Source organism: Manis javanica, chromosome 1, assembly GCF_040802235.1.
Source record: "Manis javanica isolate MJ-LG chromosome 1, MJ_LKY, whole genome shotgun sequence".
Taxonomy (NCBI): domain Eukaryota; kingdom Metazoa; phylum Chordata; class Mammalia; order Pholidota; family Manidae; genus Manis; species Manis javanica.
The window spans coordinates 15,872,443-15,982,170 of record NC_133156.1 but is presented as its reverse complement, the minus strand read 5'-3'; the positions used below and the strand labels follow the sequence as shown (position 1 = coordinate 15,982,170).

At 41.3% G+C, this 109,728-nt stretch overlaps 1 protein-coding gene, 1 long non-coding RNA gene, 1 other non-coding gene and 1 pseudogene across 8 annotated transcripts; 2 read left to right on the top strand and 2 right to left on the bottom strand.

Annotated features, from left to right (window-relative positions):
* Positions 1-26,045: 26,045 nt before the first annotated feature.
* Positions 26,046-33,184, bottom strand: LOC140847752 (uncharacterized). The gene is made up of 3 exons (XR_012127871.1): positions 32,484-33,184; positions 27,449-29,081; positions 26,046-26,347 (listed from the first exon to the last, which is right to left on the bottom strand). It is a non-coding gene; the product is annotated as an uncharacterized lncRNA (long non-coding RNA).
* TRNAN-GUU (transfer RNA asparagine (anticodon GUU)) lies at positions 33,023-33,096 on the top strand. The gene has a single exon. It is a non-coding gene; the product is annotated as a tRNA-Asn (tRNA).
* Positions 33,185-42,252: 9,068 nt separating the features above from the next.
* On the bottom strand, positions 42,253-84,694 carry USPL1 (ubiquitin specific peptidase like 1). 6 transcript variants are annotated; one of them, XM_073228845.1, is made up of 9 exons: positions 84,486-84,624; positions 81,256-81,422; positions 80,610-80,738; positions 61,741-62,383; positions 59,697-59,810; positions 55,486-55,615; positions 52,423-52,548; positions 47,167-47,324; positions 42,253-45,299 (listed from the first exon to the last, which is right to left on the bottom strand). In XM_073228845.1, the coding sequence occupies exons 2-9, from the start codon at positions 81,352-81,354 to the stop codon at positions 43,408-43,410; spliced, it is 3,291 nt and encodes a 1,096-aa protein (XP_073084946.1). In that variant the 5' UTR covers positions 81,355-81,422; positions 84,486-84,624; the 3' UTR covers positions 42,253-43,407. The 6 variants fall into 6 exon arrangements, with proteins under 6 accessions (XP_073084946.1, XP_073084953.1, XP_073084955.1 ...); XM_073228852.1 differs by having other exon boundaries at positions 81,274-81,422; XM_073228854.1 differs by lacking the exon at positions 81,256-81,422 and having other exon boundaries at positions 84,486-84,694.
* On the top strand, positions 72,683-77,182 carry LOC140847747 (nuclear distribution protein nudE-like 1 pseudogene; annotated as a pseudogene).
* Positions 84,695-109,728: the final 25,034 nt, after the last annotated feature.

The following is a 109,728-nucleotide window of genomic DNA, read 5'->3' as shown; positions in this document are numbered from 1 at the left end:
GGTTGCCTGGCATCTTACAGGACAGCTTCCTCCATGGAAATGGCAATCCCTGGGGAGTTACAGAGAAAATGCAAGATTCCTGCAAATCTTCATCCCAGATTCAACAACTGTTTGGCAGTGTTTGGAGTTTTTCTCAATACCTCACGTGGAAAAAGAAAGTTGGCCTCCCTAAGGGGTGGCAGCAGGCAGTTGCAGCTTTGTGAGGGTGGCCAGCACGGTGGAGACTCACCTCACACCAGAAGCAGCAGAGTCAGCTTCAGCATCCCCAGCTCAGCTCAGGGAGAGGGGCCTGGGGAGGCAGCGTTCAGACTTGGGAGCACGGGGGCCAGTAGTAAGCGCCACCCAGTCCCGTCATGACACTCTTGGGTGCTGGGGCCCTTTCAAAAATGTGGAGTTATTACAAGATTGGCTAGGGCTTCGGCACTGGCAAAATTTCTTATTCACCATAAAAAGACCTTATTTGTACAGGAAACTGGGTAAGTTTCAGAGAATGCTCAGGTCCCAGCAGACAAGCAGTCTGCCGCCATCAAAAGTTGCTCCTTCTAATACGTGTCAAAACTGAGCAGCAACAGGTCAGAAGTGAAGGCCAGTCCCCTTAGAAAGGACTCCAGCTGCAAACAATAGAAACTTAGCTCGAACCAGCTGCAAAGAGCAGAGATGTGGTTGGGTCTCGGAGCCAGGAAATTCTCGCTCTCTCTCTCAAATGTAGCACTGTCCAGTGGGGTATTCTCTCAATCTCTCTCTTCTTCTCTCACTTTCTCTTAATTTGTCTGTCTTATTCTCTCTGCAGATCATTTTTCATCACACAGAGGAAAATATGCCCAACCTCCAACTCTGGAGTTTTTATTACCTATAAAGTACTGATGTCTCTCAAAATTCTTAGGGTGACCTCATTGGCCTAGGCTGGTCAGATATTCATTCCTAGGACAACCAGATGGCAGGAAATGAAAGAATCTGGTAATTTCCATAGTCGTCAGTTATTGAGGGAGATAGTTCCCTGAAGACAGATTGGGGATACCAGTTGGGTATAGACTACCCTGCCGTGACTGTCCACTACTTGTAATTCCAGATGAAAATGCCCAGTTTTTACAGAAGTTTCTCCATTCTACACCTTGATGGTTTAAAAGCACATCCTAATTTGCTCCCTGCTTGGGTGTTTATGGTGTGTACGTGTGTGCCACCATCTGCGGGCATGCACAAAACAGTCAACAGAATCCAACGTGGTCAGCCCAGGATGCCTTGGGAAATCTGGCCAGCTCCTTGGAACACAGGAAACCAGGAAAGGGCCGCCTCTTCTGCCGGTTTCACAAGCCTCCATGTGCCCCACAGAAGTGGGGATGCCAGCTATCTCCTCTTCAGAAGGCCGAGATGCCGGCCGGAGTTGTGCAGCTGGGCCCCCCGTGCAGTGGGACACCACAGCAGCTGCCGCGGGACCCGCGCAGGCGGAGAGCACGTGCCGGTGGAGCGCGTCCATTGCGCCCAGCAAGAGCGCCAGGACAGTCAGCGAGATGGCCATTAAATTACGGCGCGCACATTAAGATTCTGGCTGCGGCCACAGAGGAACACTTATCAGAGGTGAAGCCTCTAGAAATGCCATTCATCTCAATAGAGAGCTGCTGAGACAGAACAAAAAGACGAGGGCGCGGGCAGCGGGGGAGGGGAGCGCAGCGCCCCATTGGATTCCGGTTCCCAACCAGAAGGCCCCCCAGCCGTGCACCGGGCAGGGCCCCCAGCTCCCAGCTGCTGCGTCCTGGGTACCTGGCTTGTGCACTTGCTCAACATAGTTCTCTGGGGACAAATGATTCCTTCCGTTGCCCAAAAGATGAAATGGAGGTTCAGAGGGCTTAAACCATGTGTCCAAGGACACACGTGTAGTAAGGAGCGCAACCCGAATTCAAACCCAGGCCTGTCCAGCTTCAAAGTCTGGGTTTTCAGGCAGCCCAGTGCTGCTTCTGGAATAGTTTTCAGAACTTGGGACCCCCTGGCCCTTCCACATCGGTGTTTGTCAGTCCCCTCAGAGGTCTGTGGATTGAACAATGTCCCCTCAGCCCCTAAAGAGAAATATTTAAAAAGAAAATCAAGGAAAACATGCACATTTCACAGGAAATAACATACTCCCCAGACATCTGACTGTTAGTCAAGGTAATTTAACAAGAAATAGCCCACAGCTACCAGGCTGTGAGCCCACCGCATTCCCAGACCCTGGCTTCCGTTTCCCCGTACTTGTGCATATGCTGCACTTATCTGTGTGTGACAGGTTAGTTAGACAAATGTGCTGGGAGTAGGGAAGAATAATTAGCACATTCATTAATTAGAGCAGCGTTAGCAGTTTGACTGTGAAGGACAACCGTTTGTCAACAGAGATCAGGACAGCTGGGGCCAAGCAGCAGCTCAGGGGGACAGCAATTCAGAAACAGCCATGGCACTGACCAGCTGCTATTTAAAAACATGGGAGCTGCTCACACGCTTAGCATCAACACGCCTCCATCACCATGGCAACATGGGGCCACTTGGGCTGGCTGTCAAGCAACAACATTCACCTCTCCTTCGTCTCACCTCGGGGTGCATACTGCCATTCCATGGTATTTCTTCTCTCCACTTTTCATTCAAGGTTGCCCTTGATGTTCATCAGGATGAGGACTTCCCTGTACATAAACGTTGGGGCTGAGAGAGAGGGCACAGAAATCCTCCGAGCTGGGGTGTCAACACTGGACTGGACAGAGAGACATAGCCCAGGCCTACGGGCACGGACTGCACATGATTCCAAAGCGGTTCCTTTAATTTCAGTTAATCTAAGAAATATTCAGACAATACTGATCTGAAAGTAATAAGTGATATGAACAAAGACCAGGCCACCATCTGTTCTAGATGTCATACGTCGATAGTCTCCAAGAAACCTAAATTCAGTCTGGCTGGTGTCACATCTCCCTCCCTGGCCACAGTCAGATGGCCTTTCTTTACATGAACAGCCCATAGGTCTGAATTGAATTGAACTAAGCAGAGATGAGCCTGCATGCCATTATATAGATGAAGAGACAGAGGGTTGGTGAATTTGCTGGAACCCTCAATGCTATTGATTAAGTTCCACACATGCTCAGGGCACTGAGCTAGGTGCTTTACAAATCAAAACAGCATTTACAGACACGGCCTCCTTTCCCTAACGTCTCAAGCTATAGGCTAATAATATCAGTGCAAGGAAACAGCTAGAAGCAGAGATCCAGACACATGGACAAAGACTACAGGAAACCAAGTTAGTATCCAGAAAACCACTTTTGCCCTCCCATCACAAACACACACAACACGGTGTATTGCTGAGTTGGTAGGAAAGTTGAGCAAGTAACCCCTAAGTGCACAAAACCTTCTCCTGTGTATTGTGTACAAAAACAGAGTCTGGACAAAGCTCTTCTGCCAAAATATCAGCTCGATCAGTCTTATATGCTCTCTAAGTAGAGGAGGTCAGTAATGCTCATGACCTGACTGGGAACATTCGCTTCTAATAGGATTAGAAATCATGATGGTCAAATATGCTCAGCTGAGTTTTGATACAGTACTTCTGTGAGAAAAGGGAAGTCCTTTTAACAAAGGGAGCTAGAACAACTGAATATTCACATGGCCACAAAAATGATCCACGTGACTCTTCCCAGAAAATCATACAAAAAGGGGCCTTACCCTATAAAGCTTCTAGAAGACCGCATAAGAGAAAATCTTTATGACCATAAGAAAGGCAAAGATATTTTTAAGACACAAAAGGTGTGAGCCACATAAGGAAAAAATTCAGTAGAGTAGACTTCATCAAAATTGAAAACTTCTGCATGGCCAAAGATACAATTAAGAAAATAAAAAAGCGAGCCACAGATGGAGAAAATATTTGTACTACATAATCCCCAAGAAGTTTCTCCCCAGGCCCTGTCATTGTCGCCATTCTTTCAGTACTTTATCAGGATCCTTTGGGCACCCAGCCAAAGTTCCCAGAGCTTGTTCTACAGTGAATGTTTGTTTGATAAGCGCCGTAACTCCCAAAAGATCCACTTGGCAGCCCTCTGTTGAGACGTGGTAAACTTAGACTCAGTGCAGATATATGTGTATTAAAAATGAATGCCCACCTCCTATGACTTCATAGGAGAAGGCATGGAGGGCGGGGTATCCAGCGAGCAGAAGGAAAGCACATGGAACAGAGTCAAGGAAGACTTCACGAGCCATGTGCAATGACTGGAAACTGAGTTACACACTTCATTTCCCCTGGGTCCATGACCAGAGGGGGTTCCCAGCTCTAGATGAGGGGCACAGCATCCACAATGAATTATAACCCCTGCAATCAAAGAGCATCCGTGCCCTCAGAGAGGTGGAGAGAAAAATTGGAAAGGTGGCCGTGCCCTGGAGCACCCTTCAGGGTGCAGACAGCCCATTCTCTTAGGGATGAGCAGGGAGAAGAGAGGAAAACTCCTTTGTTGCTCTGTCTTTTACGAACAGGAACTGTGTAACAGGCAAGGAAATAGACTACTCAGATTAAAGGACTGGGCATTCAAAGATTCAAAAGTTAAGTTTCTTCCCCTGGCAAAATTAGCCTGACCACATTAACAGAGTATATATAGCACTGAAGTGTTTTTGTTCCTGTTTTCTGTTTGAATAAACTAGCTGAAAACATTATTGTCTGCGGTGTTAAATGGATTTCATAACTAATACGGGATGTGGCTAGATTCATATTGCTCTGATAATTTTAATTGAATTTCCTGACTCCTACATGCTTAATTGTCAACTTTTAACACTGTATTAAACATAAGTTTCCAATGTTATTAATATGAAATGATCACATTCCCTTACGAGGGTGATTATATTTTGCTTATCATTCCTGAATATTGTATTAAGTCTATTTAAAAGACATCCCGAGAGACCCTTACATGTTTACTGCACTAGAGGAAAAACAGATGCTCACATATCCTGTGATACTGCAATTTACACTGTATATGAAGGTTGCTGAGAACCACTTAGAGATCTTTCCAGGTGGCCAGAGGGCTTAAGTGATCCACAGCTTCTGAGAGTGTGCAATATTACAAAATTAGACAAAAAATGTCAATCACATTTTCCAAATGCAAACACACATTTAAGACGTATCCTTGAAAAGAAGGAAAACAAAGCATTTGAACCACAGCCCTACTGTGTTCAGGCTGTGTTTGAACCACACTCACCAGTTAGAACTAACACAAGTTTATCAGCAGAAAATCCCAAACAGTCCCTCCTCACACACCTGGACCTTGTCCACGAGCACCCCAGCCATCTGGAACACGCCAGTGAACTATGACACAACAAAGACGACACTAGCAATCCAAACAGATGTAACAGAGAGCATTTCACTCAACAGTATTTGACTCTTTGAAATGCCTTAAAAGAGCCTGGTCATTTTATACAGGATTTGTAATAAGCTTAGTTCTCTAGCATTCATACCTATAGCAAGAGAATAAGAAGAAAAATACAGAGAAATGAGAATAAAGATATGGGAATCTTTGTTGAATGCAACTAAATGCAACCACTTTATGCACACTATTTAATCTTTGTAACCACCCTCTGAAGAGGGTGTCCCATTTGACACATGAGAACATTGAGGCAAAGAGCAGTCACGTGGTGAGCATGTGGTGAACCTGAAGTCCTAGCCAAAGTTTTTTTGACTCAAGAGTCATCATAATAATAACGATTACTAACATTTAGTGGATGTTTTCTGTCTGTATCAGAGACTGTCCTGAGCACTTTATATACATGTAACCCTTAATTCTTACAAAAAGTCAACCTTCTTTATTGTCATCATGTCAAAGGCGGGTGAATTGAGGCTTGGAAAGTTTAGGTCACTTGGCTACCATGGAACAACAGTTGACAATAAAGGCGGGATTCAGACCCCGGTCAGTGACTCCGACACGGCCTCCACTGACCAGGGAGGGGCAGCTGGAAACAGGCACACTGGCATCAGTAAGAGCTGGCGACCTCATGGCAAGAGAAAAAAAACAGGGAAAAAAATTAAAAGCGAGCAGAACCCAAAAATAAAGCTGCCCAGCCCGAGGCATCCAAGAGATGCTACTGTCAGTCAGGATGAAGGCAGAAGTTTGGGGTGGGGGGAGACTGTGAGAGATGTGCCCATATGTCCTGGGAACCTGGGGGAGGGAGTGCCCAGGAGGTCAGTGGACAGCTGGGGATGGAAGGGGCAGAGGGCTGTCATCACCCCCAAGGTCAGGGCTCTTACAGGAGTTATGCATGGGCAAACCAGGACTACCCCGATCCCACCCCCTGATGTGACCCTAGCCCCCACTGTGGACCCCACAGGTCTGCTCAAGGTTGGGAAGCGCATAAAAACTAGCCAGCTCCTCTGAGCCTGACAAAGCAGCCCCTCCATGGAGGCCCCTGCAAGGCAGTTGCTTCCTCAGCACTGGCAGCCCCTTTGCCCTCCACCACACAACCTGTCACTCAGACCCAGGGTCAGGGGTGGCGCAGCTCAGCTCTGATGGGAAGCATAGCGTGGGCAGATGTCTCCTCGAACTCAGTACTGAAGTGATTAGCAGGCCATGAAATGTTGAAATTCGTATTTTACCATGACTATATTTTTTCTTGTCACTTTCAACGCTGGATTCGGTGGCCACAAAGGGATAACCCTACAGGTCAAGAGGCCACCTGCCTGAACACAAGTTCCTGGAAAGAGCCCAACGGGATGCTAATGTGCTCCAGAAGGAAACCTCTGGAAACTTTTTGTGTACAGAAGGGAGCTTTTAAAAATGTCCTAAGCATCTGAGCCCATCCTGGTGGATGGGCCCTTCCCAGTGGGAGGAGGGCCTTCACAGAGCTCAACCCTGGAGCCGGGAGGGCCACTGGGGCAGCGCAACAGCGGCAGCTGGAGCCACTCGCCACCCCAGAAGCGACGTTCCTGCCTCCCCCTTCCACAGACAGGCCTGGAAGTTACTGCTGCCTTTTCATCCCCCAGTGTGGCAGTCATAGAGGGGCAATGCAGGCGCAGGGACAGGCAAGAATGGGTAAGGAGATACTCCGCCCCGGTGCCCGACAAGACCCTGCCCACCTTTGCTTCAGCCAGTGCACTGCAACACAAGTGTAGTCACAGTCATAGAAGGTTCCTTATAGTCAGTGGTACCACATATCAAGGGCAGTCAATGCCCCAGACGCGGTGCCAAGTGCTTTGTATCCAAGGGCTCATGTAATGTGGACAAAAGCTTATTAGTATTGCTCTTTTTACAGATGAGGAAAATGAAGCTCAGAGAGTCCCCAGGAACTTGGCTGTGGTCACACAGCAAGTTGGAACGTGGTACTCAAAGCTAGACCTGTTAGACTGCAAAGCCAGTGAGACCCCCTTGTTTTACAGAGGCCCAGGGGCACTTAGGCAACCGGTCCAAGGCCTCATGTCAACCTGGAGAAGGAGCAGGTACAAACCCTCAGAAGAGGACAGCCCTCCTGTATCTGGTAGGGTGCCAAAAGCAACTGAGAAATGACCTGTCCATGGAGGGGGCACCTTGCAGCCAAGGGATAGTCCCTCTCAACCTTGATGCACGCTCAGAAGCAGGGGTACAGCATGCTACTGCGGTGATGCTGAGGTAGGCACCAGAACGGCCATCCTCATGAAGAACAATGAGCACTTTGGCAAGCCCTGAGCTTCCTGAGTTACAGGCGCCAGAGCCTGCAAGCCAGGTGGTGACATTCTGCAAGTGCCCAGGGCCCAGTGCCCAGTGGTCTTCTCAGGGGCCATAAAAGCCCCCGGCAGAAGCCCCTCCCAATGTTCTCCAGGTCAGATGGAAAACCGGTCAGTGGCCGCCAACCATGTGTAGGGCCCGGGTCCTCCTTGGCTGCTACGACGCTGGCAGAGGGAGAGAATGAATGAAGCCTCCAAAAATACATCACTCGCTCCAGATGATGATGGATCTGCTCACCCACTGGTTTCTACGCATGGGGATGGCGCCCCACACTTATTCCTCAAGCCCCCTGTCCTTGCCCACACCTGTCACCCTCAGGCCTGGGAAAGTCCGTCTGGGAGGAGGGATAGATAGCTCTTCCCTGCCCAGGCTTCTCAGGCGAGAGTATAAAGGATCACCTGGCTTCTGCCTCTAAAAGAACCCAAGGGATGTTCTAAACTCTTGGTGAATCTCTGGACCTCCAGCTCAGGTCTCTTCCCCCCAGTTAAGGCTTGCTCACCCACCACGCCCCCCATGCTTACTCAGCACTGTGTGTAAGAGCCAGGGCTGCCGTTACCGCACCAGGACGCCTCTCGGAGATCACGGTTATTTACTGCCAGCAGATACGGCTCCCTTAGCTGTTTGCTAGGAGGGCGACCCCACGATTCAGATTCATGGAGGGAGACTTTAGAAGACGCTTGGTTCAGAACTAGATGGAGCTGGACGTAGATGCCAGGACCACTCTGGTTGCCCAGCACTGCTTATGGGAGCATCAGCTCTTAAAACCACTGCATGAGGCCCTAGGACCCAGGTAGATTTCCAGGGGGCATGGGGAAGATGCCCCATGTACACGTGCACACCCACCCACACACACACAAACCTGTACTAGCAACTCGGAGACAACCAATAGCTTATATGCTCCCAAGACTCACCAAGGTGCCTAGAGGTTTCCTGAATTCAGAGGTTTTCAGATTCTCCTTTGTTTTCCATGAGAGCTGTGATTAAATGCTAGCTTTTCTGTTTCTGCTGACTTCCTGGAGTTGTACAATGCCTGGTAGGGAGGCTACCTCTGCATAGGTCCTGCAGGACCATCCAGGTATATCAGAACCCCAACTTTCCACAGGGTTCTGGGACAGGCAGGGAGAGGCGGGCAAGGGTGGGGGCAAAGGGGGGAACCACAGAGTTTCCCCACAGCTGTGGTTGGGCCCCTTCAACCCCATCACTGCCAGGGCTGTGACACCATTGCCCTCCCCCACATTCCTCTGTGATGGTAAGTGATTTCTGTCCCTTTTCTGGGTGCCTCTTGCCCCACCAGCCTTTCCCAGACCAAACACACCCCGGATAAGGATGCAAATAGGTAAGGTGGGGCCGAGGGCAGGACGGTCTAGGAGGGCCAGAAGTTGCAATGTCATCTCGTCATCTCACTCATTTCCCTGCACCATGCAGGGAGGAAGCCTCGCAGAGCCGGGTCTGGGGAAGGACAAGTGCCTCGTGTGGCCACTTCCTCTTTCCCAATCTCTGTGTCACTCTGTTTAATCTCTCTCCTGCCACACCGCTGCAGCCTAGGGTCCTAGCTCCCACCCCCACTGAGAACGTTAACCCCACCACCACCACTGCTAGCACCTCTATCCCCCAGAAAGCGTCCCTTCCTGTGTTTTGGAAAATCCAGACAACAGGCTTTGCTCAAACGCACATAGAGGGTCTCCTCTGCCCAACTTTTGCCAACACAGGCTTGGAGAAAATGAAGGGCAAAAAGGAAGAGATATGAGCTCCTACAGCCGGGCATGCTGGAGGGAAGTCTGCCGTGGGCCCCAGGACCCCAGAGTCCTTGTGACACTCCCTGCCTCCAGCTCTGTGCCTTTGGATGTTGGTGTTTCCTCTGCACCTGGAGCTGGGCCCCAGTGCAAGAGTGATGGAGGTGAGGGGTGTTTCCTCCCAGTTCAGACTCCCCAGCAAAGAGAGCTGCAGTGGGCAGCCTCTACTGGTATCTAGAATAGCAACCCAGTCTAGCCTGACATTATGGAAACATGTTCTTCCTGTTAACATGGCTTTGTTCCTGGATCTTACAAAATAATAATGCTGTCATCTGGTCTCGGCTGCCCATACAAACCTTATGACATGTCTTAGCAGCTATTACCAGTTGAATTGTGTTCCCAAAGATGTGCTCCAGTCCTAAGCCCTAGAACCTCAGATTGTGATCTTACATGTGAATAGAGTTATGACAGATGTGATTAAGTTTAGACGAGGTCATACAGAATAGGGCAGGCCTTTAACCAATGTGACTGGTGTCCTTATAAGAAGAGAAGAGACCCAGAGACAGACACATGAGGGAGAATGCCATGTGACAATGGAAGCAGAGACTGGAGCAGTGCATCTACAAGCCAGGGAACACCAAGGATTGCTGGCAATGCCAGGAGCTAAGAGAAAAGCACGGAACAGATGGTCTCTGCAAGCCTTCAGAAAGAGCGTGGCTCTGCCAACACCTTGATTTTTGCATTTCTAGCCTCTAAAACTGTGAGAATAAATTTCCGTTGTGTAAAGCTTCCCAGTCTATGGTACGGCAGCTCTACCAAATGAATACAACAGCCAATATGGGTTGTACCAGGTCAGATTGATTCTGTACAATCCCCAGATCTCCCCATGATAGGAGATGGTTGTGTCCCATCCCAGCAAATGGAAAAATCATGGGATTGAGCTGGCTATGCTCTTGTGTGGTTACTGCTACTCAACTCAATTTCTTTCAGGAACAAGGATAAGGCACCACTAGAGACCAAACAGACGCCTCAGCAGCAGGCAGTGTAAACAGATTTACCAGTACCACAGGCAAGAAATGGTGTAATATCCACACTGGACCCTTGAGCAGGGCCTGCTTTGGGTGATGGTAGGACCACCAACCTGCAAGAGTGACCCACCCATCAGTAAGGGAACAAAGGGTAGGTTCTGAACGGAAGTGTGCTGTTAGCTGAACAGATGCTACACTCACAGGCATCTCAGGACCCAAACACTTGCCATTATGCTTTCTCTGGCTTTTTTTCTTCTGAGTTTTTAAGACACTGAGTAATTTAAGATACTTAACAAGGAAGGTATCACTTAAAGATTTGACATTTGCAAATTTAATTAATGATCTAATATAAAGATTATGGCTTATATTGCAAACAGGGGTAGCCTTGTGGAAGGGAAGTGTTGTCAGAAAAACTCCCTTCATGAATCTTACACCCTCCTGTGTACCCCTTACCAGGTTGAGAAGCACTGATACCAAATTAACTAAGGTAAAACACAACAAAAAAAATATATTCTGGGTGCTTCTCTTTGTTGTCACTCTTCACTTCTATTCCAAGAAGACATTTTGTAGCATCCTTGTGATTTGGGTGAGATTGGCCCACCTCCAGCTCCAAGCATGGGCTGTGATTTGCCCTAACTAATAAATGAGATTCCTCCCCCTTGACCTCAGAGGCTGGTTGGTTCACTAATGCAGTCAGTCAAGAGCATGCAAATATTCATCTCCCCAGTCTCCAGGGCCACTAGGGGTGGCCATGTGGCCAGTTATGGTCAATGAATATAAACAGAATTCTAGCTGGGGCCTCAGGAAGATTCTTATGATGGTTTGGTGTTAAAGCTTTTGGGGTTTTTTTCTTCTGGTAAAAAGGGGTAGACTCAGCCGGGCCCTTAGCCTATTTGACCTCTTTTTCCTCCCAGGAGCTGGAAGGTGATATCAATGAATAAGCAGCCAGCTTGCTATCTGGAAAACAAAATACACTTGCTAAAGAAGGTAGAGCAGAGTGCTAGAAGGAGACTGGCTCTGAGCAGAAGGCTCCTGCAAACAGCTGCACTAGCCCTGGTCTGTCTCTGGAAACAAAATAATGACCCTATCTGAATTGAGAGAGTAGACATTGGCATAAGATAGAAAACAGATCAATAGGACAAAAGAGGCCAGAAATAGATCCGCATTGGCCATAAATCAAAACCTTATCTAGAATGTCACCAAAATTGAAAGTTGCCACTCATCAAAAGGCATTAAGCCTATGAAAGGCAAGCCACAAACTGGGAGGAGATATTGTACAATATATTTATCTGACAGAGGACTTATATCCAGAACATATATGCTCTATAAATTAAAAATTAAGAAAACAAAAAAATATATATATATATATAACTCCATGTCTTTAAAGAGTGAGCTAAAGACTTTAATGAACATGTCACAGAGGAAGCTGTAGAAACGGCTGATAAGCACAGGAAAAGATGCTCAGCATCAGCAGCCATCCGACAAACATCATTACAACCGCAGTGAGATTTCACATCCACCAGAATGGCTGAAGTGTTTAACCCTGGCAACACTAAATGTCTCTGAGCATGTGGAGCGACTAGAACTCTCATACATTGCCTTTGGGAGTACAAATATTACAGCCACTTTGAAACACAGGTGGACAGTTTCTTATAATGTTAAATATGTTCCTATCTATTACTCAATAAGTTTACGTCTGCTTATTTATCCCAGAAAAATGAAAACATATAAATGAAAGGCTTATACAAGATAATTTTTAACTGCTTCATTCATAGTTAGCAAAAATTGAAAACAGTCCCAATATATATAAACAAGTGAATGGATAAGCAAACTGTAGTATGTTTATTCAATAGAATACTACTCAGCAATAAAAAGGAAAAAACTACTAATATATTCAACCATATGGGTGAATCTCATGATCACTGTGTTGAACAAAAGAAGTCAGACACAAAAGAATACATTCTGTATTATTTATTTATATGGAATTCTGGAAATAGGGAAAACTATACTTGGTGAGACGAGTTAGGACAGTGGTTAATGTGAGGAAGGGGTCAAGATTGACAAGAAAGGACCATGAGATGATTTTCCAGGGTGATTAGCCCAGATGTTTTGTATTTTGATGGGGTGGTTTTATATTGTATAACGACATCTGTCAAAATTCACTGAACTGTACACTTAAAACGCATGGTATTTATATCACATAAGCAATACCTCCCTCCCAAAAAAGAACTGCCTTATTTGGTTCAGCCCTTGCAATCATATTCTGTTGTTGTGACCAAGTGCAACCCTTCACTGATTCGAGAAGGGAAAACTAAAGAAATAAAGGTGAAATGAATCAACAGAGGGCAGTGTGGCATATGGTGTGACCTCCCTTCATAAAGCATTAGATCTTCAGAAGCCCAGTAAAGTTGACAGCATTAATTTTAATTTATTAATTAATCACATGGATTAATAGACTTTCTTGGGCAGGTGGGTAGGAGGGAAGACCACTGAAAAGCCTGGGCTTTGTGTACAAGTCATGTTAGTGGAAATAGGGTGCATGTGCTTAGTCCTGAGGGGACACTCAAGGACCATGGGGAGGTCAGCTGCAAGGCATTCTAGCCATGTGGGATGAGCTTTAGAAACTCACAGCCAGGAATTTGGACATGTGAACCAAATGTACCTGACTCCGAAGTGCCGAGAGGCCCAAACCCACAGAAGTGTGAGATCTGCTAGGGGGAGAGGAGAGGGTTATACATGGGGGCTGTGACTCCTTTTGAGGGCCTGTTGGTGTTTCTGCCCCCAGCCTGGTTTCCAGGAGTCACAGTGACTTAGTTTGAGTTACCCATCCAGGGAAGACCAATGTGGGGCCTTCACATCAGTAGCAATGAGACCTGTGTTCTGATCCCAAGCCTTCTCGGCACCCAGGCAGCTCAGGGGAAAACACCGACACTTCTGCTAACACCCCCTGCAGTTCGTAGGGCGGAACAGGGCAAACATTTTGATGAGGATGGTGGGAGCAGCGATGGTGATTATTATGGTGATTATATTCCCCCGAGTAGTGGTTCTTCTTCTTACAGCTTTGGCGGAGACCCAGATCTAGGAAAGCCTTGCTTTAAAAAGTAGAAGAAATTGTGTTCCTCAGGCCCCGCTCAGCATCAACTGTGATCACGAGATTTCTGGGGAAACTCAGTGGCTCTGGTTAAGGGGTAATTCTTATCCAAGCCTCTCCAGGCTTCCTTCAAAGGGGAGAAGCTTTCCATTCCCCAACAGGAATGTCCTGAAGGAGACTTCTGGTTTCTTTTCCCTGACTCTTCCACACTGTCTTTTTGGAAGAACACGGTTTACTGATCGGAAAGCCTGGGAGAAGACCATCTCCTTAGAGGGGCCTGCTCTGGGGTTACACATTTCACCTGCTTTTTATGCCCCATGAGCAGGTGCAAATTAAATGCAAAACATAGCATGTTAATTCCATGGAGTACTACCCAGCAATTAAAAAAAAAACTGCATTCGACACATGAAAACATTCATGACACATTCAACATGGATGCTTCAAAGCCCCCAAATCCCGGGGAGCCACATTAGTTCAAAATGGCACATGACACTGGTTTGCTGACCCCTAATTCCCCTCAGCCCATGAGGTGGCCCTGCCTGTCCCAGGGAGCTGCACTGGCATCTTGCCTTGAACTGCGGCTACGCCTTTGCTCACGCAGGGCACTAAGGTGGCACTAGGCCTTCCCTCGGCACTAATGCTTCATGATGTGCTAAGTCCATCCCATCCTTTTCATGAGGCCACAGCCACTTTTAAAAATGCCACTTGGCCTCAGAATGATTATAAACACACTTGTGGACTTGGGCCCTGCAGCTGCGTGGGAAAACTCCTGCACAAAGGGGTCATCCGGATAGCACGGAATATGCTTACCTCAGGCTCTTTAGATGATCATCAACATGAAAACACACAGCTTCTAAATTCTTGCAGAGAACTCTCACAGTGCTGGGACAACGGTCCTGTGCATTCTCCCCGCTCCAGCCCCGGGCCAGGGATGGCAGACCGCATTTGAGAGACTCTTCACCCTTTCTTGCTTCCTTAAGTGCTTTCTTGCATCGCCCCAAATCAGACCCCATTTGATGTTATAAGTCCTAAAGAGTTTTTGCTCAGGCCTGGGGTAGGTTCTACAAAAGCCATACTTGTGTCAGGTGGGTTTCTAACATCACCTGGCTAGTTACCTCCTCCAGGCTTGATGTACCTGTCACACAGGGAGAAGCTTCCCTCCACTTGGGATTAACGAGCAGGCCTTTTGATTTGTCAGCTTCTGATTTGCACTGAAGTCGGTAGGCCCCCGCAGCAGGATAGAAGGGAGTGAGACGGAGGCTTTCTGTAAAACTTGGGGTCTGACGTCTCCTCCCCCAACAGATGGGCACTGCCACCGACTCTTGCTTGTCAGGCCCAGCCGACGCCCCTCGTCCATGGGTCACTGGCTGTCAGCTGGGGAACAAGTTCCAGAAAGTGGCTGCTGCTCTACAGGCTCAGCAATGTCACCTGCTAAAAATACTGACGGCAGAGGCTGTCACCAGGGAACAGTGAGAGAGATGTGCTGTGAAATGGAACAGCCCTGTCTTTCAGAGAAAGGTTTCTCCACCAGCACAGCCTGTGACTGGGAGCGGTCGCTGCCTCCACAGTGCTGGGAGTATAGGGGGCTTTCCCACTGGCAGACAGCGCCCCATTCCTTACTCCTACCCGTCCTGGTCCCCACACGGCGCTCATTTCTGTGTTCCCTCTTGGGGTAATGAAATCGTGGGTACCCCGTGTTCCAGGTTCAAAACCAAGGAGTCATCCTACATCGCCTGTTCCCACTCATTCCCCGTATCGACTGTCTCGCCGGCTCAGTGCTGATGAATCTTCCCCCCAACAGTGCCGCTGCTCAGACCCTCTCCTCGCCTCTCATCTGGACTATTGCAGTGGCCTCTTAAATTAGTTTCCTGCCTCCAATCACTCCTTTTGACAATTTATCAGAATTACCATGCTTTGTGATTTTTAAAAATTATTGTCCTTACTGCCCACAAGTGCAACGTCAATTTCCATATGAGGTATTTATTACGGAAATCAAGGCTTTTCCCACGCTGTTCCCCACGCGGTTTCATTCTGTAGGTGATATCTATGATTACACACAAATTACGCCCGAAATTGGTGCCTGCAAGCAGCAACAAACTATATATTATCTCTCTGTTTCTATGGGTCAGAAACTCGGGAATGCCTTAGCTGAGCTGCTCTGGCTGAGGGTCTCTTACGACTCAAGGACGTCAGCTGGGACTGCAGCCACCTGAAGACTGACCTGCGGCTGGAAAGTCAGCTTCCCAGATGGCTCACTCACATGGACGGCAAGGTGGTACTGAATGTTGGCAGGAGACCTTGATTCCTTCCCCATGTGGGTTTCTTTCTAGGCTATTAGTATGTCCCCGGGAATGACAAGGCCACTAGCTCTGCCTCGAGCAGGCAACCCAAAAGACAACAGTAGAAGTGGCAACTTCATCCATAAGCCAGTCTTAAAGCCACACACCATCATTTCTACCATATTCAAATTTTCACATAGACCAAGCCTGATACAATGTTGGGGGGCCTACAGAAGAGCGTGGATATGAGGACAGGATCACAGGTACCATATTGGTGGCTGGCTGCCACAGTTTTCTGCCTGGACCCTCACCCTCCCACCCTGCGCACCTGGCACTGTAGCCTCTCAATAATCCTTCTCCCATGTGCACCTGACAAAATCCTAGCAGTCCTGCTGGAGTACATTGCCATGCAGGCCTCCCAGATTCCAAAAGCTTTGCTAAATTTCTCCTCCGCTTGTTCACTTAACACATTCACTTGTATTAAAGCACTTACCACACTCTGCCTTGTATTGTAATGGGGGCAAGTATTCCTATCTCCAAAGGGCTGAAAACTCCTGCAGCAGGGAATCCATGACTTATTCTCATTTTCACCCAGTCCTTGGCAAAGAACTTGGAGTAGCAGATGCTTTATAAAAGCTCATGAAATTGAATTGAATGTGTCTTCCTTCCAGTGAGGGTGGCGGGTTGGGCTAACTCCTTAAAGAGAAGAGAAGAGTTGGTTTAGCATAATGCTGTGTGCTTACTCTGTGCCAGCTGTTGGGGAGAGTCCTCACTTCCACAGAGTTTCATCCTTGAGAAACTTTTATAAATTCTCACAAATAACACCATGTTGAAAAAGCTCTACTCTGTCAACTCAATACATCAGAATATTCCTGATTGCACTTCTTGAAATATTTTACCTAGAAGATTTTATGGTCCAATCTTCCCACTTTCCTCTCAGCATTTTTGTGTTGCCTATTCATTCATTCATTCATTCATTCATTCATTCATTCACCTACTCATCCATCCATACACTCAACAAACGCTTAGCAAGTCACTGCACGGATATGAACATAAACAAGACGAAGTTCCTCCTGCTGAGACGTTTGAAATCCAGTGGAGGAGACAGGTCCACAAATTACTGTAATGCGCCTGTTAGCACAAGGAAGGGGACTAACAAACAGCTGCAGATCCCTGCCGTGATTCCGAAGATGCCCCCCAGCGGCAGGGGGAGGGGCAGAGCCCTGATTTCTGCTATGCAAGCCACCGAGAGTAACCAGAACCACCACAAACCACATCAGAGATAAACAGCTGTGTCTGGCAAGATCCGGGCACCATCCCCTGGTCCCAGAACAAAGCATCCTCAGCAACCTCTCCCTCTTGCTATGCAGGGAACTGAGAGCCGGGAAAGGAAGTCGGAAAGGGGTTGCACTGAAGTACGCCAGGTGACACGTGACCACCTCACCCCGGACTGCCCGATGCTGTTCCACCTCCCTTAGGACTGGGATGGGCAGCCTGGTCAGTGCGGGCATGCTGGCGAGTCAGTACTAGGGGATCTACAAACTGCGGATATGCTAAGGAAAAGGGAGAAGGGGGAAAATGCAAACATGCTCAGATATTAATTCTCAGGACGTCAACACTGTTTCAATCATCACCATGTTTTTTTGAACCACAAATAAGAACACCTGGCCAGTCCTGTTGTTTGGCACATGGCTCCACTAATGGGACGGTATATTTTACATCGTTGTTGTCCTGGAACTCTGGGACTTATGATTGCCGAAACAAACCTCATAAATGCTCATTTGTTTTTAATTCATGTATTTAAATGTATGCAAAATATATCATGCACATAAAAAGGATTTATAAGATGCATGCACAGCATAAAGTTTTAAAAAATGAACACCACATACCCACCACCCTGCTCAAAAAAATGTCAGTTTATTATTAATAATAGGAGTTAGTGTTTTCTGAGAACTCATTGTGTGCCAGGCACTGTTCTAAGCACTTTACATCTATTGTCTGATGGAGCCTCACAGCACCCTCATCAGTTAGGTATCTGACATTGTCATTTCACCAATGGGATGGATAACATGCCTCAACGAGGGAAACGGCCCAAGGACACAGAGGTCACAGGCGGCTGAGGCAGGACGGAAACCCAGACTATCCGACTCTAGAGCCCACGCTTTTAATTGCTACGCTATACGGAGGCCCTTTAAGGCATATAGGATATTGGGACAAATTGACCATAAAATGAAATTGTGTATATAAATCAAATTTCTCTGCTGACTCCTACTGTTGCATGGAGGTTGAGTTTGGGGGCAGAACCAGGGGGTAAGCGCTGGCGTGAAGCCGGCTGAGGAACGTGGAGGAAGAGGGGGTCGGGACGCAGCAGGGGGGAGGACAGAGGGAACACTTACTGCAGGCCTGCAGCTGCCCCGACGAGGGGCGCCTGGAGGAGAGCGGACATGTCGGTGACCCATCCTTCCGTTCCTCTCATGGTCAGTCTCTTGGTGTCCCAGTTTTTCAGTGACTATGTCTTGTCTCTCATCAAAAGATAAGATCAATGTTTACTAGTTTAAAAAGCCTCTAAAAAGCACCCCAAAAGCTTTCTGAGTACTTTGCCCTTCTGCCCACAGAAGCGCCCCACAACTCCCTCCTCCTTGCACTGATGATAGCCTCACGCTCCCCTTCACCGGGACACGCGAACAGAGGACTTCCACACCCACTCACAGGGTGCATGCAAAGAGAAAACGGACTCGGGGCCACGTGACCCGTTTGCCTCTGGATATTGGCTCACAGAACACAAGACACTACATCTCCACAATACCTCGCTGCCCACCAAGCCACAGCTCTGCAGGATGTAAAGGAGGCATTTGGGCCGACGTTCTCCACAGTTCTTTTTTAACATGCTCCCTTCCAAAAATCCCGATTTTGAGGGGACGTGGTTCTCTCAGTTCCTCGCCTTGTAAAAATCCTCTTAATGGAAAAAGTCAAATGCTTCATTCCTGGCGCAGTCATCAACATCCCTAGATTAAGTGTCCAAGCCACTCTTTCCAGCATGGTGATGGGTTGTGAAAGCAGGTTCTGAACCCGGGCCTCTCCCCCACCCTGACCCCCAGGGTCACTTGGGGGGCCCACGGCAGGGAACAGGGAAGATAACTTGTCACGGAGCTCCATAGCTTATGTGACCCATCAGGTCTTCGTGACACTGACTTGGAGGGACGGCTAGAATGTCTTGATGACTCGCAGGCTAGCAGGACGGCTTTGCACAGGGCTTTGCAGTGAAGTCCTCATGACTCTCAGGTGTAGGGCCCAGGTCGGGTCTGGGTGATGAGCTGCATCTTTCTGTGACAGGGGCTCTTGGTCATGCAGAAGCCACTGCATGTCCCTGGGGAGACGAGCCCGCAGGAGAAAGCAGCTCTCATAGGAGGCAGGGTGCTGGGACCCACGTGGGGGTGCAGGGCGGCTGTGAGGCCTCCCCTGTGAGCAGAGCAGTCTGTGCCCTGGCGTCCAGCCCCGCTGGGCACCTGCAGGAGAGCTCGCCAAGCCAGGGCTGGGGGCGAGGACGGCAGTGACCAGGCTGACCGAGGGTGGCCATACACTATTTTGCGGGTTCCTCAGAAGAAGAGGCTGTGGACTTTTGTCACTTTCAATAAAACTGCTTTGGGACACATTTTGACAAATGAGTATCAGTAGCTTCAGAGAATATCAAAGAAAGTGTTTAGGTTTCCGTATGGGGTTCAAGCTGACAGAAGAGCCAGGAAGGCACCTCCGGTCCAGGGCTTCCAGCAACGTTTTCCCAACAGCAACATTTTCCCAAGCTAGCCTGGGACCCTATTGCGGAACCAGGAGCCAACCGGCAGTTCATTCCTACAAAAATCTCCCAAGACCCAAACTATGGTTGCCAAATGCCAGCGAATTTAAAGGATATAAAGGCAAAAACCCAGAACAGAAGATGTCATGATGAAAAAAAAAAAATTCATTACCCACACGTAGATATCATGGTTCTTTTGCATCTATAGCAAACTTTATCTTGAAAGAACCAAAAATGAGGTGACAGCAGCCTGATCATGGGAGTTTTTAATTCTACAAATAACTATAAGGAAAAAAAAAGTGGTTTTAATTCTTCTATTTATCAACTGTAGGGCCGCTTGCAAGGGGCCATGACCTTTTCTTGCCAAACCTCAGAAATCAGAGTATTGGTAGAAATAAAACAAGAGTTCTTTTTAAGGCCCCGTCTTTGAAATGATAGACAAAAGATAAGGAAGGTCTGTGGCTGAGACGTCTTGCATCTGCAGCAGGCAAGCTCATGGTCAGAGAGGCAGGGGGTGCAGGCTGGCCCAGGGCGCTGTCTGCAGTGTCCCTTCCTTCCTCGTCCCCTCTCGCAGCCTGCATCACCCACCACTCCTTCTCTTTGACTTTTGCTTTCTTGCCTTCCCCTCACTCTCCACTCCACGAGTTATATTTGTGTTTCCTTTTACACCTGCTCTTGGAATAACCTTCCATGTCCAGCACCCAAGTCTCTCTTCTTTCCACCCTTCCGAACAAAGAGCTCATTGCAACCGTGAACAGCTGTGCATCGACAGCTGGTTCCAAACCACAAATCTTCACGTATATCTGTACACTGACACAGATAGGCAAGGTCCAGACAGGAACAAGGCTGGTCTCAGACAATTTCCAGGCTAGAGAAGGCAGCAGACAGAGGTCCAAACAGCTGGAATCCAGTCTGAGAAAGCTAAGCCATGCTGTAAAAGCAGAGAGTTGAAATTATGGGAGAGAAGGCGCATCAGGCAGGGAGCCCAGATTAATTCCTCCAACAGGTTGGGGTCCTGGAGGAGGGGACCCAGAGGTAAGGCAGGGCCCGCCTTGCTGGTCTCTGGAGTCTCACAAGAGAATGCTAAGTAGAGTTTGGAGAAAGGACTCCAGTATCTTCAGAGGGGGATGTCTTCCTCATGCTGGGGGCAAAGAGGAAGGTCTGGTGGAGAGCTTCAGCACCCCCTGCCCCAACTGCAGGGGCCCCAGCTCTGCACACAACTGCACTGCTGGGCCCCACCCAGCTCACACAGCCAGCTGTACATCCTGCAGGATTTTTGCCTAGGGGGGCAGCAGCCACCCCAGACACCCCATCTGTAGTCTGAAGACTACCAGAAGGAGAGTAGAGATCTTAGAGACCTTCCCCTCCCTGGCCTGTCAAGAATGACATGCACACCAAGACCCCTGGTGTGTTCCACACCCACCCCCAGCCATTCCACACAGAGCTTGGGACCAGCCTGTCCTCTCAGAGGGGAGGAGGAGAAGTGGGGAGACGGAAAGCAGATGAGCATTTCAGTACTCTGCCCTTGGGCAAGTCACTGCCCCTCTCTGGGCCTCTGTTTCCCCATCTGCAGAATGGGAGTTGGTCCGGGCCAGCTCCGTGTAGCTGTTTCCTGTTTCTCCCTGTGTTCCTTCAGTGTGGCCTTCTCTTCCAGTAGGACAGGGCTGTGCCCCAGTTCTGGAAGCCACGGTTCCCCATCTGCCTGTCGGGCATCCCCCTCCCACCCCAGCTCCTTTTCGGGTCCCCTGCCTTTATTCATTCTTTCCCAGGCCTGGGCCTCTCTCTCCCACTGTGGGCCCTGCAGGCAGAGCCGCGGGCAGGCCTGTCCCTGCCCTTTGGCCCTGGGCCACCTCTGCTGAGGTTTCCTCCTCCCTCTCGGCGTCCCCATGGGCGCTGGCACAGACCAGCACAGGAAGCAGGGCCTGGAGACTGTGTGGTCAGCACTTGTGGGAAGCCCTCAGATTTCTCAGGGGCTGCAAGAACTGGCCGTTCAGCCCAGGCTGCCCAACAACAGGGAAGGCAGGCCGGCAGAGCCGGGTGGAGAGAATGGCCTTTTTTTTTTTTTTTTAATTATGATTAAGACTTCAAGAAAGAGCTAACTGGGCTGGTTTCAAGTCAAGTGCAAGGATCCCTCCGGGGTAACAGCAGGGACTGACGCCAGCACACAGTCCTCGGCTGCTGAATGAGAGGGTGGACGGCGCTGTTACCTCCTTGGAGGACCACCGTCGGAGAGACCGGCTTCTCTAGGACACGCTGCAGGTGGAAGGACAGCCCAGCAACGGCATACGTGTAAAATACACTTCCCCGTGGATCTCTTTGCTGGAAGCCCCCTTCCTGCCTCCATTCTCCTGCAAGTGCTCCTAAAAGAACCGTGAGTGAACACAGGGGTGGGAAGGGCTGGGGCCGGAGCAGAGGCTGCGGAGGTGGCCCCCTGGCGCCGGCCAGCCCTGCCCACCACTGCCCCGCTCACCCCCTGCTCCTCTCTGTGCCTTTGCTCAGCCTCCCTGGGAACAAACCTGAGAAGCAGGGCAAGGGGCGAAGTTTTAAGTGAATGCCATCAATCTATCTGTTCTCATCCATCACGATAGTCCTGACTCTCCCTGCAGGAACCCCCTCAGCACCCCTGCTCGGCAGCATTCCAGAACATGGTCTTTTGTAGCTTTAATCATTTTAATGGACGTGCAGTCTCCCCAGCAAACTCAAGTTGCTCAACAACCAGGACTGCATCCCGGTCACCCCTGTAGCCCTGGTTACTTGTCAACATGTCCAATCCACCGTCAGTGCATTCTTTCTTTCTTATTTTGGTTTATTACACAAACAAAACATGCTCATGGTAGGATTACATGTTTATTGGCAGAGTAAATCACCACAGAATAAACTGCAGAGCCTCCAAAGCAATTAAAGAAACGCAGGGGTTTTTTTTTTAAATGGAAGATATTCTTATACGTGTATTAAATGAAGACACATCAATAAAAATGAAAAACTGCCGTGCCGGAGTGATTATAGCAAAGAGTGTGCTTGTACAGCCCTGGAGAGGTTCTGGGCTTCTGGAACACTGCCTGGTGATGTTAACAGTGAGTGTGAAGAGCCTCGTGGCCTTTAGTCTGGATGTGAATGATCAGCCTGGTGCCCAGGCATCCTGACGCTGATCCTGCCGCCCACGTCCCGGAGAAGCCGTTGCTGTCCAGCCATTCTCCGTGCCGCCTCTCTCACCACCTCCCGCTGCTACCGATTTTCTGGGCTGCTGTGTCCCATTGCCCACAGCCAGTCCTCATTCTGCTCCAAGTAGATTTCTCCCTGAACTAGACTCTGACCATCTGTCTTCCAAGTGTCCTCTGCAGGGTTAGTTATGTCCCACTCTTGTTTCTGTTCCTCCTGTGGGGGACTTCACCGAGCACTCCAGGGTGAAAGCACCCACTCTCTGTGGGACATCACCAAACTTGGGCGCTCTGCATTCAAGGCAAGGTAGCCATCCTCTCCTCACCAGGAGCCAATGTGTGGAGCAAAATTCAGGGACTATTCACGGAGGAACCTCACAGGCAGGGCTGGCAGCCGGGCTGGGGAGTGGGGCCCAGGGCAGTGGCCCCAGATATCAGGAAGGGCCTGGGCTTGGAAGGCAAGAAGATTCAAGTCCAGGTTTTTAAATTAAAACTGATTTTTGTGGTTCACTTTTCTGATAATGAAATTGTACGTGCTTATTATGGAAAATGAGAAAGAGATGTAAGCAATAAGCAAAACAAGAAATTCCTATAATCATCTCACCCACTGATATGATTATGTATCACCTTACTATGGAGTCTACCCGGCTGGTATTCCTCCACCAGACAATGTTTGGTCCAGAGCTCCCCTTTGCCTTGGCCAGTACTCTGTCAGCTCTCCCTTGCAGTCTGGGGTCTCCCGTCCAATCCTGCAGCCTCCATCATCTTTTACAGTCATTGCTCCCCAATAAACTCTTGCACACATGAATTCAGCTCAGTGTCTGCTCCCAGAAGATCCAGTGATGGCGGAGAATCTCAGAACTGGTAAGTCATGGTAAATGCTGCAGGTTGAGCTCACATCATGTGTGAGTACTTTCACTTTTTTCCCTCCGCTTTGAAACACTAACACAACATCCTGTTGCACACATTTATTTTTTTTTTACCCCTTTATGTGCTTCTGCATCATTTCATTATCACACATCTTGTAGCCTGGAAAATGCCACTGTACATATGTGAGAAAATGAGAGTGCAAAATAACAAATAATGTCTTAGTACTATAGGGACATTCATTTTAACCTCCCAAATCCCCTGAAAGGTCTCAGAGATACTGGGGGTCTCTGGACCACGTTTTGAGAATGGCTACTCTTAAGAATGTGCGAAAAGGAGTGGGGACATTTTGAGTTGTCTCAACTAGTTGCCAGGAGGGATGGCCAGGTTTGTGAACGTCCTCAAGGCCCCAGGTGGCCCTACACAGGGACGGCTGCCCAACCCCACGTGGAGGTGCACAGGAGAGAAACTATGACTTTAGTTCCTTGGGGGAGATGATCTGGATTCTTGCATACTTGCCACAGCATAACTTCTTAAGAGCTTAACAGATGTGTTTGCACTTGTCAAATGGACATCGTGGAACCAAATTGCTGGCCAAGAAGGTTCACCTAATGATGAATCTAAATCTCAGCATGTTTACATCATGCAATCTTTAACTACTGCATGAAGTGGAACAGAAATGATTGCATGTCCCAGGCAATGTCTGACCAAATAACCTGGAAGTTGTTAATCACACGGTTTTCATTTGCTGTTCTAATGCCCTTCTGGGCCGAGGACTAGCTGTCTGTGAGAGACAGTAAACCTCTGTGGTAACCACCTCTCGCCAAGAACTGGAGGGAAGCTCTAGGCATGACAGGGCTGCCTGGTAGGGAGAGCCAGTGAACAGGCAGGGGTCGGTACATTTGGGTGCCACATATCTAAGATGACTGCTAGTAAGGTAGTGTCCTGTAGCTGGCTTTTTAAAATCATATTGCAAATCATAAGTCTGACCCATGGTGTAGTCGTTGGAATTAATAGGGACTTGGGTTCTGGTTTGCTAATCTGGAAGCTCTTGCCTTCTGGGGGTCCCACTGGGGGTTAGATTCCAAATACAGAGGGGTAAACACTTACACCCTGCTTCTCTCACGGTTCCCTGGAAGTAACCAGTACCTCTACTCCTGAGAGTAATTTGATGGTGTCGTCAATAAAGCTTATTAGTTTTATAATATGATAGTAATTGTCAATTGATAGTAACTGTCATCAAAAAAGCTTATTAATCTTATAATTTATTTTGCTTTTCTCAAAGAGCTCTTATTTATATTTTGATTTTATACCTCCCAACTTCCCTTTGAGGTTGACTGAAAGGATATTGTTATCTGCTTTCTTTTTCTTTTTTCAAAAGCAATTTATGCTGGAAAAAAACATATATTTTAACAAAAGTGCAAGGTCCCTGTCATCTTTCAGGCCATCCCACTCACCAAAGATAGTTGTTAAATGCTTTAATTGATCTCCTTCAAGATCATTTTGTATACATGCACAAACATGTATGCATAAATTTATATATACTTACATATTATATTACACATACAATATTTCCCCCAAAATCTACTGGGATAGTACTGAATCTATGAATTAACTTGAAGAGAATTTACACCTTATAGCATTTCAAACATTTCTATCTACATACAAACTCCTACAAACTCTCAACATGTGTGCTCAAGCCAAACAAGAAACTTCCTAGAGTGAGAGCTGGAATTAGAATAAAGCATTATTTTTACAAAAACCATGTTATTAATGTTTCTGGTAAGAGTCCTTGCTTGTCTCTTTAAATAGTTATGAAATATTTCAAACATGAAGATCAATTAAAATAAAATAAAATAACAACAATCTATGGAATGGGAGAAAATATTTACAAATCTTATCACATATGTGATGAAGGATTAATATCCAGAATATATAAGAAGCTCCTATAGTTCAACACCAACAACAACAAAGTTACCCAATAAAAAATGGGCAAAGGGGTTGAATAGACAATTTTACCCAAGAAGACATTCAAATGGTGAATAAGCATATGAAAAGATGCTCAAAATCCCTAATCAGAGAAATGCAAATCAAAACCACAATGAGATATCATCTCACACCCATTAGAATGGCCACTATCAAAAGAACAGAAAATAACAAATGTTGGCAAGAATGCAGAAGAATTGGAACCCTTGTGCCCTGTCAGTGGGAATGTAAAATGGTGAGGCTATTATGGAAAACAGTATGGACGTTCCACAAAAAATCAAAAATAGAATTACCATATATCCAGCCATCCCACTTCTGGGTATATATCCAGAGGAATTTAAAGCAGGACCTCAAAGAGAGATTTGCATCCCCATGTTCACCGTAGCATTATTCACAACAGTCAGGAGGTAGAAGCAACCTAAATACCCGTTGACAGATGAATGGATAAAGAAAATATGGTATATACACATGTATAAACATATACATAGGTACATGTGTACCACCTTTAATGCAGCCTTAAAAAAGAAGGAAATTCTGACACATGCTACAACATGGATGAATCTTGAGGACATTATGCTAAGTGAAATAAGCCAGTCACAAAAGACAAATACTGTAGGATTCCACTCATATGAAGTGTCTGAAGTGGTCAGATTCGTATCAACAGTAGAATGGTAGCTGCCAGGGACTGGGAGGAGGAGGAAATGGAGAACTGTGTTTACTGGGTAGACAGCGTCTGTTTTGCAAGATGAAAAAGTTCTGGAGTTTGTTACACAACAATGCAAATATACCTAACACTTCAAACCGTACGCTAGAAGTGGATAAGATGGTAAACTTAAGTTACATGTCTTTTTACCACAAAAAAAATCACAAAAGTCGGCACACCCACTCTCAAGTACTGTCAAACCCTAACATTTTACTAGGCTTCTTCAGACTTTTTTCCAGGAATAAAAGGCAGCAAACAATGGGGGACCCTCCTGCCTCCATAACCCTACTCATTTCCCTCTTCAGAGGTATCTGCTTTCTTTGGTTTTTATCATTCCTACGCATGTCTGATAGATGACACCTGCGTATGTATCCAAAAATAACGTCTAGCATTGTTTTGCCACTTTATATAAGTGGTACCATACTCTACCTATTCTTTCTGCAACATTACATTTTTATATTTATACACATTGGAAAATAAAGGTCCGATCCATTACTAAAGCTCTACGTAGTGTTGCATGTGTATTTGTCTTCTGTCCTTTTGATGAGCGCTTGAGTCGTTTTAAATGTTTCACTACTACAAACACCACCTGTATCCTGAATATATATCCTTGCATCCAAGTCTCTGGGAGTGAAACCCTACACTGGAGGGAATGAGTCGCTTTAACATTACCAGCATCCTGACAAACTGCTCTTCAGGGCGTGGGCACCAGTTTTCATCCACAACAGATGCGGTGCCAGCACTCCACGTCCATGCCAACTGAGTCTGTCAAGCTTCTTAAATTCTGCCAATCTGATTAGTACGAAACAACGCCTCATTATGATTCAGTGCTGCCCAGATTATTGGAAGAGTTGAGTGTCTTCTTGTGACTTTCTTGACAATGTACATTTCCTCTTCATTGATGTTTTGCCTGCTTTTCTGTTTTGTTGTTTGTCTTCCCCTAATTGGTAGGCACTTTTTATGAATTCTGGACACGAAGGCTTTGTTGGTTACATGTGTTACAAATAGTTCTCTCAGCCTATGATTTATCTTTTTAATTTGTTTATTTTTTGCTTATTCATTTAAGAAATGTTCTACTACATTTTAAATGCAATCAAATGCATCAACCCTTTGTTTTACGTTTATACTTACCATGTTGTGTTTATAAAATCCTTTCTTATCTTGAGGTCATCCTTCTGTCTTCCTTAGGGCACAAAGTAATGGTTCAGTAAATATTTGCCAAATAAATGAATTATTTCTAGGTTGTTGAATCTCTTGCAAATTACACAAATCCAATTTTTATTTTGTATAAGCACCTTGCTCATACAAGAAAATTTTTATTGCAAAAATGGACTTAAACAACATTAAAGGAATTGACACCATTTATCCTAGTGAAGCCAAGTAGAAACATCCCTTTTTTTATACACATGGAAGTATACTCAGTGCCAATAATTATTCTCCTCAAAAGATACATTTGAGAAACAGGATTTTAAATTATAGCAATATTTACCTCAGAAATCAGAAAGAAAACCTCATTAGAAAGGGCTACAGCAAAAGAACAGAGCACCCAGAATAACTCACATGTTTAAAAATTTTACTGAGCATCTATTATGTGGGAGACCTATAAGGAGAGATATAGGGCTTCTTTCTTTTAAAAAATTTTGCAATCATTAGATGTCATGGCACAATACAATTATTAATGCCAAACTTACTGGCATATATATACTATGTTAGTAGCTCCAAAACACGTGCCTCTCAAGATCACCGTTTTGCTTTTCCCTTTTAAAGCCTTTGTCTTTCAACCTCTTTCCGTTCTCCACTGTCCCCATCCTAATGGGGCCTCCTTTCTTCACATCTGGTTTATTGACATAGTCACCCAATTAGTCTTTCTCCTTGCAGCTTCTCTCCCATCCTTCACACACCAAATTAACCTTCCCAAAACCTTCCTGTTATCAAGCCTCTCTTATGTTCAAAATTTTCAGTGCACCCCTCTGTGCACTGTATAAATAAAGCAGAGTACTTTATATGCCGTCTCTTTCATGGGTATTTAAGTCACCTAAAACTTTCCACTAGTATGAACAATACTGTTCATAATGAAACTTTCCAGGCTGGTATTTAAGGCCCTCCATGCTCTGTCACCTGTAGCCTTCTTCATGTAAATCCCCTACTTCCGCTGGGATGATCTTAGGTTCAGCGCCTTGTCCTCTCCATCTGAAGGATGCTGCAGAGGTTCAGTCCAAGACCCACTTCCTCCACGGGTTCTTGACTGACTGCTCGGTGATGATTCCTGCCTCAGATGCCCAAATGATTATTTCCCATCTGTGCTACACAGTTGGCACTGTCTTGACCTTTTTTTTTTTTTTTTTTTTACTAATCTACTGGTTCTGGCATAAAGTGATTTGTGGGCAGGAATGATGTCTCAGTTGTGCGCAAAAGGGAGTTCCCTGAAGCACTTAGTGCCTTTCCTTAAGAGATTCGATAAATATCTGCTGTCATTTAGCTCACAATGTGTTAAATGTCTCATAGTATATTTACAAATATTGTTTAAAGTCTTAATATTCTCCTGTATAGTTTGACTTATCCTTCCAAAATGAAAACACTCATAAAAAAGAAAAAAAATTAATGCAAAGAGGTGTTTTGAAAAATTGAAAATTTAAAAATTCTAAAAGTCACCTAAAATTCTCAGACAAAAGCATATTCAGCACTGAAGAGTCACACCTTGTCAAATTCCCCGCAGGGGTGGTCTCCGTGGTCCTCAGACACCCTTACCTCAGGTGGGTGAGAGCTGGAAGAGAGAAAGCAGTGTGACAGTTACACTGCGCTTGGCACGGCCGCACGTGTGCACAGACTGGACTGCACGACTCACCACTCACCACCTCCCTGACTGGCGTGCCTCTGCCCCAGACGGAGACGATCTGGCCGAGAATAACCACCTACCACCCTCTATCTGTAATTTAGGGAAACTGCCGCTGTCACCTTCTCGTCACGGGCCCCTGAAAAGTACTGCTTGCTGCAAATACTTGAGATTGTGCAAAGAGGTAAAGAAGAAAATAAAAATCAACACCCAGAGATAACCATTAATAATGCTGTGGAGAATTTTTCTAAGACCACACATGCATGTGCGTGCACACACACACACACTCAAACCCCACAATTTGGGCTTCTACCACATACACAATGTGAGAAGCTGCACAGGTCAAGGTTACAAGCATAGCTGCTGGCGCCTGATTCCAGGTGTGAAACCTGGCCCTCCCACTCCACTAGGTCTGTAACCTGGACAAATTGCTTTCTGCATGCATTCCCTCACCTAGAAAATTAGAATACTAGCAATAGTATCTGCCTCATAGGGTTGTTATGGGTTTAAGTGATGTGATATGTATAAAGTGTTTCCATTAGCTTGAACACACATAGACAGTCTATGCAGCCACATGATGGAGAATGAGTATATAGTTCCCCATCTTACCTTCTAACTTTTTATCATGACCCTGTTGTCAAATATTCTTTGAAAATATTATTTTTATGATTATATGGCTATGTATCTTTTTTTACTTAATTCTTCATCATGAGTATATGCTTTTAAATATTATTTGAAAAAAGTATTTTTGATATCTGTATAATTAATACTCTATTGTTAAATTTTCCAAATATACCACAATTTGTCATTTGCTCATGCTGTTGGACATTCAGGTTGTCTCCTATTTATCAATGGATCACTCTTGCAAATAATACTATGACAATATACTTAAAACTTAGGCCACATCCCTAAGTACTTTCTTAGGATAGATTTCTAACAGAATTTCTAGGATGATAGGGAATAAGCATTGCTTTAATAGTATTTTAATATTCTCTCTTCCCTTTTTGCTTTTTTGGAAAAGGAAATTTTTTTATATCATTTAATTTTGATTTTGATTACTGCTAAGGCTACAGTCATGATTATATTGGTTATGTGTTTTTCTTCTTTTGGGAATATTTTGTTCATGTCCCCATTTTGTTTCTGTTTTTTTCATTGAGTTGTAAAGAGGTTTTTTAAAAATATTAATTGATAAGTGCCCCTTCTATAAAAGGAATTTAATTTTTCTGTCATTTTTTCTCCCCATTTACTTTATGACCTATGGTTTCCATTCACTCACTGATTCAGCGCGTAGTTATTGAGTGACTGCTGTATGTTAGGCCCTGTTGTAGGTGCTGGGGATTCAGCAGGGAGAAAAGCCAACTAAAATCTCTGTTCTTGGAGAGTTTACAGTTTAGTGGGAGCTTCTGGTTGACAGTGTAATTTCACACACACAGCCATCTAGTCTTGGAATGCCTGTTTTATAGTTTAATGAGTACCTATAATTACTTGAACATAATTGGCCTATTAATGCCGTCTTCCTTTCAGTAAACCGTTGTATCCACATGAACATGGAGGAAGAGAGGCCCCACAGCTCAGCCTATTGTAGAAAAGATCATACTTTCAAACAAGTATGACGTAAAGGACACCCTTAGACTTTCAGATGGGGCTTGGGGCATCAAAGGCACACTTAGCGGTTATTTCCCTTTTTTTCCTTCCATACAGGTGCTGCTAAGACTTTACAACCACTTAGACCTCCCACAGTGTGGGGCTGGAGAAAGGGGGAGTACAGGGGGTAGATGGATGGGAATAGAGGAGTTTGGGGTCCTGTCTTATTAAGCTCAGGCTACTACAACAAAGTACCATTGAGTGGGTGGCTTCTAAACAACGAATTTATATGTCGTGGTTCTGGAGCCTGGAAGTCTGAGATCAGGGTGCCAGTATGGTCAAGCTTTGGTGAGAGCCCTCTTCTGGGTTGCACACTGTTGATCTCGTGTTGTACTCTCACATGAAGGGAAGAGATTGAGCAAGCTCCTTTAAAAAGGCACTAATTCCATTCGTGATGTGAACGCTTCACCCAAATACCTCCTCCAAACACTATCACACTGGAGACTAGATTCAATACGTAAACTTCAGGGTGAATTGTGGACCAGCCCATAACAGGTCCTCTAAGCAGAAGGGACTATTCCAGGAATGCCTTTACAGAATGGCTGATACAACAAGGACAATTTCACAAGAGACTCATCCAAGGTTTGTATGGAAGGAAGGAAGGAAGGAAAAAATAACAAGTCTTAGCAAGGATGTGGAGAAATAGAAACTGTGTATATACTCTTGGTGGGAATGTGAAATGGTGCAGATGTGGTGGAAAATGGTAGGATGGTTTCTCAAAAAATGAAAAAGAGAACTACTATATGATCCATCAATTAATTGCACTTCTGGGTATGTACCCAAAAGAATTGAGAGAAAGGTCTCAAAGTAATATTTGCACACCTATGTTCACTGCAGCATTATTCCCAATTACTAAAAGGTGGGAGAAGTGCACGGGTCCACTGACAAGTGAATGGATAAAGAAAATGTGCGTACATACAATGGAATATGATCCAGCCTTAAGGAACAAAATTCTGACATGAACACGCTGTAGCGTGGATGCACTTTGAAGACATCATGCTCAGTGAAATAAGATAGTTTCACAAAAGACAAAGTACGATTCCACTTACATGAGGTCCCTGGTGTAGTCAGATTCATAGAGACAGAAAGCAGAAGGCTGGTTGTCAGGGAACGGGGAAAGGGTGATGACAAGATAGTACTTAATGGGTATAGGGTTTCAACTTTAGGAAGATGAAAAAGCTCTGGAAATGGGTGGTAGTGATGGTTGCACAGCAATGTGAATGCACTTAATGCCACTGACCTGTGCGCTTAAAAAAAAGGTAAAATAGTGAGAAAAGGAGCTGCAAGTAAGAGGAGTGGGAGAGGATGAGGACAGGAGGGGAGGGTCCCTCACAGGGCAAACTGAACGGAAACACGGCACCCAGCAGCCTGGGCGTACGGTGTGAACTTCGCCCCTTCTGCAGGGGGAGACGGGAAGGGCTGGTCCTCAGGACGCGCTGGCGACTGCGCTTCCCAGAAGAAAAGTAAGGACGAGGAAGTGCTTTCCCCGCCCCGAGGGCGAAGGCCTCAGCCGCCCTTCCCAGACCGGCGGCGTCGGGATCTCAGCGGGCCCGATCCACAGGGCGGGGAAAGGGGGCAACTGCCGGCGCCCTGCAAACCCAAGGGCGCAGCCTCACTGCCACTCCCCCCAAGAGCCCCTTCCGGCGCCCCCTAAACCATGCGTCCTCCACCGAGGCCCCAGCAGTGTACCTGGTATTCAGTCACGACGCTGGGGAGCTCGGGGAGAACGTGCACGGGAAGGGCGGCAACACCCAGGCCGGCCAGCAGCCCCGAGGGGTGGGCCTGAGGGCTGCGGCCCCGCCCCACGAGCCCACGCGGCACTCCGCTCTTCGCCCCCGGGGCGCCCCGGCCTCGGGCGGGCTGGAGAGCCTGCGCGACCCCGCCCCTCCCCGGGCCTGCCCCACGCGCCCCACGCGCCCCCGGCTGCGGCGGCCGGCGTCCCGCCCCCCGGTCACGGTCACGCCCGCGGCCGCCCGGAGAGCCCCGCCCCCTGCGCGGACGTGGCAGGCGCGCCTCGGCTCGGCGCCCCCGCGGGCCGCCCGGGCGGGCAGAGGCCGAGGGGGCCCGCGACTCCGCCCCACCGTCCGCCCACCGCGCCCGCGCGCCGCCCTGCGCTCGGCCGCTGCGCTCCCGCGCCGCCGGGGTCCGGCCGCGGCGACGCCGAGGGCAACGGGAGCTGCCGCAGTCGTGAAAATCTGTACATAACGCAGCAAGAGTTGGATAGCTGGGTCTCTGTGGCGCAATCGGTTAGCGCGTTCGGCTGTTAACCGAAAGGTTGGTGGTTCGAGCCCACCCAGGGACGACTGCGCTTGTTTTCCCGAGCAAACGCCTACACGAGTTCATTTTAAACGACAACCGAATTGCAGAATTTTAAGCGAAGAGGAGTACGACGCTGCCGTGTTTCTGGGACAGAGGAAGACAATGCCGTTGTGGTATCTGGCGCCTAATGTGGGAAGATGAGAGAGTGGTGCCTCTGGGAGTTGAATTAAATTCCATTTCGTTTGGTATATTCAGGAGAAATTTGAACATATGCAAGACCTGCTCAAGATTGTTCACCAAAAAAGTCATTGTAATGGCAAAAAAGAAAGGAAGAAAACATTGTCTACTGACAAGTGAATGAGCAAATGTCACTGTTTCTCAAAAAATGTGAGACTACCCAGAAGTAAATTCAGTTATCCAATATTGCCTTAAGCATTTACTACCAAAAGGATTTAAGGAGCCTGCCTTGCCAATGGGTTCCAGCGCCGGGCAAGGTCGCTATGGATTCAATGTGACCAAAGAAAATGACAGCAGAACGTTCTGGGGGTGAAAGGGTTACACCCAACTTTATTTCCATGGTGGCAAGTCAGTCACTAGAATCCCGTTCACTCAGAGCGAGTCTGCAGGCAGCAAGCCGGTCTCTGCGTCTGGGCCTCTATGTCCGCACAGCCGTCCCGCACAGCCATCCTCTGGGCGTCTGTCCTCGGCGCTGCCACCACTCCAGCCTCTGCTCTGCTCTCCAGTAGCCTTGCAGCCATGCCACCGTTTCGCCCAGAGCACTGGGCAGAGCTCTTTATATAGTCAAAGCAATGTATTGCCCACACGTGTGCAGTGAGCTAGTCAACCAGGGCCAGGTGAGAATCCTGGCCACAGGAACTCTCATTGTATCCACAGAGCCATATAGGTGAAAATATGCAAGAGGAGTTATCTTCAAGTATGTGGAAGCATAATCATCCTGAGACTCTTTGCTCAAGTAAGCTCTGTTACACCTTTTAGACAGTCAACTTGAATCCACACAAAGGTGCTAACGCTTACTTTAGATTGCTGACAGAATTTTCCCTGGAATTAAAACTTAAGCAGAAATTGTTTGTGTGGGTTGCTTGTTGAAAGTTGCCACTGACATATTTTCACCTCTGGTCTCACAGAAGACTCAAATATTTTTAAGCAGATGATTCACGTAAGACTCTATAGAGAACCACATGGTAATATGATAACATGATGATATAATTAACTTTTGCCAAGACTGCTGGCATGTGCTTGGTCTCTGGGATGTACTTACCATGGAGAGAATTTAGAGACCTAGAAGAAATAGTTAACTACCTCATGAGACTGTCTCAGGGAATGCCTTGGCAAATGCTGGCTGATGATTATTTATCAAATAACTGCTGATAATGAAATATGCTGTATTGTCTAGTTAGGAGCCGGGAAGGAGGAGATACAACCTTGCATTAATGGTGGAATTGCAGGCAGAGTTAATAGGTAGCTGACCAAAGCGTTTCTAGATAGAGGGGCCTTTCTGATGCCCCTCAAAATTCCAAACTCCACCTACACTAAGAATAAGTTACAGTGGAAACAAGAAAATGAGGGGAATCAAGTCCTAAGATCATTTATACAGTGTTCAGATCTAGTCTAACATTCCAAGACAAAAAAGCATAATAGTTGCTATTACAGAAGTTATTTGTGCTTACAAAGCATGTCCTTCCACTTTGAAGCCGAGCGTACTCATTACAGGTTGTAAGCTCCTTCAAGAGACCATTTTCTGTCTTAATGATCATTTTAGGTTCTAAAGAATTTCCTTCAGGATATAATTCAAATTCTTGCTCTTAGCACACAAGGGCTTTCATGATCCACAGCCTTGCCTCCCACCAGGCTCCTGTTTGCAAACTTCTAGTGGTTATACCCCCTAGACGCCTTACCCTGCGCCCCGACGTGCCCTTCCCCACCTCTGCTCTCCTTACCTGGGTAACATCTGCTGAGCAGTGACCTTCACAGGCAAGCTGCCCCTGACACTGCCTCCCTCTGACTTAATACCTCTCCTCTATGCATTCATCACACCACTCCAAAAACAGGGATACCTGTCACCTACACTGGAAGATGAACTCCTTGAGAGTAGGCACCATGTCTTCATTCACATTGCTTGCTCATCAAGCACAAGCCTGTCATATGGCACATGCTCAGGACAGAAGCGATCCCTGCTTTCTCGGGGTATGTGGTTAACAGGGATGGACAGTCCCATAAAAATGCATGTGATGAAGTGCCACCATGAGGGCCACAGAGAGATGTTCCCACATAACGAAGGAGGAAGTCAACCTAGAGAGGCTGGGTGGTCCTCTTGGAGGATTTGAAACCACACTGAACAGTTTGGACAGGCCAAAGGCAGGGGAGCTGGGGAAATTTCAGGACAAGAATGGGAGGGTACAAGACGAGCATAACCGGGATGTAAGACAAGTGTCAATTAGGTTTCAGTGAAAATGCTCTTAGGTTGTGGAAGGGCCCAGAGGCCAAGGGCTGAGGCCAGACTACCCTGTAAAATAAGGTGGCAAATACTAAAGGTTTCTGTTTCAGGACATAAAACAATCTATTTTAGGTTGTTGGTCTGGCAATAATGTAGAAATAAGAGATCAGAGAACAGTTAAGAGGAAATTATATTTCAAAGGAGAAGCAGTGAGGGTCCAGGCTAAGGCGGATACAGAAAAAAAAGGATGTAACTCAGGGGAAGATTGGACAAAACTTAGGGACTCACACTAGAGGCAGGTGTTGAGGGGCATGCCTGCTTTACAGCCTGGGAGACTCAGAAAATGGTGATACTACTGCTTTACATTGTGAATTTAGAGGGGGCTTAAAGAAAGCTTGAAATTAGAAAAATTATAAATTGTCCATACCCTTAGTTTACCTTACTTGTGGCTAATTCTCCACCATGGAGTTCATCTAGAACCCAGTCCCAGAAAGAATCTTCATTTTCATAAGTTTAACTTCATTTAAAGTTATATTTCCTTTATTTAAGATAAACTTCCCAAAGATTACTTAGGAGTCCACAGAGCCCTGTGAAAATTTGAATGTGAAGCTAAGGACCCTCTCTCCAGAGTGTACATATTCACAGATAAAATTGTTTTTACAACGTGCTACCAGGAGTCACTCCGGAGCAGGGTTTTGGCTCCTAGATTTTGAAGGCCAGGCTTTGTACTTAATTTGATTTGTATTCTAATTAGTGATAAAGGTCATAAAGCATGTCAAATCCAAAAGTGTTTATGTATGGAAAAATCAGTAGAATGAAGATTTTAAGGTAACACAAAGAACTAGAATAGTTTAATACTACTGACAAGTCATGAAGAGAAACTGATATTTTATTTTCTGCTGAGCAATTAAATAGACATATAAAATAAGTGATAGAGGACTTGAAACCCGAAAAGCAGCCTTGAGGTTTTTTTTTTTATTTTCTTATTTTGATATCATCAATGTAAAATTACTTGAACATTATGGTTACTAGACTCCCCCCATTATCAAGTCCCCACCACATACCCCATTACAGTCACTGCCCATCAGCATAGTAAGATGCTATAGAATCACTACTTGTCTTCTCTGTATATACTGCCTTTCCCATGTCCCCGCCCCCTACATTATGTGTGCTAATTGTAATGCCCCATTTTCACCCTTATCCCTCCCTTCCCACCCATCCTCCCCAGTTCCTTTCCCTTTGGTAACTGTTAGTCCATTCTTGGGTTCTGTGATTCTGCTGCTGTTTTGTTCCTTCAGTTTTTTCTTTGCTATACTCCACATATGAGTGAAATCATTTCATACTTGTCTTTCTCTGCCTGGCTTATTTCACTGAGCATAATACCCTCTAGCTCCATCCATGTTGTTGCAAATGGTAGGATTTGTTTTCTTCTTATGGCTGAATAATATTCCATTGTGTATATGTACCACATCTTTATCCATTCATCTACTGATGGACACTTAGGTTGCTTCCATTTCTTGGCTATTGTAAATAGTGCTGCGATAAACATAGGAGTGCATATGTCTTTTTCAAACTGGGCTGCTGCATTCTTAGGGTAAATTCCTAGGAGTGGAATTCCTGGGTCAAATGTTATTTCTATTTTTAGTTTTTTGAGGAACTTCCATACTGCTGTCGACAAAGGTTGAACTAGTTTACATTCCCACCAGCAGTGTAGGAGGGTTCCCCTTTCTCCGCACCCTCGCCAACATTTGTTATTGTTTGTCTTTTGGATGTTGGCCATCCTAGCTGGTGTGAGGTGATATCTCTCATTGTGGTTTCAATTTGCATTTCTCTTATGATTAGCAATGTGGAACATCTTTTCATGTGCCTGTTGGCCATCTGAATTTCTTCTTTGGAGAAGTGTCTGTTCAGCTCCTCTGCCCATTTTTTAATTGGCTTATTTGCTTTTTGTTTGTTGAGGTGCATGAGCTCTTTATGTAAATTGGATGTCAACAGCCTTGAGGTTTTAACATTTAATACTTTATTGCTACAATCTGGAATGACTGGATATGAAGGGCTTTAATATATTGATCCTTTCAGCATGCTGCATTTATAGCAATTTACACCATCAGCAGATACCAATTTGTACTTCTTTCCTGTGAGTTACTTTAATGACATCTAGCAAACTGTCATATTTTAGTTACCCCCTTATAGGAATTGAGCCATTTTTCACTAAAAACAAAACAACAAAACTTACCATCTGTCAAAGATGCCTTACACTAGTTATTCCCAGACAAGTAAATCAAATACATGCTTTAAAATAAGGAGATCCTCAATTACCTTAGTAATAAACTGAGAAATAGATTATCATAGATTATTATTTGTATGTGTAAACATAATGAGAGTTCACTTGTACTTAATTGAAAAATGCATTCACTTATGGGTTGGTCTGATAATTGGAATTCACTGATAAATAAGATAAAGATGATAAGTAGTGGATGGATAAGACTCAATATAGAACTGATGTTTTAAATATCACATTTCTCTATTACTTACCAAGCACAGGGATTCTTTACAGCTGCAAACGTGTTGCCACCCTGCTGGGTGGGCTTGTTTTACCCTGCCTTAGGGCTTAGGGGGAGCATGGAAAGCAGGTGAGCTGTAGATCCTGGGACCTTCTGGGCATATTTAGATCATCTCTGCCTCCAAGCCCAGTGAGAAGGCTATACTAAAGAGCAAGCTAGCAAGCAGGGTGCTTTACCAAGCTATTAAGTGCCTCAAGAACTACACCAGAAAATGCATTTTCATTTTGAGATTTGATGTTCCTTTTCACCTGATGACTCTTGCTTCTGTGGTTACATCCAATCTTCTGATTATTGTAAACTCCTCCAGTACCAGATTTATTGTCACTTTAGCACTTTTGCTATTTTGCAGAAGTTAGTAAGTGCCTTTTCATGGACCTGCTTTACTTGGAAGCATCCTGGTGTGCGTTTTAGTCCCCCACCCCCTTGCCTTTTCTGCAGCTCCCTGAGACCCTGGTTGGGGAAGGGTGTGGAGTTCCTGGTGGCAAAAAGCAAGAGGGCCAGACGGTCCCAGACCAGCTCACTGAACGGGCCTGTTTCAAAGCCAGCCGACAGCGGGTGGCTCTTTACCTGCGGCAGGGTGCCCACAGGAGGTGCTCCGGAAACTGCTCAGAATGAACTGATGCGTTAAATGCCACCTCTCTGATCCACCAGACTGACTCCGCCATCCCTCCCCTTCCACAACACGTACTGATCCATGTGTCTTTTGGCCCCCAGACTCTTGAATTTGGATTAATCCTTCCACCAGAAAATCTCTAAGTTAACTAAACTTATTGTGGTAATCACTTCACAATATGTGTAAGTCAAACCATTATGCTGTATACCTTAAATTTATAGTAATGTATGTCAATTATCTCAATAAAATTGGAAGAAAACAACAACAAAAAACAGCCAGAACTCTAATTTATTGTATCTTCCACTTTCACACACTTTGTCTTACTTGGGGAGTGTATTATTGCAATGTAAACTGTAAGAAAAATGAGCTAAAATTTAATAGACTTTCCTTCTGGCTTTATTTTCCTTCTGGGAAATTGGTATTTACACTGCTTAACTGGCATCCTATAACTGATCACTAAATTTTTGCCACACAACCTCAACATGCTCAAGGAGTGGAACATTTGTTAATAAATTTAATATGAAAGCTATGCAGATAGTGTATCTGGAATGGTTAAGGAACAGTGAAGTGATTCAATAAATGGTATTGGAGTAAATGTATTATTGGAAGAAGAGAAAATCTCATTGCTGCACATCAAAATACATGCCAAAACAAAGATACATGACTGAAAAAAAGAAGAGGAAAAAAGAAGGAAAAGAAATCTAGTTTTATTAGAAGGTATATGTAAATTATTGATATATAATTTTGGGGTGGAAAGGACCTTTGTAAAACATACCAAAAGGAAAAGACAAACAAATAATATAAAACTGTCAAACCATTAAAAATGATGGTCAACTGGAAACCAAAATTGGCACAGGATGGAAAAAGTTGAATGCCTTTATACTTAAAGAGCAGATAAAAACCAGTTAGATTCCAATTCACCCAGTGAGGGATCCCTCTTCATAAACTTCCGTCTCGCCTCACCTTTCACTGTCTCCGGCGGCCAGTCCCGGGAGGGATGCTCTGAGAATTCATGATCCCCACCGCCAACCTCTTCTCCCTGAGATCCCATCGTACACCACACTCTTGTATGTCACCCTTTGAACTCTCAGCCTCCCCAGACATCCCTTAGATCTAATCTTTCCCAATCTCCTGCTCCCATTCAACCCCTGATCCTCCCACAGTGCCCTCTGGAATGCACGGGGTCACTGAGAGGACCTCCCCCATCCCAGCCTCCTTAAACAGTCTCTTCCCTGCCCGTGTGCTAAGTTAAATCTGAACATCCCCTGAAGAAACAGCCTCCCCTACAGGCCTATCCAGTGGGGGCTGTTTTATCTTCCTGGAACCTGTTGTTTTTGACCTGTCCCCCCATCTTCCAGTTAACCCACCAGCTATATTCGAAGCACCAAACCTTGAGGCTGAACTACACGTACTGCTCTTCTGGCCACCGCCTGCTGTTGCAGGGCTCTGCCTGACCTTCAGCATTTCAGCTCCCGGCTTACTGTGTGTTTCTTTCCAAACGGTAGGGCTCCGTGGCCACTTCGATGACTTTGCCTTCCCCAAAGTATATCCATACACCACCCTGTTCCTTTACTTCCTCACTTTTTATGTACTCACCCAAGCTTGTCCAGGCATTCTCCCTTTTCTTACCTTATCAGCACCCGTAACCGGGCTGCCTCTGAGAGCAATTTCAAGCACACCGTCTCCCCAGCTTACTTCCTCCACTAGGTCCTCTCCAGCATTCTTTGACCCCTGTCTCCAATCCATGGGGATGAGCCACCACATTTTAAATGACCATTTCCTGCCCTGTGTCCTACTTCCCTTCTTATCCATCACTATCATTTTCCTTGCATAAAGACTTAATTCCTTTTATACTCTGACCCATTTGTCTGGCAATACTTATCTGGCTGAATATAACTTTCCATCGGCTCTGTCTTGAACCTGACAAACATGATTGGAGAACAGCAAACATGATTGGAGAAAAATAACCATCTGAACTGGTTTCAGCTAAACTTATGACCATAAACCTCCTGTGGTCTCTCAGAACTGCCCAGCAACCCTGCTTACTGCACGGCCTTACTCAAACCAGTTCTCAGGCTAACTCCAAACACTCTTTCTCAATCATCAGCTCCTCTTCTCACCACACTCAGTGGTTGATTTTACTGTATTTCTGAGTAAATATTCACGAGATCTTTCTCATTCTCTCATCACCAAATCTAACTAACTTACCTTGTCTTCCCCAGTATTAAAATGGATAAACTCTTCTAGCTTTTTTAGGTCACATCTTCCTCTTATACTGGATCCCATTCCTGGAGAAATTAACTCCAGCAACTCTCCCTTCTGTTATCTGCAATATCCATTTGTCTCTCTCCATGGAAGGCTCAGGTCCACATGTAAATCTATTAAGACATGTCCATTGTAGAAATATTAACAGAGACCTTGACCTTGCCTTCCCTTACTGGCACCAGGTAAATGCTTCAGAAGAATGAGACGCTTGTCCGCACTCTCACCACCCCACTCACACTTGTTTTCACAGCTCTGCTTAACTGTCCTTGCCAAGTTACCAAGGGCTTCCCTGACACCCAAGCCTGCGGTCAGTTCTGCCCTCAAATCGCTGCTCTTCTCAGCAGCATCTGACACATCAGCGTCAGATTGGACAGATCACACCCTCCCTAAAAATCATTCTTCCCTTGACTGTCAGGACACCACTCATCTGGTCGTCTGACTGCCCCTTTTGTCCCCCCGAGCTGTGTATCTCCCTAAATGACCCTATCTGATACCACAGCATTAGATGATCCACGTATCTGTAATTCCTGAGTATCTCCAACGTCTGCCTCTCATCTGAGCCCCAGGGCTGTACATTCATCTTCCTACTGAATTACCTCCTCTTGGAAGTCCGATAGGAATCTTACACTTAACAGTGTCCAACACTGAATAAATTCTTTCCTTTAAATTTTTCCTTTCCAAGTCTGTCCTTTGCTCAGGCCACAAAACCAGAGATTCATCTCTGACTCACTTCTACCCCACATCCAATGCACCAACACATTTTGTTGACTTGCCTTGAAATGCAACCGCAGTAGGACACACCACCTCCACAGCCACCTCGTCTGGGTCCTCAGGAGCCTCTAACAGACTGGGAGCTGGGCTCTGACCAACCACAGTCACTCTCCTCACTGTGACCCTTCTGAAACACACAGGATCCTTACTCCCTTGGCTGAAACTTTCCAGTGGCTTCCCATTGTTCTCAAGCACGGACAAGGTCCTTACTACGGCCAAAGCCACACCAGATCTGGCTTCTGCCAACCTCTGTAACTCACGTCGTAACTCTGCTGCCCTTGGATTCTGCTCAGCCACACTGGCCTGTCCTCAGTCACACCAAGCACCTCAGGACTTTTCTTCCCGGAATGCCCTTTCCTCAAGGGTCACCTGCCAACCCCTACCTTCATTAAAGTCCCTGCTCGAATGTCACCCACCTCCAAGAAACCTTCCATGCCCACTCGACCTCAAGTCCTCCCATTCACTCATCCACTTTTTCCCATAGCATTTGGTGCCCTCTGATGTTATACAAACCTCATTACTCAGACTGTGTTTGTGAATTCACCTATTTGCTAACATTTATTTGCAAATTATAAAAACCAATATAGTATTTGTGGTTCTTTATGGGCAAACACAGAGCAGTGAAAAATTTGAGTCACTTGCCATATACATTCCCCTCTGACATTGTTGGCCTTGTGCTAAATGTTTATTCATCAACAATATATATTACATAAGGTATCTTTAAACAGAAACACACAAAAGCAAGGTTATTTGTTAATCTGTGGGTCAAGAAACCAGAGGTGACCAGAGGCTCACACGAAACTAAGTCTATTTCCCCTAGGAGAAAAGGTTCAGAATTTGCTAATTTAGGGTTCACGGAAACTTTATAGCAAAGCTGCCACAAATAGCAACAATCGACTTGATCTCTTATTACCACCTAACACTATATATTTTTCCTTGTTAAAACGCAAAATCCTGAAGAGCAAGAATTTCCTTTTTTATTTTTTTAACTGCCTTACTGCTGAGATTAATAACAGTGCTTGGCTCTTGGCCTTGATAGCAAGGTTATTACTTTCTCTCAAAATAGAATTGTTGGATGGTGTCCCACCCTGGTCACAAATAAATTTCTCAGGGAGAAAGATATTTGTGATATACCATTTGCACATCAACACAAAAACAGACAACTTTTTCTATTATAGATCATTTACTCATCATGTAACATTAAAGTTGTACTAACAAGGTTTCCTGCCATCCTTTGTACGGGGAGAAAAAGGAGACAAGTTGTATGGGGGACGTTTACATTCCACGGCACTCCATCTGTATAAGAAACAGTAGTAACACCGTCACACATTCATATACCATATACAGTCATTTACGTTCAGAAAGATTAGTGTTTTTCTGGAACAGACCCCAAATTTAAAAAGTAGGTATTTAATAGTACCCAACTGTTCAAAATGCCAGAAAACTGACACAACTTTTTTTAATCATTTTGAAATCCTCATTCTCCAAAAGTACTAATGAAGCCAACAGGGAAAACAAATTCCTGAACATTTTAAATTGTGAAACAGATTGCACGCTTTAGGGGCGGGACCAAAGGTAGAACCTTCAGTAGCTCACATTCTGTTCATGACAAGGCCAGTGTAGCAACACCACCTAAAATCATGGCAAGTGTTTCCAAGAGCAGTAATAAATATTAAAAAAGAGTTTTCAACAACTCTCAAACAGATATTCATCAAAATGAGGTAAGTCTGTGTCATCTGCTAAAGAGTTTAATGCTGAAGTGGAAAAAAATTCATCAAAAATATCAGTCTTCACGGGACTTTCCCAGTTCAATGTTCTACTGCAGGCATTACTTGTGAGAGAGTTTGGTTGAACTTGGCATTGATTTTTCTTGGAGGGGCTGCAGTAATTGTGGTCCTGTCTCAGATGTATGTTGGGGGGAGTACTGTCTAAAGCATTAGGTACTGGTGCCGGGATGTGGTTGTCTCCCATTTCTAAGTATCTAAAGTCAGCCTCCCCGTTTTCTGAGAGTGCTGTTGAAACAACAGTTGAAGGAGACAGCAATTCTGCTAAAATTTCTTCATGAGTTTGACCACTGTAAGAGGAAACACCAGAAACTGTGGTGCATCCGGATTTATTATCGGCAATATCAATTTGATATTGTAGTTCTTTTAACAAAACTTCTATTGAGTCACAGTCATTAGGAGACCCACACTGGGACACAGGTTCTACATTTTCACTTGCAGGCATTCCATTTTGGGGCGAAGACATAAGAGCAGCCAGTTTCTTCTTTTTTGCCTTAAGTTTTTTAAGAAGTTTTAGACGAAGTTTATGAATCTGACCCTCAACTGAGTCTCCATGGTTTACTGAAGAAACACCATTTTCATTTCCACAGGAACTGTGGCTGAGGTGAGCTCCTTGTGAGGCGTTTTCACCGTTCTTCAAAACTTCTGAAGCAGCACTGACATCAGCCTGTAGATGAGAAGCCACGTCCCCTGGCAGTGGGTCACTTGGTGGAGGGTCCCCAACTGAAGGAGGCTTACTTGCAAACCTGTGAGCTTTCCTGGATGCCTGGTTGGCCTTTTGGTTTCTACCTTTAGTTTTAAAGCCACCAAAATTACTGGCCCCTTTAACTGAAGGCTGCAGATCAGCTACGGTGCTTCTATTATGAGCTAAGACACAGGGCGGCATAAAAGATGCCCCCTTGCTTAGCAAGCCTTTAACCCAACTTCCCACAAACGGTTTCTTCTGAGTCTCTTTCAGAGATGGATTCTGTAGTGACTTAGCTGCTATGGTTTGAGAACATGCTGCAATTTCTTTTTTCTTCGAATTAGATACCTGAGGTTTAACATAATGTTCTGGCTTTAATTTCTCTGTTTTTGGTGAAAGACATTGTTTTAATGGGGTGTCCTTCTCTGAGGAAACTGTACCTTCAATTTCTATTGCTTTTACTTCCTGTATAGGATCAAGAGCACGGGCATTATTCACGGGTTCAGTCATTTCAGTGTCTTCTGCGCTCAGCTGTACAGACTGCATGTCTGCATTCACAATTTGAGATGGAAAGCTTAATTCCACACACGGGTCTTGGGTAAGCTTTTCCTTACACGAAGCTGATACTAGAGAAGCCATTAGTGGTTCTTGGGATTGTGGAGTATTTGTTCTGACAACTCCTCCATTTTCTGCCACAGGTTTATTTACTAATGGGAAACCTTCAGATTTAACCTGCGTTTCTTCAAATGTCAAAGGTAAAATACTGTCAACCAAACCTTTTGGGCTTGGAAGTAAATGATGTTCAAGAGCTACAACTCCATCCCATGAAAGAGTGGGAGCAACAGATGTATTTGGGGGCTGAGTTCCTGAGGACGCCTCAGCTGAGGCAGCGTCAGCCACAGAAAACACCGCCAGGGACGCTTGCCCCTCACCTCCGGACGCGGGCTGGCCATCAGTCTTTTCCAGTGGAAGGCAGGCAGCTGCTTTATCTGCCATTTGGGACGCCTTTCTTTCCCAAATAACAATATGTATCTCTGAAGCAGGCACTTTAAATTGCTCACGTCTTTCAGCACATGGGCCTTTTAAGTCATCACACTCCAGCCAGCTTCCTGGGGGATGGGGAAAGAAAATGAGAGAGGGTAAGACATTCAAACCACCATCCAAGGGTTTTCTGGCCTTTTTCACTGCTATATCCTATGGAACAGCCACCACAGGAGAACTCTCAAAATTATCGCCTCCTTATGTCTACATTTTCTATGCCAAATACCAACTTCCGGATTTGGATAACAAAAGTTCTGGACTAACTCCAGAAATCTGAAACACAGAGAAGTTTTCATCGTTTCCTAAATACCCACAACAACCAAGAGAGAGGTTTATTTAACCTTTGGGACCACCAGAAATTAGATTAAGCTTTCTATATAATATATGAATTTTCAAGTACCAACATTTGTTTAAATTATTTCTCTTTTTGGTTTTAAAAAAAGCCTCACTATTCACGTGTCTGCTCTCATTTTATTTCTGAGCCTCTGTTATTTGTTGAGCAGAAATGAGATTATGGAATGACAACAGGAGAGGTAAACCCTCATCAACACACACAAAAAAACCTCCCAACAAAACCGTTCACTAAGTTTCTGTGGGTGCACCCTTATAAACTACCTTAACTCACCACTGTTTATTCTATAACCATTAAAACTTTGGTAATCCTTTATTTGGCTGTATGTCAGTGATTCTCCACCACACATGCACCTTAGAATCACCTGATTAACATTTGGGCCCATTCCCCACAGACAATGATTCACTGATCTAGGGGAGAGCCAGGATATTTTTCATAACCTAACAATATGATTTTTATATGCTATCAGGGTTGGAAACTATTTACTCTTCTACCTGAAATGGACTTTTTCATTCCTGGGAATGCAAGAAAAAGTAAAACATGTTGACTTTTTAGTTTTCATTCATGTTGTTGAGAACTACTTCCCCCACAAATTCTGGAGTATGGTAACACTCTAAGGTAATAATTACACTTATTATGTGAATTTCAGTTTACAAGGTGCTTTGAGAAGCAATACATTATTGTGTCATCCATCCAAACCATCCCCAAGGAGGAAAATATCAAGTATGAAAAAGTGTCCAAACAATATAAAACAGAAAAATAGAAAAAGATCAAAGTGACCCCTTCCCAAAAGCCTGATATAAGACTTTCAGGGGACTGAGTTATCTGTGTAAGATAAAGCGAACATTGTGAGAGAAAAAAAAAAACTCTATAGTAAATCACATTGGATAAAGGGAGGTGAAAAATTAGCAAACTTCATGAGTTATACCATTTAACCATATTTCCTTGAAAAGCTTAATTATTTAAATAACGGTTTTACCTTGACAGTAGCTGCTAGCAAACTATGCATTTCAGATATTCTACTTCACAGTGTGAGAAGACTCACAGTCTGTAATGGCGAATTGTCTTAGAAATAGATGTTTAATTTCTATTACTGACAACCGCAAACAAAGCAAAATTTGTCTTTTTGTTCTTTCTCAATTAAAAATCTTCAATCTGATGCATTTTCTTTCAAAAGTACAAGGTTATGTATCTAAAAAAAGTCAAAATTTCCAGCATTCATTTTTCTATACTGAGCATGTTACTCATATGATAAGAACAAAAAACAAAAGCAAAGCAATTAAGTGGATAAAGCAAACTGTAAACCAACAGTAGTATATGATCTCATTCTTTGTCAAAAAGGAGAAACAAGCACATGCATGTGTATGTCCATTAATATGCTGATATAAGCAAAAAAAAAAGTTAGGAGTGACTGGGAACCATCTAGTGACAGGGTAGAGGACACAGGCAGAGGATGAAAGGCAACGAACAGCAAGAAGAAGGAAAAAGAGCCAAGGCAAAATTTGTCTTTAAAAACAAAAACTAGAGCTTGGTCCCCACACCTATTATCATGGAAAAAAAAAAAAAAAAGTTTAAACACTTACCATCAGCATCTAAAATCCACGTTATAAAATGATTATTTGCTTGGTACTGAACTACAGAAGTTACGTGATAAAGACAGCCTCCAAAATGAAATGAATATTGCTCCAAGTCCTTATGCGGCAAGCCTTCTACAAAGTGCAACATGAATATGGCGGATACTCTGTGGGAGAGAAAGCGAAAGAAGTTGGACAAATTTAATGCCATGTGCCTGGCTATACAGAAGATGATGGGAACAGAGGAAGTCACACAACACCTTCAAGGCTAACTGCACTAATTTTTCTCGAGAGCCTCCAGATGTGTGCCTTAATTAGAAATGGAGAAGTCCCTCTACAAAGTATGTAACAGTAAGCTCTTCCCAGAATGGCAGCACTGAGGGTTGGAAGCCGTCATGCAATAAGGCTCCTCACACACACCATTAAACAAAAACTGCTCGGGAAGCCACAACGCTGCTTTGGCTTAAAGGGGATCTCTTGGTAACTACTTTGTAGAATCAAAGGAAAAAGTCCAGACCTTTGAGAACTGTCTTTGGCATTAAGTGCGCAAATTAACTATTTTTGTTAGATGGGATAGGTTATTAGTGAAACAAAGTAACAAGCCTAAGACAGTCGAATAAACACTAAAAAAAAAAACCCAACACACTAATAATGTGGCCTGTTTCTCTGTTATCTCAAGAAGTAGAGAGGTCCGTCAAATTAAAATTTTTACTAAGGAAAGCTTCATTTGTAACTAGAGAAGAAAACACAACATATCCTGGTTGATTTACTAGGAACTTCAAGACATGCAGGATTTCAAAAATAATTTTATCATTACAGTAACATGAAAAGAGAATCCAAAGATGGGCTCAAATAACTAAATTTAACAAAGCTTTCAAGATTTAAGAAAAATGTTGAACAACTCTTTTCCCAACATTTAAACAGCTATCAAAACTAATTTACCAAAATTTATTCAGCTGAAATGAACTTGAATTAATCAAAATGCCGATTATCTGGACTGACAAGGGATAATTTGTAAATTATCTCTTGTCAATCATTCTGTTAGAGAATAATCAAGTCTTCAAGATTTAAGTAGTTATAAATAAAAAGTCCTGCAAACTGTCAATTAAACTCCCATTTTTATCATACCTATTTCATTGACCTAAAATACACCACTCTGAAAAAATACTAAAAAGCTATACCATGCCATCAGTTTTTAGACATATTCCATTTCAAATATGTTAAAGTGTGAAATGTCTGTCTTTGAGTCAATGATCAACAGTAAAACCAGAGACACATTCTCATAGCTGGATATGCAGGCTTTAGGCACCTGCCGACTCTTAAATACTAGTATTTAGTTCTCCTGGCCTTATATACTTTTCAAAATGTCTTCTGAGGCTAGTTTCTGAGCCATTCCTGCAATCTCACTAAGGTTCTTGCTTTTTTTATGTGAATTTATACATGGAAAATGATAAGTAGGCAACATTTCTTTCATAACAGAATATTTAAAAAATGGTACAACTTATAAATGATGGCACCTTGGAGTCAATAAAATAAAGCAAATGCCTCATTTTCTAGTTTATTTTCCTCTACAGGTTCCCTAGAGATCATAGGATTCTCCTGCCCGATATCCAAGCTTGTCTTACTTCCAACCTCTCAGAAGAGGGCAGAACTTTACCCCTAGCTTGGCAACAGATTTCATTATCGGCTGCTGCTTCCACAATGCCCAGAGTGTCAAAGATGATGGTCAGTCAGAGTGGAGGAGAGCAAGTTAACTTCTGACTTAACCAGACCAAAACTGGATAGGATGGGCTAAAGAACTGGAACTAACAGTCACAAGAGACTTCAAGCAAAGATCCACTTGCCATGCACTTCCCTAATATGAGACTGAATTCCTCCTATTTTAAGAGCCTGCCCTCAAGAAAAGAAGAGACAAAGCAAAGGAAAGGGACCGTGCTAAGTGCCCTGTTACCCAAAGACACCAGAACACTGAGTCCCTGTTCCTCAAAGAGCCGCAACAGTCTTTGTGCTAATGGCCTAGAATACGAGTTTTTGATTTTCATCCCCACTAATTTAATGTAATATAATTCATATTGTGGAAAATGCAACTTTAATAATGCATATAATGTACTTCTGAACAGTAATAATAATAAGTGTAATAGGATTTAGACAGAAAAAAACCTGCAAATATAATTTTTAAATCTCATTATATTTCTGATCTATTATACTGTTGAATTATTTCAGATTCTATGACAAAAGATGAAAAACATGAGTAAAGTCAGGTGTAATTCATTTTTTAAGAACTGGTTCATATTAACGGTAAAAAACACATCTTTAAAAATATTCAACTGTTCAACAGAGGTTTACAAACTATGTTCATGTTCTTTGGAGGACTGTGTTCTTTCAAGGACTTCATAAATAATAAAGCACCTTCTGCTAAACGATGAAGATTTAAATTATGAAATGTAATTTTAACTATCAGTAATTCCATCCAAAATTTTATAGGTCATGTAGTTTATACTGCTTTAAAAAAGTCTCAAAATCATTGTATTACACACTTTAATAAGCTCTGTAAGCACAAAACAGAAATGTCTTCTTTTCCTACCACTCCTTTATTCTTTACAAATACTTGTTAAAAAAAAAATCACTGTTAAAACTTAAGTTTAAAGAAATAAGCTTTTCAAATGACAATCCAGGACAGTATATGACCAGACTCCTAAAGGAGATCATAGCAGTAATGAGAGATTTATTTCAAGAGTTGATAAAGTAAAACTAACTCAGATTCTAAGTGGGCACTTCACACCATCAATGGGCTCTTTTGCTTATGAGAACATATGAGAGATGTGGATGAACTGAGATAAGGTGTTAAAACACTGTTAATTTTTAGAATGTTGTTAGATTGAATCATATCATAATGGACCTAATCACTTTCAAGTTATCCCTCAAAACTATATTAAATTTGTTTCTAAATTCCATTAGAAACCAACAAATGAAGTAGTACAAATTTCAAAGTAAAAACCATGAAGGACTTTATAAAGACCATGTCATTTAAAATTTAAGTGAATTTTACACAGAGTTCAATTTACTTTACAATATAGTAAATGTCCAAATTATAAATTCTGCTTATAAGCAGAATTTGGCCATAAGAACCCTAAACACATTTCCCACTGAAACACTGTTACTCCCAATGTATGTATTTCCAGATCAGAGCATAAATCTTTAATGTAAATAAGGCAACATATTTGTGTAATTAAGTTACATGTGTGTAATTAAGTTATACGTTGCAATATGACCAGTTAACAGATTAGACAAAAAGTAGTATGAGTTTATCTTCAATGCTGGGGCTTGAGAAACAGCAGGCATAAACTGTTAGATAAAATTATACACAACAAGAAGCCTCAAGCAATCAAGGTCCAGTGCAGGACGGTGGACACCCACACCCTACTGCCCTTCTACCTCATCAAGGAAAGGGTTTAAAAAAAACAAAGACCCCCTCAACACTTAACATCTCAAAGCTTGGCCCCAGTCAAGCTCCAGCAAGACTACGCACTTCTGGTTAAAGATCTCTTCTTTCCCACTCTGACCTCCCACTTAAAATGATGGTGAAGGGCAAAAAAAGGTAACAGACCAAAAGGACAAAGAAAGAGAAAGGAGACACAAGAGAACAAACAATGACTATTTAGAAGACAAAGAGAAAACAGACAAGTGGTAACTTAAGAGTAGATGAAATGATGGCATGAGTGCTAGAGTGGCCATACTGATGAGAAGGGCTCATATGCCCCACAGAACCCCCAAAAGACTCAGTATTTACAGGCAACAGATGGTGAAGAATGTGGGGGAAAGGCCCTGAGCTAAAAACTGGCATAGTGACAGGAAGTACATATAAAAAGCACTCCCCTGCACCAGGCCCAGGAATCAGTCAGCATATACTGAACACTGGAGCGGAAGGGTTTAAGGCAGCAGAAGAGAGGTTTCCAGAAAAAAAAAAAAGATAGGAGGATTAAAATATGGTGAAGCATTTTAGCATTTAGAAAACTTATGAATAGGTGTCTGAAGAATTTGGAAAAAATGAAAACTAAGCAATTAACAATTCCTGGAAAAATAAAGAGTTACAAAAAAATGAAATACAACCATGTACACTGCTTGGCTGAAGGGGGAATATATGCATATTCACATGCAATGAGCACTGATTTTACCAAAAATGTAGTCACGTTGGAAGGACAGGGAGAAGTTAAACAGAGATGAGGCCCAGGTGTTGGTGTAAGAGCCCTCCCCAGTCCTCAACTACTACAAAAAGAAGGGGACTATATTAAAGGTGGAATATGCACCTTGTTTTGAAATGTCAAAGTAAATACTACCTTAGAGGTTTAAAATAAATGCCTGCAGATGGAGTGGGGGGTGGGGGGGGGCACTGTTCTATGTTCCTTTTACATCTGGGCACTATTAGATTAATAGTATTGAGGATTCATTACTTGGATGAAAACAGACCTTCAGGGAATATTCTGAGGTGTTTCTTGCCACACTAAGGGCATCAGAAAAGGTAAGAAAAGGTTAATCTCACTGGTTCTTTCTTATACCAAATTATACCTCAAAACATTTCCCTAATATATAGAGTTTTGAGATAAGGGTGACTGAAAATGGTTAAAGAGGATGCATATGTGTGTCAGCGTATTGACAAGAGAGAGACAAACTGCCTAAAATGGGACTGAACCTGTGAGTTTATTAAGATATGGGGCTTCTGGTAACAATAGCTCTGACTTCTGTTTGAACCACTCCTCCCACTGAGGACAAATAGAAAAGCTGGCAAAATGTAACAAAGCACATTTGCTCAAGGGCAGCAGAAAGCTTACAAGAGGATGAAGAATTAGCAGGCCGAGGACTGGGAGAAGAGGGAAACTTAGGCAGATTCGGCTGTGGTTCCTCTTTGAGTCATCTTAGAGCTTGAAATTAGATGAGGGAGATCCCAGCATTCTCGAGACTCCAGGCACTTGGCCAAGGAGAGAAAAACTGAAGTTTAATATCCTTTGAGAGAAAAGGTAAAAGAAGGAAAGACACTTGGAGCTCAGGTCAGACAATCACCCTAAGTCAGCCCTTCAGGGGTATTTCAAGTTGGCACAGCTCACTTATTGGCCATTTCCTGAGACAGGCATTTTGGCAATTCATAAATACGTTAACTCAAACTTCTGAAGGGTAGGTTATAGTCATCACTTTCAATTCCACACATTAAAAAAAAATGTAAATCCATCTTCATTTTGTTCTGAAAATAGTAAGGAAATTTTAACTTACTCTTCCAATACCATTTTTCTTATCTGTGACTTATTGTGGCAATTGTTACATGGACCAAAATGAGCAGCATTAAGTGGGTGCCACTCAGGGGTGACATTTGTAAAGGTGACTAGATTCTTCATACATCTATAAAAAAGAAGACATAAATTCATTTAAGTAAAATTCATTTATGTTAATTTAAATCAATGTCTAAAATAACAGGTACTTTCCTTCATTTGTTTATTCACACTTTCCTATCCCATCAAACCATATGATAAATTAATATATCAATGTTCCATCCTAACACTAATAAAGTGTTTTGTGAGTACCGCACATAAATTACCTACCGTTTTTCAGCTAGGAGATGGAGAAAATGTTGAAGGAAGGGTTTCTGAAGAGCAATAACCATTGACTTTTTGCACCGGTAGTTCTCTTTTGCGGCACTGTCCTGAGCACTGTCCAATGTTTAGCATCATCCCTGGCCTCTACACACTAGACGCTGGGAACAGCCTCCAGTGGTAGTAGCTACCAGTACCTGAAGACATGTCCCATGGGATGCAATATCGCCCCAATTAAGAGCCACTGTTCGAAGGTTTTCAAAATCAGACCTCACCCTTCATTCAAAATATTCACAACTTAGCTATTCATTACTAAAACCAAAAGTATGAAAAGGGGGGTTTCCAAATATATAATCAGGAATACATACAACATAATTTTCTTCACCCTTAAAAAATCAGAATGTGAGTTGTGAAAGATTTTTCACAGGCTATACAAGTTCTAAATTTGCACTTTACTTGGAATACCTGACAGCAATAGGCATCTATAAAGATGATCTCTACAGATGTACACGGATCTCATCTGCATTTGTTTTAATAGAAATATGTTCAGAAGCATAATTATTTATTACCTGTGAGATACTAGCTTCTTTTCTAAACAGTAACAAATATTGATAAATCAGAAGTGAGATAAGCAGAGGCTGTTTCTTTAAAAATGGAGCAGTTCTCAGGGAAGTTAACATTTTTAAAAGCAATGCAACATACAGCTATCAAATGCACTGACAGTATTTCTGCTAAATTCTTGGTTCTCAAGGATAGTTATTAAATAAAGGCTCCTATTTTGTAGTTCATAAAGGGGAGTTTGAGTAACTAAGTGTTAACATTCCATATGACACCTAACATTTTTAAGCACTTATGATACACAAGGAAGGGTGCACTAAGTACTTGTTTTCCAAACTAAATCAAGTAAAAGCTCTTAAACTGGCACTAAAATTAACAGCACAAAACCAAACAAGTTTGCCAAATATTCTCCCACCAGATCAAGTGGAAGAAAGTCTTAAGCTATCATATATTAAAATGTATTAAATGAAATTCCACTACCCTTTAGCCCTTCTTCCAAAACAACTTTTATTTTTAGAACAAAGGAATTTAAAAAACAACAGCAAAACCAAATAGCTAGGGCTTCTTCCCCTTGTGCTCTCAAGTTTTTTATATATACTGGCAAAATGACTTGTCCTGCTTCCAAAGCAACTTAAAGCAGCCAACAGATCAAAAATAATTACTAAGTCACTGGCCGTCTATTTCGCGTTTATAGGTTATCTCCCTAATTTGTCCAGGATAAGGATTACTTCCGTTGAGTTCCTGGCACACACAATATATTCAATGAAAAGCTGTCAAACAACTGAGATGTGAATTTTGGAAAAGCCATAATTAAGCGGATTTTAATCATCATCCTTGTTTATATCATTTAAAATCCAGGTGGTGATACGAATGTCTTACAGGTCAAAACAGAAGCCTGAACTTTGCCAGTTACTAGTGGGTCACCTTGGGCATCTATCCACTTTCAAGCTTCAATTTCCATATTTGTCAAGTCAGGGGAAAGCCAGATAAGCTCTATAAATCAGTGGTAGAAAACCTGCAAACTGGTATTTGTTCTTATACTCACTTATACAAAATAATTTAAGTCCTAGGTGTAAATGAAATACTACGTCTGACTCTGTGCTGGTACCTGTAAGCTAACTGGCAAAAAAAACAAATGTCTTCTGGCTCTGTCGCCTGACATCCCTAGAGCGTGCTCTCGGACTCGACTCTCCTTGACTGATCCCTAAATACCTAAGAATAATCTCAGTTTAGATAATGCATATCTAAATATTTTTCCTCTCACATTTTTATTTAATGATTTTGAGAGACTCCCAATTTTTCTAATTTACTGGTGAGTGGGTTTAAGAAAAGAGGAAAGGATTTATCCTTATCAAAATAATTTAAATAAATGACTAACAGAAACTGGTCTGGCAATCTTTTTAAATGCCTGCTAGCGACTTTCTCATACATGGACAGAACAAGGGTATCACATCTGATGAAAATTTTTCCTCCCTGATTCCTCTTCTAAAATTGAATTTCTCTCTTTATTACAGGGTACATGTATAGAAGCAAAACAAAAAACAAAATGTTCCTCCCAAGGCCCAGCCATGCACATCCGTCGCGACCACTCCACTCCTCACTTGGAGGCCTCAGGGAGGCAGAAGCTATGGCTGAGACAGCCCATGCGTAGAGGACTCTGGTGGTGGCGAGGCTTTCACGGGACTGAGGGAAGGAACAGAAAAGCCGAGGTTCCCTCTGAAACCTGCTTGTCAGACTCTGGGAGCCTTAAGTCGGTTTCCATGATGTTAAAAACATAAACATCAAAACCCCTAATCTCCAATAGAGAATAAACAAATCCACATATAATTTAAAGGAATTCTGATGTTTTCTTACTGAGCAGGGACTCCAGAGAGGCCATGGAGGGGAATGTGCTACTTGTCCCATTTGTCCCCACTTCCCACTGAAGAACTTAAGAAAACTACTAGTAATCTATCAAACTCTGAGTTTTTTACTTTTCCAGTTTAAAGAAGCATGCAAATTGCAGTTACAGGGCTCAAATTTTTTCTTTTAACCTTATTGGTGGAGAGCCTTCAAGACATGGTGGGAAATTTTATCCAGGATAGAAGGAACAGAGAGAACAGTGCTACAAGTGAAAGCATGTTTTACTCTAATTTTATTACTCAGAACCATTTTCAGTAGAATGGTTTTAAAAAATAAAAAAACTAACCTGTTTTGATACTTGTGTCCACACTGTGAACATTCAAAGTTCCAAGAAAAAGAATACATGAAGAGCTTTTCAATGTGGGGTTCCATTTTTAAGAGCAGGGGAAATGCAAACACAGGGCTTTCTGTATCACCTTTAAAAAGAAAAGGAAAAATCATTGCTCATAAATAACTGTGAAAAGTAAACCCAAAACACAAACTGTTGTCTTTTCTCACAATGTTCACAGAATGAATTTATGTGAATAAACACATGACAGAGTAAGCTATACACACGTCGGCTTGGGGAAGTTTCTAAAGCATTTTTCTAAAAATCTTCATCATAAAGATTAATTATCACCTTAGTCTCTGGTAGATACTTAAGAAACTTAAGACAAAGGAAACTAAAGACCCATACTTATCTTCTGAGATCATTTTAGCTTTTCTCAGGAAAAACAAATCCTCAGAACTACCACAGCCATAGAACATTATAAAAACAAAACGAAGCTATGCAAATGGTTTGCTAAAGATAGTAAAAATAACATAACTGGTGAAAAACTGCAAAATAATCTCAGAGTTGGATAAAACTATTAAAAAACCATTTCTATTCCAACTCTCTTGGTCTACATGTGGAGAAGCAGACATAACACATGAACTTAAAGAACCAACCTCAAATGTGCTGAATCCTCCTTATCTACCACTCTTCATAAGCTTTTGGTCTCACCTTTCAACAAAATTAAACTTCAATAGCTTTAAGACTCGAGATCTGAATTTTGTTGTCATTAAAAGAAAAAACAACTGTGAATGTTGTCTTCCAGCTTTGAGATCAGCAAGCAAGTTAATTAAATAAGAAGATTTATATTCTCCTATTGGTTTCTCTCCTTCCTATCTTCAGGGAGCTTAGGTGCTGCCGTAAATGATTTGGCCCTAGAAACAATGAGTCCTTCCACCGCCTTCTCCCCTGGGACAGTCTCACTTCAGTGGTCCGGGTCTCCTCCTGGCCTGAGGTCCGGAACACCGCCAGGAGGAGTCACCTTGGCAGGACCAGAAGGCACAACAGTAGATGGTACTGCCTAAGCATACACTGTAAGGATGTGCAGTCACAAAGGCTATTTGAACAGTCATCTTTGTGGTAGGTCTCACCGCCATTTATAAAATCTAACCAAAATATTTTTATAAATGGAAATACAGATCACCTAAAAATGAACATATGGAACACCACACACATACAACTGTAGTATAGCATGAGTGTGTAATCAGTGATCAGCCTTTAGAAGCTTACTCTATTGTAACTAAGCATTAATAAAAACTAAATAATTTACAATTCATAACAACATGGAATCTTTGGGTCTGAAAGTTCTCAATGAATCAAAATACCATGAACGAGCTCAAAACACACTGTTATATATAGCTCCTAAATTGATCTAAGTTTTTTCCTTTGATTACAAATTCAAAGCACCCACTAGAGAACATACAATACCATGCCTCATTCCAATTTTTATGACCTCCTGCCTAAATTAGTTACGTGGTTTCTTTGCCTCTAGTATCTTAACTCCAACCCCCACCCCAACTCCTACCCAACTACCTAGTTTGCATATGTCATTAACGTACCTTAATTTGCTATTTACAAACCTTTCAGTGAGTCTTTGCTGTGTAGAGATTCAAGTCTTCTTTTCTGTTAGTTGTTCATTGTCTTCTGGCCATTTTTCTATCAGGTTGTCTTTTTAAAAAATTTGTGTAAAAGAGTTCTTTACAAGACATCCTGGATAGTATTTCTTTGACCAGAGGCCTTAAACTTTAATCACATTTACCAATTTTTTCTCTTATGCATCTTATTTGAGAAATTCTTCCCCACTGAGTGACAAAATATTCACCTATATTTTCTTCCCAAGTTTAACAACTCTGCTTTTCACGTTTAGGGCTCCTAATACACTGATGTTTCTTTCGGATTACGGTGTTGAGGAGGGATCCAAGAACCAACCGTCCCAGCGCCATTTGCTGGACAGCCTTTTCCTCCCCACTTATCTGCATCACCATCTCTCATATGGTAAAAAGTAAGCAAAGGGCAGGGGGGGGGTGGGGGGGCCTGATCTGGGCTCTTTTCTGTTCGGTTGGTCTATCCTTACACTGGTATACAACACTCAAAGACCAAATCGCTCTTTGAATTTACATAAATAAGTAGAAACCATAACAGCAGCTTTTTCCTTAAAAAGAATTAACATAGACATTAGAGGGAAAGAAAACACCAAACTGGAGATAGTAGTTACCTTTGTGGGGAGGTAAGGAAGAACTGGGGAAGAGAACAAAGGGAGCTTCAGTTGTATTTATAGTATTTCTTAGATGCGGGGAGGGAGAGCAGAGAGAAGGACAGTTAACAATGTTTTTTTTTAAATAATCAAAATGATAAAGTGGCTGATCTTAAAAATTTAACCAACAATTAGGGTCGGTACAGATTTACTTCTCTCTCTTTAGTAGTTTCTAATACAAATTAATACTCAGAATGAGGTCACATATGTTGTAAAGTTCTCAAGTGATCTCTGAAGCAAAGACCAGGTTTCTTTAGTAAGATATTAGCTCTAATACAGCACATCACTGACTGAATAGCACAAATACAAACAAGAGAGGGATTCTGTTGTGCTTCAAGAGCTGCAAGCTTGCCCAACTGCTGACTGCACAAAATGATCATTTAAAAATCCCTTCTCTGTTACACAGAAAATTAGGCCCAAGGCAGCAGTGGAGCAAGATGAAACCTTGTTCAAGATATAATTATCAGAATAAGAAGGGGGATGATTCAGACTGGGGAAGAAACCACTCTTTGATTCAACCAGGAACTGGAGTAGGGGCCCTGAACAAAACGTCTCTGGTTGCTCTAGGAGGGAAATGATACCTGCCAATGCAGTGTGGGAGCCCCTGGGTCCACACGCTCTTACAGAAGAGGCTCCTCTCCTCTGAAATGCGTATTCACCCAACAAATCAGTGGCTGGGGTAAGGAAAGAGGCTGACGACAGAGGAGGCTGAGGAAAATTTTTGCAGTGATAGAACTGTTCTGTATATTAACTGTGATAATAGTTACACAACTGTATATATTTAAAAAGTGTAAATTTTATTTTATTACCTGTAAATTATACTTTGATAAAAAGTATGAGATCACACCTGGTGATAAATTAGAATAGGTAGGCCCTTTAGACCTAGCGGCAATACCAAAAATATGACATATGGAGAATCAGTTCATTATTACAAGAACAAAGTAAACTTATATACGTAAGAGTTCATGAAAACATAAAATAGTTGAACTAGAGGACTGTGGACCAAAGAAATAGGAGGTAACACCAGCAAAAAATACACTGCTTCCAGATACAATAGATATCTGGGTCTCATGAAATAAATGCTACTCACTGAGAGAAAAGCTGATGGCACTGATATTTTACATCATTGAATATGAGTAGTACACCAATAGGGATATTACATTATGCTACTATAACACAATTAAGCCCCAGGCTAATACAAGGAGAAAGAGAAATGAAACAAAAAGACATCCCCCTCCAAAAAAAAAAATCACCACTGGCTCCTTTTAGCAGTACTAAAAAAATTAAGAAAGACTGGGAGACTCCAGGGCCCTGCTCCGCTCTGCTCCCTGAGGGTAACAGAAGACAAAGCAAATGTGTCCATTTTAAAGATAGGAAAACTTTATCCAAAGGTCATCAGTGTATTCTCCCTGTATTCCATTGGTGAAAATTGTACCATATGTTCATTCTTAAACCAACTACTGGCAGAGGAAGTAGAATTACAATGGTTGATTCAGATCACAGATTCTCAACACTGTCCACTCTAAGAATCACTTGGGGGCTTTTAAAAATCACTGATATCTCCACTCCATCCCTTAGATTTTTATTCAGTGGGATAGGCCCCTAGCACTAGTATTTACTTTTAAATTCCCTAGGTGCCTTTTTAACAAAGTTAAGGTTGAAAATGCTGGATTACTCTACTTGGGGGAAGTACTAGAAAAGCAACCAATGGTGCATCCCCTGGGTATTCACCTAGTTCCAAGAACTGCCTCCACTCTCAAGGGGTGGAACACCAGCCAGCACACTTATACGCAACCAATAATTTAACCAGTGCTGGACTCCTAAATGGAACTACCCAGATTCTCTAGCCCAAGAATCTGACCATCCAAAGTACATTCCTTATGATGTATTTATGGTAGATAAGTTATGGACTTAAATTACACAAATTACTTACCTAATGTGCATCTAAGCTGAGGCTGAAGCTTAGTAAAAATTTCATCTCTTACTTCATTCAGACAGGTCTCTATCTTTGCAAATATTTCTGAAGTAAATTTTATACCATTTCCATCTAAAAACAAAATATCGAACGTTAACCAACTTGTCAATCTCCCTCTTGCCGCAGAAAATTAAGACATTACCAAGAATGAAAGTTTATCAGAGTCAATAAATTCTGAAGAGACAAAATGGGAAACAAGAAATTTCCTTAATTTCTATGGCATACCATTATTCTGCAACCAATATCTATGGTATACCATATGTTCCCTGACTGGTCAACAACGGGGAAACGTACAGGTTAACATGAAAGACTGCACAACAAAAGGCATGTTGAATAAAGGTAAGGATTCTTACCCACCAGAGAACAAGACCTAAGAAGCCCTAATAATTAAAAGTGTAATACTGGTGCAGGGATAGAGGAATGAAAAAAACAAAACTGAGAGTTAATGAATAGCTGCACGTGTTATATGACATAGGTAGCATGGCAAACCAATTTTGAGAAATAATGTGGAGGTGAAAAACTGGCTATGCAATGGGCTTACCTCACACCGTACACAAAAATTAACTCTAGCTGAATTAAGAATTTCAATGCCAAAAGCAAAACTTTATGACTTTTCAGTGAAAATACAGGTGAATGACTTTCTGATCTTAGGGAAAGATGTCTTTTAAAAGCCACAAACATTACTAGATAAAAAAGGGATGACTTAACCATTTCTGTACATTAAAAGCTATCTATCTTTAAAAAAGCAAAAGCACAAGATGCAAATTGGATGGTTTAGCAACAAATATCCCACATAAAGATAGCAACAGACTATATAAAAACTCATACAAATCAATCAGAACTTGACCACAGAAGAGATATAAGACACAAACAGGCATTTCTCAGGAGGAGGAACATATAGTCAATCTCCATATGAAGAGCTGTTCAACATTAAAATCTGGTAAAGGGCAGTCAAGACCATGGACCATTTACATTACTCAAATAGCAAAAATCTCCAAATGTGAATATTACCCAGGGAAAGTATCTGTATCAGGAAGAGCTCTTGTACATCACTAATGGGAGTACTGATCAGTACAACCACTTTGGGAAAGAGTTCACCATTGTTCTATGAATCTGAACTCACAGCTATCATTTGGCACTTCCATTCCTATAGTATATCCAAGGGAAACTTTACTTGTACCCCAGAATGACTTACCCAAGAACAGTCACAAGAAGGGTATTTATAATGGCAAAAAACCCAATGACATATGAACGAATAAATCTATTAATATATTTACAAAATGAAAATAATATATAGCAATGAAAATCAATGAACCACAAATACTAGTAGTTTCACAAATAAATCTTTAAAAAAAGGAAAAGAGGTCTCAGAAGACATACTGTACAATATCCTTTTTATAAAATTCAAAAGGAACTAGACTAGGCAGTATCTTGTTTAGCCATACATACGTAGTAAACATCACAAAAAAAAAGAGGGAATGATGAAGCACTACAGGCAAATGATTACCTCTGTGGGGAGGTGGAAGATGGGATGGGAAGGAACACACATAGGTAAATGTAAATTACTGGGAACATTTTAATTCTTCTTGGGTTGGGAGGTGGGTTCATGGGTTACCTACTTTATAGAAAATGAAAAATATATTCCTCATTGTGAAGAGAGATTTAGGAGGAGTTGTGGGATTATGGGTGATTTATATTTACTTCTTTATTCCGGCAATTAAAAAACTTGAAATTCTACTTTAATGGGTTCAATGAGGATTCCCATCACTGACAGCTAGCGATACAACCAAAGCGTCTTTATTCTTAGTTTTTTTAAAAAGACTGCCTTTTGGGCAGTTCTGCAACTGGCGTTATCTCAAGCTTCACAGCACTGTCCTTGAGCTCCACGCTCCCACCTCTCTACACAAAACAGAGGCTACTAATGGAATCTCTTCTACATGCTATGAGACCAAACTCATCATTAACTTCTTTAAAAATTGAAAAGAAATAAAATATTACCCACCTTTAACTCCATCCAACTGATTGGTATGCAGAAGCTTATTGGCTTGATTATAATTTGTGAACAAGCGCCAGAGCACAGATTCCTCCTTAGAGCACAGGTCAGTCACGGGGTATTTTAACCCTTCCAAGTGCACCAATGCTGACAGGATACAGTCTAACCAACAGAGAGCGTGAGAGTTTTTCCACTGGACACATAAAGACTGGCGCAGTGATGTACATTTGCTCTCCAATGGCAATTCCAGTTCAGATGTGCATCCTTCATTTTGAGGAGAAATCCTTCCACTTCCAGAAACATCAACTCTAGTAGGATCTTCTTTAGCAGCCATGCCAGCAGTATCGGCTTCCAAAATCCCAGTCTGCCCGAAGGAGTCAGCCATCCTAACTGGATCCTGCTGACTACTGTGTGGTCTACCAGGCAAGTCTGATGAGATTTCATCATTGGCTTCATTATGTCTGCTGTTCGAACCTTGTTCACCATCAGTAACAAACTGATTTTTAGTCTTTTTACAATTTGCTAAAAAAGGTGAATCTTTATCACTGGTTTCCAAGATCTTTCTTTTTTTAGGCTTATTTGGAGTGTGACAATCTTCCAACTCAGGAGAAATCAAGTTATTAAGTGATTTAAAGCCCAAAGGATAGATGCACTAAAAGAAAAAATGGAATAATAAAAAACTACAAAATTCAAATAAGCTGAAGTTTTGCTGTACATTTATGTCATGAAAAATGTGTACAAAATTTTAGCAATATAATATTATCACTAAATTTGAAGGAACTAGGAATAAACAGTTATTTAATAAAAAATCTGGCCTCCAAAAGAATAATTTTTCCTAGTTAATTTGAACATGAAGGATTTAATCTTAGCTACACTAGGCTAAGCTAACAAGGTAACATACAAATTAAATGGATTATAAAAAAGCTGTTAGCCTGACTTCAAAAAAAAAAAAAGAAAAATCATAAAATGATACAGAGAACTAATTTTTAAATCTAGCCCAACCATCTAAGAGCATTTAAAAATCAAATACTGAAAAAAACCTAATGCTGTGTCTTTCACTGATTTTCAGAGCATCTTTAAATATATTCTGGGTTTTAATTCTATGAAAAAGGAGTAAGGGAAACATACCACTTTTACCTTGTATTTGGATAATTACCTGCAGGGTATGACCAAAGACAAATTATAAAAATGATTTTATTTACATTCATATTACAGATGAAGAAAACCAAGAAAGTAAGTTTTCTTTGATGACTTACTAAAAAACGATTTAAAAGCCTTTTTATTATAAATTTCTTCTTTAAAAAAAGACTAAATAATCAAATGTTCCAATAAAGACTAAATAATGGAATATCCAAAGAGAGAAAAAAGTTGAAACTCCCTACTGTTTGAAAATATTTAAGAGTTCCAATTTGTTAATTTTGAGCCAGTTTAATTAGTGTTTTTCAAATCAAGAAACATATTTTAATATAACTATCTGATTAAGAGGTTTCCTATGTGCTTCTTTACAATTTAGCACATGAAAGTAGAATGTTCAGTGGACTCCAAGTTTCAAAATAGAATTTTAGAGAAATTAATAATTTGATTCACAAATCTTATAGACCAGGGATTAGCAAACTTCACCTGGGAAAAGCCAGATATTTTAGGCATTGTAAGCCAGTGTCTCTGTCATAACTACCCAATTCTGCCATTATAGTATAAAAGTGGCCATAAACAATACATATATGATTGAGCATGGCTATGCTTCGACAAAATTTTATTTATGGACGCTGAAATTTGAAACTCATAATTTTCCCAGTACTTAAAATGTAAAAATCACTTTTAGTCTGTGGGTCACATCAAGTTTGCGGACTCTCAGTGTAAACCACTTTACTTCATAAAATACACTGGGCTCTTCAAGATACGGAAGCAACCTAAGTGTCCATCAATAAACGAATGGCTAAAGAAGATGTGGTACATACACACAATGGAATATTATTCAGCCATAAAAAGAAAAGAAATCGAGGGAGGGAGCCAAGATGGCGGCGTGAGTAGAGCAGCAGAAATCTCCTCCCAAAACTACATTTATCTATGAAAATATAACAAAGACAACTCTTCCTAAAATAGAGACCAGAGGACACAGGACAACATGCAGACCACATCCACACCTGCGAGAACTGCCTCGAGAAGAGGGTTAGATACAAGCCCCGGCCCAGCGGGACCCAAGCGCCCCTCCCCCCAGTTCCTGGCGGGTGGAGAGGAGTTGGAGCGAGGAGGGAGAGGAAGCCCAGGACTGCTAAACACCCAGCCACAGCCATCCAGACCAGAGCGCAGACACACTGCATGCGTGGGGTCCTGGATACTAGGTAAACAGGGCAGCAGGACCAGTGAGCGGGTGCCTGAGGCCGACGCCGGAGAACAAAGAAAAGGGAGCGGCTTTTTTTTTTTTCTTTGGTGAGTGCTTTTTGGAAGTCTTAAAGGGACAGGGACCCTAATACTAGGGAAACAGGGAAGCAAGACCGGTGAGCGGGTGCCTGAGACCGGCACCTGAGGACAAAGAAAATTGTGCATTTTGATTTTTTTTTAAAATTATTTATTTAATTTTTTTTCCTTCTTTTGTTGTTGCTGTTGTTGTTTTAGTTTAAAGAGTGCTTTTTGGAAGTCTTAAAGGGGCAGGGCAGGACACTTAGTCCAGATGCAGGGAATCTGGGGATCTCTGGGCACTCTAACCCCCTGGGCAGCAGGGAGCACAGAGGCCCCTTAAGGAGATAAATAGCCTCCCAGCCGCTCCCCCTCCAACGGGGCTCCACCATTTTGGAGCAGCAGCGGGAGCCAGGCCATGCCCATGGCAACAGCAGAGATAAACTCCATAGCAACCAGGCAGGAAGCAGAAGCCCTGTCTGCGCACAGCTGCCCAGCACAAACCACTAGAGGTCGCTTTTCTCCCAGGAGAGGAAGGCCACAAACCAACAAGAAGGGAAGCTCTTCCAGCGGTCACTCGTACCAGCTCTGCAAACTATCTCTATCACCATGAAAAGGCAAAACTACAGGCAGACAAAGATCACAGAGACAACACCTGAGAAGGAGACAGACCTAACCAGTCTTCCTGAAAAAGAATTCAAAATAAAAATCATGAACATGCTGACGGAGATGCAGAGAAAAATGCAAGGGCAATGGGATGAGATGCAGAGAAAAATGCAAGAGCAATGGGATAAAGTCCGGAGGGAAACCACAGATGTCAGGAAGGAGATCACAGAAGTGAAACAAACCCTGGAAGGATTTATAAGCAGAATGGATAAGATGCAAGAGGCCATTGAAGGAATAGAAGCCAGAGAGCAGGAACTATAGAAGCTGATATAGAGATAAAAGGATCTCCAGGAACGAAACAATACTAAGAGAACTATGTGACCAATCCACAAGAAACAATATCCGTATTATAGGGGTACCAGAAGAAGAAGAGAGACGAAAAGGGATAGAAAGTCTCTCTGAAGAAATAATTGCTGAAAACTTCCCCAAACTGGGGGAGGAAATAATCGAACAGACCACGGAAATACACAGAACCCCCAACAGAAAGGATCCAAGGAGGACAACACCAAGACACATAATAATTAAAATGGCAAGGATCAAGGACAAGGAAAGAGTTTTAAAGGCAGCTAGAGAGAAAAAGGTCACCTATAAAGGAAGACCCATCAGGCTAACATCAGACTTCTCGACAGAAACCCTACAGGCCAAAACAGAATGGCATGATATATTAAATGCAATGAAACAGAAGGGCCTTGAACCAAGGATACTGTATCCAGCACAACTATCATTTAAATATGATGGCGGGATTAAACAATTCCCAGACAAGCAAAAGCTGAGGGAATTTGTTTCCCACAAACCACCTCTACAGGGCATCTTACAGGGACTGCTCTAGATGGGAGCACTCCTAAAAAGAGCACAGAACAAAACACACAACATATGAAGAATGGAGGAGGAGGAATAAGAAGGGAGAGAAGAAAAGAATCTCCAGACAGTGTATATAACAGCTCAATAAGCGAGCTAAGTTAGGCAGTAAGATACTAAAGAGGCTAACCTTGAACCTTTGGTAACCATGAATCTAAAGCCTGCAATGGCAATAAGTACATATCTCTCAATAGTCACCCTAAATGTAAATGGACTGAATGTACCAATCAAAAGACACAGAGTAAGAGAATGGATAAAAAAGCAAGACCCATCTATATGCTGCTTACAAGAAACTCACCTCAAACCCAAAGATATGCACAGACTAAAAGTCAAGGGATGGAAAAACATATTTCAGGCAAACAACAGTGAGAAGAAAGCAGGGGTTGCAGTACTAATATCAGACAAAATAGACTTCAAAACAAAGAAAGTAACAAGAGATAAAGAAGGACACTACATAATGATAAAGGGCTCAGTCAAACAAGAGGATATAACCATTCTAAATATATATGCACCCAACACAGGAGCACCAGCATATGTGAAACAAATACTAACAGAACTAAAGAGGGAAATAGACTGCAATGCATTCACTTTAGGAGACTTCAACACACCACTCACCCCAAAGGATAGATCCACTGGGCAGAAAATAAGTAAGGACACACAGGCACTGAACAACACAGTAGAACAGATGGACCTAATAGACATCTATAGAACTCTACATCTAAAAGCAACAGGATATACATTCCTCTCAAGTGCACATGGAACATTCTCCAGAATAGACCACATACTAGCTCACAAAAAGAGCCTCAGTAAATTCCAAAATATTGAAATTCTACCAACCAATTTTTCAGACCACAGAGGTATAAAACTAGAAATAAATTCTATAAAGAAAATGAAAAGCCTCACAAACACATGGAGGCTTAACAACATGCTTCTAAATAATCAATGGATCAATGAAGAAATCAAAATAGAGATCAAGGAATATATAGAAACAAATGACAACAACAATACAAAGCCCCAACTTCTGTGGGACACAGCGAAAGCAGTTTTAAGAGGAAAGTATATAGCAATCCAGGCACACTTAGAGAAGGAAGAACAATCCAAAATGAATAGTCTAACATCACAATTATCGAAACTGGAAAAAGAAGAACAAATGAGGCCTAAAGTCAGCAGAAGGAGGGACATAATAAAGATCAGAGAAGAAATAAACAAAATTGAGAAGAATAAAACAATAGCACAAATCAACGAAACCAAGAGCTGCTTCTTTGAGAAAATAAACAAAATAGATAAGCCTCTAGCCAAACTTATTAAGAGAAAAAGAGAATCAACACAAATCAACAGAATCAGAAATGAGAATGGAAACATCACGACAGACTCCACAGAAATACAAAGAATTATTAAAGACTACTATGAAAACCTATATGTCAACAAGCTGGAAAACCTAGAAGAAATGGACAACTTCCTAGAAAAATACAACCTCCCAACACTGACCAAGGAAGAAACACAAAAGTTAAACAAACCAATTACGAGCAAAGAAATTGAAACGGTAATCAAAAAACTATCCAAGAACAAAACCCCGGGGCCGGGCGGATTTACCTCGGAATTTTATCAGACACACAGAGAAGACATAATACTCATTCTCCTTAAAGTGTTCCAAAAAATAGAAGAGGAGGGAATACTCCCAAACTCATTCTATGAAGCCAACATCACCCTAATACCAAAAACCAGGCAAAGACCCTACCAAAAAAGAAAATTACAGACCAATATCCCTGATGAATGTAGATGCAAAAACACTCAATAAAATATTAGCAAACAGAATTCAACAATATATCAAAAGGATCATACACCATGACCAAGTGGGATTCATCCCAGGGATGCAAGGATGGTACAACATTCGAAAATCCATCAACATCATCCACCACATCAACAAAAAGAAAGACAAAAGGAGATCACAGAAGTGAAACAAACCCTGGAAGGATTTATAAGCAGAATGGATAAGATGCAAGAGGCCATTGAAGGAATAGAAGCCAGAGAGCAGGAATGTATAGAAGCTGACATACGTGATCATCTCCATAGATGCTGAAAAAGCATTTGACAAAATTCAACATCCATTCATGATAAAAACTCTCAGCAAAATGGGAATAGAGGGCAAGTACCTCAACATAATAAAGGCCATATATGATAAACCCACAGCCAACATTATACTGAACAGCGAGAAGCTGAAAGCATTTCCTCTGAGATCGGGAACTAGACAGGGATGCCCACTCTCCCCACTGTTATTTAACATAGTACTAGAGGTCCTAGCCACGGCAATCAGACAAAACAAAGAAATACAAGGAATCCAGATTGGTAAAGAAGAAGTTAAACAGTCACTATTTGCAGATGATATGATATTGTACATAAAAAACCCTAAAGACTCCACTCCAAAACTACTAGAACTGATATCGGAATACAGCAAAGTTGCAGGATACAAAATTAACACACAGAAATCTGTAGCTTTCCTATACACTAACAATGAACCAATAGAAAGAGAAATCAGGAAAACAATTCCATTCACCATTGCATCAAAAAGAGTAAAATACCTAGGAATAAACCTAAGCAAAGAAGTGAAAGACCTATACCCTGAAAACTACAAGTCACTCTTATGAGAAATTAAAGGGGACACTAACAAATGGAAACTCATCCCATGCTCATGGCTAGGAAGAATTAATATCGTCAAAATGGCCATCCTGCCCAAAGTAATATACAGATTTGATGCAATACCTATCAAATTACCAGCAACATTCTTCAATGAACTGGAGCAAATAATTCAAAAATTCATATGGAAACACCAAATACCCCGAATAGCCAAAGCAATCCTGAAAAGGACTAATAAAGTAGGGGGGATCTCACTCCCCAACTTCAAGCTCTACTACAAAGCCATAATAATCAAGACAATTTGGTACTGGCACAAGAACAGAGCCACAGACCAGTGGAACAGATTAGAGACTCCAGAAATTAACCCAAACATATATGGTCAATTAATATTTGATAAAGGAGCCATGGACATACAATGGCAAAATGACAGTCTCTTCAACAGATGGTGCTGGCAAAACTGGATAGCTACATGTAGGAGAATGAAACTGGACCATTGTCTAACCCCATACACAAAAGTAAATTCAAAATGGATCAAAGACCTGAATGTAAGTCATGAAATCATAAAACTCTTAGAAAAAAACATAGGCAAAAACCTTTTAGACATAAACATGAGTGACCTCTTCTTGAACAATCTCCCCGGGCAAGGAAAAGAACAGCAAAAATGAACAAGTGGGACTATATTAAGCTGAAAAGCTTCTGTACAGCAAAAGACACCATCAATAGAACAAAAAGGAACCCTACAGTATGGGAGAATATATTTGTAAATGACAGATCCGATAAAGGTTTGACGTCCAAAATATATAAAGAGCTCACATGCCTCAACAAACAAAAAACAAATAATCCAATTAAAAAATGGGCAGAGGAACTGAACAGACAGTTCTCCAAAAAAGAAATTCAGATGGCCAACAGACACATGAAAAGATGCTCCACATAATTAAATTTGCTAATTTAATTATCAGAGAAATGCAAATTAAAACTACAATGAGATATCACCTCACACCAGTAAGGATAGCTGCCATCCAAAAGACAAACAACAACAAATGTTGGCGAGGCTGTGGAGAAAGGGGAACCCTCCTACACTGCTGGTGGGAATGTAAATTAGTTCAACCATTGTGGAAAGCAGTATGGAGGTTCATCAAAATGCTCAAAACAGACCTACCATTTGACCCAGGAATTCCACTCCTAGGAATTTACCCTAAGAAGGCAGCAATCAAGTTTGAGAAAGACAGATGCACCCCTATGTTTATCGCAGCACTATTTACAATAGCCAAGAATTGGAAGCAACCTAAATGTCCATCGGTAGATGAATGGATAAAGAAGATGTGGTACATATACACAATGGAATACTACTCAGCCATAAGAAGAGAGAAAATCCTACCATTTGCAGCAACATGGATGGAGCTGGAGGGTATTATGCTCAGTGAAATAAGCCAAGTGGAGAAAGAGAAATACCAAATGATTTCACTCATCTGTGGAGTATAAAAACAGGAAAAACGGAAGGAACAAAACAGGAGCGGAATTACAGAACCCAAAAATGGACTAACAGGTACCAAAGGGAAAGGGACTGGGAAGGATGGGTGGGTAGGGAGAGATAAGGGGGGGGAAGGAAGAAAGGGGGTATTAAGATTAGCATGCATGGGGGGGAGGGCAAAAGGGGAGGGCTGTACAACACAGGGAAGACAAGTAGTGATTCTACAACATTTTGCTATGCTGACTGACAGTGACTGTAAAGTGGTTTATAGGGGGGACCTGGTATAGGGGAGAGCCTAGTAAACATAATATTCTTCATGTAAGTGTAGATTAACGATAACAAAAAGAGAAAAGAACGAAAGAAAAGGGGGATTACTCCCTGATAGGATAAAACTAACTGTAAATCAACGATTAATGCATGCTTTAAATATCCTTAATTTTGATCACTTAAAGGGTGTCAGATGATCAGCTATGGAGTACACTTTTCTGATAATATTTCTTTCTCTTAAAGAAAAAAAATGAAAAAAAAAAGCAGTTCCTGTGTGGTGACCTCCAATGAGTTCTACACAATGGTTTAAAGGGCATATGAAAGTGTGGGCAAAGGGTCTGTTTGTGTTTATACAAAGGATCAAAGACTAATTTGCCTACCCAGAAAATGAACTAAGATATGATATGAAGAAGAACTTCCAACATCAGCACTCTCTGGAAGACTCATACCAGAAGATGATCATCAAAAAACCTCCACAAAGATCCAGGCAATGCTGCAGTTGTAGCTGCATCCATCCCACCATTTCCTGGACTTGCCATGGGAATGAAGAAGGAGATATCTAAGCTGTCCTGTGCATACAGTAAAACAGCAAATTTGACTGGATCTATACTGTTGGAACTCAACCAAGAATTAGGAGCAGTGCAAGTTGTAGCACTCCAAAATTTTACAACTATGGTTAAAAGGCTATCTACAGTTAAAAGAACATATGGGATGTGAACAGTTCCCAGGAATGGGTTGTTTTAATTTGTCTGATTTCTCTCAGACTGTTCAAGTACAGTTGGACAATATCCATCATATCATAGACAAATTTTCACAAATGCCTAGGGTCCCTAACTGGTTTTATTGGCTTCACTGGAGATGACTGGTAATTATAGATCTGCTTTGGTTATGTAACTGTATTCCTATTACGTTAATGTGTGTGCGCAATTTAATTAGTAGTTTAAAACCTATACATGCTTAAGTTACTCCACAAGAAGATATGTCAAAGAAATAATCAATCCTCCCATGTTTTCTTCCATCTGCTACCTCTATAGCTTTTCTTCTTCCTTCCTAATAACACCCCTTAAATAGAATTCGTGCCTCATATCGATTTTACCGAGTATCACAATTCCTCCAAGTGGTAAAGATACCTCCAGACAAATGCTGGGCATAGAAGCCACAGGGCATAAATCTGCAAAGTAAAAAGCTAACCTTTTCAAACAATATGGCTTCTCTCTCACTTACCGACTTTACATCTCCCTGTATGGCCCCAGAAGATGACTGGTTAGCCAGAGATGGGTAAGATTCCTCAAGGGAGGAACAACCTAAGACAGGCACAGTCGCAGGGGGGCCATCAGGTGAGAAATTGGGGATCAACAGTGGTGAAGCTTAGAACCTCACCCCCCCTGTTTTGAGAGAAATCTTCTGCATCCGTGGATGTTTTAATGCCCTTGTCTAGCTTGCATTAACACATAGTCTACAGGCACACACCTGATCATCTACAATTGCTCTCTTACAACACTAAACTATGTTTTCTACCTTTATCTTGCATCTACCTACCACTTCAGCATTTTATTAAAAATAAAAATAATAATAATAATAAAGGGAGAAATGTGGGATCCATATATAAATCAAGTATAAAAATAAAATGAATATTCTTATTTGACCTGATTATTTATAGTTCATAATGCGTGATCAAAACCGAAAGTTTCTGTGATGACTGCCCTTGTACTGTTCACCATCTAAGAACTTATTCACTATGTAAGAATTTGTTCACCATGTAAGAACTTGTTCATTATGCTTCAGAAGATTGGAGACTGACGAGAATTAGGCTTGAGATGGATTAATGATTGTGCATTGAGCATTGACTCCCCTATACAGAATTTTATTGTTGTCAACAACCATTTGATCAATAAATATGAGAGATGCCCTCTCAAAAAAATAAATTAAATAAATAAATAAATAAATAAATAAAAAACACAGAGATCTAGCAATATATAGAGACAAATGACAAAACTAATTCAACACCACAAAATCTGTGGGACACAGCCAAGGCTGTGCTAAGAGGAAAGTATATTGCAATACAGGCCTACCTAAGGAAAGAAGAACAATCCCATATAAGCAGTCTTAAATCACAATTAATGAAACTAGAAAAACAAGAACAAATGAGGCCCAAAGTCAGTAGAAGGAGGGATATAATAAAGATTAGGGCATAAATAAATAAAACTGAGAAGAATAGAACAATAGAAAGAATCAATGAAAGCAAGAGCTGGTTCTTTGAAAAAATAAACAAAATAGATAAACCCCAGCCAGACTTATGAAGAAAAAAAGAGAGTGTACACACTTAAACAGAAACAGAAACAAGAAAGGAAAAATCACTACGGACACCACAGATATACAAAGAATTATTAGAGAATACTATGAAAATGTATATGATAAGAAGCTGGATAACCTAGAAGAAATGGACCACTTTCTAAAAAAATACAACTTTCCAAGGCTGACCAAGGAAGAAACAGAAAATATGAACAGACCAATTACCAGCAATGAAATCAAACTCATAATCAAATAACTACCTAAGAACAAAAACCCTGTACCAAATGGCTTCACCACTGAATTTTATCAAATATTTAGTGAAGACCTAATACCCATCCTCCTTAAAGTTTTCAAAAGAGTAGAAGAGGTAATGCTTAATGCTTCCAAACTCATACCAGCATCACCCTAATATCAAACCAGCCAAAGACACCACCAGAAAATTACAGACCAATTTCCCTGATGAACATAAATGAAAAAATACTCAACAAATTATTAGCAAACCAAATTCAAAAATACATCAGAAAGAGAGTATCCATCACGATCAAGTAGAATTTAGTCCAGAGATGCAAGGATGGTACATTAGAAAATCCATCAACATCATCCACCACATCAAGAAAAAGAAGAACAAAAACCACATGATCATCTCCATAGATACTGAAAAAGCATTTGACAAAATAACATCCATTCATGATAAAAACTCCCAATCAAATGGGTATAGATAGAGGGCAAGTACCTCAACATACTAAAGGGCATATATGAAAAACCCACAGCCAACATTATACTTAACAGTGAGAAGCTGAAAGCTTTTCCTTTAAGATAGGGAACAAGACAGGCATGCCCACTTCCCCACGTTTATTCAACATAGTGTTGGACTTCCTAACCACACCAATCAGACAACACAAAGAAATAAAAGGCATCCTGATTGGTAAAGAATAAGTTAAACTGTCCCTGTTTGCAGATGACATGATATTGTACATAAAAAACCGTAAAGAATCCCTCCAAAAATACTAGATCTAGAATCTGAATTCAGCAAAGTTGCGGGACAGAAAATTAATACACAGAAATCTTCTGCATCCCTATACACTAACAATGAACTAGCAGAAAGAGAAATCAGGAAAACAATTCCATTCACAACTGCATCAAAAAGAATAAAATACCTAGGAATAAACCTACCCAAGGCAGTGAAAGACCTATACTCTGGAAACTACAAGACACTCATGAGAGAAATTAAAGAAGATATCAATAAATGGAAATACATCCCGTGCTCATGGATAGGAAGAATAAGTATTGTCAGTATGGGATTGCTGCCTAAAACAGTCTACAGATTCAATGCAATCCCTATCAATATACGAACAGCATTCTTCAGTGAACTAGAGAAAACTGTTCTAAAATTTATATGGAACCACAAGACCTCGAATAGCCAAAGCAATTCTGATAAGGAAGAATAAAGCTGAGGGGATTATGCTCACTGATTTCAATCTCTACTACAAAGCCACACTAATCAAAACAATTTGGTACTTGCACAAGAACAGACCCATAGACCATTGGAACATACTAGAGAGTCCAGATATAAACCAAGCATATATGGTCAATTAATATATGATAAAGGAGCCATGGACATACAATGGGGAAATGATAGCCTCTTCAATGGCTGGTGTTGGTAAAACTGGACAGCTACATGCAAGAGAATAAAACTGGATTATTGTCTAACCCCATACACAAAAGTAAACTCGAAATAGATCAAAGATTTGAATGTAAGTCATGGAACCATAAAACTCTTAGAAGACAACATAGGCAAAAATCTCATGAATATAAACATGAGCAACTTTTTCCTAAATGCATATTCTCAAACAAGGGAAACAAAAGCAAAAATAAACAAATGGGACTACATCGAACTAAAAAGCTTCTGTACAGCAAAGGACACCATCAGCAGAACAAAAAGGCATCCTACAGTATGGGAGAATATATTTGTGAACAACATATCCAACAAGGGGTTAACAGTCAAAATGTATAAAAATTCACATGCCTCAACAACCAAAAAGCAAATAGCCCAATTAAAAACTGGGCAGAAGAAATGAACAGAAACTTCTCCAAAGAAGAAATTCAGATGGCCAACATGAAAAGACACTGCACATCGCTAATTATCAGAGAAATGGAAATTAAAACCACAATGAGATATCACTTCATACCAGTGAGCATCAAAAAAATGAAGAACAACAAATGCTGGTGAGGATGCAGAGAAAGGGAAACCCTCCTACACTGCTGGAAAGAATGTGAACTAGTTCAACCATTGTGGAAAGCAATATGTAGGTTCCTCATAAACTAAAAATAGAAATATCATTTGACCCAGGAATTCCATTCTAATACAAGTTCTCAGATTCAAAAAGAGATATGCACCCCTGTTTACTGTAGCACTATTTACAATAGCCAAGAATTGGAAGCAACCTAAATGTCCATCGGTAGATGATTGGATAAAGAAGATGTGGTACATATACACAATGGAATATTACTCGGCCATAAGAAAGAAACAGATCCTACCATTTGCAACAGCATGAATGGAGCTCCAGGGTATTTTTCTCAGTGAAATAAGCTAGGCAGAGAAAGACAAGTACCAAATGATTTCCCTCATTTGCGGTGTATAACAACAAAGCAAAACTGAAGGAACAAAGCAGCAGCAGACTCACAAACTCCAAGAGACTAGCGGTTACCAAAGGGGAAGGATGTGAAGGACCTGTGGAGAGAGAGGGAGAAGGGTATGGAAAGGTATTATGATTAGTACTTATGGTGTGGGGGTGGGGTGTTCATGGGGAAGACAGTGTAGCACAGAAAAGACAAGTGTGACTCTGTGGCATATTTTGGCATCTTACTACACTGATGGACAGTGACTGCAATGGGGTAAGAGGGAGACTGGATAATATGGGTGAATGAAGCAACCACATTGTTTTTCATGTGAAACCTTCACAAGAGTGTATATCAATAATACCTTACTTTTAAAAAATTATAAATAAATAACATGCAGAAGAAAAAAAAAAGTTCAGCTAGAGGACCTGCTATAAATCACACAGTTATTTGTGAGAGAGTGATGGGGGCGCTTGAACACCGCTTATACTCTATGTGGAGGTTGGGGACGGACTTGGACGGGAAATTTCACACGAGACTCATCTTACGTGAACAAGAACACTGAAACACGGATTTGAAAGCCGACTTTTATCCACAGTGGCGCCACATTCCCGAGTGGCAAAGTATGCAGGGAAACCTTCCATGCCCAAACCCGCCCGTCACGGTGCTTGGGAGCGCCTGTGCACAAGGCCTCTGTCAGACGGATGTGAGCTCTGCGGGCCTGACCCCGCCCCCTGTGACGCCCTCCCCGCCACAGCCCCGCCCTGGCTGCCCTCGCGCTAGTGCACATGCTCTGAACCCCACCCCTTGCGTCACAGAATGTCTCCCAGGCAACCCCTGACGCGCTGGTGAGTAGCTGGACACTGAGTGCGCGGAGTGGAGCTCAGAGCTTGGAACTGCGGAGAGGAGAGCAGTTGCTGAGCGGCTTGGTGGCCCTTGCCGGGCCAGTGGAGCGGAGACCTCTGCCAAGAGGTGCTGAACGTGCCCTTCTGACACGTTGGAGACTCTCTTGACTATGGATGTTGAAGATAAACCATATTTTTCTAGTGTAGAGGAGGAAACTGCTTTCTGGAAGGGACTTTCCTTCAAGTATAAACAAAGCTTCCAGGAAACTCGGGATGAGCTACTTGAATTCCAGGAAACAAGCAGAGAATTAGAAGCAGAGTTGGAGGCACAGTTACTGGCTGAACAAATTAAGAGAGATTTGCAAGCTGATATCCAACTGGCTGAACAAAGTGAGAGAGACTTGCAAGCTGATATCCAACTGGCTGAACAAAGTGAGAGAGACTTGCAAGCTGATAACCAAAGGCTGAAATATGAAGTGGAGGCATTAAAGGAGAAGCTAGAACATCAGTACGCACAAAGCTACAAGCAGGTCACAGCATTAGAGGATGATTTAAATCAGACTCGGGCCATTAAGGAGCAGTTCCAGAAGTACGTGAGAGAGCTGGAGCAAACCAATGATGACCTGGAGCGTGCACAAAGGGCAGCAGTAGTTTCCCTGGAAGAGTCTGAACAAAGGATAAATCAGACCCTTGAAAGAAATGCATATTTAGAAAGGGAACTTGGTGAAATGGAATCTTCATTGGTCTCTGTGCAGAACTTAAAGGATGAAGTAAGAGATCTAAAACAACAACTAGCAGCTCAGAAAAGACAAGAAGTAACCAGAAAGCAAACTCCAGACTGTGAAAAGACGGATTCTGCTGTGCAAGTGTCATTTTCTTTGCCAGCCACTCCTGTTGCCAAAGGAATGGAAAACAGTTTTCCTTCACCAAAAGCTATACCAAACCGTTTTGGTATCAGCCCAATACCTCCTCCTGCCAGGACATCAGCACTAAACATGGTGAGGGATCTCTTATGGAAAGTAGGGGCATTCATATCAAAATCAACAGCTTGCAGGAATTTTGCGGAGTTCGAAGCATCACGAAAATCCTGTATTCCAGGGAATGATAACTGGGTTGATAATCGGCTACGGCGCAAAGCTCTGTCAATCAGGGCATTCGCCTTTGTTTAATAAAGGGGCAGTGAACGACTTTGACCAGCGGCTCCTCCTCCTGGACTGGGCCCCTTGCACCCGTTGTTGGCCCCAGATGTGCTGCCTCTCAGTGTGTGAACACACCCGCCTCCAGGTGGGTGCTCCTGCCCTCTCAACAATCCATAGAGAAGGGGTCAGTTCTGTAAAGCTGCTTATCACACCATATAGCATTTCATCTTTCTGTGCCTTGTTACTTTTTTCTTTTCCTCCGTCATCAATTGTCTGGGCTTACACCACCCAAATAAAGGTGATTTATCTAAACTCTTGATCTAAGACTCAGGGTCTACTTTCTAAAGAACCTAGGCCAAGACAACTGAAAAGTCCCTTTCCCAATGCCTAAAGTGTATTCAGAACTTACTACCCATTTTCTCTTCTATGAGATCATATATACTGTTATTTACCTTTTTATTCTGTGAAATTTATTGTTTCCACATTAAAAGATTTTTTGAGGGGAAAGAAAAACAAAAAAAGAAAAGAAATCCTCCTATTTGCAACAACATGGATGGACCTAGCAAAACAGCAGTAGACTCATAGACACTGAGAAGTAACTAGTGGTTACCAAGGACTGGGGTGGATGAAGGGCACAATGATTCCCAATTACAATATAAGTTGGACACAGGGATGGTAGTACAGCATGGAGAATATAGTCAATGATTCTATAACATCTTTCTACATTGATAGATAATAACCGCACTAGAGGGGGTGAGGGTATAATGACACGGGTAACTGTTGAACCACTGTGCTGTATATCTGAAACCAACATAAGACTGTGTATCAACAAACACTTCAATAAAAAGAAAAAATACACTGGGTTCTTATTGACTAGAATATTTTCTAAAAATTACATCAATGACTAATTACTCTGAAGTTCTTTTTTTACATTTGCAAAGTATATACTTAAAATTCTTGGTTATACATTTTTTTATCACTTAAGGAGGAATGCTTCAAACACTAAAAATGTAAATAGTACATCTAACCTTAATAGCCATTACCTATGTCCTGAGGACACTGACTTTTCTATTATGGTAGTCCTTAAAGAATTCTACTGAAATATTACATATTTTTCAGAAGAGGAAAAACAGTAATTTTTTTTCTAGAATCTGTAAGATTTTCACTTTCCAGTGTTCACAATCCTACAACTTTACTCTGAGCTAGTTAGTGAACTGTACAGTCCGCTGTACAGATGAACTGTCAAATCTCCTAAAATCAACCCTCCACCTGGACAATGAAGTCCACTGTCTGCACCAGGGAATATCTGTCCAGCAATTCTGTGACCCTTTCTCCTATTTTTCTCTCTCCAATGGATACCACCAGCATACGAACACACTGTTATTTTCCCAACTTGAAAACAACTAAGAAAAACTACCCTCTCTGCATGCCACCTCACATCTGTATTTCTCAGTTCTTCTCTTCTCCCACTTACTCCAATCAGGCATTCATCACTACTACTTAACCAAATTCTCTCATCAAGGGCTTCACTGACCCCTGACACTCCAGTCAGTTCTAAGTTGAGTCCTCATCCTCCTTGGGTCCTCAATGGCAATGACAGTAAATCATTCCCTTCTTTCATTAAATACTTTTTTCACTTGAGTTCCAGGACAATACACTCTCCTTCCTGGATTTACTCATACCTCCCTGTCCACTTCTCTCTTTTGCTGGTTCCACTTCCTCACCTGGATTTCATAATACTGGAGAATTCTGGGCTCAGTTCTTGAACCTCCCCATCCAAACAAGTAGACTCACCCAGTCTCATGGTTCAATTACCTACATGTGATGACTCCCAAATGCGTATCTCCAATCTCAATTCTCCACCCAATACAAAGATCCAATTGTTTACTCCAAATATCCATAGATACAAATGTCTCAAGTTTGACTGGTTCTGGCCTCCTGATCTTTCCCCCATATCTTCCTCATTTCAGTAACTGGCAACTCCATTCTTCCAACTATTCAAGCCAAAAATCTGGGAATCACCTGGATTCCTCCATTTCCTAACATGTACTCCAATCTTTCAGCAAATCCTTCTGGCTGTAGTTTCAAAATACACGTAGAGCCCAACCACGCCCCATCACCTTGGCCACTACTTGCTCCCCTAGTAGCCCTCTAATTAGCATGCCTGCTTCAGGTCTTGCCCATCACATGTATTTTCAACACAGCAGCCACAGTGACTCTTTTAACATGCATGTCAGATTATGTCACTCGTCTGCCACTATCCCTACTATGGTTCTTAATTTCAGTCAGAGCAGAGCCAGACACCTTACAATGGCCTACTTGGTCATTATCCAGGCAGGGTAAGACCCTCCTTGGTCCAGTCCCCTCCCCATTATTTTCTGACCCATAGTCTATTACCCTGCTTCACTTCCTCAGGGTCAGCTCTGCTAGTTTCCCTGCAGTAGCACAAACATGGACAGGAAGCTGCCACTCTCAGAGCCTTGTATCTGCTACCCTCCCTGTCTGGATGGCTCATGCTTCCAATATTCACATGGTTTGTTCCCCTTCATCTCTTCCGGGTCTGTGCTCAAATGTCACTTTCTCAATAAAGAGTCCCTTTCACCACTCGATTTAAAATTGCAAGGTACCCATTCCCTGCGGACTTTTTTTCCTCCACAACACTTTGCATCACCTCACACAAAAACATATACTTTATTTTCCTTCCCACTCTAGAACATAACATCCTTGAGAGCAATAAATATTTGCTTTATTCACTGTAACCTGGCCTGGAATGGAGCCAAGACAGTGACGCTCAAAAGAAAATTTTTTATAATAACTGCCAAAATAAATTTACTTCCATTTGTAAGAATGCCTGGTATTGCCATCCAGTTGTACACAGCAACAGTGTGTGATTTTGTCCAGTATTTTACAAACTTGGCTGATCATTAGACTCATCCTCAAAGGGTACAAAACTACAAAATTCTGGGTCAACTCTACTAACTCAGCATCTGGGGATAAGACCCAGAAATTCTTAGCAAGCCCCTCAAATAATTCTGATGAACTGCTAGTTTTACCTGGAATAAAACATGGACTGTATGCCAATCACTGCTCTGCCACTCTATGACGACCTTGTGTTCCGAAACCCTCTGCACCTGTTTTCGTATTCATAAAACGGGAATACCTATCTTGCAAAGTTTTGAGAATTATGTGTATAAAACACTTTCACAAAGTGTCAAGTACAGTAACATATAGAGTGTTATAGTGTTTAACAAGCTCCTATATAAAAATTGTACCCGTCAGTACAAATTATTATAATTAATTCTAAGATATTTAGAGCCTCAAGTACATAACAAGAGATTAGTAACTTTTCCAGTAAGTCCCAAAGTTAATAAACCTAAGACATGAGAGAGTAACTGCTATACACAGCTAATATGGACCCCCATAAGGTTAAACAAACAAAAAAAAATCAATCTGGCAATGTATTTTCTCCTTTCACAGATCTAATGACAAGAAAAACAAACATCTGCATGCAGTAACTCAGGAAGCTAGGTGAAAAAATAACAAAATATTTGAAACTGTATACCAGACAGATCTAAAAATGCTAATGTATTAAATGTACACTCTAAAAAATACAAAATGAGTACAAATTTAAACACAGGAGTGAAAAGTAGAAGGCTAAAATCTCAATACCATCTAAGATTAATACTTTACCTGCAGATCCTCACACAAAAAGATAGATTCTTGAAAACTAATTCGGTAAGTCTTTAAGGCTTTTAACTTTCCCTTCTCTCTACAAGCAGGACAATACCCATCGGATGGGACTTTAGCAGGATCATAACTCTAAAAGAGAAATAAAATAAATTAAAATACAGACATTCCTAGATTGTATAAAATTACAAAAAGTAACAAGAAAAAAATTACAATTTTCACCTGTAAGTATCCTAGGCAAGATATTTTAAATGTGGCAAATAAAAGAAATGCATATAGCCTTTAAATACAGCTATTAATCCAAAAAGAATATACTGTAATTTTAAATATCAAATTTTAAATGTTAAGAATAGCATCAGTCTTATTGCAAGAGAAAAAGTAATGTGAACTGTCAAGCAAAATGTCTGGTCCATATTTTCAGAGAATAGTAGTAACCCGTAAGGTCTATGTTTTATTTCTACTTTCACATATCAATAAAACACAGAGAGGTAAACATATTAAAATAATCTTTCGCCATTGCTGTAAGATTTCCGTGGAAGATACAATTTTTTATAAGTTAACTGGTCAAATTAAACCAAATTTAAGTCTCAAAAACAGGAGGAAAAAAAAAAACTGACTTTGCACTGAGGCAAAATATAAGTTCACTAACTTTTCCCAAATACCCCACCATGTGGAGTGAAGATATCCCTATATCAGTCCCTGGTCCAATCACTGGCAAACCATTTCCAATCTTCGGGGAATCCATCATTCCGAGTCATTGGCTAATTTATTGTCACTTGAAACATGTCAATATCACTAAGGATTTGTCAATGAACCCTGAAAAAAAAAAGTCAATAGACAATTAAATAAAAATCCTACTTACTTGAAAACGAGCTATTTTACAAGATGTACACATGTTAAGTAAATTTTGAGAATTATACATCCTAAGATAACATATTCTAAAATTGCAGTCTTGAAGTGAAAACAAAATACCTAAATATACTTATAAATCTAGCAAAGTTGTGGGGAGAGGGTAGACTCGCAATAGGACCAGTTTTTACAGTGGACTCATTTGTAAACAAATTCATCAAAATGTGTCATAGAGGTAACTTTTATTTAAAGCAAACTGTATTGACCAGAAGTTGAAAACATAAATTTTTTGAAGCCTATGCACAATTTGAAACAAATATATCAGCATTACACTAAGAAAGTACTTTAAAAACCCTAAATGCATTGTGCTGTTACTTGACAGGGACAAAAGAACCTCATATCATCCTACTGCTTTCAGTCACCAAGACTATGTCACCAACTGAGAATAATGCTATTTTTTAAAAGCTACCAACAAATACTATTTTACTTTACAGGGAATTATCTATACCACCACAAAAACACACCGTCACAGTACAAATTACACATGTAACAGGCCTGTTTTGAGTGCAGTCCCATTAAGTAGAATCACATTCAGTAAAAGTCGAAATTGTAAGACTGGAGCTCAGGGTAAGGAAGAAAGAATTGTTAAGAGTAGTTTAGATATGGATTTAAAATACATGGAATCAGACACAGGAGACCTTTAAGCAGAGTGAATCACCACTTAGCAGGCCTGCTGTAAAATCATTTCAAGCAAGTCTTGCCCAAGTCTAAGAATCCACGGTTCAATGACAACAAACTCCTGGGAAACTGCTACTCACAGACTCACTTTAAAAATGACTTATGATATCCTGTTCCAGCTATATATACGTTACACACCTTTCAAGTCCCAGAATAATTTCAAAAATAAAAATGCTTTTTAGAAAAATCAGTATCAGTGTATCTCAATTTTCTATTTCTGAGGAAATATACATTAAGTCAGGGTTTTCAACTACAGCACTATAGACATTTTGGGCCACTGAACTCTTTGTTGTGAGGGTTGTATTGTGTATCGCAGGATGTTTATCAGCATCACTGACCTCTACCCACTAGATGCAACTGGCACTCACCCCTCAGTCTGACAAGCAAAAATGTCTCCAGACATTGCCAAATGTCCCCTAAGAGGCAAAAATCACCCATTGAGAACCACTCAAGAAGTAAAAACAAGTTTGGTGCTTTTTCTTTTTAAGCTCCTCACAGACACCATCAATTTATTTTTGGCGGATTCTATTCATAATCTACTTACAAAAGGAATTATATAGGTAAGAGTCAAGTGTTACGGCTCCAGAGTGGCTAAAAGCATGGGCCTTACACATGCAGCTCTTGGTTCAGAAATCTGTAGAACTAGTTTGTTCTAAGAGTTATTATATTTGATGATAAGTGTAAAATGCTTAGCACCTGACCTAGTAAATTTTAGCTACTACTTATTTGGTGCTAATTTCATACTTTCCCCCATGTACAAAATATGCAGTATGTTTAGTAGCAATCTGCAGTAGTCTCAAAAGAAAAACTAGTAGGCTATGTATCTTGAATAAACTGTTTTTGATGAAAATTTCCATCTGCCTGCAGGAAACCTAGAGAACGTTCTGGCTGGTTCTCTCTCTCAATTATGAAACATGAGGTGCCTTCAAATCTGTTCTCCTGTTCCTGCCACCCAACACTTCAATGGGAAAAACAGGTTGGGTAAAAAAAATGGTAGGGTGGTGGTTGGATTCTGAATATGCAGAACCCCCTGAAAAGAAAATTCACTTAAAAAATACCAGAGGTGGGCTATTCAGGTCTTCTAAATACAATTTACTTTGTCCTATATACAAAACCTTGGGGTGAGTCTTACAACTTAATTTGTCCCTAGATGACCACCTTCATTGTTCTCCCTTTAAATACAACTGTCTCCTCTTTCCTATATTTTCCAAAATCTAGGTAGGTACCTGACCTAGAGGTACTTGAAATTTGAGTGATTCGGTACTCTTTCACGTCTCTCTTTTTCACGTGGTGAAAACCACCAAATTCTGTGGATGGCTCTTTGGAAGCGTCTCAAATCCCCACACCTCCTTCCATCCAACCCCCACAGCCATATCACTGCCAAAGTGAGGCTTTTCTAAACAAGTTTGAGTCTGTAGCTGTTCAGTCTAAAATCATCTATTAACTCCAGTCTTATTATAGGAGAATCCAGACAACACAGTACATATACCTAAAGGTAAGCATTATAACCTAAAGCTCACTGCACTGTGAGACCAACCTGGCTTTCCAGTCTTACCCTCCTCTACTCCACGTCGCCCCCAGTATCTTTTTTTCTGCCGCCCTCTTTTTCATTACTTTTATGAGCCCTTGATGCTCTTGACGCCGGAATGCGCATTGCTAGCACAGTTTGGACCCAGTTACAGTGCAATGAATATGTAAAGGTGGCTCTGGAAATAGCAAAAGATACGTAATCAAGCTTAACTCATAGTCCTATGTGCAAAACGGTAAAACCCAGGCACCAGTTGTTCAAGGAGGAGCCTTCGGCTTAAGCTTGCCGCTCCAAGAACAAGTGAGCTCCGCACGTTAACTGTCAAAGGTGAGGAGCCACAACAGAGTTGAAGCGGAGAAACCGGGTGGGATTTCGGCGCCCAGACCTGTCTGGTACCAAACCCAGCCATCCTGAAACTGAGACGGATAGGACCAAGAGGGGTCAGTTTCAAAACCCAACCTTGGAAACCCGAGTAGGCGGCGCAGGGCTCCGTTATCCCTCCCCATCTCCACACTCCTCGAGAGACGAAGGAAAAAAAAAAATCTCTGGTTTCTCTTCAGCATTTACCTCTCTGAGCCAAAACCAATCTGTAACTATCTTCGTACCTTCAACCCTTCCCACCTGAACCTAGTCCCAACCCCTCCCCTCTCCCAGCCTAGCCCACCCTTCCAGCGTGCAGACTACCCCCCAAGGTAAGTCCCCTGTCCCCACCCCTGTTCCCGCTCCCCTCCCTCGGGTGCTGAAAGAAACGACTTCTCCCTTACCTGCCACGGGCACTCCGCTTCTATGCACCAGGTCGATCTGAACTCCTGTACCAGCTTGAGCTCCACACTACCCAGCAGAACGTTCAACCCACGTTCCGTTCTGCCTGCTCCTCCCCCACCGGCCTCTGCTCTAGGAAAGCCGCTTCCGGTTTGAGTCCGCGGCAAAAGAGGTCCCTTCCTGCTCCGCACGAGGCCTGAAACGTCGTAAGCGCCGCGGGGAAGGCGAAGAGGGACCACTTCCGGCCAGCCTCCGCAGAGGCGTGGCTTTCCGCTTGGCCGCCGCAGTCGCAGTTTCAGCAGCGGTAACGACTAGGGGCGGGGCCGGCGGCTGCCAAGCCCGCCGTTTGTGAGTGGCTGGGTTTGGGGACGCGACGTTTCTGGAAGCTGCTGGAAAAGCGCTCGAGCGGCGGAGGTGACGTCGACGGGCAGGGGGGTGGAGCGTGATCAAAACTAGTGCGCGGCGGGCAGCGGAGGGATTACGCTGAGGAAAGAGATGGCCGCGCGTCTGGTGGCACCCTGGCCGCGAGAGTCGGGTCGGAAGTCGACGTGCACCCGGGTGGGTGGGTGCCCGGGCGCGGGAAGGGCTCCCAAAAGCCCGCGGAGGTTGCAATGAAGGCTCTCGGCCGGTGCGTCCCTGCAGCGCGTCGGAAGTACAGCTGGGAGCCGCGCGTGGCCCCCATAGTCCGCCCTCCCAAAGCCTCGGTGAGAGCCGAGCGGCCCCAGAGCGCGTGTTCACAAAGAGTCACCACACACGGAGCTGCCCCTCCCTGTCTCCCTAAACCCAATCTTCGAGGCCAGGGGCTTTCTACCAGGATTCTGGGGTTTCTCCTCTTTTCCTCCCTCCCAGATCTTCTAACGGTAAGGGGAGTAGCCAAAGCACAAGAGATTTTGTTACCCATGACCCATCCTTGCTAAGTCAGCAGATCCGTACCTGCTGCGCTGATTCCCACTGCCCTGCCTCGTTTTAACTCCAGAGAAAGGGGGAGTTCTCCTTCAGTTACAAGTTTAAGGATCTGCTTTCGCAGGAAAGTCAGGTGGTTTAAGGGACATCGTGACCGCGCGTGCTATTTCTGAGTCTGCATTCGAATCTTGGGGACAGCGTATTCCAGAAATCCTTTCGGTTGATTGGTTCAGTGTCCTAAAATAACAATATTGTACTTTGACCATTTCTTTACAGAGTAGCCACCTTTGGCATTTTGGACTGTTGGGTTTTGTAGTGGTCTGTAACTAAATGATTTATCCTGGAATCGTGCTGATAATTTTGATGGGGCGGTGTGGAGAACACACAAGCCCTGTGTACCAAGGAATTCTTAAGTAAGAAGGAGTTTTTAGTTTTCGGTATCTCGGAATGCAAATGGCCATGAAATCTAACAGGGAGTTAGTTGTTTTTTTCCTCAGGACTGAAAAATAGGTTGATTAGTTTTTATTTATCTTTTTTATTGTACTAGGTGATTAAGATGCTGGTATTTGTTCTAAGATCTAGCCGGTTAGGTTTTCTTTACTTTTTTAATGAATTACGGTGAAAATGTGAGAACGTGGTATATCCTCCTGAAATAGTACCCAAAACTCAAGAAGGTGTTTGTTGTTCACCATTGCTGTTTTCACTTTTATAATGGAATGCACTACTGTTTTTTTTTTGTAATGAACACTTGCAGAATGTTAACTTCATAAATTGAACAAAATAATGGATTCTGTTCAAATGTAGCTTAAATTTTAAGATGAAAAAGTCAACATCACCAAACAGAATCATACCAAACATTGTCTGCAAAATTAATCTATAGTCTTTTAGTGCAAATTTGTTTTTCTTGCCAGGAAAAAATATGTAACAGTAACAGAAACAAAATGGAGGTGGGGCTTGGGTTGTGGCAAGAAAAGAAAGGATTTTAGTGTGTGTTGTTTTGACTCCAGAGCTTTTCTCCTTGTAAAGTAGAAAAAAGTCATATAAGAATTTTTAAGCTAAAAAGAAGGATATAATATAGAACCATCAGGAGCATTTGACTCTCTTCCTTTATATTAGAGTAATGGAGAAGTTGAGAAAATTGTGTACATTTCTGCTTATTCCTTAGTAATGTATTTGGAATGCTTTCTGTGTACACTGGTGCCTAAACGAGCTCACCTTCCAGGTGGTATAATAGGTTTAAAGCTTGCCTCTATCCCATTGTCAGCAGTGTGGAACAGTTTTATATACCTCTTCACATTCAAAAACTAACGTGATCTCATCAAAGGGAGCTTTTATTAAATTAATAACTAGTAAGTAGCTGCAGTAATAATACAGTGTTACACAATTCGGTTTTTTTTTTCCATTTTCTTTTCTCATATTGTCAGCTTTTGCCCCCTCTGCTAGATTGGATTTGTTTATCACAAAAACAAATCTTAGGCCCAAACCTGGGATTTAAAGTTGCCTGCTATGATTGCTTGTCTGATCTTGTCAAAAAGATGGGAGCTGAAGTGACTAACCATATAGCTGCACTTTTGTGGGTACAGTCTGTAATCTCTTACCTTATTCCACCATTCAGAAGGCTTTGCAAACCAAAACCTTCTTTAAACTTGGAGACAAAATTCATTTGGTAGCAAAATATGGCCTGAACTGAAAAGTTACATATAGTCTTTATTTATCCCATGTTTTGCTGAAGAAGTTTTAAAATACTTGGTTATGGGATACTGCCCTTGGTGACTGATAATGTGAGTCAGTGGTTTATGTACCTTGTAACATTTTTAATTCTAAGAAATTCTTATTCCTAAAACATCTGGCCCCTTTTAGTTAAGGAACGGGAACCTGTATTAATATTTTTGGCACTACACTGTGCTAAGCATTTGTATATTTAAAAAGTTAAGATTTTTTAATTCTTACCCTCAGTGAATTTTGAGAGTACAAGGATAGAAATAGAGGATAGAAAATTGAGATAAAAGGATGGAAAAAGTTCATTTTTCATACAGTAATATGTGCAGTGATGGAGATTGCACAGCCTATTTGTAAATGCAGCCATATAGTGACCACACAAGAAATTAGTAGTTTGAGAGTTTGAGGTTATTTTCTACTTTAGCATCTAAAATTTACATGAATCTTATGTAAGCCCATTATATAGCCTAAACTTACTTGGCTCTGTTTTGCCCACACAAAAGAAAAGACAGTATGATAAAGAAGAGCCCTAAATTTTGTGTATTCTTTTGGAGTAAGTAATACACATGGTTCGAAATTCAGAAGGCAAAAAGGATGTGTAGTGAGAAGTCTTCACTATGCTCCTGTCCCTCAGCCCCCCAGTTCCTTGCCAAGCAACAACCAATGCTAATGGTTTCTTGTATATTTTTACAAAAAATTTTTATGCATATCCAAGCAAATAAGTACTATATGTGCTTTATTTTTTGTCCCTTTTTTAACCTAAATCATGCATTATGCGTAATTAATGTACCCTATTTTTTCATTTATTTTATAAGTTCTGTATTGTTATGTGAAGTGTTTACTCATGATTCTTTATGGCTGCATAATACTCCATTATACGGTGTACCATTTCATCAGTCCTTTCCTTTTGGACATTTAGGTTTTTTTCTGATCTTTATTAAAGGCATTGTACAATGAATAGCTATACATTTCCCATTTTTCCACATATGTTAATTTATCTGTGCCCTAGACCCAGCTCTATTGGGATAGTAGCATAGTTGATAAAATTGATACTTGGTAATTAATAAAATAAATAATCAGTAAATCAAGTCTCAGCAGTATTTCTAGGGCTCCATCAACTTTGACTTAATGAGTTCCTATGCCAGCAGTTTATAGTGGCATAGTAGAGTCAGTACACCTGTTTGGCTTTAAAGTAAACAAGAGATAAATCACATCTATTTCTTCATTTGAGCCCTAGAGGAAGCAAGTAGATTATGTGTAGGGATATGGTCCTAAGCAAATAAATAAATCTATTAATCTTGAAACACTAAAATCATACAGCGGAGCAGGATTATCAATGAGAGGCACGTAAGAACTGAGTCTGATTGATGTACAGATTGGTGCTTTCCAGCTAATGCTTACTCCAGGGCATGTTCATTGAAAGCTATTCAAATTGGTATTTAAAATTTTTTGCAAAGCACACATAGTTGAATTTTTGTAAAATGCAACTTCTTTGTATTCCCACTTTACCAATAAGAAAACTAAGCCTAAAAGAGGGAAACTGTTTACCTAAATTTGCATAACAAAGTGGCAGATCTGGGACCTACATCCTCTAATTTCTAATCTAGAGCTTTTTCCAATATACCACATGGCTCTCATAATTTAACAGGTAGCTGCAGCAGTAGATCTGAGAATGCCCAGTGGTTTAAGGATTGCTTTAGGTACATTTACTCTGCCTAGGCTCTAGAGTAACCTAGAGTTCAGAAAGCAGCAGTGCATTTTTCTGATGACAAAATAACATTCTGTAAGTAATTGTTGAAGTAATCACACACCCTGTTGATTAGCAATCAGGAGGCTCTAAATCAAAAAATTAAAGCTGATAGAGAGAAATACTCTTTCCCAATTGGGACAGAGTTGTCACTTCGAGATGAATTTATCAGTTATAAAGACTGGAAGAAAATTAGGATTATTTGGAAGTGGATAGTCTTAACATTCTTCGGAGTTCATGGCCATGATTTTTTTTAGCCAGGAAGATCTCAACCACCAGAAAAGGAGAAGTGGTGATAGAAACAATAGCAAAGTAATTGAAAAAACAGAAGATTGGGGAATGTGCTGTAGTGACTATATTTCTCTGAAGCTGGCATTGCAGCCTATGATCCCACACACACACCTTTAGAACCTAACTCTGCTGCTGTTCCCTTTCTCTTTGCAGAATTGATTTATCCTTCAGCCTCAGCTTGAATTTCGCCTTTTGAGCTGTGCACCCTATCTGAGCAGCCCTCCACCCTCCACCCCCACTCATTCTTTGTTACCACCTGCTGTTTGTTTTCCTCATAGCATATGTATGTGTTACTGCCTGTCTCTCTAGTAGGTTGTGAGCTCTGTGAGGGCGAAGACTACATCTGTTTTGTTCACTATATATACATTGCCTGGTATATAGTACATATTTGTTGAAGAATGATCTTGGTGGTTCCCAATTCCCAGTTTATGTGGCTGACCAAACCTGCTCATGAAATAGAACGTTTTTAGCAGTGTATTTCCCTATGTCCTTCTATTTGTTAGTTCAGGGTTGGTTTGGAAGATGAATCTGTAATTTATATGCTCATATTATGCAGAACATATTAACTGATTTGTCAGCAAGCTTTTATTGAAGGTACAAGGCACTATGCTAAATGCTGGGTGAATCCAAAGGTGCATAATGCATAGTCCTTAACCCCAAAAAGAGGTAGAAAATTTTGTAAACAAATAGCTTTCATTTAAAAATGAAATAAATGCTAAATAGAGTTGTACAAGCAATGTTCTGTAGCAGCAGTTAATGAAAAATGATTAATTTTAATTAAAAGACGGGCCTCATGGAGTTGAATTTTTACTTTGTTTTTGAAGATAGAAAAATAAAACTGAAGTCACTATACATGGAAAATAAAGATGAATGAATGTTTAGCTTCACTCATTAAAAAGTCCTTCAAATTGTAATATTGACCACAAAGAAATTTTACAAAACATTGTCACAAAACAATCTTTAAAAATTTCAGTTATAAATAAAATTATTCTGGCCTTAAAATTACACATCTAAAACTAAGGTTAACCATAAAATTAATTACCCTGTTTTGTCTGTGTTGGTGCTGTTCAACTAGTTGCAAAGTCATTGGTTCAATCTAATAATTACTAATTTTAACTGATTAGTAATTTTTAGTAAAATAAGACAAAACTTCAATGACTAAAAAAAAGTTTAAGTGATTTTTAAGCCACTGGTGGTCTTTAATGTATAGTTAACTGTCTATAATATGTATATAGTGATGTGGTTAAAATTTAGACTATTTTTGGTGATCTAATTTGATTTCTTTTTAAGTTTGCTTTTGCTTTCCTACTTTTGTGTGTTTTCCTAAGCAACATAGACCTCCTCCCCATCTTATTCAATAAAAAAAAGCAGCAAAGGGTTTAGCTTCACAGACCTGATTTCCACTTGGCTACATACCATGGCTTTGCCACTATCCAATTTTGTTACTTCCAGCAAAACATTCAACCTCCCTGAGGCTCAATTTCATCTATAAAATGAAAATATCTACTAATCCCACTCTATCATTTAGCTAGTTTTGTTACCTTAGTCAAATTATTTGACCTTTCTGAGCCTCAATTTTGCCACATATGAAATGAAGTTATTTTAAATGAGGTGATAATTAAGGACAGTGTCTGGCAGTTAATAAGCCCTCAGCAAATGTTGGTTTCCCCTCATTATCTTCCATCTCATCTAAACCCTGCATGTCCTTTTAAAGTTTGCCTGAAGTTCTCTTTGCTATAATCTTTCCTTTGCTAGCTTATAGCAATCTCCTTGTTTCTAAAGTCATTGCACTCATAGTGTATATATCTTGGGTTCTTAAATTGGTTGAATCAGCATTATTTTAGGAACTTACTAAAAAATACAGTTGCTTTGGTCCCATTACTGAATCTGTGGATTTGGCATGGGGCCTTGGCATCTGTTTTCTCTTTGCTCCTTCAGAATTTTTGATGCTCACCAATGATCATAGTTTCTTACCTATTTGTTAATAATTATGTGCTGCTTATGTATTTGTTGGGTAACTTGGATTATTATGTAACCCTTTGGGTGTTGTATTTTACACCCCAAATATACTGTAAAATCCCCAACAGAATGCACTATTTTCAGTAGCCAAGATACGGAAGTAAACCTACATGTCCATCAGTAGATGAATGGATAAAAAAAATGTGGAAGTAAACACAATGGAGTGTTATTCAGCCATAAAAAGAAATCCTGCCATTTGCAACACCATGGATGGATGTAGAGGGTATTATGCCTGGTGAAAAAAGCTAGATGGAGAAAGACAAATACCATATGATTTCACTTACTTGTGGAGTATAAAAACAAAGCAAAACTGAACAAAACAGCAGTAGACTTACAGACACTGAGAAGTGACTAGTGGTTACCAAAGAGGAGTGTGAGGGGAATAAAAGGGCATGAGAATTCACAATCACAATATAAGTTGGTCACAGGGATGGGGATGGCAGTACAGCATGGAGAATAGTCGTGGTTTTGTAACATCTTTCTACATTGATAGATAGTGACCGCACTACAGATGGTAAGGATTTAATACCATGGGTAACTGTTGAACCACTGTGTTGTACATTTGAAACCAACATAAGATTGTGTATCAATGATACTTCAGTAAAAAAAAAAACCCTCCCCATGAGCACAAAATACCTGTGACAGTACTTTGTACTTAGTTTATAGGGTGATAAGCAATACCCTCTTTTTCCCCCTGCTGAGGTTTGGGTCCAGTTTAGAAATAACATTCAGGAGTCAGATGAATGAAAATTCAAATATAAGTTTAATTACTAAAAAAGTTATTTGGAAAGTGTTGGCTGAGGTTTGCAACAGCACTGAACTTTGTAGTGTTACACTCAGAATTAGGTAGATTTAAACTTCAGGTTGTTCTATTTACAAGAATAGAGCCTGTGCCACTATATTTACTGTGTGACAGAGAGCAGACTACAACCAACGGCCCTCTTCAGTGAGACAAATTCCCAAATGGAAAGGAGAGCAAGTGGCTGAGCCTCAGAATTTTGTTTCTCAAACCTGTTACTCCCCCTATGCTAGGGAAGAGTTAGTGAAAGGTCAGCCATGAATGTTACTCTAAGGAAACTTCCTGTGGAATGTGAGAGTTTTTTACCCTCCGTAGTACTTAGTGGTACTTTTTACCCTCAGTAGGTATTTGTTACTGGCTTTTTTTATAATGCATTGCACTGCATCAGGGTGCTATGATTTTTAAGACCGAAATGAGAAGTTACAAAGTTACCACTTCAACAAATTAAATTAGATTATATTGTATTTTTACTATGTAAGGAATTATCCCTAAACAGCTTAAAACACAACATTTATTACTTCACAGTGTTTGATGGTCAAGAATCTTGTAGTGGTTTAGCGGGGTGGTTCCAATTCATGTCATGTGGTTGCAGCCACCTGAAAGCTGCCCGAGTGTCCTCACAGCACGGCCGCTGGCTTTCCCCCCACAGTAAGTGATCTAAGAAAGAGAGGCAGGAACCGCAATGTCTTCCGCAACCAGTCTTAAAACCTAACATCGCTCTATTGCGCAGACGCACACAGTGGGCGACTTCCAGGAGGCAGGGCTCATTGGAGGCCATTGGAGGCCGGCTACCACGATCATGTAACATGTTAGTTTGATTTTGTTACCTCACATTGCTTCATATTAGAGCAAGTAATTCAATAATGTTGAGTATTCCATTGAAATTGTGCAAATGTTAGTGTAGTTCTGTGAAATAATTGTATTTTTGTGTATGTTATTGTATAATTTCCTAGCTGGAGAGTAAGTTGAAAGAATGATTTTCTACTGCTGGCCCCACCTTCCTGTGTAACTGTCAAAATCAGAACTTGGCATAGTATGATCAGGAACTTGTCTTGGTTTGCATGATGTTCTAGATAGTCTGAAAGTTCAGGTATCTACAGGCAGACTTTTAAGGTGATCACCACCACAATTTTGATTTTAGTATGAATTAATAGTTTACTTCTGGTATCATGGGAGGTGCTTCATAAAATCTGATTCCCAGCTTCTGGTTTATTCCAGTGATGAGTTTTTTTGCAGTGACAAATCAGGCTGAAGTGGACTTGGTGACTAGTGAAGGTCGTTCACCTCACTGTAATCGTCCGTAGGTCCACAGGGGTTGTGAACGGTCACTCTGAGTATCACTAGTTTGATTAAAATTCTAATGCCAAAGCACTGAAGAAGTCCAAGTAAGTAAACAAAATGGTTAAAATCATTAACCATTTTATTTTACTCATTTATTTTATCCTATGAGATGAACTCATTTATTTCACTATTTTCACTCATTTCATTATTTTATTTCATTTGAACTCATAAATGAACTCATTACATCATAATTTATATTTGATATACTGTGCTAAATAATTTCAGGTTTGTAAGATACCAAAAAATTAGCAATGTAAGTTGGAGGGAACTTGAAATGTTCATTGAAATAAAGAGTATAAAATTTATTTATGTAGAAAGCACTGTTAACAAAGCACATTCATTTCAATTTTTAATGCTTTCCAACACTATGGGAAAGACAATCTGAAGATTATGGCAGAAAATTTCTAAAGATAAATCAGCAATGCCTGAATGTTCTTTCGAATTCTAGTTGTAAACATTGTTAGGTAAGTTTGCATCGTAAGTGGCTTAAAGAACACTCATTAAGTTGTTTAAGGAATTTATACATGAATGACAAGTTACAGAAGCCCAAATACTAGCCTAATCAACTTTTTCATCTGTATTTAAGCTGTTTACCACTTAGAAAAGCACCCAGAGCATACAGGCCCAGTGAGCTCTCTTCGTGGTACAGTTTCCAGTTGCGTAGATGTATTTGACAGCAGCCTTCCCTCTCAACTATTAGGAGGCACTATTTTGCTAATCAGGAAATAAATTTCAGAGAATCCATTTTACTTTCCAAATATAATTTGTCAAGATTAATCAATGAAATGATGTTTGGTTCATGTACTGATTAGCTTTAAGATGAGATCTCCCTTGAATTCTTATAATAGATGAAAAGTAGGTAGTATGTTTTTTTCTGAATACGGGGTATATGAAACCTCGAAGGTACTCAGTTGAGTCTTCAGAGATAAGAGGTCACAATTAAATGAAAAAAAAAATCTTGGAATAAATTGAGAATTTTCTGAACATGAAAGGGCAGAGAAATACAGAAAGGTTGGGAAATGTTAATTATAGAATATTGTACCAGAAATAATATATATATTTACTACCCTCAAAAATTCCCCTTCTAGTTCAGAAGAGCAGGTTAAATGGAATGACAAAGAATATTTCAAATTAATTCTATAAGACAGGTCTTTTTAAAAAGTCATTTAGAAAGACCAAAGAAACCTGATAGTGTTTATGGACTTTGAGTAAATCCTGGTTTGAAAAAAGCTGCTGTAAAACACATAGTGGGGGAATTTGAATATGCCTAGTTATCAAATATATTTGGGGATATAGTTTTTATTATCCTAAGTGTGTTAATGGTTGTTATGGTTATATAGGAGAAAGAACTTTTATTAAGGAGGTGTATCTGAAGTATCTTTAGAGTTGAAATTACCTTCGGTATTCAGAAGTATGTGTGTGTGTGTGTATATATATATATATATATATATATATATGTATATATGTATATACATATGTGAAAAACAAATATGATGGTGTTACATGTTGAATTTATCAGTAGATATAATAAGGGAGGTTGTCATACTATAAACTTTTTTGTGTATTTGAATATATGAAATAAGTTGGGAGAAAAAAATCCCCCTGCCAGATATTAGTGTGTTTCATTACTCAGCTTTTCAAAGACCTCAAGAAAGTGTAACATTGTTTAGAGCTACTCTCTACTTTCCTCTGCTGTTAAGTTTTCTGACAGTAGGCCAGTCTGGCTTTCATTCCTACCTTACCACCAAAATGGCTCATTTCCCCATAAGCACTGGCATCCATGTTGCCAGGTACAGTGGTCATTTCTTAAAACTCATTTTCCTTTTGACTTCTCAGCAGCATTTGACCCAGTTGGTCATTCTTTCCTACTCTCAGTTCTCATACCTCAGACCTCCTCATACTTCAAACCTCATACTTCACCTGAGTATCTTTCACTGGTTTCTCCTCCCCTTTAAACATTAGAACGCCTCAGAGCTCAGATCTCTTCTCAGTTAGCATTCACTCCCTGAAACATCTCACCCTGTTCTATGGCTTTAAATACAGTGTAGAGGCTAAGACTCACGAGTTTCTATCTGCAGCCTCAACCTTTCCCATGAACTTCAGAGTCATATATCCATCTGCCTACCTGATCTATTCACTTGACACCAAGTAGACATTCTCAAATTTAATATGTCCAAACTGAACACTTGAGGCCCATCAGTTGCTTCCTCTCACCCCCAGATGAGAGAAAATACCCGTCCCCTACTTGCTACTCCCACATCCTTGCCCATCTCAATACAAGGCGCTTCATTCCTCTAATTGCTCAGGTGAGAAACTTTGCTCTCATCTTTGATCCCACTTTTTCCCTCATACTATACATTTAATCCCTCAGCAAATATCATCTCTACTTTTAAAAGATATCCAGAATCTGAGCACCTCTCAACCTCTGACCACTACCATCCTAATCCAAGCCACCATTCTGTCACAGTATTACACAGTTTTTCAACTTTGGTACTGCTGACATTCTGAGCCAGTAATTCTTTTAGGGGGAGTGGGCTGTCCTGGGCATTGTAGGGTATTTAGCATTAGCTAGCCTCTGTGCACTAGATGCAAGTAGTTATAACTGTGGAGACTCTCTCCCACAGTTAGGACAACCAAAAATGTCACCACACGTTGTAAGAATGTCCTCTGGGAGTCTAAATTGCCTCCAGTTGAGGACCACCATATTATAGCAATAACCTCCTGTTCTCCCAGCTTCCTTCCTTACCCTCCTATAGTTTATTCTCCATCTAGTAACCAGGGTATCATGTAAAAACATAAATCAGGTTATGCCATCCTTTGCTCAGAACATTCCAATGGCTTCCCATCTCATTAGGATCAAGTCTTGGAGTGCCTGAAAATTCCTTCCCTACACACGTGCTCATACACACCCCCACACCCCCAGTTGAAGAGCAGCCTTTTCTCTTTGTTCAAAGCTTTTTCTCTATAAGCAAACTGAAAAGGGCTCCCCTTCTAAGGTGGAAGCAGCCACTTACCCTGCTGTATTTTACTGCATCATTTATCATTATCTCACATGTTGTATTTGTTGAATGAATGGTAAAATAAAAACTACAGTTGTTATAATGTATACAAGATGTACAGTTTTAATATGCACAATTGTAATAATGTTCAAAGAGAAGGGATAAATTTCAGGAAAGACTAGCACCTAACCTAGCCCTGGAGATTTTTGAAAGGTTTCCCAGAAGAAATTCTACCTAAATGGGACTTAGTCTGATAGTATGAAAGGAGAAAAAGACATTAGAAAAAGGAAGAAGAGAAAAGGTGGAGCGGAGCAAAGGATTAGTTGTTCAGTTTTGAACTGACTCCAGGGTACGTGAGGAGATGATTTCATTTTGTCTTAAGAGACGAGTCCTGATCTCAGGAAAGCTTTCTGGACTATAGATACAGATTTGGGAATAATCAATAGATAGGAAGAAATGAGAGAATGTTTACATGTCAGAATTAGGAGGAAAGCCTTGAAGTTTAGTCTGATGTACGAAGCAATTCCATAGTCAAATGCCACAGAGAGAAATGTTAGGGATGGGGAGTGGGGCAAATGAGAGACTGCTGATGTGTTTCCCTAAGAAGATGGGAGCAAAGCAGATAGGGTCATTTGGTCATCTACTTCAGAACTCTTTCCCTTATTTTAGTCTGGCTTTAGCTAAATAATTGTTCTTCCCCAGGGCTTATAGAAGTATTGATTTCATCAGACAAAATATAGCCTGCTGGCTATGATTAGTCATATATGTCAAAGGTTATTTGAACTTTTACGAATTAAGAAAGTCAGTTTTTCAAAGTTGGAGAAGATCTTTGGGGGGATAAAACTTTAAAGTATGGATTATGAAGTGTTCTTTTATCTCATTTTTGTACCTTTAATTTGGGATTGTAAACATGTTTTTAGTCAAACTGTTAAAGTCATCTGTTGTACAATGAACCACTGCAAAACTTTGTGGTTTTAAAAATTGCTTTATTACTTCTCGTGATTTTGTAGGTGACTGAGAAGTTCTAATGCTGGTCTCATCTGGGTCCACTCATGCAGCTGCAGTCAGTTGGCAGCTGGCTTCCCGCTGAGGGTCTGCGACGGCCACACTTGACATGTCAGAGGCCAAGGTGCTGTGTGCCAGCTGGGCCTCTTTCTCTCTGTCCGCCAGTGGGGTCGCCTCATTCATAGGCTCCCTGGGCCTTGTAGCATGAAAGAAGTGTCAGAAGAGGGCAAAAGGGAAAGGCCAGCAGGCTTCGAAGGCTTACTCTCGGAAGTGGCACAGTGCCAGTCCTGCCCCTTTCCACCACACTGGTATGTGTACAGGGTAGCTATTTAAATTTCACAGGGCTCTAAAAGTAGGTACCATCATTATCTTAATTATTAAAATAAGGAAACTAAAGCTCAGCACTTGTAGTTTAACCACAGGCAACCAGCAACACATAAGCCACAGAACGAGGCATAGATTTTAATCTCTCCTTACCTGGCAGCAAACTGTGATGTAATTTATCTGATCCTGTTTCCTCATCTGTAAAATGAGCTTAATAATTCACAGAATTATTTTTAGGATTGAATGATTTGCTTTCTAAAGTACCTAGCAGAAGTTAGTTCAGGATGGCAGTGTGTCAAGAGCCTGAACTCACCTCCCCCGCAGACACACCAAATGTACAGCTGCATATGGGACATATCCCTCGGAGAAAGACCTCGGCACTCGCTGGACAGCTCGCCTACAGCAGAGGATAAAAGGGCCACATCAAGACGGGTAGGAGAGGCAAAGACATGGATCTTGTAAGGAACCCCCCTCTCTGCTCCCGGCACTGTGACACTGTGACCCACCATCGGGAGCTCCCTCCTGAGGAGGAAGGGGCTGGTGCCCCCCATCAGGCACTCCGGTCCTTGGGACCTGCACCATAGAGGTGAGCTCCCAAAGTGTTTCACATTGAAAACCAACAGGGCTTGTGGCCAGGAGACCCAAAGGCTGTAGCAAACTGAGATTCTGCTCTTAAAAAACTCAAGTGCAGGCTCACTCACCCCAGGACCCAGCACAAAAGCAACAGTTTAAAAAGCACCTAAACCACATATAAGGAGGTTCATTTGCTAATCCTAATTGTCTGCTGGAGGAGCAGGGGCCTTTTGGGACTCTCCAGGGATGGAGGCACTCGTTACACCATTTTTGCACCCCCCCGCTATTGTGTTGACACCTGTGGGCCTGGGCATTTATAGCACTCAGTGCCCCATAGGCCAGTGGGCGTGTCTAAGCCCTGCACTTGCCCTCTTCCTTGATAAAACTGGCAGGCCTGCCCTGGGCCTGTGCTCTCCTGCTGCCTCACTAAGACCAAAGCTAGTGGACATGTGCCATCCCTGTGCTCTGCTGCTACCTCATTAAAGCCAGCCAGCATGCCCTGGGCCTGTGCTCCTCCAGTGCTGCTCTGAAGCTGGCAGGCGTGCCCCAGCCCTGCACTCTTCTGTTGCCTTGCTAAAGCTGGCAGGTATGTGCATTCCGTCCAGAGGACAACCCTTGGTCACCTGGCCCTTGTGGCCAGTGGGGCTTGCATTTCTGGGCCCCCTGTGACTGGAAAAATGGGAGAGACAGCTCTTGGCAGGCTACCAGTCCCAGGAACAGCATAAACAGCAGACTGACACACACACACCACCACCACCAACACACACACACACACACGCACACACACACACACACCACCACCACCACCACCCCCCCATCTAAACTGTGAAAAAGGTCCTCAGGAAATTTAGCCAGAGGATGCCATCTTTGTACTGTCCCTTGGCCTTGTTGCAGCTTGCTGGTACCCCCCATAAAGGAACTTATACACTCATCAGAACCCTAATTTTTGCAACCATCACCCAGGGAATGCCAGAATCCAGCATGGTTCATGATTGTGGGCACTGTATATTTTTGCATACTTTAAAAGCTGCTGCCTGAGGATCTGGCTTCCAATCAGCCTGACACTAGATGCTGACTGAGATCCCTCCCTTTGAAACACTGACAGGTCTAATAAATCAGGCTGCTTAGACAATCAAAAAGTTTTGAGAGATGACTAAGAGCCAGGGCAGGGTTGAACATTACGGTTCATCTACACAAAGCCACTCCTTCAAGAGTGGAAGAGATAGCCTGACACAAAGAAAAAAACTCAGAGGGTCAAGCAAAATGAGGAGACAGATGAGTATGTTCCAAACTAAAGAAGATAATGAAATGGAGATAAATAATTTACCTGATAAAGAGTTCAAAATAATGGTCATAAAGATGCTCACTGAACTTGGGAGAAGAATGGATGAACACAATGTCAACAAAGAGATAAAAAATAAAGTACCGAACATGTCATAGAGCTGAGGAATACCCTAACTGAGCTGAAAAATATATCGGAAGGATCCAACCACAGACTAGTTGAAGCAGAAGAAAGGATCAGTGATTTGGATGACAGGGCAGTGGAACTAACCCAAACAGAGCCGCAAAAAGAAAAAAGAATTTTAGAAAGAGGAGATAGGTTAAGGGACCTATCAGACAGTATTAAGCAGAGTAACATTCATATAATAGGAGTCCCAAAAGGAAAAGGGACAGAGGAAAGGGCATAAAATTTACTTGAAGTAATAGCTGAAAACTTGCTGAATGTGGGGAAGAAAACAGACATCCAGCTCCAGGAAGCCCAGAGAGTTCTAAATAAAGTGAACCCAGACTGATCCACTGCGAGACACCTGATTAATAAAGTGTCATAGAGAGAGAATCTTAAAAGCATCAGGAGAAAAACATGTTACATATAGGGGAACTCCTAAGACTGTTAGCAGATTTTTCAATAGAAACTTTGCTACCCAGAAGGGAGTGGCATGATATATTAAAAGTGCTGAAAGGAAAAAAACTTACAACCAAGAATACTTTACCCTACAAAGGTATTCAGAATGCAAGAAAAGGTAAAGAGTTTTCTAGACAAGCAAAAAGTAAAGGAGTTCACCACCACTAAACTAGCCTTACAAAATACATAAATGGAATCTTTAAGCTTAATAAAAAAAGGATAGTAGTAACAAAAAAAAAAGGGTAAAAATCTCACTGGTAAAGATAAATGCATAGTAAAGGTAGTGGTCTATTCATTTGTAAAAATAGTATAAGGACTAAAAGACAAAAGCTGTAAAAAATAATCCACAATAATTAGGTAAGAGATATGCAAAATAAGATGTAAATCGTGACATCAAAAACAAAATGGGGGAAGTAAAAATGCAGTTTTAGAATGCATTCAAACTTGCTATAAACTTAAAATTAGTATATATATGTACTGATAGGGTGCTACATGTAAGTCTCATGGTAACCACAAGGCAGAAACCTGTAGTGCACAAAGATAATGAGATGAGCAGAACATTAAAGAAAATCATCCAATCACAAGGGAAGAGAGCAAAAGGAACAGGAACTACTACACAGACAGATAATAATTATCAAAGTGGCAGTAATTATATACCTACAAATAATCATTTTAAATGTAAATGACTGTAAGTTCCCCAATCAAAAGACAGAGTGGCTAAGTGGATTGAAAATGTAAGACCAGTCTATACAAGAGATTCACTTGAGATTTGAGAATACACACAGACTTAAGGTGAAAGGATGGAAAAGGTGTTTCATGCAAATGGAAATCAAAAGAAAGCTGGGGTCACTATATCAGACAAAACAGACTTAAACAAAAACTGTAGTATTGAAGATGGACATTACATAATGATAAAAGTATCAATACAACAAGAAAATAAAACATTTGTAAATATTTTTGCACCTAAATATATAAAACAAATATTAACAGACCTAAAGAGAGGAACTGATAGCAATAGAATAATGGGGTACTTATTACCCCACATACATCGATGGATAGCTCATCCAGACAGAAAGTCAATAAACAAACACTGGTCTTAAACAACACATTGGATCAGATGGACTTAATAGATATATACAGAACATTCCACCCAAAAGCAGCAGAATACATATTCTTCTCAAGTGCACATGGAACATTCTCCAGGGTAGATCACATGTTCAATCACCAAACAAGTCTTGATAAATTCAGGAGACTGAAGTCATATCAAGCGTCCTTTCCAACCACAGTAGTATATAACTAGAAATCAAATAAAAGAAGAAAGCTAAAAAAAATCACAGACATGTGTTAAACAATGTGCTACTGAACAACCAGTGGGTCAACAGAGAAATTAAAAAATGCCTTGAGACAAATGAAAATGGAAATATAACATAACCAAAAGTTATGGAGTACAGCAAAAACAGTTCTCAGAGGGAAGTTAATAGTGATACATGCCTGCCTCAGGAAACAAGAAAAATCTCAATAAACAATCTAACTTTAACACCAAAGAAACTAGGAAAAGTAAAGCCCAGAGTTAGAAGTAAGGAAATAATCAAGATCAAATTGAAGATAGAGACTCAAAAGACAATAGAAAAGATCAATGCAGTTAAGAGCTGGAAAAGATAAACAAAATTGACAAACTTTCAGCTAGCCTTACTAAGTAAAAGCATTCAAATAAAACCAGAAATAAGAAGTTACAGGCAATACCAAAGAAATTCAACCGTTAAAAAGGAAATCTTGCTATTTGCAATAGCATGGATGGACCTTGAAGGTTTTCATGCTAAGTGGAATAAGTCAGAGAAAGATAAATACTACATGATTTCACTCAAGTGCAATAAAACAAAACAAAACTCATACATAATAGAAAACAGATTAGTGGTAGCCAGAGGGGAAAGGGATTGAGGGTAGTTGAAATAGATGAAGGGGGTCAAAAGCTACAAACTGCCAGTTATAAAATAAACAAGTCATGGGGATGTAATGTACTGTGACTATAGTCAGTAATATTGTATTCCATATTAGAAAGTTGCTTTAATTTCTTAAAAGTTCTCATAACAAGAAAGTTAATTTTATAACTTTATATGGTGACAGATGGTAATGGTTTATTGTGATCAGTTCTCAGCATATACAATTACCTAATCATGTTGTACACCTGAAATTAATAAGTTATGTCAGTTATACCTCAATTTAAAAAATTCTCAGGCAGAGGGTATAATACAGAGCAGGTACTTAAAAGTGTTAATTTCACCCCTTTTCTCTTACTCTACTCAGATTTCTTTATTAGATGAGGAAATGTTTTTATACAAGCTATATGTCTCGTTATCTTTAAAAAGAATTTAAATTACCTATACTAGAATTATTAAATTTCAATAGCAGAGGACTAATTAAAATTCATTTTAATGGAATTATTTTCAGACTGCAGTCTTAGCTGTTCTACCCCAAGGTGTTAGTAGCTGATGATCACTTAATATATGACTCATTCAGAGATTATTTACATTTTCAGAGGCAGTAAAATGCCAATGAAAGAACAGAAGAATTTTAGGTCTGTGATGAGCGGTGAGGACGCTGTGGTAGGAAAGGGATCTTCCAGTGATTCTCCCTGTGGTCTGCCTACCACCATGGGCCAGCCCTGGCCAGTTACCAAGTCAATCACCACACTTTGTATATGATTTAGAGATTGGGGTTTCTGTAGAGAGATAGAAGTACCTTTTAATAAATTGAGATCATCATGCAATATTGCTTCATTTGCATGTGTGACATTTAGAGGGCAGTGACATCTGCACTCTTAAGTGCAAACTACAGTGCTGACAATTAGTGTTTGGGCCTGTAATGGGCTGAATGGTGTCTATCCCCTTCCCCCAAATTCATAATCTGAAGCTCTAACTCCTAGTATGTTAGAATGTGACTGTATTTGGAGTTAAAGAGGTGATTAAGTTGAAATGAAATCTTTAGGTTGGGACCTAATCCATTAGGACTGGGGTCTTCATAAGAATAGGGGATCAGGAACAGACATGTGCATGTAAAGAAGGAACAAACACCGCATGAGGACCCAGTGAGAAAGTGACGATCTACAAACCAAGGAGAAGGACCTCAGATGAAACCAAACCTGCTGACATATTAGTCTTGGACTTAGAGCCTTCAGAAATCACTTTCTTTTGTTTAAACTACTCAGGTTGTGGTATTTTGTTGTGGCAGCCCACACAAACTGATATAGGGCCCATTTTCTACCCTTTCTCAGGATATTAAGTACTTGTTATTTCTTCAAAACCAAAAATTTTGTTATAGAAAAACAGGAACTTTTTCTTACACAATAATCAAATTAACTTATGTGATTTGGTATTTGAAATGGGTGAGATGAGAAGTGTTCCTTATCCTTTATTTTACCACCATTGCCATAACCCTTTTACGTTCCTTTTCTCTCTCCTTTTCACCCAACCCTGCCCCACCCTAGCCCATACCAACTCCTGCACACCAGGGAGCTGGCTCTTCTACCTACAGGCCTTGTATTTTCAGCTGTTTTCTTTTAACAAGCTTTCATTATTTTCCTAAGAAACAAGAAAATCTTCCGTGTTGCTTTTCTATCTTCATTTTGTGAAAAACACATAAGTAGCCAGTTGAAGGAGGACCTCGAGAGGGCTTAACATTTAAGGGGCACCTGTTTTATGCTACTTTACATAAACCATCAACTTTAGTGAGAAGACAGCAGCGATCAATTTAGAAAAAGAGAAATAAAAACAACAGTAATAGCCTTGTGATATCACTTTGGAACCTGAGTCTCGGGCCATTGCCCTACTCCCTATATACTCAGCCCTGCGATTATCAGATCCACAATACCTGGTGGTTATGAAAAGTAGCTTAACTAAACCTCTAAATATGTATCATTCTGTGAGGTGTGAAAGCAGTGTATCCTTGGGGTATCCTTATGGAATGGCCCTGGGAATAGCATGGGGTTACTAGTGCTTCTGAGAGTGCATCATTGACAGTTATAAGTAATGTATATGTGCATACCCCCTTCTCAATGGAAAATAACTGAAGGAAAAATGGGAAAAATCACTAACCTCTGGACTATTAAATAGTTGTAATAGTTATTAACAGTCAAGGAGAACTAGCTAACTCTTAAGGACATTGGAAGCATGCCTTGTCTGATGTAAAATATATTACACCTTGTTGTGAAAATAATTTGAAATAGTTTCTTTGGGCTTGAAATTCTCAAGAAAAGGAGCCCAAGGGGAAAAGAACCTTGTTAGCCTTACATATCAGAGGTCAGCAAACTATGGCCTGTGGGTCAGATGTGGACTGAGGCCTGTTTTTGTACATCCTTTGGGCTCAGAATGATTTTCACCTTTTTTTAAAGTTGTTAAAAATAAAAATATGTGACAGAGACCTTACATGGCCCACAAAGCCTAAAATATTTACTGTGTGACTGTAGAACAAGTTTGCCATGGCTTGCATAGGGTTACAGAGCATCTGTTTTGTGTTTTCTACTGAAAGACTGGTGATACATGGTGACCAGTTGAATATAAGAAATCTTACTAAACATTTGTAGTATTTTGTAGAATTACTCAACCTTACACCATATAGAATGTTAAGAGATCATCTCTTCTGTATTAATTTCCTAGGGCTTCTGTAACAAAGTACCACAAACTGGGTGGTTAAATTAAACAGAAATATATTGTCTCAGAGGTTGGAGGCTAGAAGTTCAGAATCAGTGCGTCCGTGTGGTTGGTGATCAGGCTGTGAGGAGGAGCCTGTTCCACTAGCCTCTGGTGGTTTGCTGGGGTACTGGTGTTCCTTAGCTTGTTGATGTATCACCCCTATCTCTGTCGTCACGTTCACATGGCATTTTCCCTGTGTGCATTCCTGTCACTTTGTCCAAATTTCCTCTTTTTATGTGCATATGCCCATATTGGAGGAGGGCCACCCTAATGACCTCATCTTAGCTTTTATCATCTGCTGAGACCCTCCTTTCAAATAAGGTGACATTGCAGGTAGTGGGGATTAGGACTTCAATGTCTTTTTGAAGGATACAACTCAGCCCCTAAATTTTCTAAGCCTTTGTTCTATAGATAAGAACACAGAGGTTGAGAAAGTGTAAAGAAGTCCTACTATCATCTAGGAGGTCCTACAGCCATTCAGGAGCACAACTTGTATTAAAATGTAGGTCCTCTCTCATGGTCCAGTGCTTGTATGCCAACATGCTTTACACAGTAATATACAGTTGATTACAAAGTAATGAGGTTTAAATCAAGTATAGTATTTGTACATCTTATATTACTTCAGTCATTCTTTATATACCTTCTGCTAATCACTGAAGAATTAAAAAAATATTGGTGGGTCAGAACTAATCCATCATTTCCATTATGGAAATAAGCACATGTACTAGTTTTAGGTTAAAACCATCTTTGTATTTTAGTTCAGAAAGAATTTACTGAAGGTCTGGCTTACTAGCGAGTACAGCATAAGCTGAGTAGTGTTTGTCACAAAGTTGTAGAGACCATGCACTAGTCGGGATCTGTGTGTTTATGTCAGTAGCCTTTGTGGGCAGGCAGCTCATGCAGAAGTTCGGTCACAACTCTGTTACAGGTTCTAGACTCAAGTCTCACTCACTTTTGACTTCTTACAATTGCTTTCTTAAGCTTTATTTCCCATTTTTTGTAAGGGATGAGGCTTTTAATTCTAATATTCTAAGATTCTAATTCTGAATGTGATAAGACCATCTTGCATTTGGGAGTATCTGTTGGTTAGGGATAATACAGTTAATACTCAATGACTGGATTTTAAAAAGTCAGGAAATGTCTTGGCATTGGAATGACTGTAGACGGTTGTTATTTAGCTTCTTAAGCTCAGCTCCCCAGAAAGCCAGTAGTATCTTTCTGTGGAAACAAAGGATTTTTTTCCCCAATGACTGCTAAATTTATTCAACAAACATTATTAAATTCTTATTATCTGCCAGACACTGGAGTGGATCCTGGGAATACAAAGAATGTAACACAAATTTCGTATGCCACGCTGTAAATTAAAAGATAATCAGAGAGGCTAACATACCAGAGAGCACAGGTGCCTCTGCATGGGGATAGTTTGTAAGGGCCCTGGTGTGGGACCACCTAGACGCTCCTTCCTGCCCAAAGGAAATCCTTCTTGCTCCTCTGAGAGTCCCGTCCATCTGCAAGAGAAGCTTATCTTGCTGCTGCTTGGCATTTTTACCTATTCTGACGCATGAAAAATAACTACATCATATTGAATAGTTCAGTGCAGGCAATCCCTTTAAGAGACTGGAGGATAAGATAGATTATTTCTTTTAATGCTTAAATTCTTGAATTTTTGCAGCCCTCTTGTACTATATGAAATGCCCAGGAATTCACTTTAAAAAAAAAGAATAGCACTATATTTTAAATTACTTATCTATTTATTAATGCATCGTTCCCAACAGCACAACAGGTGAATGCTTAGTAATTACTTCAAAGTGAAAAATGTTTCTTTGGTCTTGGAGATACACCAGCTCTGCGTCTCCTGATGCTGTGATCATAGCTGTGGCTTTGCCCCGACTCCTCCCATGTGACAGTGTCCTAAGCAATGCATTTTATCTGAAGGCTGATGCATTCTTAGCCATTCAACTTTTTGGCTCTGGTTTCTGTAGGGAAATGTCATTTTACTTGAGCTGCCTAAAATACTATAATTTAAACTTGGAAATAAAATACTAATATGCTGAAGCTGGGGTAACTTTTAATAAGAGTACCAGTGTGATAATTTTTTTTTCAAACAACATAGGGGAAAATGGCTGTGGTTGTACAGTTGTAGAAGGTGTTTTTTTTTAATCTTTAAAATTGTATTATCTGAGAAGATTGATAGTTTCATGTAATTCTCAATATAAGAATAGAGCGACTATAATACCTATTCTAAATTCTGTGATATTTTGTTAATACAGTAACTAAAAACTAGGCCAAAGGAAAGGAGCTATGATTTTATATTGTCAGAAGTATGACTTTAAAGACACTTAGAGAACAGACAGGAATCCAAGAAGACCCATGAACCTAATATAAATTTGGGAAAGACTATTTTTTTAAGTGGCTGTATATATGTCCTTGCCTTTAAGTTGGCTAAATACTGACCAAAGAAAAATATTTTACTGATTATAAATATGCATTTTAATCAGAATAATTCTCTGATATGGCATTCAAATAAGCTAATTTTGACAGTTTTCCTTCTCTTGAAAGGAAAAGAACACTTTTCCCTCCTCTGCCTGTCCCAGCATTAACATGCCATTTACTACAGCATATAAATATCATTGATCTTTCAAACTACCTCAATTGTTTGGCTGCCCACAGTAGGACATTATTGTGAAGCATGAGGTGAGCTCTGAATCTGGTTATAAATGGAATCTAGGTTATTTAGGGGTTATTTCTCGTTGATGTTATTAATACTGACTAAGAATTGACTAAGTTGTCTTAAATTTTTAAAATTTCTGTTGCTTTGCACAGAACTTTGCAGAATGCAGTGTTTTGAATTCCTTGCCACAATATAGTATATAAAATTGCCAGATGGTTCTTTTTTAAAGTCAAAACTGGTTGTGTTTTGGAAATTTTATATGGTTCAACCTTAAAACGGGTTTTTTCCTGTTACATGGCTCTGCTTCCTTCTCTAACCTCCTAGCCTGCCTCAGTTCACCTTGAACTTCATCTTCTAACAACACTTAAAATTTCATCTTTTCCATGCTCACATCTAACTTTCACAATTTAGGGTAGCACTGACCAGTCTCATAGTCACTACCTGCTTGTAGCTTTTTGAGTTCAAATTTATGAAAATTAAAAATTCAGACCTGTTGCACTAACCACGTCATCAAGTACTCAATAGCCACATGCGCGTTACAGCTGCCTTACTGGCCAGCACTTACTGGCCAGCACAAATAGCAGATACTCATTTCATCACAGCAGGTTCTACTGGGACACTGCTTCCTTAGAGCCCTCTGCTCTACATTCTTTGCCCACCACAGCTTTTTCTCCTGTCTTACCTATTTAAAGCCTATATCCTTGAAGATATATATTGTGTCATTTAGTGAAGAAACATTTCCATCCAGTCCTGTTCATTCCCAGTTCCTGGGTTAGCTTCCTCCTTTATTTTGGTGTTTTGCCTTTATTATTGGCGTGCTACTGTGTGAAAATTTAGGTTTAATATATGTCTTCCCTTTCAGACTGTGCACTTTTCAAATTTACACTTTTAAGTGTTTCTTGAATCCATCTACTTTATAGTGGAAATAGTATAGTCTTTGGAACCCAACATTTCCTTCTTAGTTCTGGCCCCTCCACTTACTATCTTTGTGACCTTAGTTTACAAAGTGTTCAGCCTTAGTTTTCATGTGTATAAAATAGAAATGGTAAGTGAGACATTCATCTTCATGATTCGATTATTATGGAATGAATATGTCCCTCCAGACTTCTAGCCTCCAGAAATGTGAGAAGTAAATTTTTGTTGTTTATAAGCTACCAGTTTGATATTCTGATATAGTAGCATGACCTAAGAGGTTTATATATATAAATATATATACACGCACAGATAATATATATAAAATTAGAAAAGAACAGTCTTATTTTTTAAGATAAAAATTCAGCATACAAGGGAAAAGAACATAATTTTGAAAGCAGTATGGTCTGTTTCTTTCTGATTTTGAAATAATTTTTATTAGATTATTTTTAAGCAGTTATACATCCAGCCCCCTCAGTTCTTTGAGTTTCATGAAGAGAGGGAATCTCTAATGAAAATTTGGGGCTAGACAGATGCCCATTTCCATCTGAAGAGGATTCCAGTATGCATTCTTACCAAACTTGTGCTTCAGACTGATATGACCAACTCCATCTCCAGCTATGCATTTGACATTTCCTCTTGGGTCTCTACTGCTATCATCTTAATCCAAGCCCTCACAACTGTGTAACCTTCTGGCTAACTTCCCAGACTCCAGGTTCACTGTTGTAATCTATCCTGTATGCCAAATTTATAAATCTTTGTTACTCCCTTACCTGATTTTTAAAATATTTTATTTCCTGTTATCATTGAACCTCTTTGCCTCAACTTTGAGACGTTTAGAATCCTAGCTCTACCTTAACTGTCAAACCTCTTAGCCATGTAGCTTCCTGTTACTTTTCTACTAAAGAGGCAGGTCTTTTTTCCATCCCATTAAAACGCTGTGCTCAGTCCTACCTCCTAGTTTTTAATTATGTTTGTGCCCCTGGTCAGGAATTCTTCCCCTTGCTGGCACGTGATCTGCGTATCCTCCAAGATCCAACCTGTATCTCATCTTGACAAAGCTTTTCGTGATTATTTTAGTTTTCAGAATCTAACTTTTCTGGACCTTATACTTTATGAATAATATATTGATTTTACTTAATGTGTATAATTTTACATTATCTTCCCACATTGCCAAATAATATTTTTAATATTACATTGTCTTACTATTTTCTATTATCTAATTTGTGTTAAGGTTGTTTTTGTAAGAATAGATATTATACTCTGTATTTCCTTTTTACTTGCCAGTGCTGAGCACTTGATAATCTTTAATAAATATGTATTTGTTAAATATTTGGGGGTAAGTAGGAAT

Coding starts and splice junctions, on each gene's coding strand:
- USPL1 (XM_073228845.1), bottom strand. CDS start 81,354: ATGATGGATTCCCCGAAGATTGGAAATGGTTTGCCAGTGATTGGACCA. Junction 52,549..55,485: donor GGACACAAGTATCAAAACAG/GTTAGTTTTTTT, acceptor TCTTTTTTATAG/ATGTATGAAGAATCTAGTCA. Junction 45,300..47,166: donor GTGGATTTTAGATGCTGATG/GTAAGTGTTTAA, acceptor CCCATCCCCCAG/GAAGCTGGCTGGAGTGTGAT.